Source organism: Engystomops pustulosus, chromosome 7, assembly GCF_040894005.1.
Source record: "Engystomops pustulosus chromosome 7, aEngPut4.maternal, whole genome shotgun sequence".
Taxonomy (NCBI): domain Eukaryota; kingdom Metazoa; phylum Chordata; class Amphibia; order Anura; family Leptodactylidae; genus Engystomops; species Engystomops pustulosus.
Genome location: NC_092417.1, coordinates 111,115,466 through 111,253,417, shown reverse-complemented (window position 1 = coordinate 111,253,417; position 137,952 = coordinate 111,115,466). Strand labels below are relative to the sequence as shown.

Sequence of the window (137,952 nt, the reverse complement as noted above, 5' to 3'; positions counted from 1 at the left end):
TCCAGAGGTTCCTGGGCTTCACTAACTACTACCGGCAGTTTATACCTCTCTCCCATCATGGCACTGACTAAGAAAAATGCTAATCCAAAGCTCTGGCCTCCGGCAGTTAAAGAAGCTTTCTCCAAGCTGGAATCTGCCTTTCCTCTGCTTCCATTTGCTCTTGGGTGGCTGGGCATCCTGGGGTGCAATGCTCTGTCGCCCTTATTTCCCGTTTCTACTGGTGGCCAAATCTGGTTAAGAATATATGGGATTTTGTGGGCTCCTGCACTTCCTGTGCCCAAAACAAGCCATCTCGCCTTAAACCAGCTGACCTTCTTCAGCCGTTACCACCACCCAGCTGCCTGTGGACTGACGTGGCAATGGACTTTATCACCGGTCTCCCATCTTCCTTGGGTAATACCGTCATCTGGGTGGTTACCAACCGCTTTTCCCCGAAAGTAAGACAGTATCATACATTCTTTTTACCCCCAAAAGTCCCACTATGTCTTACTTTCGGGGTATGTCTTATATTGGAAAAAAATGTTGATTTTTGTTTGAACCATAAAATTAACATTTATCAACCGCCTGAACAGTATGGTATTCACCACAAAACAGTTTTATAAAAGCAAGTGCCATGAATTATACAGTGTGGGGGGTGGTTATACAGTGTGAGTAGGGGCATTATACAGTGGGGGGGGCGGTTATACAGTGTGAGGAAGGGCATTATACAGTGTGGCTGGGTTATACAGAGTAGGGGCATGATACAGTGTGGGGGGTGGTTATACAGTGTGAGTAGGGGCATGATACAGTTCAGGGTGGGGGGGTGTTTTAACACAAACTATAGTACTGTGCAAGCAAACCCACTGACACACACTACATTCATATATTAAACATGTAAATAAACATGCACACAATGTTCACATATAGATCAGGCATCACACCTACATACACACTACACAAAAACACATACATATACATACATACTTTTCAGTGTCTCTGATGGGCACTGACTGTAGGGCTGAGTAGTAGCTGGTCCAGGCTGACATGTGCTCCCCTCCCCCTCCTGTTCGGACTGATGTAGCAGGGTTTAGCTGCTACACCGGCAGGGGAGGAGCTGCTCCAGTAACACAGACAGCAGCACAGAGCAGGAAGCTTCTCCCTCAGCTCCATGCTGCAGACTCCACAGTGTGCAGGCTGCCTCCCCCGTCTCCTCTGCTTTAGGTCATGTGACCGGAGCCCGCACGGAGTAGCTGAGCTCCGGTCACATAATCTTCTATCACATAGTCTTCTATCGGGCCAGGAGCTACAGCAGTGACATGAAGAGGCTGCAGCTCCCGGCTCCGTCCGCTCTATGTCTTACTTTCAGGGTATGTCTTACATTAGCCGACCCCCCTAAAAAACCCACTATGTCTTACTATCGGGGGTGTCTTACTATTGGGGAAACACGGTAAGAAGTCCCACTTTGTTCTTCTATCAGGTCTGCTGTCTGCTCCACGCCCTGCCAGATTGTTCTTCACCCACATCTCCCAGCTTCATAGTTTCCCCCTGCATAATGTATCAGACTGTGGGGTCCGGTTTGTTTCCCGGTTCTGGCGTTCTCTGTGCAGCCAACTTCAGACTTCAGACTTTTCTTCGGCGTATCACCCTCAGTCTAATGGACAAGTCAAATCCTGGGCTGCTATCACTGCCATTTTGTCTCTGCCGAACAGGATGAATGCTCTGCTCTGCTGCCATGGGCAGAGTTCTCCTACAACTCCCTGGACTCTGAGTCTGCCGGTGCTACTCCTTTCTTTGTTGTGTATGGAAGACATCCACGTTCACCCCTACCTCTCTCCATGTTTTCTGATGTCCCTGCCGTGGAAGAGTTGGTAGAAGACCTTAAATCCATCTGGATACAGACTCGTCAGTCTCTGCTTCTGGCATCCGCCCACACCAAAACTTAGGCTGATAACAAACGCAGGCCTCCTCCCATCTTCTCTCCAGGAGACAAAGTGTGGCTGTCCTGCAGCTATCTTCGGTTGAAGATCCCTAGTTACAAATAGGGTCTGCTTTTCCTGGGACCATTCGAGGTGTTACAACGCATTATCCCGTAGTGTATAAGCTCCGCCTATCTTCCACCATGCACGTCCCGAATTCTTTCCATGTCTCCTTGCTGAAACCTGTCATCCTGAATCGCTTCTCTCAGCAAGTACCTCCTCCTGTTCCTGAAGCTGATACTTCTGATGTCTTTGAGATGAAAGAGGTCCTTGATATGAATACGGTCAGAGGGAAGCGATTCTATCTTTTCGACTGGAAGGGGTTTGGCCTAGAGTAAAGGTCATGGGAGCCTGAGAACAACATCCTGGATCATGCTCCTGTACACAGGTTCCTCCAGTCCAAAAAGAGGGGGAGGCCTAAGGAGGGGCACTGTCTCCACTGCTCCTGCAACCCATATCCAAGGTCGCAGGAGCACCCGTGTGCCTTACTGGGCCCCCCGGAACCTGCCTGCCCGTTGACTCACCGGATTGCTCCCCGAGATCCGGTGCACAAGTTCCAAGGAAAATTCCTTCCCCTTCCTGTGTCCCCTGCCGGATCTTTGTGCCTTGTGCCTTAGAGAAAGCTTTGTTCCTAAGCCCTGCGCTGTTATTGTGAGTTCCTGTTGTGACCCCTGTTCCGTTATTGACTTCGATCCCGTGCTGCCTGTCCTGACCTCCTGCCTGCCCCCGAACACGAGTTTTCTTTACGATTCTGTACTTCACTGTACTTGGCTGCCACCACAGACAAAGTTGCGCCTTTGGAACGACCTGGTTGTACCACGGCGCAGAAAGTCCAACCCGCATTGCGGCAGGCTCTGGTGAAAACCGGGTACTCCTTAGACTTACGTCATCGCCCGAGGTGGTCCAGTGGGTCCGCTACCCCTGATGCCTGACAGTAATCGAGGTGAAAATTAGCTTGTCAAGAGGTTAAACACTTTTGTATTTTTTTACACAAAAGTGTTTAACATCACAGTAGAATTTTTATTTTGGCAAACACAATACTTCTACAATTTTTTAATCATACCTGGCCCCAGTGCATAACCTTAAATTTATCCACATTCAACTTCATTAGCAATCCCTACCTAATCCTCTTACTTCCACAAATTATACTATCCTCCTCTGTATTAATGAAATTTCTTAGTATAATCTGAAAATATCAAAATTCAACTATTTAAACCTTCTGTAAACTGATGTAATAGTACGTCCCACGTCAGGTGTGGGTGAATAGAGAGGGCTCATGGCTGGTAAGTCTTTGCTGCATATTGCAGCAAAGAGTTACCAGTAAGGCCCGTTCCACACTGACATGCTGAGTTCATTCCCGCGGTGCAGCGTTCGGGCCGTGCGTTCCCAGCAGCTTGCATTGCGAGTGTGATGCGAGTTCATCGCATCACACTCGCAAGTGTGGAACGGACCTAACACCCGCGATCAGTGCTAGCAAAGTTGTCGGCGCTTGGGCGTGACTTCATGGGGGGGCGGCGAACGGTTACTATGACAATGGTAGCATTGAAAACTAAATCAAAAGTCGCTAAAAATTATACCACCCAGAGCTCCGTACACCGAAGCATGAAAAAGTTATTAGCGCCAGAAGATGGCAAATTGAATTTTTTTTTGTGTACAGGAGGTTTTAATTCTTATAAATGTATGAAAAAGTTTTTAAAAACCTATACAAATTTGGTATCCCTGTGATCGTACCAACCCAAAGAATAAAGTAGACATGTCAATTGTGGCGCACAGTGAAATCTGTAAAATCTAACCCCACAAGAAAACGGTGCAAATGCGGTTTTTTACCAATTTCACTGCATTTGGAATTTTTTCCCTGCTTCCCAGTACATTGCATTTAATATTAAATACCGTCATTAGAAAGTGTAATTTGTTACGCAGAAAACAAGCCATCACACAGCTCTGTACATGGAAAAATAAAAAAGTTATAGATTTTTGAAAGTGGGGAGTGAAAAATGAAAACAAAAAAACAAAAAAGGGCCACAGTGGGAAGGGTTTAAAGAAAAGAAGTAATGGGCCCTCTGGCACCCTAATGGTAAGTTCAACCTAAAATTACCAAAGTATTTCAACATAAAACCTTTATTTTACACAAAAATCATAACTAGTGAACAGCAGTGACTGTTATATAAAGAAAGATTATAACAAAATGTTTTGATGGTTACATTAAGGAGTGTACAGGACTTTGTTTTAAATGACTTCAGTACATATGTGGTAATGGTGACGAGATTCCGCTGTTTTGCATGCAAGCAATGCAAAACACAGGTTGCTCGTTATCAATTGCATGCATTTCTGTTAAAACGCATGTGCGATTGGGCTGTGTCCCTGCCTATATTGACTGTATTGCATTTTTAAAAAAGCAATCCAGATGGAATGTGTGAACGCAGTCTCAAAGTGTTCTCTAATTTTGATCAGTGTTCTTTTACAATTATCTTATTTACATTTTTATTCTGTGCTTTAGAATATATACAATTTAAGAAATAAACTTAAAATACAGTTATTTTACTAATGTAAAATATATTCACACTGCACTGCACAAGTGCAGTTTGCCTCACTATTGCGCAGAGTGCACCCGATTCACTGTCTTAAAAAATCTGGCTCACCCTGCGGGCGCCCTGAACTTCTTCGCTGTGTGCACCAGTTTTTTTCTAACATAAATGTGTACATAGTACGTATACGCATCAGAACGCAAATTTATGTGCACAGTATTGTGTCACAATACCAGCGGAAACACTGCATAAATACATGTGCAAGCAGTTTACACATGTATTAAAGGGGTTGTCTGACAGCATTAAAAAATGTTTATATTTTAACCCAATAGGTTTTTTTTTATGCTGTCAGGCAACCCCTTAAATGTGCAGTCTACACCAGAATACTGGCACAGACTGCTTAGTAAATATGGACCAACAACCTTAAAATATAGGAAATTATGGGTTCTATAATTTTGATATTCAGTGTATATATTCATCTATTATATAAAGCTGAGTGTATGTGTTTGTGTGTGTACGTATGTATGTCCGCTAAAGGAATCTGTACCTTCACATTTACGATCACCAAATTTTGTACAGCCACTCTCTGCGACTCAGGGAACATCATAGACTCGGTTTTGAGCCGAAATTTTCACCCCACGCTTTCCAAATTCCACTTATTACCCACCATTGTCTGCTCCTGTGGCAGTTGGAAGCTGAGCCGTGATTGGTTGCTGTTCTGCCACAGGTCATTAATATGAGCTCTGAGCTTTGATTGGTAACTATAGGCAATGAGTAGAAGACTCTTATATGTGAGGTAAGATGGATAGGGATACAGAGATGGGGGGAGATTTATCAGAAATGTCTGAGGTAAAACTGTTCCAGTTGCCCATGGAAACCAATCAGAGAACAACTATAATTTTATAAACAGCTGTGCAAAAATGCAACTTGATCTCTGTTTGGTTGCCATGGGCAACTAGAGCACTTCTGCTCTCTGACAACTCTGATAAATCTCCCCATAAACAAAGTGACAGTCGGGGAGAGAGATAGTCACTGGAATGAGAGTGCCAGAGACAGACAGCCACTAGAATGAGAGTGTCAGAGACATCCAGTTACTGGAATGAGAGTGTCAGCGGCAGACAGTCACAGAAAGAGACTGCCAGCAACATACAGCTGCTGAAAGAGAATCCAAGCGACAGAGAGCCACTGAAAGAGACTGCCAGCGACAGTCACTGAAAGAGACTGCCAGCAACAGGCAGTCCTTGAAAGAGACTGCCAGCGACAGGCAGTCACCGAAAGAGACTGCCAGATAGTCACTGAAAGAGATTGCCAGCGACAGTCACCAAAAAAGACTGCCAGCGGCAGACAGTCACCCAAAGAGACGTCCTGCGACAAACGGTCACCAAAACAGACTGACGACAACAGAAACATCAAAAAAGTTTGTAAAAAAGGGACAGAGACGGTCAAAAATGTTTATAAAAAAGGTACAATGAATGACAGAGATGGTCAGAGATAGTCTGAAACAGTCTATAGATACATATAATTATTTTTTGTTAACCCATTCTATTTGGTTGTAGCTAAGAGCAGTTATTTACTATGCCGGGCAACGCCATGAGCTACAGATAGTGTATATATACAGATATACATGTGCAGCAGGTAAACAAAAATATAACAAAATAAACACCTGCCTGTATGGGTTCTAACTAGACATGGGTAGTTTATCTCACCTATCAATAATGATTATTGTATGAATCTGCCAGGGGCGTAACTAGGAGAAGCAGGGCTCCATACCAGGCTTGTAAATGGGCCCCCTCTTCCTACCTAAAAATATATATATTTGCATACTTACACATGTGAGTTACAGTCATATACATTCACACAGTCAAATACACATTTATGCACTTTATACATACACATACCGTTTTACACTCATACACACACATTTATACACTCTTACACACATTTATACATTCAAGCTCACACATATACTGTATATACACACACAGTGCCAAATACAGACATACAATATATCTACACATACAGTACATAAGCATCACATATATAAACACTCATATAGAGCATATACACATCACAGATACATACATATACAGCATATATACATCACATATATGTTATATACATATCATGGTATAAAATGTGACTGCATAAAATGTATGCAATCAGAGTGGGTCTGGCCTGCCGGGGAGCGAGTAATTCCCCGGTGGGCCCCTACAACTGACACTATGGCAGGGGCCTACGTTCGGATCCATCTGAGGCCTCTGCCAATGGCTGTAATAGTACTAGAAGCGGCTGGAATGGCCGCTCGAGTGCTATAAGTGCAGCCAAAGCTCCCAGTGCGATGTGGCCAGGTGCTTTCCGGCGCACGTCGCACTGTAAACGAGATGCGCGGGGCGCGTTAAAGTCATCGCGCAGCGGCATCATGACATGACGACGTGACGTCATCGTGCGGCCGCACATCTCTCACCATCCCACGGAGGCAGTGACAGGACTCGCTGAGATGAGACTTTTTTTTTCTATTGGGGGGTAGGTGGTGCTAATGTGTATGGGGGGCATGGGGGTACTAATGTGTATAGGGGGGGAGTTGTGGGTGCTAATGTGCATGGGGGGGTGGGAGGTGGGGGTGCCAATGTGTATGGAGGGTGGGGGTGCTAATGTGTATGGGGGTTGGGGTGCTAATGTGTATGGGGGGTTGGGGTGCTAATGTGTATGGGGATGCTAATGTGTATGGGGGGTGGGGGTGCTAATGTGTAAGGGGTGGTGCTAATGTGTATGGGGGGTGCTATTGTGTATAGGTAGTACTAATGTGTATGGGGGTGCTAATGTTTATGGGGGGTGGGCGTTCTAATGTGTATGGGGGGGTGCTAATGTGTATGGGGAGGGTGAGGGTGCTAATGTGTATGGTGGGTGCTAATATGTATGGGGGGTGCTAATGTGCATGGGGGGTGGGGTGCTAAAGTGTATGGGTGGTGCTAATGTGTATGGGGAGATCAGGGGTGCTAATGTGTATGGGGGGAGCTAATGTGTATGAGGGGGTGCTAATGTGTATGGGGGATGGGGTTGCTAATGTGTATGGGGGTGTGCTAATGTGTATGGGTGGTGGGGGTGCTAATGTGTATTGGGGGTGCTATTGTGTATGGGGGATGCTAATGTATGGGGGTAGGGGTGCTAATGTGTATGGGGGGGGGGTGCTATTGTGTATGGGGGGTGCTAATGTGCATGGGGGGGTAGGGGTACTAATGTGTATGGGGGTGGGGGTACTAATGTGTATGGGGGTGGGAGGTGGGTGTGATAATTTATATGGGGGGTGCTAATGTGTATGGAGGGGTGGGGGTGCTAATGTGTATGTGGGATGCTAATGTGTATGGGGGGTGGGAGGTGGGGGTGCTAATGTGTATGGGGGTGGGGGTGCTAATGTGTATGGGGTTGGGGGTGCTAATGTGTATGGATGGGTGCTAATGTGTATAGGGGGGTGCTAATGTGTATGGGGGGTGCTAATGTGTATGGGGTGGTGCTAATGTGTATGGGGGTGCCTAATTTGTATGGGGGGTGCTAATGTGTATAGGGGGTGGGGGTGCTAATGTGTTTGGGGGGTGCTAATGTGTATGGGGGGTGCTAATGTGTATAGGGGGGAGGTGGGGGTGCTAATGTTTATGGGGTGGTGCTAATGTGTATGGGGGGGTGGGAGGTGGGGGTGCTAATGTTTATGGGGTGGTGCTAATGTGTATGGGGGGTGCTAATGTGTATGGGGGTGCTAATGTGTATAGGGGGTGGGGGTGCTAATGTTTAAGGGGAAGTTCTAATGTGTATGGGGGGTGCTAATGTCTATGGGGAGGGCTAATGTGTATGGGGGTGATAATGTGTATGGGGGGTGCTAATGTGTATGGGGGGTGCTATTGTGTATAGGTAGTACTAATGTGTATGGGGGTGCTAATGTTTATGGGGGGTGGGGGTGTTAATGTGTATGGGGGTGCTAATGTGTATGGAGAGGTTGGGGGTGCTAATGTATATGGGGGGTGCTAATGTGTATAGGGGTGCCTAATTTGTATGGGGGGTGCTAATGTGTATAGGGGGTGGGGGTGCTAATGTGTAAGGGGAAGTGCTAATGTGTATGGGGGGGTGGGAGGTGGGGGTGCTAATGTTTATGGGGGGGTGCTAATGTTTATGGGGGGGTGCTAATGTGTAAGGGGAAGTGCTAATGTGTATGGGGGGGTGCTAATGTCTATGGGGAGGGATAATGTGTATGGGGGTGATAATGTGTATGGGGGGGTGCTAATGTGTATGGGGGGTGCTAATGTGTATGGGGGGTGCTAATGTGTATGGGGGGTGGGGGTGCTAATGTGTATGGGGGTGCTAATGTGTATGGGGAGGTTGGGGGTGCTAATGTATATGGGGGGTGCTAATGTGTATGGGGGTGCTAATGTGTATGGGGAGGGTGTTGGTGCTAATGTGTATGGGGAGGGTGGGGGTGCTAATGTGTATGGGAGTGCTAATGTGTATGGGGGGGTGGGAGGTGGGGGTCCTAAAGTAGGTGTGGGTGCTAATGTGTATGAGGGGTGTGGGTGCTATTGTGTATGGGGGGTGCTTATGTGTATGGAGGGGTGGAGGGTGGGGGTACTAATGTGTATGGGGGTGGGAGGTGGGGGTGCTAATATGTATGGGGGGTGGGGGTGCTAATGTTTTTGGGGGGTGCTAATGTGTATAGGGGGGTGGGAGGTGGGGGTGCTAATGTGTATGGGGGGAGCTTATGTGTTTGGGGGTGGGGGTGCTAATGTGTTTGGGGGGTGCTAATGTGTATGGGGGGGTTCTAATGTGTATGGGGGGTGCTAATGTGTATGGGGGGTGCTAATGTGTATGGGGGGTGCTAATGTGTATAGGGGTGGGGGTCTTAATGTGTATGGGGGGGTTCTAGTGTGTATGGGGGTGGGGGTGCTAATGTGTATGGGGGTAGGGGTGCTAATGTGTATGGGGGGTAGGGGTGGTTATGTGTATGGGGGGATGCTAATGTGTATTGAGGGTGGTAATGTGTATGGGGTGGTAATGTGTATGGGCGGTGGTAATGTGTATGGGGGGCTGTCAGGCTATTTACTACAGGGGGGCTGGCAGGCTATATACTACAGGGGGGCTGGCAGGCTATATACTACAGGGGGCTGGCAGGCTATACACTACAGGGGGCTGGCAGGCTATATACTACAGGGGGTCTAGCAGGCTATACACTGGGGAGGCTGTGACCAATGCATATCCCACCCTTGGCTTATACTCGAGTCAATAGGTTTTTCTATTTTTTTTTTGTGTTAAAATTAGGGGTCTTGGCTTATACTCGAGTATATACTAGAATTATATTATTAATAGAATTAAATAATGTGCAGATAGTATGTGTAAATGAATAAATAGGATTTGTGTAACTGTATAATTGAAGGGGTGTTATAAACTCATTAATATTCTGGAGGGGATAATAATAATTAGGACATGGTATAAAAACGTATTAGTACATTTTGTATAAAATAATTGATTATGCATCATTGTTATATCATCTTTTTGTAGGGGAAATGTAAAAAATAATTAGAAGGGATATTAAATACTTTAAATAGATAAATAATTCACAGAGGAACCATATATTATGTAAATATTGGGGGGGGGGCGGGGACCACACATACTTTTTAATGGTACAGTATTATCTATTCAAAGACAGTAGTATAGTAATATATTTTGGGGTAACAATGTAATTTTTGATATGCTGGGGGCACAGCGGGATTCTTTAGAAGTACAGTGTGGAACATTGTTTTATCGAGGTGACATTATACTGTAAGCAACTGTGATATTTTTTGGGCGCAGTGAGGGGCATCTGCTTCCCAGAGCTGAACACATCTGTCAGAAAATTCTGCAACCAGGAGAAGACAAGTCACCTATGTGACAAGTCACCAGTGTGTGACATTTTTGTTGTCAAATAAGAATTCCATATTCTAGAAAATGCATATAAACAGGAGGATAAGAGAGCACTGCACTGGGCTCAAGAGATCTGCTTAATTTTCTGGGACCGTGGAAGTATGATATATAAATTTGTAAATGCAATAGGCTATTGTGTATGTGGGCTGTTTCCTAGAAAATGTGATATACTCTTAATCTTGTTTTTTGACTTTCACGGCATTCAACAGCCTACAGAAACAGATGGGAGCCTTATTCTGCCACAAACTGGCATCATGCACTGAACTAATTGGAACCAGACTCTGCTTTATAACACTGGATACAATCACCCATTATGAGCTTACTTGTGAAATTTCCAGCAAATCACTTGACTCGGAAGGAAAGGGGCGAGTCATTCACTGTGACTAGTTTGTCAAGGGAACATCATACTCGTTTTTCTAGTGTGCAGAATATATCAGTATTAACCATGAAATGACTTATCTTATCACTCACATAAGGAGTTATATAAAACCAAGAATGATCTCTGTATCAAATGTGCAGAGCAATTTTAGGGCTTCTGAACACAACAAGGTTATATTGATGTGTGCAAAATGTATTTTTTACACAAGTTTTATATGGGCTGTTGCACAAGGACATGGATTCTACAGTCATGTGCATGAGTAGACTGCCTTAGCCACAAAAGGATCCTATTCCTGCCCAAATTGCAGCTTGTGCAGTCTTATTGTCTCGTAGAATGGCATAGTGTGTGTGCATGTTGCCTCACATGTTGTTTTAAAAATTATCAGAAGGTGTTGTTCTACAAATTAAACATTGCTAATTAGGGGTTCAATCCTGCAGTAAAAAACCAAAACATTGGGGTAGATTAATCAATCTATTTACAACTGAATTCTGTTTTACACCAAAATGTCTTGAAGCTACATGTAGATCTATTTTTTTCCAGGCAATTTCAACAATGATATAAACATACCTCTACAAATAAACCTTATTGTCTAATTAATAAGAATTTTGTATTGTTTATTTTCCACTGTAATAGTGACACTGTATTGAAAGGTAACACTATTACCCATAGAAACTAAGGGAAATCTACCATCAAAATCAAGCATGGATAAACCAGGGACACTTACTCATAGATCCAGGCACTGTTACTTATATTTGTTACCCATTCCCTCCTTCTTTCTTACATCAATGTTATCAAAATTTTGCTAATGAATATGTGGGATTTGGGGGTTGTTTCCATAGCCCCTCAGTGATGTCTTTCATTGGTTGTTATAGTGAGCAGAACATGTATGCCCTCCCCCTGCTCTCTCCCTCCGAACTCTACCTGTGTAATCTACCAGCACCAGGAAGTGCAGACCTGCTCTGCTCATTGTAGTAACCTGTGAAGCTACATCACGGAGGGAACTTCAGGCTCATTAGCATTATTAAATTTGATTTTAGAAGGAAGGAGGCAATTAGAGATGAGCGAACATACTCGTTCGAGCATTAGCGTACTCGAAACTGCTCGTTGCTCGGACGAATACTTCGCCCGCTCGAGAAAATGGCATCTCCCGCCATTTTGCTTTTTGGCGGCCAGAAACAGAGCCAATCACAAGCCAGGAGACTCTGCACTCCACCCAGCATGACGTGGTACCCTTACACGTCGATAGCAGTGGTTGGCTGGCCAGATCAGGTGACCCTGGAATAGACTAGCCCCTGCCTGCGCTGCTCGGATCATTCTGTGTCTGGATGCTGCTAGGGAGAGAGCTGCTGCTGGTCAGGGAAAGCGTTAGGGTGTTCTATTAGAATAGTGTAAGGCTATATTCACACTGCCGTTGCCCGCCCGTACCGTACCGTAGCGGGCAACGGCAGTGTACGGGGAGAGGAGGAGGAGGTGAGCGCAGCTCACCCCCGCCCCTCTCCATAGCAACCTATAGCGCACGGCCCCGTATTACGGGAAAAGATAGGACATGTCCTATCTTTTTCCCGGGTACGGAACGGTACGGTGCCGCACGTGTGCTGCACCGTACCGCTCCCGTAGGGTGCCGTGCGCTCATAGGAGTGTATGGGGGACGTATATCGGCCGTATATACGTCGGCCGTATATACGTCCCCCATACGTTCGTGTGAATGTAGCCTTAGGCAGGAGTGATTCTACAAGAACCCAACAGCCCTTCTTAGGGCTACAATAACGTTATACATTTTTTTTTTTTTATTTGCAGCTAGTACCATATTGTGAGGAATTTGCAGGGGGACTTGCTACCGTTGTGTTTAGCTCTTAGTGACACACATATCCACCTCAAACACCAAAGTGGGACAATTTATTAGGGGTTTGATTTCAATTAGGCACAGTCTGCCAGTTTCTTTTTATTTTACGTTTATTTTTTGATAACTCAGCGTCATCTCATCTAGCATAGCAGTGTGCTTTCATAGTTGGCTAGAAAATAGCCATAGGAGAATCCAAACGGCTTACTTAGGCCTACAATAGCGTTATATATTTTATTTCTGGTTGATCTGCTGGTGGCTGGCCTTGCTGTAGTGCATCTACTACCATATTGTGAGGAATTTGCAGGGAGACTTGCGACCGTTGTGTTTAGCGCTTAGTGACGCACATATCCATCGCAAAGACCGAAGTGGGACAATTTATTAGGGGTTGGATTTCAATTAGGCACAGTCTGCCATTTACTTTTTATTTTACGTTTATTTTTTCATAACTCAGCGTCATCTCATCTGGCATAGCAGTGTGCTTTCATAGTTGGCTAGAAAATAGCCATAGGAGAATCCAAACGGCTTACTTAGCCCTACAATAGCGTTATATATTTTATTTCTGGTTGATCTGCTGGTGGCTGGCCTTGCTGTAGTGCATCTACTACCATATTGTGAGGAATTTGCAGGGAGACTTGCGACCGTTGTGTTGAGCGCTTAGTGACGCACATATCCATCGCAAAGACCGAAGTGGGACAATTTATTAGGGGTTGGATTTAGATTAGGCACAGTCTGCCATTTACTTTTTATTTTACGTTTATTTTTTCATAACTCAGCGTCATCTCATCTGGCATAGCAGTGTGCTTTCATAGTTGGCTAGAAAATAGCCATAGCAATAGGATAGCATCGTTTGGTTTTAAAAACTAAAAAACACAAAAAAAAAAACACAAAAAAAAAGTTAAAAAAAAATTAAAGTTATAACTTTCATTTTCAAAATGTTTAACCCGAGGGCTAGGGGTAGAGGACGAGGGCGGGGACGTGGGCGTCCAACTACTGCAGGGGTCAGAGGCCGTGGTCCTGGGCGGGGTGAGACACCACCTGCTGATGAGGGAACAGGGGAACGCCGCAGAGCTACACTCCCTAGGTTCATGTCTGAAGTTACTGGGACTCGTGGTAGAGCACTGTTGAGGCCAGAACAGTGCGAACAGGTGATGTCGTGGATTGCCGACAATGCTTCGGGCAATTTGTCCACCAGTCAGTCTTCCACGCAGTCCACCCATGTCACCGAAATCGCCACTCCTCCAGCTCCTGCACCTCAGCCTCCTCCCCCCCAGTCTGCCCCCTCCCAGGAAAATTTGGCATTTGAACCGGCATACTCTGAGGAACTGTTTTCTGGACCCTTCCCACAGTCACAAACCACTTGTCCGGTTGCTGCTGAGCAATTTTCCGATGCCCAGGTTTTCCACCAGTCGCAGTCTGTGGGTGATGATGACCTTCTTCACGTAGAGGAAGAAGTGTGTAAAGAGGTGTCCGACGATGAGGAGACACGGTTGTCAGACAGTGGTGAAGTTGTTGTCAGGGCAGGAAGTCCGAGGGGGGAGCAGACTGAGGGATCGGAGGATGATGAGGTGACAGACCCAAGCTGGGTTGAGAGGCCGGGTGAACACAGTGCTTCTGAGACGGAGGAGAGTCCTCGACCAGAACAGGTTGGAAGAGGCAGTGGTGGGGCCAGACGGAGAGGCAGGGCCAGAGCTGGTGCATCAGCGCCAAATGTGTCACGTAGTGAAGCTCCCGCGGCGAGGGCTAGATTTTCAGTAGTCTGGAGGTTCTTTAAGGAAACACCGGATGACCGACGGACTGTGGTGTGCAACCTTTGCCAAACCAGGATCAGCAGGGGTTCCACCACTACTAGCTTAACTACCACCAGTATGCGCAGGCATATGAATGCTAAACACCCCACTCAGTGGCACCAAGCCCGTTCACCTCCGGCCGTGCACACCACTGCTCCTTCCCCTGTGTCAGCTGATAGTCAGCCCCCTGCCCAGGACCCTGGCCCAAAAACCCCATCGTCGCCTCCACGATCCTCCACAGCATCCACCAGCGTTCAGCTCTCCATACCCCAGACGCTGGAGCGGAAAAGGAAATATAGTGCAACCCACCCGCACGCCCAAGCCCTCAATGTCCACATCTCCAGATTGCTTAGCCTGGAGATGCTGCCCTTTAGGCTGGTAGAGACCGAGGCCTTTCGCAACCTCATGGCGGCGGCCGCCCCTCAGTATTCGCTCCCCAGCCGCCACTACTTTTCCCGATGTGCCGTCCCAGCCCTGCACCAGCACGTGTCAGACAACATCATCCGTGCCCTGACCAACGCCGTTTCTGACAAGGTCCACCTGACCACGGACACGTGGACGAGTGCTGCCGGGCAGGGTCACTATATATCGCTGACGGCACATTGGGTTAACTTGGTGGAGGCTGGGACCGAGTCTGACCCTGTGGCTGGTCATATACTGCCGACGCCGAGGATTGCGGGGGCCTACCTCGGTCCAGGTCTTTCAGGCCTACTATGCCTCCTCCTCCTCCCACCCCTTCTCCACCTCCTCCTCCGAACTACCATCCGTGGGCATGGCGCCATCAGTCGCTAGCTCTAGGCACAGCAGCAGTGCCGTCGCTAAGCGACAGCAGGCGGTGCTCAAACTGCTGAGCCTAGGCGATAAAAGGCACACCGCCCAAGAACTATTACAGGGCATCACGGCGCAGACTGATCTGTGGCTGGCACCGCTGAACCTGAAGCCAGGCATGGTTGTGTGTGACAACGGCCGTAACCTGGTGGCGGCTCTGCAACTCGACAGACTGACACATGTGCCATGCCTGGCCCATGTGTTAAATCTGATAGTTCAGCGTTTCCTCAAGACATACCCCAATCTGTCTGATTTGCTCACGAAGGTGCGCCGCATCTGTGCGCATTTCAGGAAGTCCAGCACAGATGCTGCCACTCTCAGGGCAGCGCAGCTCCGTCTCCAACTGCCCGCTCACCGACTGTTGTGCGACGTGCCCACGAGGTGGAATTCAACATTAACCATGTTATCCAGAGTTTACCAGCAGCGCAGAGCGATTGTAGACTGCCAGATGTCAACTTCCACCAGAACTGGTAGTCAGGTCAGTCAGCTTCCTCAAGTCTACAATGAGGAGTGGACGTGGATGTCTGATATCTGTCAGGTGCTGAGTAACTTCGAGGAGTCAACACAGATGGTCAGTGGCGATGACGCCATCATCAACCTCACCATCCCGCTGCTTGGCCTGTTGAAAAACTCTCTGATCAGCATGAAGTCGGAAGCTTTGCGCTCGCCACAAGAGACGGGGGAAGAAGATTCCCTTGTTGATAGCCAAAGCACCCTCAGGTCTGTTTCTCAGCGCATATCGGAGGAGGTGGAGGAGGAAGAGGAGGAGAATGTTGGCGAGACACAAGAGGGGACCATTGTTCAGTCCTTCACTGTTCAGCGTGTATGGGCAGAAGAAGAGGAGTTGGAGGAGGAGGAAATGGACAGTCAGGCCAGTGAGGGGAGTGAATTTTTGCGCGTTGGGACTCTGGCGCATATGGCAGATTTCATGCTAGGCTGCCTATCCTGTGACCCTCGCGTTCAAAGAATTTATTCCAGCACCGATTACTGGGTATTCACTCTCCTGGACCCACGGTACAAGCAAAATCTTTCCACTCTCATCCCTGGAGAGGAAAGGAGTGTGAGAATGCATGAATACCAGCAGGCCCTGGTGCACAAGCTGAAACAGTATTTCCCTTCTGACAGCGCTAGCGGCAGAGTGCGTAGTTCTGCGGGACAAGTAGCGAGGGAGAGTAGGCGAGCAGGCAGCTTGTCCAGCACTGGCAAGGGTACGCTTTACAAGGCTTTTGCCAGCTTTATGTCACCCCAGCAAGACACTGTCACCTGTCCCCAGTCTCGGCAGAGTAGGGCTGATCTTTACAGAAAGATGGTGAGGGAGTACGTAGCTGACCATACCATCGTCCTAAATGATCACACAGCTCCCTACAACTACTGGGTTTCAAAGCTGGACATGTGGCACGAACTGGCGCTGTACGCCTTGGAGGTTCTTGCCTGCCCTGCCGCTAGCGTCTTGTCCGAGCGGGTTTTCAGTGCAGCTGGTGGCATCATCACCGATAAGCGTACACGCCTGTCGACTGACAGCGCTGACAGGCTGACGCTTATTAAGATGAATAAAGCCTGGATTTCTCATAATTTCCTATCTCCACCAGGTGAAGGAAGCTCAACCTGAATAATTTATGCACTCCTCCTCCTCATTTTCCTCCTTCTCCTCCTCTTTGTACACTAAAGCAGAGGAAACTGGCTATTTTTTGACAGGGCCCACTGGCTCTAGCTATAGTACTCTATGCATTTAATTTTTCTGGAGGGCCACCTACCCGGTCCTCTGTTTTAAACAATTTTTGGGACTGCCACATACAGGCACTCAATCTATTCAATTTTTCTGGAGGGCCACCTACCTGCTCCTCTGGTTTGAAAACTTTTTTGGACTGCCACATACAGGCACTATCCAAATTAAATTGTCTCCATAGCAGCCTCCACACGTTGTCTCCATTGCTACCTCCAAAAGTCGTCCATATAGCTGCCTCCATACATCGTCCCCTTATCAAACGAGGTGTGTCAGGCAGAAATTTGGGTTGTTTTCATGGATTCCACATCAAAGTTGTTAACTTTGTCGCCACCCTGCTGTGTTATCCACAAAATATACTGGCAAACTTTTATGATTAACCGATATTATTTCAGCGCTTCTTGCGCATCTGTTTACATTCCCCTCACCCGCCATATCCCAAACTTATAAGAACGCTACTACACTTAACTTGGTGGAGGCTGGGACCAAGTCTGACCCTGGGGCTGGTCATATACTGCCGACGCCGAGGATTGCGGGGCCTACCTCGGTCCAGGTCTCAAAGGCCTACTATACCTCCTCCTCCTCCCACCCCTCCTCCTCTTCCGAATTACCATCCGTGGGCATGGCGCCATCAGTCGGTAGCTCTAGGCACAGCAGCAGTGCCGTCGCTAAGCGACAGCAGGCGGTGCTCAAACTGCTGAGCCTAGGCGATAAAAGGCACACCGCCCAAGAGCTATTACAGGGCATTCCACATCAAACTTGTTAACTTTGTCGCCACCCTGCTGTGTAATCCACAAAATATACTGCCAAACTTTTACCATTTACCGATATTATTTCAGCGCTTCTTGCGCATCTGTTTACATTCCCCTCACCCGCCATATCCCAAACTTATAAGAACGCTACTACACTTGATCTTATACAAAAGGTTCTTAGAAGTGCTGTTTGGGGAGTAGCCTAGAGACAGGGGCTTGGATTGGCGAAAGCTCGCCTGGCAGCGGAACGCCAGCTCCATCCCAAGATCCAACTAACATAGTTTTAACTACAGCACCTTTAATCTACTACTAGTTCACTGCCTCCATACATGGTCCCCTTATCAAACGAGCTGTGTCAGGCAGAATTTTCAGGTGTTTCACCACATACATAGTGGAACTCGGCGCGTCTGTCGCCGCCATGCTGGAGACCTGCAGTTGCAATCATAGAAGCGCAATATGGATGCCCCATACTGTCGCTCTTAATCATGGAAGTCCTCTCCATGGCTGCCTCCAAATGTCGTCCCCTTATCAAACGAGCTGTGTCAGGCTCATTTTTCGGGTGTTTCACCAGATACGTTATGGAACTTGGTCACTATGTCGCCACCATGCTGTGTTATCGACTAAATATACCGTCAACCTTTTGTTCACAGAGGAAATAATTTCAGCGCTTCTTGCTCACCTCCTTTGGTTCCTCTCTGCCACCCATTGGTTTGAAGCCTGAGTCCATTTAGGGTATGTCGCCATGCCACTCTCTAGCCTGCCGCTGCCTCTGCATGCCGTCCCCTATAGTGTCAGGGTCAATTATTGGATGTTTTAGATGCTATCTATCTTCATTCTGTCACTCTGTCATGGCCATGCTGTTGCCCATAATTTTGGCATAATGGTGCGTTTAAGCAGCCTCAGAGGCATCCATGCATGCTGCCCCTGCTGTTTCCTGTCCATTTCCGTGGTGTTTCCATCCTTTTCTGAGGTTTCCAGGTGTTTGGCCAAGCTTCCCTGTGCAGAGCCTTGGTCCCCTTGAAAAATGTTCGAGTCTCCCATTGACTTCAATGGGGCTCGTTATTCGAGACGAGCACTCGAGCATCGGGAAAAGTTCGTCTCGAATAACGAGTACCCGAGCATTTTAGTGCTCGCTCATCTCTAGAGGCAATGGATAACAAATTCAGGCAGTTCCCGGGTTACATACAAGATAGGTTCTCTACAGAGGTCGCATTAACGCCTCACCACGCGTCATAGACGCGTGATGAGGCGCCATTACCCCCCAAAATAATTGCCATGCGTAAAGTTACGCTTGCCAATTATTCCCTGTAGCGTGCAGGCTGAGCGGTTCAGCGCTGCAAAAGAGGGAACTGTCAGTAGCACAATCACAGCGCGCGCTGGACCGCTCAGCAGGACAAGTGACTAGGGGCGGGCCAGAGTGAGAGCACCCGCCCCAGGGGAGACATGTGGGCAGTGGCGTACCGTCCGCGGTCGCAGCGGTCACCATTGAGACCGGGCCCATCAGAAGGGGGGGCCGGGGTTGTCACTAATGCCGCTCTTTCCCCAGCTCTCCGCTCTCACCTGACCCCCTCCCCTCTCGTCCGCTGCTCGGCTCCTCCACTCCCCTCGACTCCTCTGCTCCTCCGCTCCCCTCGACTCCTCTGCTCCTCCGCTCCCCTCGACTCCTCTGCTTCCCGGCTCCTCCGCTCCTCGGCTCTCCGGTTCCTCTACTCCTCCGCCCGAATGCGTCAGACAGCCGACTGTAAGTCTCTCTATGTATGTGCTGTGTGTATGTGTTGTGCATGTGCTGTGTTGTGTATGTGCTGTGGTGTGTGTGTGTGCTGTGTTGTGTGTGTGCGCCCTGTGAGTGTATGTGCTGTGTGAGAGTATGGGCTGTTTGTGCATGGTATGTGCAGTTGCACTGTGAGTGTATGGTGTGTGCGGGTGTGTGTGCACTGTGAGTGTATGAATATGCTGTGTGAGTGCTGTTTGTGTATGGTGTGTGCGGTTGCGCTGTGAGTGTATGAATATGCTGTGTGGGTGTATGTGCTGTGTGTGTTTATGCTGTACGTATGCGTATTTGTTTTGTGTATGCAGCGTGTCTGTATATACTGTATGTGTGTACATGCTGTATGTATGAGGGGGTAAGTAGCGCTCACCCCCTCCTCCTGTCTCGTGCGCCGCCGTGCACACGTCGGCGCACATGTCGCCCTAAGGGGAAGGGGGGCCCCATGCAGAAGTTTGTCATGGGGCCCAGCATCTTCTAGTTACGCCACTGCATGTGGGCCACGAAGCTGCTGCTCCCCGTCCTGCTCCATCTCTACCTGCCCACAGCTGCCTGCGTGTGATCGACGGGGCCTAAGAGCAGTGCCGGGTGAGTGTAGTGTGTGCTGTGTTGTGAGTGTGTGCAGTGTGAGTATGTGTTATGTGCTGTGAGTGTGTGTTGTGTGCGGTGTTGTGTTGTGTGCAGTGTAGTGTGTGCAGTGCTGTGTGTGCAGTGCTGTGTGTGCAGTGCTGTGTGTGCTGTGAGTGCAGTGCTGTGTGTGCTGTGAGTGTGTGCTGTGAGTGTGTGCAGTGCTGTGTTGTGAGTGTAGTGTGTGCTGTGCTGTGAGTGTAGTGTGTGCTGTGCTGTGAGTGGGTGTTGTGTGCGGTGTTGTGTTGTGTGCTGTGTGTGTTGTGTGCTGTGAGTGTGTGTTGTGTGCTGTGAGTGTGTGTTGTGTGTTGTGAGTGTGTGTTGTGAGTGTGTGTTGTGTGCTGGGAGTGTGTGTTGTGTGCTGGGAGTGTGTGCTGTGACTGGGGAGTGTGTGCTGTGACTGGGGAGTGTGTGCTGTGACTGGGGACTGTGTGCTGTGTTGTGTTGTGTACTGTGACTGTGAGTTGTGTGCTGTGTTGTGTGTGCTCTGCTGTGAGTGGGGAGTGTGTGCGTTGTTGTGTTGTGTGCTGTGAGTGTGTGTGTTGTGTGCTGTGAGTGTGTGTTGTGAGTGTGTGTTGTGTGCTGGGAGTGTGTGCTGTGACTGGGGAGTGTGTGCTGTGGCTGGGGAGTGTGTGCTGTGACTGGGGAGTGTGTGCTGTGACTGGGGACTGTGTGCTGTGTTGTGTTGTGTGCTGTGACTGTGAGTTGTGTGCTGTGAGTGTGAGTTGTGTGCTGTGATGTGTGTGCTCTGCTGTGAGTGGGGAGTGTGTGCGTTGTTGTGTTGTGTGCTGTGAGTGTGTGTTGTGAGTGTGTGTTGTGTGCTGGGAGTGTGTGCTGTGACTGGGGAGTGTGTGCTGTGACTGGGGAGTGTGTGCTGTGTTGTGTTGTGTGCTGTGAGTTGTGTGCTGTGAGTGTGAGTTGTGTGCTGTGATGTGTGTGCTCTGCTGTGAGTGGAGAGTGTGTGCGTTGTTGTGTTGTGTGCTGTGAGTGTGTGTGTTGTGTGCTGTGAGTGTGTGTTGTGAGTGTGTGTTGTGTGCTGGGAGTGTGTGCTGTGACTGGGGAGAGTGTGCTGTGACTGGGGAGTGTGTGCTGTGACTGGGGAGTGTGTGCTGTGACTGGGGACTGTGTGCTGTGTTGTGTTGTGTGCTGTGACTGTGAGTTGTGTGCTGTGAGTGTGAGTTGTGTGCTGTGATGTGTGTGCTCTGCTGTGAGTGGGGAGTGTGTGCGTTGTTGTGTTGTGTGCTGTGAGTGTGTGTTGTGAGTGTGTGTTGTGTGCTGGGAGTGTGTGCTGTGACTGGGGAGTGTGTGCTGTGACTGGGGAGTGTGTGCTGTGTTGTGTTGTGTGCTGTGACTGTGAGTTGTGTGCTGTGAGTGTGAGTTGTGTGCTGTGATGTGTGTGCTCTGCTGTGAGTGGAGAGTGTGTGCGTTGTTGTGTTGTGTGCTGTGAGTGTGTGTGTTGTGTGCGGTGAGTGTGTGTGTTGTGTGCGGTGAGTGTGTGCTGTGTGACTGTGCTATGTGTATTACCGAAATTTTCATACTCCTCCTCGGGTAAAAATACTCCTCAAAAATGGTGAGAGGAGTATTTTTACCCTTCTGTAAAAATGTTAGTGCGACCTCTGGTTCTCTATGTAAGTCGGAAATGTATATTTTGCAATTGAAGCCCCAGACAAATTTTTTTTTTTGTTCTCTACGTCAATTGGATTTTAAAAAAGTTGGATTGTCATGAGAACCAGAATTAACAATAAAGCTTCTTTGCAGACACCTTCGATAACTGTTAAAGCTGTTTATTGTAGCCTAGGACTAAAGTACAGTAAATTACCAACATCCAGAGGTCCGTTTGTAACTAGGGATCGTATGTAAGTCGGGTCTTCTTAAGTAGGGGACCGCATGTATATGAAAATTACTACAGTCAAGTGCAGGGATCAATGAGTAAGTGTCCCTGGTTTATCCATGCTTGACTTTGCTTTTCTTTAACCCCTTATCGACTTGTGACTAATAAAACGTCACATGCCGGGGGTGCAGGTGCATGGAGAGGGCTCTTCCAAAGACAAAAAAGGCCTGTGTCGGGTAGGGGTTAAAGACACAGGATGCTACTTTTTGGTTCGCAGAAAAAAATAATTGTAGTTTTATTTGTCTAAATATCTGTCAAAAAAGAAAGAACAAAGCAAGTGTACTCACTTTTTACTGCGCATTAGGGATTCCCACACCCGTAGAAGCTAATGTTATATTATATTTAGTGCTATGATGTGGTCTCCTGGTTATTGCACCTTTCTTATCTAAGCACCTACAGATAAGTAATATAAATTAATGACATGCAATGATCAACTGCAACGGTGGCAGTCCATCCCTGCATGTATGTTACCTCTTCTTGCCTATTCGGCTCAACTATGGATATGATATAAGTATGCTACAAAAAATATTCCTTTCTCTAATGTCTTCAATTGCAAAAACTATACAAAAACTGATCCAACTGCACGGGTAAAAGTACATTTGGGCAGATAATATTCACAGTCTTTACTTTTTTATTGTGTCTATAGTTATATCATCATAATTATATAGCTGTAATGTTATATCAGCCAGTATAGAATCTCAGTTCTGCATCATCAAAAACAAAGCTCTCCTGCTTCTCTTAAACTCAACTATTCAGAAACTGACAAAAATTCAGCCCTCTTTTTTTTTTTTTTTAATCAGTGTGTGCACGGAGCCTAAACACTGAGCCTGAACAATGGGGACATTTAGCAGGCCTTGTCTGTCAGTTTTCTGGTTTACAAAACCTGAAATGATTGCAATTACTGGCAAATCGCCAATAGGCGTAGAGGTGACATAAAGTGGGGTGGGCCAGAATGGGACAGTAACGCTTTCTGCCTGCATGTTACCTTTCATGATTTCAATTTTGGAGACTGAGGAGCATTTGAACTCTGGTGCAGCCGCCTCGGCGGATACATCAGGAGGTGGGAGCCATGTTCCACAATGGGTCTTATATTAATAGTCTCCCTCACATCATATTCTTCCTGCTATCTCACATTAGGAGTCTTCAAAGTGTTTTCCTTAGTTACATGTTATGGCTAAATACTTCTAATTTGCATATAACAACAAATATTGAGTGGGAAGGGCCATATGACACACACAGGTCAGCAATTGGCTGCATTTTGGCACATTTGAGTTGTCATTTATTTCTGCCTAGGCACAATCCAAGGCTTGGGATTCTTCCAGAATTAATTTCAGGATTAAAATATATTTCACTTCCAGCTATTTCATGCATTGGAACATTTGTGAAATCTACTCCCCAATATGTATATCAACTTTATTCACTGGGACTGTGTGATACAGGTGTGCTGTGTGCCATTAAAAGGGCATCAATACTTGTCCACAACAAAAAGCCAAATGCAGAAACAGCAAGTGGAAAATCCACAAAATATAGGCAGTGGACTCACAAAGGGAAAATGATTCCCAAAGTATTGCTGCAACAAAAAGTGCCAGAAAAGACCTGCATTTTAAGTCTGCAAATCCTTCAATTCACCTAGATGAGCTGACCGCTGGTCATGTAGGCATGTGATAGGAATTGAGTGAGGCTTGAGCTTGCTGGCTTACTGGAACAGGAAAGCAGGCTAGAAAAGCTTTAAAGGAGTTGTCCGAGTTCTTGAAAAAACTAAAGGTGGCTGGGAGAGGGCTGCTTAAAAAAATAAAGTCCTTCCGGCTGGACCCGACAACCTTCCGGCCCCCATACACAATGCTGTGTATAAGAACGGATAGGCGTGCCCGGCCACGGCCGGCCGGAAACTGAGTCCTGGCTGCTCCGGTGGCCATGTTTGTTTACATGGCGCCCGGACCGGAGTGACAGCAGTGCTGGATACCGGAGGGCACCGGAAGGTAAGTAGGACTTTATTTTTTTAAGCAGCCCTCTTTTAGCACATTGTAATGAATGAGGAGGAAAATCCCCATATGTAGTATGGCAGTATATGATAGGATCGATCAGACAACCTAGGGTTAAAGTACCCTAGGGAGTCTGAAAAATAGTAAAAATAAAAATTAAAAAAAGTTAAAAAAAAAAAATTATAATAAAAAAAACTAAAATTTCAAATCACCCCCCTTTCCCCAGAACTGACATAAATATAAATAAACAGTAAAAATCATAAACACATCAGGTATCGACGCGTCCAAAAATGTCCGATCTATCAAAATATGATAACGGTTTTTCAATGCGTTTAACCCGGTAACGGAAAATAGCGCCCAAAGTCGAAAATGGCACTTTTTTGCCATTTTGAAAAATATAAAAAAATCTATAAAAAGTGATCAAAAGGTCATACAGTCTAAAAATGATATCATTGAAAATATTAGCAAATTTCGCAAAAAATGACACCACCCACAGCTCCGTACACCAAAGTATAAAAAAGTTATTAGCGCCAGAAGTTGGCAAAATCAAAAAAATAATTTTTGTACAGGAGGTTTTAATTTCTGTAAATGTATGAAAACATTATAAAACCTATACAAATTTGGTATCCCCTTAATCGCACCGACCCAAAGAATAAAGTAGACATGTCATTTGGGGCGCTCAGTGAAAGACGTAATATCCAAGCCCACAAGAAAATGGCACAAATGCGTTTTTTCACCATTTTCACTACAAATTTTTTTCCCGCTTCCAAGTACATGGCATGGAATATTTAATACCATCACTATGAAGTGCAATTTGTTATGCAGAAAACAAGCCATCACACAGCTCTTTACGTGTAAAAATAAAAAAAGTTATAGATTTTTGAAGGTGGGGAGTGAAAAATGGACATGAAAAAACAAGTGTGAAAAACGCAAGTGTGGAAGGGGTTACACTGAACAAACTCTGACTGAAAAATGATTGAACTCTGATGAAAAATGTCAGTTTTTCACTGAACAAATCCTGATCGCACCCTGATCAGACTCTGACATGATCTGCAACGCAAGTGTGGAAGGGGCCATAGACTTCTTTTGCCTTCCGTGATTCGCATTCATGAAAAAATGGGGCATTTTGATTATGTTTTCCATGAACAACGGATCAGTGAAAAAATACGCCGGTGTGAAAACACCCACTGACAACAATGGCTTTGTGAGGCATCCATGGAAATCAGATGATCGCTTGTTCAAGCCAACATGTCAGGAGAAAAACATTATTTAAACAGAATAAATCAAGTTTTTTCAAATTAAATTAAATATTAAAAGAAAGTGAAAGTCACCACAATTTGGTATTGCCACGTCCATAACAATCTGTACAATAAATCAGAATCATTATTGGACCCAATTGGTGAACAATGTGAAAAAAAACTTGCCATAATTTAAAATTTTGTAATCAAATGTTGCAAGCACCAAAATAATACCACTGAAAGGAACAACTTGTCATGCAACAAATAAGCCCACAACCAGCTCTGTCAACCAAAAAATACTAAAGTTATGCCTTTGAACATATGGTGATACTAAAACAATACTAAACAATTTATTTTTTCTTCAGTAAAATTGGACAAATATAGAAAAAAACTATATAAATGAGGTATGAAATGGTAGTGATCCATAGATTAAAGATAATATTATTTTTATGGAACAGTGAACTGCCCCCCCCAAAAATGCTGAACCCCTAATCCGAGTGGTTTTGCTCCCTGAACTGTCCAGACAGGACCAATCAACCTGAGCTGGATGACTTATACACACCAGCTTGGAGATGGTGCAGCGATTGATTACTTCTGCCTGTCAGAGACAAAACAGTGATTACATCATTCTCTGGAGCAGTGCATAATTAGGGTGAAAGGAGAAGTGAGCAGCCACAGGAGCTCATTATGATAATTTTATAATTGTTTTTTCAGCAAAACCACTCAGATTAGGGATTAAACAAGATATGTTTCTGCAGCAGTGTAGCTACAGCATTCTCAAGCTATGTTTGGTTTATAATGCATGATAACAAATGGTACATTTTCTTTAAGCGTTCCAAGTGACACCTCTCTTTTATTCTTTGTGTTAGTACAATCACTAAAATACAAAATCTTATTGCTTTCATTTGGCTTTAAAATGTTTTTTAAAAAAAATCTTTTATACAAAAAATTCTGCATTTCACCATATTCTGAAGCAAATCACTTTCTCAAATGTTGGCCTATGGAGCTTTGTAAGGTGTGATATTTTGCAGGACATAATGATGTATACATTAATATCATTTATGAAACTCTATGACTTTTTATTAGAATTTTTATAGGATTTTTGGGTGTTATTTTCCATTACGGGATTTAACTATGGAAATAACCGTTTTTATATATTGATATATCTGGACTTTTGGGATGCGGCAATACCTAACATGTTTATGATTTTTATTGTTTATTTTTTATATCAGCTATAGGGAGAGGGGTAATTTGACCTTTTAGGGTTTTTTTTTTTACTATTTTTTAGACTCCCCAGGGTACTTTAACCCTAGTGTTTTCTGATTCATCCTACAATATATTGCTATACTACTGTTTAGCAGTATATGGTGTTTTTGCACAAGAGCAAAGATGACAGTGCCCACGTCCAAGCGGGTGTTACATGCTAATGGCATGTAAAGCAGTAACACCCTTGTTTGTTGCCAGCACCGATTGCGGGTGTTGGCGTGGGTTTTGGTGCAATTTGCAGTGCGTGAGCCCTCTCCACACACCCCTTGTGGCACCATGTTGTTCCTGTATGTCAAAGGGTTAAAGGAGATTAAAAGAGTTTCTAATATTAGATGTTTATTGATATCTACCACAAGTAGCTAAACTCCTAAATCCATCCAATTTAAGAACACATTAGGCAAACAGCTGAATGTTCAGATATCCGGAAGTGCCACTTCAGGGCAGCATCCCAGTTTTTAGGTAAATTTGTATGAAGGCTTAACCCCTTAATGACCAGGCCCTTTTTAATTTTTACATTTTCATTTTTCAGTCTTGACTTTAAAAAACCGTAACTCTTTTATTTTTCCATGTAGAGAGCTGAGTGAGGGCTGGTTTTCTGTGTAACATATTGCACTTCATAGTGACGGTATTTAATATTCAATGCCATCTACTGGGAAATAAGAAAAAATTCCAAATGCAGTGAAATTGGGGAAAAAATTTATTTGTGCCGTTTTCTTGTGGGCTTTGATGTTACAGCTTTCACTGAGCGCCCCAATGACATGTTTACTTTATTGTTTGGGTTGGTACAGTCACAGGAATACCAAATTTGTATAGGTTTTATAATGTTTTCATACATTTACAAAAATGTAAATCTCCTGTACAAAAAAAAAATGTCATTTTGCCATTTTCTGGCGCTAATAACTTTTTTATACTTCAGTGTTCGGAGCTGTGTGTGGTGTCATTTTTTGCAACTTGCAACAATGTTGCCATATTTACCATTTTACAGCCTTTAGATAACTTTTTATTGAACTTTAATATTTTTCAAAATGGAAAAAAGTGTCATTTTCAACTTTGGACTTTATTTTCTGTTACAGGGTTAAACACCAGTTAAAATCGTTATTATATTTTGATAGATCGGACTTTTTTACTGTTTATTTATATTTATAGCAATTCTAGGGAAAGGGGGTAATTTACATTTTTAGGTTTTGTTTAACCCCTTCCCGCTGCAGCCCTTTTTCATTTTTGCATTTTCATTTTTCCCTCCCCAACTTCAAAAATCTATAACTTTTAAATTTTTCTATGTACAGAGCTTTTTGAGGGCTTGTTTTCTGCGTAACAAATTGTACTTCAAAATTATTTAATATTTAATATTCCATGCTGTGTACAGGGAAGCGGGAATTTTTATAGGTTTTATAATGTTTTCATACATTTACAAAAATTTAAATCTGTACATAAAAAACATTTTTTATTTTGCCATTTCTAACGCTAATAACTTGTTCATACTTTGGTGTAAGGAGCTGTGGGTTGTGTCATTTTTTGCGACTTTTGATGATGTTTTCAATGCTACATTTTTTAGGACTGTATGACCTTTTGATCACCTTTAAGTAAATTTTTTATATTTTTCAAAATGGCAAAGAGTGCCATTTTCGACTTTGGGCGCTATTTCCCGTTACAGGGAAAACCGTTATTATATTTTGATAGATCAGGCATTTTTGAACGCAGCGATACCTAATGTGTTTATGACTTTTACTGTTTATTTATATTTATATCAGTTCTAGGCTAATCGCACATTGTAATGAATGAGTTAAAACAGGACAGCCTCGAGTCTTCGGTAGACCTGAGGCTGTCATGGCGACCCATGCGCAGCCATATTTTCAAAGCGCTGGCAGCTTTGCCGGTGGCAGTGGACGGGTTGATGCCAGAGATCGGTGCTAACACCGATCGCAGATGTTGCCGGTAGGCCTTTGCTGCAATATGGAGCACGTGAGCCCTCTCCATGCACACGCACCCAACGTGTGACGTACTATTATGTAACATGTTGGAAAGGGCTTAATTTACTTTTTTTTAAACTATTTTTCATACGGATGACTTCACAGGGGTTGGCGATCAAATTCAATATGGTGGTGCCAACGAGCCGCCGAGAATTAAATACTTTCAGCAGCTTTGCCAGAGGCATTAACAGGGTTAACACCCATGATCGGTGCCAGCACCGACCACAAGTGTTGCCAGTGGGTTTTTGCTGCAATATGAACAGCTGCACACCTTCAAGCGCGGTTTTACACCTTTCTTTCAAAGAGTCTTATGTCAGCGCTGCCATCCTTCTGATATATCCAGCATGGAAAAGGATGGGGCTTTCATTACACAATTGCGCACAATGGGGCAGATTTACTTACCCGGTCCATTCGCGATCCAGCGGCGTGTTCTCTTTGGAGGATTCGGGTCTTCCGGCATTTCACTACGGTATTTCCCCCGATGTCCACTAAATGTCGCTGCTGCGCTGAATTCCGTCGGAGTTCACTGAAGTTCACCAAGCCAGGCCGGGTGCAAGTAAGCGCGTGTCAAGCAACACATTTTTTTTTTAAATGCGGTGGTTTCTCCGTATCCGACGGGTTTTCCGACAGCCACGCCCTCGATTTCCGTTGCATGCACCCCGGTGCCGATGCACCACAATCCAATCGCGTGCCCAAAATCACGGGACAATTCAGGGAAAATCTGCGCAAAACGGTAAAATTCGGGTAACCCGACGTAAAAACCTCGGCCCCTTAGTAAGTGACCTCCAATGCATCAGTGTGTAATTAAGTCCCCTAATAGTACAATACATAGAAAAGCTCATTGGTATAAGCCCTGTTTATGTTTATGGGAAAACTAATTAAAACATAAGTAAATTGTTTAAAGTTCACCTACTAAAACACAAAAATAACAGCCTCCTCCACAGCCCAACTCTACGGGTGGCCCAAGAGTTTCATAGCTTGCTCTGGGTGTGACCAAGGAGACTAATAGCTCACACTGCAGAGACTTGCCAATCGCATGGAGTAATATAGGAATCTTAGAGCTTGCTCTTGTAGGGTGACACAGTATCCGTACAGCCTGCTCCTGGGGTTCCCCAGGAGTCTGACAGTCCACTCTTAGGGTGGCCCAGAAAGCTAACAGCCCACTCAGGGTATTGCCCAAGAGTCTCATAGCCTGGTTTGGCAGAGGCTTAGGAGTCTGACAGCATGCTCAGGAGATGGCCCAGAGGTCTGAAAGAGCGCTAGCACCAATAGCGATAATCTTTTTATCTGACAAGTTTATATTTTTATGAGTGCATTGTATCTCCATGTATGTTAAAGTTTACCCTTAAAAAAGCCTCTACTTGTAAAGAATATAAGTATCCAAAGAGATTTACATCTCTAGGTTCCTTTACCATAGCATATTTAGTGATTACATATTTACTGTGAATTACCAGCGTGTGTTGTCTTTGTGGATGCAGCGTCTATGACCTTCTGAGTTTAAGTGAATCGTGGGTGGTGGCAGTGTTGTGCGGATGCAGAGAGCTCTGGGGAGTAGATTTAGTGTAAAGACCCCATCTTGTGTAATTGGGCAGGGTTTTACCTAGTTAGTTGGGAGGCTCCCTAGTGCAAGTGTACCCTGTGATTGAACAGTGTCGGTTCACCACAGAAAGCATTCAGACATTCATTATTGTTTATAATTAGGGATAAAATCTGAGATTTATTTCACTTTAAACTCTATTATTTGAATATTTGAAATTTGTCCATGTTTGCTTTTGGTGTAAAATGTAGTCTCTTATTTAACAGTTTTATATAATTTCATTCAATTCCTTAGAAATTAAATTGATTTCATTTTCAACTTAAACAAGAAACACATTTCTGAATAATACTTTTCTTATGTACAAATACATCAACATGAAACTAACATATGTTAGTGAGCATTGTCCATCAACATTCCATTTTTCCGGGAGTCCACCAAAGAACACTGCATGCAGGTGAGGATGGGCGAACTACCAGGGTTGCACCATTCATGAGAAGAGTTGAGCCTCTCACCTCAGGCAGCACCACCTGAGCAAAATGGGGGAAGCAGCACACGCACAGTCACCTGTTACAATCCAGGACCTGACCCTTAAAAATAATGTCTGATTACGTCTGAAGTCAGCATGGGCGTGAGACACCGCGTGGAGAATACTCAGGTCTCCATGTTCTTCCTCTACATCTGCCACCTGTAGAATGACTCTAGTGTCTGTCAGCGCCGGTATATATAGCCTGGTGGCTGGGCAGGACATCAGAATATTTCTCCTGATTGGTTTACTGATAGGTTTACTATTAACCCTTCAGGACCTGAGACAGGTCCTTAATGCAAAGCATGGTATGGTGGAGGAGACTGATCAGGGGAGTATCACCCTACTTCTACTCTCTCTATATAATATGGAGATATCAAAATACCTAAAATCTAATAGTATAATAAGTGACAGCCAGCCTGGGTTTACTAAGGATACAATTTGTGAGACTAACCTGATCTGCTTCTATGAAGAGGTGAGCAGATGCTTGGATGGAGGAGCTGCTGTAGATATTGTGTTCTTTGACTTTGCAAAGGCATTTGACACTGTCCCACATAGACGTCTGATGGGTAAAAATAGGTATTGTGGTTAGGCAGGAATCATTTGCAATTGGATTAAAAACAGGCTGAAAAATTGTATCCAGAGAGTTGTGGTCAATGATTCCTACTCAGAATGGTCTCCAGTTATGAGTTCTGTGCTTGGCCCACTATTATTGAATATTTTTATTAATGATATAGACATAGGAATTAATAGCACTGTGTCTATTTTTGCAGATAAGGGATGTTCATAAGCTGCAGGGTGACATGGACAAACTGAGTTTTTGATCGTCCATTTGGCAAAGGAGGTTTAATGTGGATAAATGTAAGGTTATACCTGGAGCCTAATAATCCACATGCAACATATGTCCTTGGGGGACTCCCTTGTTGAGAAGGACCTGGTTGTATTAGTAGATAATAAATGAAATAACAGCATGCAAAGTCAATCAGTTGCCTCTAAACATGACATCTTGTCACGTATGAAAAGTGGTATGGACTGGCCCCATTTTTGAAGCTCACTTAGCTAAATTACTACAGGGAACCTCTAGCTTTAAGAAGGGAATTGACCCTTTTCTGCACTATGTTAGGGGAAAAGAAAGCCTTCTCTAAACTTCCCCACATGATACGTTGGGACACAAAACATGAACGCAGTGTTCACTAAAAACCAATGGATGGATGGTGAACGCGCACATCAGATGTACATCCCACCTAGAAGCTATTACAAATCTCACCTATGCTGGTACTTTACACTCTACAGACTCAGCAAAATCTTTCCCTGTACATCCAATCTATGTTGGAGAGTGCAGCCAAATGGGACCCTATTACATGTTCTTTGGACATGCCCAGGCATCCACAATCTTTGGGATGCAACAAGTAGAATGCTCTGTAGCATCACTCAGGCAAACGTTCACCTACTTCCTGCCACGGCCCTGCTATTAATAGATGTCAATAAATTCCCAGCTACTACCGTAGTAGGAATGTAGCCACACACTTTTTAGTAGCTACTAAACTCATCATCACCAGACATTGGAAGGAGAAAAACTGCCCTAAGATAAGGTCAACACCAGTTGTAGGTATGAAAAAGCTATCTCTTACCAAAACCACACGCACCACATGTACTTAGGTCTGGAACGCCTGGATATCCAGCCCCTATTTTGCTGAATAATGATTGTGCAACTCAGGTCGTTGTTGATTTTTTTGTTTTTTATATCATTGATTTTTTTTAATGGTTATAAAATGTTTAAAATAACTCAACTAAAGACCTGGAACTTTCCAGGACAACCTTTGCTCATTTCACATTTTGTTTCATGTATATAGAAAGACTTTGTGTCACCTCTGCATCGACGGTCCCCGCCTATAGAGACTAGAACACCAAGATTATTGGGAAAAGTACGGCCTATCTTGTCTCTGCTTTCCACCTCCAGCATAGAATGGACTCATTACTAGGAAATTTATAGATGCTTAATTTAGCAACGATATATGTGTTCTGGGCAGCGGTCCAGATTAAATCAAAAGACAAAGTCTGGGGAACAAGGTTTAATCACCAGAGGCGACAGGGCTGTCAGGATTCAGGATCAGTGGATCCTCTAGACCACCACGGAAGGTGGTACTAGCCGACCCCTGGGACCGGAATCTAAGTGGCACCTGGTCTTCACCAAGGCCACTTCAAAGCAGGATAGTCGTTCTGCAGCGGGTTGTCAGCAGGTCGTTCTACAGGTGCAACTAGCCCACGGTGGCAGCCAAGGTCGAGGTACTTTAGAGGGAGACAGTCTCTTGGTAAGGTTCAGGCACGGGGTCACGGCAGGCAGCAGAGATGCAAGGTCAAGTCTAATCCGTGGGTCAGCAACGGGAGGTCTAGGCAGAAGGGAACGGGAACACAGGAACAGGCTGGAACACACAGGAGCACGGGAACCGGAACGCAGTAACATGGGAATACTGGAACAGGAACACAGAGCACAGGAGAAACTCTAGGAGACTTTCACAATGGCTAGGTAGCTCAAAGATCTGGCAGGGTGTGTAGGAAGAACCAGGCTTAAATAGTTTTCTGAAAATGGCCAGCGCCAATAAGCGGCTTGCTGGCCCTTTAAATTTACTGAAGCCTGCGTGCGCGCCCTAGGAGTCTGGAATGCACGCAGACGGCCGAGACAGGAGCCAGGACAGGCAAGAAGCATTGGCAACGCGCCAGCGGGGGGAGAGAGGCACGGGTGAGCCCGCGACCTATGATATGGGTAGCTGGAACACCCGTGACAAGGGCTTCTTCACTGTGAGAACGGTCAATCTGTGGAATAGCCGGCCTCAGGCGAGGGTCACATTAGGGGCAGCAGAGAGCTTCAAGAAGGATCTAGATGCCTTTTACACCTAAATAACATTGACGATTATGTTATATAGACTTGTTTCCCCTAAAATCCTTCCTCATCTAATCCCTTCCCTTCCTTTGTTGAACTTGATGGACATGTGTCTTTTTTTAACCGTATAAACTATGAAATTACACACCTTTCCCTAGAAATTATATAAATATACGGTAAAAATTCTAACCATAATACGTATCACTGCATCCAAAAATGGCCGATCTATCAATATATAATAGCAATTATTCTCGGCATTTAGCCCTCCACGTTTTTGTCATTTTACAAAATTTTATTTTATTTTAAAAGTGATCAAAAGACCGCACAGTCCTCAAAATGGTAGCATTGAAAATGTAATCTCATCTTGCAAAAAGTGAGACCACACACTGATATGTACAGTGAAGTATGAAAAAATTAATAGCGCCAGAATGCGTCACATTATGTCACATAAATGCAAGAACCACATGAGGGATGCTACATGCAGTTACTACATTAAGGAACCACATGAGGTCACATAAATGCAGTTACTACATGAGGTCATATACATGCAGTTACTACATGAGGGCATATACATGCAGTTACTACATGAGGGCATATACATGCAGTTACTACATGAAGGAACCACATGAGGTCACATAAATGCAGTTACTACATGAGGTCATATACATGCAGTTACTACATGAGGGCATATACATGAAGGAAACACATAAGGGCAGATAGATAGAGGCGCCACATGAGGGTACATAAATGCAGGCACTACATGAGAGCAGATACATAAAAGAACCACATGAAGGCACATAAATGCAGGCACCACAAAAGATCACATACATGCAGTTACTACATAAGGGCAGATACATGTAGGAGCTATATGAAGTCACATAAATACAGGCACCACATAAGGTCACATACATACAGACACCCAGGGGTGTACCTAGCCTGTCTGCTGCCTGAGGCGAGCCATTGAGAGACGCCCCTCCCCCCCGCACATATATGTAATATATCAGGGAGTGTCAGGACCAGATCCATCATATTGGTTTGGTGTAAAAATAAAGCAATGCAAAATGCATACAGCGTGCCGCATAGTATAAAATGCATACAGCGTACCGCCATGTAGTATAAAATGCATACAGCGTACCCCCATGTGTATAAAATGCATACAGCGTACCGCCATGTAGTATAAAATGGATACAGCGTACCACCATGTAGTATAAAATGCATACAGCATGCCACCATGTAGTACAAAATGCATACAGCGTGCCGCCATGTAGTGTAAAATGCATACAGCATGCCGCCATGTAATATAAAATGCATACAACATACCACCATGTAGTATAAAATGCATACAGCATGCCATCATGTAGTATAAAATGCATACAGCATATCGCCATGTAGTACAAAATGCATACAGCATACCGCCATGTAGTATAAAATGCATACAGCATACCCCCATTTAGTATAAAATGCATACAGCATACCACCATGTAGTATAAAATAGATACAGAGTACCACCAAGTAGTATAAAATGCATACAGAGTACCGCCACGTAGTACAAAATAGAAGCCCTGATAAATATCAAACAGTAGATACAGCATATACACACACACACATACACAGATACACACACACACATATAGATATATACACAGATATATACATATATACACACACATATAAATACAGATACACACACACACATATATACCGTATATACTCGAGTATAAGCCGACCCGAGTATAAGCCGAGGCCCCTAATTTTACCACAAAATACTGGGAAAACCTATTGACTCGAGTATAAGCCGAGGGTGGGAAATGCATTGGTCACAGCCTCCCCAGTATATAGCCAGCCAGGCTCTGCCCCAGTGTATATAGCCAGCCAGACCCTGCCCCAGTGTATATAGCCTGCCAGACCCTGCCCCAGTGTATATAGCCTGCCAGACCCTGCCCCAGTGTATATAGTCTGCCAGACCCTGCCCCAGTGTATATAGCCTGCCAGACCCTGCCCCAGTGTATATAGCCTGCCGCCGCTGACGGACAGATCGCACAGAAGATATACAGGGGTCACCGGAAAGGTGAGTTTAGATATATTTAGTTTTTTGACTCGAGTATAAGCCGAGTTTGGGTTTTTCAGCACATTTTTTGTGCTGAAAAACTAGGCTTATACTCGAGTATATAAGGTATATATATACACAGATACACACATATATATATATACAGATACACACATAAATACACAGATACACATATAAACACACATATACATGCATATACATACATATACACACATATATACATATATACACAGATACACATATATACACACATATACATGCATATACATACATATACACACATATATACATTTACACACATACACACATATATACATTTACACAGATACACACATACATACATATACACACATATACATATATACCAAGATACACATATATAAACAAATACACACATATATACATAGATACACATATATACATACAAATACACACAGATACACACATATATACACACATATACACATATATATACATATATACACAGCTACACACATATATACACATATATACATACATATACACACATATATACATAGATATACACACAGATACACACATATATACATGCAAAGATAAATTTACTTTACCTCTCTATTGTGTTCTTGTGTTCGGCGCCTAGTCCTGTAGCGGCGGTGTCGCGGTGGGGAAGCCGGGAGCGGGAAGATTCGATAGCCGGTCCGGTGAGGGGAGGGGGTGGTGCTAGGGAGCTCGGAGCTTGAGTGGGGGCCGTCGGAGCAGGGAGCCGAGAGCCTGCAGTGGTGGGGGGGAGATGGGAGCGGAGCGGGGCTGACACGGGAGCGGAGCGGGGTTGACACGGGAGCGGAGGTATGCGGGTAGTGGCAGGCGGGAGCACATTGTCGGCCGGGAGAACGGTGTCCCCGGCTGGAAAGTGGCGCTGGCCGGCAGGGGGGCGGACCATCAGTGCCGGCGGGGGGCGGGCGCAAGGTGCCAGCAGCATCAGGGAGAAAGGTGCCGGATGGAGGGCTGCAACGCGGTCCCGTCGGCGTGGGGAGCACAGTGCCGCCCCCTTGTTGACTAGGAGCCGCGCCGCCTGAGGCGAGATGCTCAACTCGCCTCATGGCAGGTGCGGCCCTGCAGACACCCCATGAGGGCAGATACAGACAGGCACCACATGAGGGCAGATACATACAGGCACCGCATAAGGTCACATAAATGCAGGCGCCACATGAGGGCAGATACATACAGGCACCACATGAGGGCAGATACATACAGGCACCACATGAGGGCAGATACATACAGGCACCACATAAGGACAGATACATACAGGCACCACATAAGGACAGATACATACAGGCACCACATGAGGGCAGATACATACAGGCACCACATAAGGACAGATACAGACAGGCAGCACATAAGGACAGATACAGACAGGCAGCACATAAGGGCAGATACAGACAGGCACCACATGAGGGCACATACCTACAGGCACCACATGAGGGCAGATACATACAGGCACTGCATAAGGTCACATAAATGCAGGCGCCACATGAAGGTAGGTACATACAGGCGCCACATGAAGGCAGATACATAGAGGCACCACATGAGGGCAGATACATACAGGCACCACATGAGGGCACATACCTACAGGCACTGCATAAGGTCAAATACACACAGGCACTCCATGAGGGCAGATACAGACAAGCACCACAGGAAGGCAGATACATACAGGCACCACATGAGGGCAGATACATACAGGCACTACATAAGGTCACATACATACAGGCACCCCATGAGGGCAGATACAGAGAAGTACCACATGAGGGCAGATACATACAGGCACCACATGAGGGCACATACCTACAGGCACTGCAAAAGGTCACATACATACAAGCACCCCATGAGGGCAGATACAGAGAAGCACCACATGAGGGCATATACATTCAGGGACCACATGAGGGCAGATATATACAGGCACCAGTATGCATCTGCCTTCATGTGGCGCCTGTATGTATCTGCCCTCATGTGGTGCCTGTATGTATGTGACCTTATGTGGTGCCTGTATGTATCTGTCCTCATGTGGTGCCTGTATGTATCTGCCCTCATGTGGTGCCTGTATGTACCTGCCTTCATGTGGCGCCTGTCTGTATCTGCCCTCATGTGGTGCCTGTATGTATCTGCCCTCATGTGGGGCCTGAATGTATCTGCCCTGATGTGGTGCATGTATGTATCTGCCCTCATGTGGTGCCTGAAGGTATATGCCCTCATGTGGTGCCTGCATAAGGTCACATACATACAGGCACCCCATGAGGGCAGATACAGAGAAGCACCACATGAGGGCAGATACATACAGGCACCACATGAGGGCAGATACATACAGGCACCACATGAGGGTAGATACAGACAGGCACAATATGAGGGCATATATATTCAGGCACCACTTGAGGCCAGATACATACAGGCACCACATGAGGGAAGATACATACAGGCACCACATGAGGGAAGATACATACAGGCACCACATGAGGGCAGATACATACAGGCACCACATGAGGACAGATACATACAGGCACCACATGAGGGCAGATACATACAGGCACTGCATAAGGTCACATACATACAGGCACCCCATGAGGGCAGATACAGAGAAGCACCACATGAGGGCAGATACATACAGGCACCACATAAGGGCACATACCTACAGGCATCGCATAAGGTCACATACATACAGGCACCCCATGAGGGCAGATACAGACAGGCAGACCTTAAGGGCAGATACATTCAGGCACCACATGAGGGCAGATACAGACAGGCACCACATGAGGGCAGATACATTCAGGCACCCCATGAGGGCAGATACATACAGGCACCCCATGAGGGCAGATACAGACAGGTACCACATGAGGGCAGATACATACAGGCACCACATGAAGGCAGATACATTCAGGCACCCCATGAGGGCAGATACATACAGGCACCCCATGAGGGCAGATACAGACAGGCACCCCATGAGGGCAGATACATACAGGCACCCCATGAGGGCAGATACAGACAGGCACCACATGAGGGCAGATACAGACAGGCAGCACATGAGGGCACATACAGACAGGCACCACGTGAAGGCACATACAGACAGGCACCACATGAGGGCACATACATACAGGCACATACATATAAGAAGAGGTGGAAACCCAGAATGTACACAATCTGGTTGTTAGTACATTCTTACTATACTCCCGCCCACAGGGAGGAGACGCCTGGGAAACAGGAGAGAGTCACACAGAGACTGTAGACCATCGGCGCTGAGAGAAGGAGAAATTGCAAAGTGCCAGCAACATGACCTGGTGCTATGGGATCTGCTAGGAGCCATTAGTGGAATGTCCCAGAGACTTGTAAGTTTGTCCGGCTCCTGAAGAGACTGCAGCACAGAGGAAGCAGAGCCGGGAAGTGACAGAGAAGCAGGACTAGGGCGCTGCACCCCCACACTGACCATCTGTGCCCCCTCTCCTCTCATGGAAGAAGTGCTGTGGGGGTCTCAAGTCTCCGGGTAGAGGAGCCTGAACTGTGAGTAAACTGAAGAGTCACTGCGGTGCCCCACTATGTGTCCATGTGCTGGCAGTACATTATTTGCTATAATACTCGAGTCTTACATAGCGGCAGTGCTGCGTGTAATGGCTTCAGGGCAGTGTACAGGCATGTTGTCTATACATCTACCTATCCGCTCTTATGTGTACTTATATCACCCATTATAAACCGAGGTGGGGGTCATTATACAACTCCGCTATATACCAGGTCCACTTGTACTTTATCAGTACCAACATTTGGTGCCTGTTGTATACAAGCTCCCTCTTTATACCACCTGTACTATAATAACACCAGCAATATACCACCTGTACTATAATAGAACCAGCAATATACTATCGTTAATATACCAGCACAAGGATTATACTACCTGTACTATACCAGAATCACCATTATACCACCTGTACTATACCAGCACCACCATTATGCCACCTGTACTATATCAGAACAACCATTATACCACTGGTACTATACGGGCACCACCTAAATATCACCCGCACTATACCAGAACCATCATTACAGCACATGTACTATACCAGAACCACAAATATATCAACTGAATTGTACCAGCAGCATCATACCACCTGTGCTATACCAGCACCAGCATTACACCACCTGTACTATTCCAGCACCAGCATTACACCACCTGTGCTATACCAGCACCAGCATTACACCACCTGTACTATACCAGCACCAGCATTATACCACCTGTACTATACCAGCACCAGCATTATACCACCTGTACTATACCAGCACCAGCATTATACCACCTGTACTATACCAGCACCAGCATTATACCACCTGTACTATACCAGAACAACCATTACACCACCTGCACTATACCAAAACCATCATTATTTCATCTGTAATATACCAGAACCACCGTTACAGCACATGTAATATACCAGAACCACCGTTATACCACCTGTACTATACCAGAACCACTGTTATAACACCTGTTATAAACCAGAACCACCAGTATGCAACCTGTACTATACTAACAATGTAAATATACCACCTGTAATATACCAGAATCACCATTTATAATGCATTGGAACCATTATTATACTGACTTTAATGTACCAAAGCCACCATTATGCCTCTAGAAAAATACCAAAACCACCATTCTACCGCTAGTAATATAGCAGCACCACCATTATACTTGAACTGTCACAATACCACCTGTAGAATACCATCATTACCATTATTCACTGTGTATTATATTAGCCCCACCATTATACCACCTTTTACATGCCAGCACCACCATTATATCTCACCTGTAGAATAGCAGCAGCACTATATTCTGTGTGCATCAGCTCCATACCACTATTACATCTACACTCTCATTTAAAGGAATATCATTCAAGTATGATATAGATAGATGTATGCAATTGTCTAACCACTCCCCTTGGTGTTGATACGTGTGTATGTAGAATACCCATACAAGTCGGGTTGAGGATCCTGTCCCATCTGCTGGTGCTGTGTACATAGCAGCCCCCGCTGTGAGATCCTTGTCACTCATGCAGCACCTGCAGTGAACCTTGTCTTCCACACGTGTTCTCTTAGCGGCTGCGTGATTTCCCTAACCGAGTGCAACTACAAAGAGTCACTTGTTTTATCTGCCGATATGTGGGATCTGCCTCTTATACATGTGCAGTGTACATTACATGGTACATCACTATCTTGTCATGGACCGGTTTCATATCATGGTTTCTCTATGGTTGTATTTAGGTTCTGGTTTTTAAGTTTGCAGTTATAAGTGCACTATTAAGTTCACTATCCCCTAGGGGATAGAAAAAAGGTACAATGCTAAATTGGTGCCTACAGGTTCCTTAGTGTTATATTTAAAATGTATAAAGACATAGACATACACCTTGAAGGTTACTGCTAACACAAAGTGAAAAGAGACTAATAGTATAGTCCACACTAGGGTTTTTTTCGGTAAACTTATGTATACTAGCTCAACACACTCACATACACATCCTAGGTAGACTTAGATATGTATATAGCAACCAGGTAGATTCTACACATGTAAACACATGTCTACACATGTTGGTTGACTTCTAGTTAGTCGTATGTAGACCGGGTTGATGGATTCACTTAAACTCGCGTATACCAGCTAAATGGGCTCACGGTTACCTGTGCTATTACGTACACTGGGTAGATGGACCCACGTATACAGAATACAAGCAGTCCACGGGTTATGTACAGGATAGGTGCTGTAGGTTTGTTCTTAAGTTGGATTTGTGTGTAAGTCGGTACTTGTATATTTTATTATTGTAACCTCAGTCAAATTTTTTTTGTCTCTGTGCAAATTGGATTTTAAAAATGTTATGTTGTCATAAGGATTACCCTTAAAGCTTCATTACAGACACCAGTGATAACTGTTATAGCTGTTTATTGTAGCCTAGGGCTAAAGTGCAGGAAATTACCAACATCAAGAGGTCCATTTGTAACTAGGGGTCGTCTGTTTGGTGTTCATAAATAGGGGACTGCCTGTAGTTGGACTCACATGTCCCGGCTGGATGAACTCGTGTATACTAGCAGGTGAACTTGTGTATTCTGGCAAGATGGATCAACAATTTCAGCGCATGAGTACCTCTCTGTAGTGTACTTGTGAAAGTTTTGGTTGCATAAATGATTTTGTGGTTAGCATATAATGTAACAGTGTAGTAGTTCTTTATGGATGTTGCTGTATATACTGCTCCTTGTTTGTGTGGTATTGGTAGAACCTCATCATAGCTAAATGTATTAGTTATTGTGTGAATGGTTATTGTTCCAGGGCAGTAGCTGTGGGTACACATGTGTTAGTAAGTCTGTACATCCGCTTTAGCTTGAACTTCACACCTACAGCACGAGCGTGAGAGCAGGAAATAATGTGTGTGAATGACAGTCCTGGAAGCCTCTGTATACAGAGCGCTGGTGACTGGCAGCCTATGACGCACGGTGTGGCTCTGAAGTAATGCCTGCGGCATTGTCATGGTTGTTGCCAGCTATGTGCTGCTCTACCCACAACTGATGTTGAGCAAAAGGGAAGAGATGTTACATAAATCATCAAGCAGAGGAGGAAATGAAGTCTAATGGATTGTGAACATTTACAGATGTAGCAGAGCTGAAATTGTCATTTAGAAAGATAAAATCCCTTCAGCTATGATTTCTCGACACACATGATCACCAGATCCACATAAGAGTTAGGCTACATTCAGTCGATGTATGCCTACGGCGGGCATACATCGGCGCTGTGGAGAGGAGCGGGGTTGAACGCCGCTCACCCCGCCCCTATCCATAGGCATTTACAGCGCACTGCGCCATACCACGTTGAAAGATAGGACATGTCCTATCTTTCTACAGGCTATGGAGCGGTATGGTGCCGCATGTGTGCCGCACCTTACCGCTTCTGTACAGGGTCGTGAGCCCATAGAAGTGTATGGGGACGCATATCGGCCATATATACGTCCCCCATGCGTGTGTCTGAATGCTGCCTAAGAGATCTGGTGTTTTGTTTCCACGACTACCATGTTTCCACGAAAATAAGACAGTGTCTTGTGACTTTATTTACATGTACAACAACCTATGGTACATGTAACTATCCCTGTCTTTTTTTTTAAAGACCATCATATCAACAACTTCTCTAACATCCTTATAACTCTCCAAACTCTAAATATTATGGCGCTCCATTTCTATTGGAATCATTGGCCCCAATCTCTCATGTTTAGCAATAGCACTCTTCTTAAATGAGCCTTTCTTGGCACCGCAAAAAGTCAGTGATTGTATCCCATGATATCCAGTGACTGCCGCTAGGTCTTATTTTCAATGGAGGCCTTATATTTCTGAGCTAGAAAAAAATTGCACTAGGTCTTATTTTCAGAGGGTGTCTTATTTTCAGGGAAATAGGGTATTAAGTGGGAAAAGTAGTGTATTGGACCATGATTTCTGATCTTTCTGGGATACGGTTCCATAACTATTGTTTAGTTACATGTATAAAGACGTAATGAGAAAGAAATGTAAAAATATAGAGCCATCTATATGGAACACTCCAAAATATGCCCATTGTCAGGAAGAAATAAGAACACACTGGAGCTAGAAGAAATTGGGCAGTTGTATATAGCAACCCAAGGTCTTAGTTTTTTTTTTCCTTTGGAGAATGAAAGCATTGATCTCATTGGTTAAACCTGGCTGCTGCTTCACTTTTATGTCCTTGATAAATCCCCAAAATTGTTTCTTATCCATAAAAACTTTCCTATGTTTGTTCTATGCTTTATACTTCATATAACGGTGTAAATAAGTGTGAACAGTGAGCTCATCTTGTGTTTTGTACACACAGGACTTGTTTGTATCATATCCTACCAGAACAGACCTGACTGTAAGTGCTATAAATTCCCCCATCTGACCACAAGATTAGCACTTACATCTTCCATTTCTTACTAATTTCAGGGTCAGACTGATAACACTTACCATCCCCTACAGCAGTGATGGCAAACCTTTGGCAGACATAGTGCCCAAGCTACAACCAAAACTCACTTATATGTTGCAAAGTGCCAACATAAGAATTTAGGCAGTAACTTATTGATCCCTGCTGTATCTCAGTTTTTAATCGTATTGACGTCCTGAGTTCACCAATACAATAGAAAGATGATGGAGAAATTTGGATTGTAGCTTCACTTTTGGTTCCCCGGAGGGGCAGGAGCTCCAATGCTAATCCATCTCTATCCACACCTTCTCGATCCTCCTGTAGTTCTGGCAGCCAAGGATGTCACATTAAAATAGTGCTCAGCATTGCACGTCCTGCGCTGTATTGGACCACAGGAGAAAGCCTTGAGTCTTATCTGGCAAACTTTGTGGCAGAGGGTCCACACGGTAGTGCCAGGGTCCGATATCCTGGCATCAGTAAGACAGGGTAATAGACAAGCATTTACACATTACCTATATTTTCTTAGAACTTCTTTTCTGTTCCCTGGGGGTGATAGAGAATTACTGACACAATAGTAACTTGCTGGGGGCTTCTTGGCAAGCATGTCTCAAATTTTTGGATTTCGCCCATTTCATGGAGACATTCAGTGCCAGAAATCTGTCCCTTTTTTAACGCAGATGTTTCAGTGGAAATGAGAAAGCAGCAGTAAAATTCCAAAGGAATTTCACATTTTTTCTATAGCTGAAGTAATGGAATATATTTAGTGCCCATGCTTAAAGGAAATCAACCAGTCTAAAGAAACCCCTATAAATACTCACTCCCGCTCCTCTTTATCTTGATCCCGACGCTGTCCATAGCTAGGGCCTCCCACTCATGAATAAGCTGGACAGCTGAATATGATAATGACTCATTGGACCTCTCTCAGTTATTTGCATACAGCTTTAGGGTGATGCCACACATGGGGGCAGATTTACTTACCCGGTCCATTCGCGATCCAGCGGCGCGTTCTCTGCAGTGAATTCGGGTCTGGTCGGGATTCATTAAGGAAGTTCCCCCCACGTTCACCAGGTGGCGCTGCTGCGCTGAAGTTCCCCGGAATGCACTCAAGTTCACCGGCCTATTCCTAGTGAAGGTAAGTGTAAGCTCCGCTACACTTTTTAAAAAAAAATGCGGCGGTTTTTCCGAATCCGTCGGGTTTTCGTTCGGCCATGCCCCCCGATTTCCGTCACGTGCATGCCAGCGCCGATGCGCCACAATCTGATCGCGTGCGCCAAAATCCCGGGGCAATACAGGGAGAATTGGCGCAAATCGGAAATATTCGGGTAACACTTCGGGAAACCGCGAATCGGGCCCTTAGTAAATGACCCCCATGGTGTTTAGAACCCGTTTTTGGTCTGTTTTTAAGCAGTCCATTAAAAAACGCATGCGTTTTTGATCAGTTTTAGTTAAGATAATTGGTAACACCTGTCAAAAACATATGCGTTTTCAAGAAACGCATGCGTTTTTTAACACATGCGTTTTTTAACGAGCTGCTTAAAAACTGACCAAAAACGGGTTCAAAACGCCATGTGTGGCATCACCTTTAGGACCTGATTGTTGAAGTTTACAGGCATGTAGAGGGACAATGTAGGGATAGAGTCAATACTTTCTAATGTCAGTTTATTAAAATATAAGTTTTGGGGGGTTAATTTGCCTGACAGGTTCTCTTTAACCCAAGGAAGTGGACACGATATATAGAATACATGTATAAAGGGAAGCTACTGGTATATAAGATTGGTAGAAGCCCCAGAAACAAAAGTGAAAGCAAGCTGGAGAAAGATCAGATAGAAAAAAGCTTTTTCAGAGACCCCTTCATAACCTATGGATATCAAAGGGATGGATATCCAGGTTATGACCCCACAATCTGTGCAAGTATTTTATGACTTTTATCTTTCAATTTATTAGGGGTTTTGAACCATAGTTCAAAATCCATAACTGTATCTATTTTAGGAGACCTGGATGACCCTCCAGTACTGTTCTTCCAAAGATTTTCACTGGACTTGGAGTGAACGACAAATTTGCTTAGTTATTCCATAGAGGAACATCAGACTCAGGACGCTAAGGGACAGCAGTGGATTGATGGTTATGGATGAGGTTGCAGCAATAACCAATTTGTGCTGTAGGTTTTAGTTAGATGTTGTGTATCTCATCCACAATGTTGCTATTATAGATTTCACCAGGCTAGGTGCATCAAAATCTACCATCAAAATCAGTTATGATAAACCAGGGACACTTACTAATAGATCCAGGCACCGTGACTGTTGTAATCTGTTTATATTTGGTATCCATGGCCTCCTTCCTCCTAAAATCAATTTTTACAATTATGCGCCACATTACCACAGTCACGGTACCTGGATCTATAAGTAAGTGCCCCTGGTTTATGATGCTTCATTTTGATGTTAGATTTCCTATAATGGTTTCCATGTGTAGATTATACTCTAATCTAACTTCCTATAAGCGGTCAGCTCCCCCCCTCTAATCCGTGTCTGGTCTTGGTTAAGACCAAAGTGTTATACATTTATGTTGGATTGTATTACAGTTAATACATTTTCACACCATATTCTACAGAAGGAGTGCCCAGTTTTCTTTTTAATTGTATATGGACTGGTTGTCCTATTTGAGCACCCTACATACTCCAAGTGGTGTGACGCGGTACTACTACTAGAATATATAAATGTACCTGACAACTCTGACGAGAAAATCAGAGAGGCCACATTTACACAACTGTATGGGGGACGTATGTACAGGGAAAAGAAAGGACACGGCCCGTACGCCGTACATTTCCATGGAGAGGGGAGGGGTCACCACTCCTCCTCTCCATCGTGCCGGACGTATGCCCACCAAGCTACAGCCGGCGGGCATACGTTTGTGTGAATCTAACCTAAAGCTGGAGCACCAGGAAGTGTAAAATGTAAAGTTTGCTATGGAAATGCCCCTATGTAGGCTAGGGTTGTGTAACTGGAAATATCACTGCCACCAGCATATCCCCACACAATGGTGTATAACCTCTTGTGGTTTGCTCAGTCCTGAACAGTCCTGGTTTTCAGTGCCATGTATCAGCCAGGCAAGTATTGTCACTATCAATATGTAAATATTGGAGTGATGTAAACAGAAGCAAGTTAGTGACTGGGGTCATAGTTTATTGTTACAGACTGCTGTGAATCCCAGGCAAATAAAGATAGCGGCACGGAGGGAGGTCTAGAAAGCTTTTGGCGGTTTGTTGAAAGTGACAATTATTAATATGGATTCTTGGGATTCTGTTAGGGAACCATGAAGAGACGCTCTGTTGTAAAATAACAGCACTAGACCCAGAAACTGGTTAGACTGGATTTCACACCCACTGTCGTAAATTCACTTCTTATATTCGGTGATTAATTTTGCATTAAACAACAAAAAAACACTCACTGTCCCTGTTATATCCAATGGGGGAAAATAGGATGTTTGTGGTCCTATAATTAACCCTTTAATAACATGTGGCTTTTGGTCTTCTCCTCAATGATCAGACATAATTTTAGTTGCCCTAACCTAAAGGAGTCGTCCACTTTCAGCAAGTAATTCATATTGTTTGAGTAATTAAAGAGGTAATTAAAGAGAACCTGTCACCCCCTCCCCCCTCCCCCCCACACACACACACAAACCACACTTTTAGATGTATTTGGACTCATGTGAGTCCAAACAGATACAAACAGATTTTCTAACATTGCACCCATTACAGCCTGTATCATTTCTAGATCTCTACTTTTTATCATTCTATAAGAAGCTTCTATGTTTACTTCCACTGGATAGAAATCTGTTCCTGGTCATGTGATGGACATGCAGGTGCACAATATATCACACGAGCACACAAACAACTCCTGCGTGTCCATCACAAGATAGATCATAGATTTCTATCAAGTGGAAATAAACATAGAAGCTTTCTATAGAATGACAGCAAGCAGAGGTCTAGAAAAACATGAGCAATTCATACAGAAAGTATGCTGGAAAAGTTTTCCTTATGCAAAACAAATCAATTACCTTATATACTCGAGTATAAGCCTAGTTTTTCAACACAAAATTTAAGCTCAAAAACCCTAACTCGGCTTATACTCGAGTCAACTACAAAAATAAAGTCAAAACTCACCTTTCTGACATCATCTGACATCATAGGTCCTCTTCTGTCTGAGACAGTCTGAGACAGAAGAGGATCTATGGGGGACGTCGGAAAGATGAGTACAGTGTTATTTTTTTTCCTACTACAGGGGCTGGGCAGGCTGTATGCCACAGGGGCAGGGCAGGCTGTATGCTACAGGGGCTGGGCAGGCTGTATGCTACAGGGGCTTTGTCAGGCTGTATGCTACAGGGGCTGGCAGACTATATACTGGGAGGCTGTAACCAATGCATTTCCCACCCTCGGCTTATACTCGAGTCAATAGTTTTTCCCAGTTTTTTGCGTTGAAATTAGGGGTTTCGGCTTATACTCGGGTCGGCTTATACTCGAGTATATACGGTATTTGCTGAAAGTGGACAACCCCTTTAATTTGCTACCAAAATAATGCACTTTTCTCTTATATTTTTATCGTTTTTGTGACACATGGGGCTTTTTAACATAACTTTAAACAATATTTTTCTATTTGGAGCCTTTCATTACTTAACCCCATCTGCAGGTTTATGGAGAGGGCTTACATCATAATTAAAAAGCAAAAAGAAACATTCTATTTTTGTGTTTCATGTAGGCTTTTTTTTTAATTAATATTTTTTTTTTATTTTTATTTAAATATTCAAATACGTTTTAATGGAATATTGTATGTAGATTTTTAAATAGGAAACTTAGAAAAGAAACATAGAAGGGAAGTAAATTAAGGGAAAAAAGATCCCCATGGGCCTCTGTCTTTTGTGAGTGAGGGGCATGATTGCCTACAATGACTTCATAATTGATGTGATGTCACCATCTCCAGAACTGGCAGCGGCATACACTACAGTTGCTTAGAAACCATGGCTCATATAGTATGGACATCCTGTTCTTATACATTTACACTGATGCGTGTGACTGCAGTGTGGATTCAGTCCCAGTGTCCAAATCTGCGTGAAGATTTTCATGCAAATGAATCTGTTCCAAACATATGCTTGTTATCTTGTAGTGGCAAATGACAAGCACACTCCTTGCCGGTAGACTTGTGTACCTTTTATAGAAAGACAATCTAAACATATGCTGTTACAAGCAGTACAGTGCTGGCGTGGTGTCATTACTTCATCTGTGTTATTCAGTAGGGGGATTTCAGATCAACTTTGTCATGAAATTTCTTGCTTTTCATGGGTCAAAAGGAAGAACACATTATTTTCACAACAAAGTACATGTAAATAACATTTGTTATACATTTTTTCTGTGATAAAAGGAATTTTTTTATTTTCACATGTGACTTTCACATCTACATTCAGGGGTTTCCATTATAACGAGAGAAGAAAAACGCATGATTTTTCCTGTTACATATACAGGCGGTCCCCTACTTAAGGACACCCGACTTACAGACAACCCATAGTTACAGACAGTCCCCTCTGCCCACTGTGACCTCTGGTGAAGCTCTCTGGATGCTTTAAAATAGTCCCAGACTGCAATAATCAGCTTAAAATTGTCTGCAATGAAGCTTTATTGATAATTCTTGGTCCTATTACAGCAAAAAAATTTGAAACTCCAATTGTCACTAGGGCAAAAAAAAAAAATTGTCGGGAACTACAATGATAAAATATACAGTTTCGACTTACATACAAATTCAACTTAAGAACAAACCTACAGTCCCTATCTTGTATGTAACCCGGGGACTGCCTGTAATGTAAGGTACCCTATAGGGAATGGAAGACCTTGTGTTTACCTTCAGTATTGAGCTTATGTTATACTCTTCTACAACGCGCAAGACGCATAACAGGAACCCCCCTGTATGCGACCTGGGTATTATTGAAATATCCAGTAAAGTTGTGGTTTTTATGCAGTTGTTTACTCATATTGTAACATTTTAGCCTATGCCTGATTGCTGGGTTCGATCAAGGGTTCCATCTCTTTAAATGTATACTGTATAGTGTTCACAAGAACAACATTTCTAGACATGTTGAAATAACACTGTTCTGTTGAAGAAATAACAGTTTTTTAGTGGACAAGTTCTTTCATTGGTTTGTCTCCAACATGGCTGAGCAGGCTGAGACCTCTTCATACAGGGCCAGTACAGGCAGTCCCCAACTTAAGGACACACAACTTACAGATAACGCCTAGTTACAGATGGACTTCTCTGCCCACTGTGACCTCTAATGAAGCTCTCTGGATTTACCTTAGTTCCAGGCTGCAATGATAAGCTGTAAGGTGTCTGTTTTATTGAGAATCCTTGTTCCCAAGATAGCTAAAAAGTTTGAAAATCCTATTGTCACAGGGACAAAAATTTTTTTTTTCTCTAATTACAATTATAAAATATACCAGTTACGACAAATTCAACTTAAGTACAAACCTAAAGAACCTATCTTGTATGTAACCCGGGGACTGCCTGTATCTGCTGTGTTATACAGAAGACACCCAACATTAGCACCAACGATCATTGTTGAGACCTATTGTAGGCTGTAGGCTTTTAATCGTTGTGACCCAAACGGATCGTGACACTTATGTGACAGCGGTGCAAATAAAAATAGATGAAAATAAAAAGCAAACATATCCAAATCACCCCTTTACCTAGAACACACATAACTACAAACAAATTCACAAACATGCTACAAATGTATAAAACTGACAAAGGGATGTGGCGTTCGAACCAAGAGTAAAAGCCATAAAATCAAAGCCTGTAAGAAAATGGCGCAACTGCACTTTTTCATCAATTTCATTGCATTTGGACCTTTTTCCTAGTACACTACATGGAATTTTTTGAAGGAATTTTGTTTTGGAGGTGGGATATTAAAAAAAAAGAAACTCAAAAATAGAAAAGGGCTTTATTCTTAAAAGGTAAAGGCATCTGGCACAAAATGTACTTGCACAGTGCTGTTTGTACGGTTACAATAGAGTAATTTCCCTAAGCTCCACATACAGTCATTTCCGCTTTTATTGTGGAAATGACTTCAAGAAGTGCTCAGATGATTTATTTTCTTAATGTGGTATTTCTTTGTAGTATTTGATATGATTGCATGTGTAGCCAGTGCAGAAGTTCCATTTTTATATTTCTTCTTGTAGAAGAATCAGAGAATTCCCTATTTTACTCTGACCAGCTGGAAGCTCCTTTACTGTACAACTTGTCTTATTTAATGTGGCTGCCTTCTTATCCTTTCTTGCTGCTCAAATGGTGCCCTGCATGCAAACACTGTTAATCTGCTTATTCTACTAATATCTCTACACTTCCGGTGATAAATTATCAATTATGGTACAGACACAAGGACCAATTTCTACTTACCCGATACATTCTTTGAAATAATTGGATTTGTGAAAAAAAGAAAACTACACAGGAAGAATATTGTCCTTTAGGCCTAGTTCTTACAATGGATTTTGTAAAGAAGTGTCATGGCTTACATTGCAGGTGGAATCAGACCGCATGTTACTTGAAACATGGGTAATTTTGGTCAAAATCCACAACAAAAATAATGACCATTTTGCCCTAGATTTCCCATCCAAAAAATTGTGTTAACATATCCAAAGCGGACAAAAAAACTATAAAATGATTTAACAGCAACACTAAATAAGGGTGTATTCACATGTCCATTCTGGGGGCTATGAACTGATCACATGATTTGCGATCAGATCTTGGCCCCATAGACCTCTAAGGCTCCTTGTCACGGCTCGGTGAGTACACCACTTGTTTGCCTATGGAGGGAGTCCAGCAAAAAGATGCATCTACAACCAGAAGTGGCACAAGATAGGTAAGTGATGATGAACTTGCCTTAATACAGAACATCTGTACAGACCATGGCCCATTCCCACACAAGAAGTTGACCCGCACCTACCTGTCAGATCAGCACTGCAGAGAAATGTGACAATTATTTATTCAATTTGGTCTATTCCATAGGTCAGTTTTGGGGTGGGAACAGTTTAAAAGAAAATGAGCTTTTTGGAATGACTCTGCCCCTTTGCTTGCGGCATCAGTGGACCCCATCGTATGTTAACCCATCCTCTGCTGCCCAATGACCTTAGACGTCACTTCTAGCGGGACTGGAGAGAAGTGGTTTATTACTGCTTCAATTTTCCGCACTACATAGCGCCAAAGTAGCTCCCTCTAGTGAATAGAGGAGACCAAGTGCCGATTCCGTTACAAACCCAGCAGTCACGTGCTCCCCTGCTGCACTATGAAAAAGATCACCATCGTCACCCAGTTTGCTTGAGACTATATATATATTGGCCCAGATTTATCAAAAGTCAGGCAAACTGCCCTAAGTACAATTTCCCTCCTGAAGTGTGCCAGATTATTAAAGACTGGCACACAGTTTTCAATTATCTGGCTCACCCTGCACTGCTCCGGAAGTGTGCACCATCTTTTTTTAGGTACACCTTTAACATAGAGCGTGTGACACAATTCTGTCGAGTTGCAGTAATATATGTGGAGCATGGTCCAACTCTGCAGTGTAGCGCCCCTTTAGGTGCACATTTTTTTCTGTGTTGCCGACCCATTGCAGCTGCAAAACAAAACTAGCATGTACACTTCTTAACCCCTTACAGACATGTGATGTAATAGTACGTAACACGTTGGCTCCCGCTATATGGAGAGGGGGCGGTTACCGATCGTGGATGTTAACCATGTAAAAGCTGCCGGAGGCATTTAAATCCTGGTGCGTGGCTGCCGCCATATTGTATTCGATCGCTGACCCTGTGAGGTCATTGGGGGGGCAGCGAAGAGTCACTATGACAGCCTTGGGTCATACAAAGACCAGAGGCTATCTAGTTTTAACCTATTTATTACAATTTGCACATTGTAATAGTTAATGGATGTCATTTACTTACTCGGTCCTGTCGCAATCCAGCGGCACTTTCTCCGACGAGGATTTGGGTCTTCCGGCGATGCACTAAGGTCGTGCTCCCAATGTCCACCAGGTGTCGCTGCTGCACTGAAGTCCGCAGAGGTCCGCTGGAGTTCACCAACCTATTCCCGGTGCTGTGAGTGATTGATTTTGTGACACAATTCGTTTTTTAAATTCCGCGGTTTTTCCGACGGCCACGGAAATCAAAAGTCATCAAAAGTTGCAAAACATGACACCACACACAGATCTATACCAAGTAGTATGAAAAAGCTATAACCGACAGAAGATTTTTTTGTATACAGGCGGTCCCCTACTTAAGAACACTCGACTTAGTCCTAGGCTACAATAAACATCTGTAACAGTTATCACAGGTGTCTGTAATGAAGCTTTAGTGTTAATCCTGGTTCTTATGACAACCCAACATTTTTAAAATCCAATTGTCACAGAGACCAAAAAAGTTCTGGCTGGTATTACAATGATAAAATATACAGTTCTGACTTACATACAAATTCAACTTAAGGACAAACCTTCAGACCCTATCTTGTATGTAACCCGGGGACTGCCTGTAGTAGGTTTTAATTTGTGTAAATGTATGAAAACATTATTAGACCTATATAAATTTGGTATCTCCCTGGTCGTACTGCACCCAATGAATAACACAGACATGTAATTTGGGGCTCTCAGTGAAAGCTGTAAAATCCAAGCCCACAAGAAAATGGCGCAAATGTGTTTTTACCACCAATTTCATTGCGTTTGGAATCATTTTCCTGCTTTCCAGTACATGACATGGGATATAAAATACTGTCACTATGAAGTGCAATTTGTTACGCAGAAAACAAGCCCTCATACAGCTCTTTACAGAAGGTGTTAAGGGGTTAAACATTTTTAGCCCTCTTCATTATGGGGTTTATGTATCTGTCACAGGTGTAAATGACCTGTGACAAATGTGTTGTGGTTTCCACTTTTAACCAAGACTGTCACACAGTTTGAGCATTTTGCAAATTAAACGCCAATAATTTCCAGTAAGGATGGTGATGTTTTCTTTTAGTTTCCATTGCTTTAAATGAGAAGAATCGGACAACATGCAGCACTATTTCTCTCAATTCAGTCAGGACCCACATCCTAAGCTAAACAAATCAGCTAGTATAATATACCAGCCTGGAGCTGCTATTCTGATCTTTATCTGTAGCTCACGGTTATCACTTAATCTCAGTTTCTGTAGGTTAAACAAGCACAATAGATTCTGCTGATTTTTATTGAATCTAAAATATGAGATTTTCATCTTTTATATGACACCAAAAGTATGCTTCTACTCACTGTAGAATTGAAGATGGGGGCATCTGAATTGAAGCTCCTCCAGCAGTCTTTAAACTTTACTCAAAGTATGAGGCTTTTCTGCTCACATGACTTTGGATGAGATTTTGTGCAGATAACATTTCATGCCCTACCTGATAGTAGCCTTATGTATACACACACACGTTTTTAGCTTCAGGGTATAAAGAAGTCTCCCATTGACAGAACCCAGAGGTTTTGCACAACATGTCAGACATGACATAAATCTGTGACCGGTTGAATGTGGATTTTAGAATTACAGTCCGACTTATCTCAAATTTGGACACAAATCCTTTCACTTATCTATACTTAGAGCATTTTACCCCCATATTTAAAATATGTGCTGTGTCTGGCCTTGTATTACCTCTTCTGAATGTATATTTCCCATGTTGGACACTGCAGCGTTTTCGTCATGCTTCGTAGATGAAGAAGCATTTCAGTTGTCTGTCCTTTAATTTAGTTGAAGCTCCAACCACTCCTGTCCTGTCACATGACAGCAAGAAACACATTCCAAAGTATTTATATCTTTCTCTAACAATATGTCTGTTTTTCCCTTTCCTTGTCATTCCACCTACCCAAATATATGCAATTGTAAGATACCCAGAAATAAACTCCTGGTCCATGTTAGAACTGGAGCTGACGCAGGATAATTCAGTATACATCACACTTCTCAGTCACATTGATGTAATAGGAAGGATTTGTTGTAGTTTTCATGAAGAGAGTTGTAGTATGGACCTCTGCAGTGAACCCTGAGCAGCTACACAGCTACATACAGAGCTAAAGAGAGGTCTAGAGATCCATCTATGAATTACAGATTACTTTGTGTTCCCTTTTTAATTGTTTGCATTGGCAATAAGTTCCAAGTTCTTTTTGTTTTTTCCTGGTGGGTTTCCAAGATGAGTTACAGCCCAAAATTCACCGACCACTTGTTCATTTTCAGTCTGAGTAGCAATTTTATTGCAAGCTATTCAATCTTCAGCATCAAAAAGAAACTTGCGCACAACCCTAATTATAATAAATAACAGTTCACCATCCCATCTACCACATTATCCCTTTCTTTACCTTTAACTTGCTACCTTTCGCCACTGGTATGTTGAGTCTTACCATAAACGGCACAGGTAAGAAGTAAAAGAAAATACAGTATTAAAATTCTATACTAAACCAGCTACCTCCTCGAACACCTCACATTGACATGTACTGTCTGTAGGATGCCGTAGGTTGTGCTCACTGTGCTAAACTTTGCTTTGCCTTCCCTATGTAAATCTTCCAAGTCAGTGAATCTTGAATTTCAGTGGAAGTAAAATACAAGTTTGGGGATAATGGAAAGAACGTCGCCCAATATTCTACTTTCTTCTTAAGCATGAATTTTCCTACAAGTCCAAATTCCCTAAATGAACATACCCTAAGGCAGTGATGGTGAACCTTTTATAGGCATAGTGCCCAGATTGCAACTCAAAACACACTTATTCATACACAGAATTTAACCTGAATACTGAGTACCTTTAAGTATTTGTGTCCCCCATAGTTTTTGTACGCTCTCAAGTTTGTGCCTCCTCCCTCCAGTAGTTTCAGTACTGCCTGTCAAGTTTTGTGCCTCCTACCTTAGCCTATGGTTTTTTTGCTCCTTCCTGCCTCATCAGAGCTTTAGTGCCTACCTTCTTTCAACTGTTTCTGTGCCCCCAACCCAAGAATGCCAATACTGTTGAAAGAAGAGTTTAAAATTTGAATTATCGTTGGAGCTTCAGTCCAGGAAGAATCAAGGGTTACAGATCATCTTCAATAATAATCAGCCGTCTCTTCGCACCTCTTTGTGTTGGCCTAGGCAGCCCAGGATGTATTGCTTTAAAATAGCACAAAGAATGGCATGTTTTGCCTTCCTGGGACTGCATGAGCAGGCCTTGAGACACTCAACCTTCCTTGCAAATTTAGTGCTGGCTGTGTCTGCCCACAGAGAGGGCTTGGAGTGCCATAGGTTCGCCACCACTGCTCCAAGGTTTCATACATTCCCAGTGAACTGTATGGTAGTGACTCCTTGAAGGGGTTTTCCAAAAGTAAAACATTGGTCCACATTTATCAAAACTACTGCAAACTGCCTGTGGAGTGTGCGCCAGATTCATCAAAACTAGTGGATGGTCTTCATGAAAGGGGTTGTCAAAATACTGCAGACAAGCTGAGGGTGGTATTTTTAAAAAACAAAGCTGTACCTCCTCCTCCGTCGCCGGTCTGTGCCCATATTTGTTTATGCGCCTCTGTGGAAGCCTATCCAAGCCCAGCGATAAAACTGAATCTCTAAATTACATTGTGGTCACAGAGACAGTCAGTCAGAGACACAAAGACAGTCACAGCGACAGACAGAGAGAGAGATAGATACACATAAAATATATTTTTTTAAGCATTTCTATTTAGTTATAGCTAAGAGCAGTTATTTACTATCCCCTGCAACACTGGTAGCTACAGCTAGTGTATTATATATAACTATAAAAATAAGTAATAAATATAACACAAGTGATAATAATGTATAAAAAACTAAGGAAAGATAAATAACATTTCAGTGTCGATAAGTAATAAAAATAGGTAACGTTTCCCTTATTAGGATAATTTAAAACTAGGACACGGCCTTCCTGTGACATTTTTAGCAGAATGTATTTATTTAGGCATTCTCTTCCTATATTCAGCACCGAGCTGCTATGGCAACCAGAATATGACCGGTCCACAAGCGTCTGCCATACTACAGCCTGTGCTTGTCCTGCAGAGAAGCCGTGCCGTGACAAGTCACATCTAAATATAAACTATTAGTATATGTGTATATGCCACATTTCTTATTTAGAAGATTTCTGTAATATGGACTGGAGACAATCTATTAATTCACATACACATATTCATATATATGCATATAGTTATTATTGATTATACGCCACCATTGTTTAACATTGTAAGGTAAAGATTACTTCTATAGATCTGTATATCTATATTCTTCGGTACTTATAAGCCGGGAGTAGTCAGTTCCAGAGGTTCTGTAGTGTGCGGCACTGTACGCAAAAACCATAGAGGTCCCCTGGAGCCCTTGTAGGCGGCCACTTAGAAAGGGGGGACATCATGACGCTCAGCAATCAGAATATGGTGTTTGTCAAAATAAGGACAAAAGCGATGCCCTTGTTTTGACCACAATTCATGGGAACTCCAGCACCCTCGCCCGTGTATGATGATATGGTACAAAAGCACAGGCCATGTACATTGTACAGATGATGCTGTACAACTCTTACGTTGTGCTGCTCCAATGTGCAGGTCCTGCCGTATCATTTCTCCATTTTCAAGAGGCTGATATTAGGAAACAAGAAGGAGGACAGGGCCCAGTACCTCTGGATTAGATGTCCCTTGTGCCAGGACAGCAGTTTACCAGTGATTCCGCTGCTTCCAAAGGAAGGATTCCGAAAAGAGTCTGTTCCCAAAGAGGAGTTAGGATGGACACTATATACTACTATGAGAATTGCGAGAACTCTAGAGTGACAAAATTTTAGTTGGTTCCTTGGTATATTCCACCTCCTTATACGCAATGCATTCACAATTCACGTCCAACCTTTGTTATGAATTAATTTCCGTAATAGGAATTATTGTAGCAACTAACAATAATCAAGGGGCATAGTGATCTAACTAAATTGACCAACTTTCCAAAAAGCTGAAAATTTAGAAAACATGTTTTTATAAAAACATTTCCCCAAATTTGCATTTATTTAATAAATAAGTACTAAACATGTTGCTTAAATTTCTCAACCAACATGTTAAAGAGATCTGAAGTTAAGACCACATAAAGTGACACATGTCAGATTTCAAAATAAGGGCCTTGTCAGGAAGGTGCAAAATGGCCAAGTCGTCAAGGGGTTAAATCCCCTCCCCGATTGAAGCTCATAAAATGGGCGGGAAGATGTAATTATAAGTTGTTATTTAGTTTAGTTCCAGACTATTATCATTGCCACTTTTCGAGCCCCCAGTCCTATCTAGGGAGAAGCTGCTTGAATGTGCTGCTTGTTGAACTCTCAAGCTGTTCATTTACTAGGCAGGGTGACCACCCATAAGTGTGCTGTAACGGCAGGCGTATTGGTGACCCAGCTTTCCAGAAATAGCTGGAACTAGGAAACAGCTGTGAAGGATATTTATACAACACATATAGTGGTGTTTGACCATTTCCATCAGCTCCATGTAGTAATTAAGGCAAAGACAACAAATTTCAGGTCTGATACAAGCAGCAATTATTCCCCAGCAAGATTCAGAAAATTACATATGACTGGAGCCTGTGTCATTTTTCCATTGCATCATTTTACTTAGAGTGTTAAAAGTCCTAATGTTTTCCGAGGGATAACAGTGCATCCTTTCATGCTGCGGTGCGACATGTGCTCCATGTTCACCGGCCAAAGGGCTCTAGAGAACTGACGTTACACGACTTACTAACCCTACAATACGTTTCTGGGAACAATAATTAAGCTTCTGAATGAGACCTTAAAGGGAAACAGGAAATCTTTATAAATATAAATTCTATTCAACAGCTTTTAATACAATTTGTTTCAGGGAAAGCTGGGCAGCAGCACATAACTTTTTCAAACTCCTAAGTAGTAAATCTGCCCATTTATGTAGTGAAGCATGCCATCTCTTTCATTACATACATAGTCAAAACTATGTGGAAGCTTTCCCGGAAAGCTGGGTCACAATTCCTGTTGAATCCGTTATGATAACCCCATTAGCTATCTTGGTTGCTTTCCTATCCCCTTTGGGCTGCATTCACATGACTGTTAGATGTTAATGGAGCATGGAGACCCTAAGGCTCATTTGCATAATTTTATGCCTTTTTTGTAAAAACAAGGACTTTAAAAGCTAAAAGAGCAGTAGATCCTGCCAGATAGGGCAAGCTCCAGCATGTAAGTGTGCTGTATTTAATATCCTTGATCTTAATGGTGGATTTCCTTTAAACCTGAAAACATTTCTGGTGACTACCGCTTGAAGCTCATCAAGAAAATGCCAAGAGTGTGTAAAGCAGTAATCAAAGCAAAAGGTGGCTACTTTGAAGAACCTAGAATATAAGACGTTTTTAGTTGTTTCACACTTTTTTCTTAAAGGGGTATTCCGGGAATATGAACGTCTGATACAAAAACCCATGATGCTATAAATAAATTAATGTAACAAAACTTAATGTCACTAGTCACAAAATGGAGCTTAAATAGTTTGATTTTATGATTCACAAAATGTTATGGCCTCTCTAAAGTAATCACCAAGATGGCTGCCACTGGAAACTACAAGTCCCAAGATCCTTTAGTTCTCAGTAACTCCTCCCTCTTATGCTCTGCTCCCAGTGATGATCTAACAGGTTTTCTTGCTCTGTTACCATAGTAATAATGTGTAACTGCCATCACCACAAGACTGGCCATACTGGATGCACTGCAACCAACCGACTACAGCCAAAGATAGTGGTGATCACATGACCTGCCCAGACAGGTGCCGGACATGTGATGTGGGCATGTGACCAGCGGCCATCTTCTCTCCTGTGTATGCTCTGTAACGGACCGCGCAGAGGAAATTAACAGACTGATTAAAGGGCCAGTAGCATCTTCATTACAGTCTATGTCAACAGCATTTTTCTTATAACGGGAGCAAAATTTTAAATAACAACTAATTACATATAAACTTATATTTTAAGGAACTTTTTGTATATGAATTATGCTGATTCCTGGAATACCCCTTTAAGTACCATATATACACAAGTAAAAGCCAACCCGAGTATAAGCCGAGACCTTAATTTTACCACCTAAAACTGGGAAAACCTATTGACTCGAGTATAAGCCAAGGGTGTAGTATACAGCTAGCCAGCCCTCATGTAGTATACAGCCAGCCAGCTCCCTGTAGTATACAGCCAGCTCCAAATAGTATACAGCTAGCCCCAAGTAGTATACACCCAGCCCCAAGTAGTATACAGCCAGCCCCATGTAGTATACAGCCAGCCCCTATGTAGTTTACAGCCAGCCCCCATAGCCCCCATACAGTATACAGCCAGCCAGCCCCATGTAGTATACAGCCAGCCCCAAGTAGTATACAGCCAGCCCCATGTAGTATACAGCCAGCCCCATGTATACAGCCAGCACCCTATGTAGTATACAGCCAGCACCCTATGTAGTATACAGCCAGCCCTCATACAGTATACAGCCAGTCTCCATGTAGTATACAGCCAGCCCCCTGTTAAGCGCATTAAAAATAAAAAACGTAATACTCACCCTGATCCTAGGGGTGGCTTGTGATCCCCCGCGGCGGCTCTCGGCGGCTTTTGTCTTCTTCTTTCTTCTCTACCCGGCAGAGTCGTGCCCATGCGACCTGCCGGCTGGTGCACACTAGGATGCGGCAGTGTCGCCGCTGATAACGTCATCAGCAGCGACACCGCCACATCATAGTGTGCGCCCGCCATCAGGTCGCAAGGACGCGACTCTGCCGGCTAGAGAAGAAAGAACAGAGAAAAGGAGCCGCCGGGAACCACGCCGAAGATCGGGAGCCGCGCCAAGGATCCGGACACCCGAGTTTTTTATTTTTTCATTTTTTGTGCTGAAAATCTCAGCTTATACACGAGTATATGCGGTATATAATTCCACATTTGTTAATTCATAGTTTTGATGCCTTCAGTGTGAATCTACAGTTTTTATAGTCATGAAAATACAGAAAACTCTTTGAAGGTGTGTCCAAAATGTTTTGGTCTGTACCGTACAAACACACACATGCCTATATAATTGGTGGTACTGGGGGGTGGTTGGGCACTTAACATCATGATTTTTGTAATGTCTAAGTGTGGGGGGCAGGATTTTAGGTAATTTATCAATATACATGTAATAAAGGTTTTCCACTGCTTTCTTAATATGTAAAGTGAAGCCTAGGGTCATGTGATCGTATCTACCTTATGATAGAAGATCCTGGCAGGGTGATTGACCATAGACTGATACGATCACATGACCCTCCATCTGTGGCCATGTTATGGACAGGAATGTCTGGCTGATGAGTTACTAGACAGGAGGCTTCACTTTACATATCATTAAAGTGGTGCAGTAGTGGTATATTGGTAAATTACCTATTGTGCCGCCTCCCACACTTACACATACATCACAAAAAACATGATGTAAAGTGGCCAACCCCTTTCTTATCTTTAATGCTATACCAGAACCACAGATATACCTTATATAGAACCCAATATATAGGTGTCAAAAATGATGCTTATACCCTTCCTGAGGGGACTAATAGTTTAATGGGGTAAAATCTGGTGACTTATTACATAGATCCTATCTAGGATGTTCTTATAATGCGCTGCTGTACTGTATCACTTGAGACACATGTAAGACTAGATCCTCACTTTATGATTAGCTACTCATGGATCAGTAATATGTTACCCTGAAACCTTTGAGGACCTTGTGCAGATGGAAAAGGCTGACCTCTGCTTATTGTAACATCTTGTTTTTCTATTATTCCCTTTCTCTACTGCTGAACGCCTCCATGTGGACATACACTTGAGGTTTTGTCTGGTCTAGAAAACACATTTTAAGTCCCCTATAAAGGAATTTTGAGTTCACAACACTTATCAATGGGTCAGAGCAGCTGCAAAGAATGTCTCCCCAGAAGGGACCAGGGTGATCTTAGAACATACTTTGTAATTATTCTATTTTCCCAGTGATGGCGCACAAGAAAATGTCAATTCTACCCCCCTCCCCCCCCCCCCCACACACACACACCGATGACTTGAACACTGTATATAATACCATGTTCCCAAGCTATGAAAAAGTTTATCTCGTTTGGGGCATGTGTCCATAGCCTACATGTATGGATGGCACAATATAACTTGTGGGTGCTATGCTTCCGAAAGCCTGAATTATGGTTATGGCAAGTTCAGCGCTGATCTTGGATTTTCACTCCTTTCTCTTCATCTCTTTGTCTCAGCACAGCACACCGGAAGACAAAGTATATGCCTCTAGATGCACTTTATATGCTTTTTACGTCACAGATTTTCTGAATAAATGTTTTATGTGTTATTAGTACTATTTGTATATTGTAGTGGTGCATCAAACTGCGACCAGTGAAGAGAACCCATAGGTCATCAGATGATCGTCTATGATATTGCGTTCTTATTTTAGCAAAAGCACAGCGGGAGGAAAACATATTCTTGAAGGAGTCTAAGCAAGGTCATAGCAGTTGTCGTCTCCAGAGGGACTAATGACCTGGTTAGAGATGGAGGTAGCGAAGAAGAGATTTTTCCTTCTGGCGGAGAATGTGTAAAGGGATTTTAATTTGTGAGCATATGTCCATTTTCACTGCAATCTAGCATTGCTGGACAGCTATTACATCAATAGAAGGTTTTAAAGGATACCTGTCAGCACTCCTGACACATCTATCTAGTAAATACAGGTCTGAAGCACTGCTTACCTCCTGACTTTGAATCCACATGTAACTGGACAACCTCCAGTCTTAAAGGGAATGTGTCATCGGGAAGATAATTTTTACATGATGACAGGTTACAATAAACTCTGACATGTTGATTTCAAAAATATGTTTTCCATAATTCCACTGCATATTAATAATTTCTTTTACATTACCTGACCTCCTGTCTGCAGTATGTGGTTAGTCTGGTGGGGGCTGAGGAGGTCAAGAGCACTAGTCATCTTTTGCTCAATGCCTTCTTGTTTTTATATGTTGCTTCTATGTTATGCATTCCAAACTCTTGAAATATTTAACCCCTTATCACCGGCAACAGTTTTCAGCTTAATGACCAGACTCGATTTTTCAAATCTGCCACGATCACGATAATTGGTTATAACTTCGGAACACTTTAACATATCTAGGTGATTTTGAGAATGTTTTTTCGTGACACATTGTACTTCATGTTAGTTCTAAAATTTAGGTGATAAGTTTTGCGTTTCGGTCTGAAAAAAAGGGAAAATTTGGCAAAAGTTTGTAAAAATTCTTCATTTTCCAAGTTTATAATGTTCTGCTTTCAAGACAGGAAGTAAAACTATCCAAAAAGCTTTATAATTAACATTAACGGAATGTCTACTTTATGTTGGGATGATATTTTATGCATCCTCTCATTTTTCTAGGATGTTATGAGGCGCAGAACTTTAGGTGCAATTTTTCTCATTTTCATGAAAATCCCCAAAACTCACATTTTGAGGGAAAACTCAGCTTCCAAGTGACTTTGTAAGGCCTAAATAATAGTAAACCCCCATAAATTACCCCACTATAGAAACTTCACCCCTCAACGTATGTAAAACAACTTCTATTAAGTCTATTAACCCTTTAAGTGTTTCACATGGGTTAAAACAATATGGACCTGCGATTTAGAAACTTTTGAAATGTTTTTGGGAAAATACATTCATCTAGGCCAAAACTGACTGTTTCATAATAAATGAAATGATGAAAAGCTCTGCAACATTTGATGCCCAATTCCTCCCGAGTGTACTGATACCCCATATATGGTGGTAAACTGCTGTATGGGCGCACGGCCAGGCATAGGATGGAAGCAGCGCCATTCACAGCAGATTTGTATTGTCACATTGTACAGGATATAAATTAATTTTTTTTTGGTAATGCGAACATATGAGGGCTTATTATTTGCGGTATGAGATACAATGTATAAATAATTAATTTTCGGGGTCTAAATTCATGAGATTTTATGAACTATTTCAAGGGGGACACAAACAAATTAATCAATTCTAATTTTGGATTTTTAGCTTTTTTTTTTCTACCCCGCTCACCGTAACGTAAAAATAATTTTTTATCTTTATTCTCTGGTTCACTACGATTGCGGTGATACCTCATTTATATAGGTTTTCTTATCTTTGCTCAATTTTACTGAGCAAAACCAATATTAGAGGAAATCACTTTTCAGAGCCATAACTTCAGTATTTTTCTATTGTCAGATCTTGTTGAGGGCTTACTTTTTGCGAAAAGAGTTGTTCTTTACAGTCGTATCATATTAGGCAACGTAACTTTTTTTGATCACTTTTTTGAAAATTTTATGTTACGGGAAGTTTTTCGTGTTTTTTCTTATGTCGTTCACCGAGCGGGTTCAATATTGATTTAGATTTATTGTACAGATTAATACGGACGTGTTGATACCAAATATGTACTTTTTTTGTGTTATATACTTTATTTGCATTTTATATGTAACTGGGGAGACTATGGGACTTTTATTTATTTAATCATATTATAAAATGACTTACCGGTAATCTTTTTTTTAATTTTTTTTACTTTTTTACATTTTCTACCTCTTGGCTTGAACAAGCGCTTATCTGATTGCTTGTTCAAGTCTTTACACTGCAATACCGCCACCAGCTAAACCCGATGTCCCAAAATCATCTTTCCTAATCCCGGGCCCTCATGAATACGCCAGTGTACAGCGCAGCAGTGTTTGTTAGCGTTACCAGAGGTTTAGTAAGCAGCTCCTAGTGCCGTTTTTGAGGGTGACAGGTCCTCTTTAACCCCTTCCCGACATTTGACGTACTATTACTGCATGGCGGGAGGTGCGTTCCCGCAATATGCAGTAATAGTACGTCAAACTTCTGGCCCCGGCTGAATGGAGCCGGGGCCAGAAGCTGCGGGTGTCGGCTATATATTATAGCCGACACCCTCCTCTAACACCCGCGATTGGAGATTTCTCCGATCGCGGGTGTTAACCCCTAACACGTCACGGTCACGCTGACCGCGGCGTGCTAGGGGCATTTAACTGGATTCGGACCCGGCTGTGACACACTGAGCATGCGCAGCATGCTCAGTGTGTCACATAATACAGTGTAATACATCTGTATTACACTGTATTAGGTGAAGAATAGCTTGAACAAGTGATCAGTGGATCACTTGTTCAAGCTAACCTGTAAAAGTAAAGAAAAAAAAGTTAAAAACACTGAATAAACACAATTTTTAATAAAAATAATTAATTAAATAGAGTTAAAGTCCCCTAAACACAAACATTCCCTATACACATCTAATAAAGTAAAAATACCTGAAAATCAACAAAACCCCCCACATATTTGGTATCGCCGCGTCCGTAATAATCTGTAAAATAAGTCAGAAACATTATTGGACCCGTACGGTGAACGCCGTAAAAACAAAACCCGAAAAACTCGCCAAAAATATTAATTTTCATAAAATCCCTTCACAAAAATGTTCTAAAAAGTGATCAAAAAAAGTTATGTGCCCCAAAATGGTACCAATAGAAAGAACAACTCAACACGTAGAAAATAAGCCCTAAACTAGCTCTGTCAACCAAAAAATATTAAGGTTAAGTTCCCGAAAAGATGGCGATGCAGAAACAAATGAGATTTCCTCTATATTAGTTTTTCTCCAGCAAAATTGTAAAAATAAATGAAAAACTATATAAATGAGGTATCACCGTAATCGTAGTGATCTATAGAATGAAAATATCATAGTATTTTTAGTGTATACAAAAAAAAGAAACCTTTATTGAATCTATAATAAAATCTTATAACAAGAGTTCGACATTGTATGAAAAGGTTTACAGGATTTTAAAGTGACAATGCAACAGAAAAGAGGCAGTCATACCCGGACACAGCACATAACCGATAGTTAGACCAAATTAATTAGGCTGATGTATACCAAAGAATTTTTATGAAGTAAGTGGATGAACAGGTACATATGCATAGGTAATAGCATATGTCTAGCTCAAACAGTGGAGCAAAGTAGTCAGGCCTTACCGTTTAAGTAGAAGGTTGTGCAAGAGTGTCCGGGGATGACTGCTGCCCCGACGCGCGTTTCGTCAGACGAAGGCTCAGTAAGAGCCGAAACGCGCGTCAGGGCAGCAGTCATCCCCGGACACTCTTGCACAACCTTCTACTTAAACGGTAAGGCCTGACTACTTTGCTCCACTGTTTGAGCTAGACATATGCTATTACCTATGCATATGTACCTGTTCATCCACTTACTTCATAAAAATTCTTTGGTATACATCAGCCTAATTAATTTGGTCTAACTATCGGTTATGTGCTGTGTCCGGGTATGACTGCCTCTTTTCTGTTGCATTGTCACTTTAAAATCCTGTAAACCTTTTCATACAATGTCGAACTCTTGTTATAAGATTTTATTATAGATTCAATAAAAATTTTGTCTTTTTAATGGTAGAAACTTCTGTTGCCTCATATTTTTCTTCCCCTCTTTTCGGTGGAGGGGGACTATAGGCTGTTGTAGATTTCCTCAATATATGGGGCACCTAACCACTGGTGCAACATATGTACAGTCTCTATAATTTAATATATAGATATCCCTGTACATTTTCTGTTTTCATCTTTCTATTTGAAAAAAAAGAAACCCCAAATTGACAATTTTCTTTTCACCCATACATTAAAGAGTTAATAAAATCTCATCGAAAAGCTACAGACCCACTTAAATGAAGTATTTGTAAAGTGCATCTCATGTCGCAAAAAATAAGCCCTTATATGTCCAAATTGCCAAAAAAATAAAGATTGTATAGCCAATAAAAAGTGACAATGCATAATCTGCTCTGAATGGCGCAGCTCCCCCCTCGATGCCCTAGCGTGTGCCCATACAGCAGGTTACCACCACATATGGGGTATAGTTATATGCAGGAGGGATTGGGTATCAAATTTTGTGGAGCGTTTTGGTATTTTATCCACTGAGAATTTGTACATTTTATAAAGAACACATTAATTTAGCCAAAGAAAATGTAATTTCGAAATTGCATCCGATTTTGTTTTAACCCCTGTAAACAAATTAAACGGTTAACAAACCTCATAAAAGTTGTTTTACGTACGTTGAGGGGTGTAGTTTCTATAATGGGGTAATTTATGGGGTTTTACTTTTATTTAGGCCTCTCAAAGTGACTTGAAACCTGAGCAGGTCCCTCAATAGCAGGATTTTGCTTTTTTTATGAAAATGTGAAAAATCGCACCTAACGTTCAAAGGCCAATAACATCCTACAAAAATAAGAGTATGCATAAAAAACCACGGAGGTATAAAGTAGACATTCGGTGAATGTTAGTTATTATGTTTTTTGGTGTTATGACTCATGTGTGGAAAAAGTAGAAAATTTTGAATTTCGAAAATTGCTAATTTTTCCAAATTTTCACCAAATATCTGATTTTCTCATAAATAAATGCAAAACATACCACCAAAATTTTTTAACTGACATGAAGTACAATGTGTCACGAGAAAACAATTTCAAAATCACTTGGATATGTTAAAGCGTTCCAAAGTTATAACCATTTATAGTGTCAGAGGGCAGATTTGAAAAAATGGGGCGTGTCAGGAAGGTGAAAAGTGGCTTCGGCGTTAAGGGGTTAAACGTATAAAAAGAATTAGAGCGCACCTGTAAAGTAACTAACAAAAATTAGTTTTAGCACAGCTGGAGAGAGACTTTGACAACAATTCCAACAATACCTGTATCATGCTTCTGGCTTCTTATATTCTGATACATTGCCTCGTATATTTATCATTCCTTCTTATAAATCAGATGCAGCTATTCAAGAAGTGGGTGGCTCTTCCTGGTTTTGACCTCAGCTAAGGACATTCATATGAATCAGGACAGCAGGTTTATTATTGGACGACCTCAAGCATTTGTGTGACATCACTCAAGGTCCTCTTTTCTTGCACTGCACTACTACCTCTCCATCCAGCAAGCCTCCTTTTGTCCAATACGGTTTCCCATGGTTTCCAGACAGCGTGGCAAATGGAGAGCAGCCAGGGGGCAAGATAAAGCCACTGCTAGCATTGAAACACTTGCTAATTAGAGTAAATTATAGAATTGCTTATTTTTGCTAAGTGCAGAGTTAGGGAAAAGATTTTTTTACTTTACAGTTGTTTTTTTTAAAAAGAAATGCTGCGCTTTCCCCCAAATGTGCAATCAAAAGCATTAGGCCTTCCAGCATGACACAAGCATGCGAGTGTTCAGGTGTAACTACTTTCCTCTCCGGCAAGACTACAATGGGGGAGATTTATCACGGCTTCTATTGCCAGCGCCAGTTTTTGGCCGCCAGTGCTAGAATTTGCGCTTAAAACTGCGGACACGCCATCTCAACCCCTTGTGGGCGTGGAGGGGGTGTGGCGGCCGGTTGGGGGGTTGGAATTTTTGTTCGTTAGTTGTTACGACCTGGCATAGTTTTGCTCGCCCCCTGCTCGCCCCCCACGATGTGGGGGAGTGTGGTCGCTATTATACACCGCTCCCCCCCAATAAGTTGCCATAGACATTAAAGGGAACCTGTCACCAGATTTTCACATATACAGCCTACTCCTCTCCACCCTCCATAGAGGCTGCTGTGATTTCATGTGATCACATACTTGGTGTACAGTTTGCTATTGTTAGAAGGCTAAAGGACGTGCAATGATGTCACTGTGGTCACATGACACGAATATAACACAAGGCACTGTGTAAAAACATTGCCACAATATTTCCTATAAGTAAATAGAGTTTTTTATGTCTGTAGTTGAATATTAGCTGACAGTCCCAAAGTACAATGAGGCAGGGCAGTGATTTGAAGAGACACGGAGCTGTCAGTCAGAATAATTGTGGTGTGGATCACTGCCAGCCTGAGAGAGAAGAGTCAGAGCCAGCAGACATTCGTCAGAAAAGCTAATTTGCATATCAGAAAAATGGCTGTAATTTAGGCACAGGGCCTCAATGGCAGCTAATTTTAGGTGATATGGGGTAGGACTTGTAACCCTTTATCCACAGGCATAGTCAGGGGGGTAAAATTCTCTATATTTCCCATTTGTATTTGAATGGTTATTATACATGTACAAGGACAGTGTGTACAGAAAAATACATGTAAAACTAAAAGTTTTTTTCCACAGTGCTACAGGGACTTCATACATCATATGTATATAAATGTACTTTAAGAATGTGCAAATACGTTGTAACAGATACAGCAGAAGATCTGCATATGACCCTCTTGCAGCAGAAATCCAAGGGTAAAAACAAGTGTTGATAAATAAAGTGTTGGTAAATAAAAACTATTCACTAAGCAGGATCTATGCTTCAAAACGAAAGTTATAACACAGATTTATAGTTATAAATGCTTTGTATACATATGCAAACAGATTAGATCCATGCCAAAGTATACCAAAAATAAAAACCATGAGACCAGGAGGGTGCACCCAAAGTAATACATACAGTATATGATGTAAATTAAGGGTTCAGTTTTGAAAAGTATTTCCCTTCCGAATATGGGCACTGTTCAGGTTACTCTCTATATCAGTGATGGCGAACCTTTTGGAGACAGAGTGCCCAAGTTACAACCAAAACCCACTTATATGTCGCGAAGTGCCAACATGACAATTTAAGCAGTAACTTATTGGAACCTGCTGTATTACAGGTTTTAATTGTATTGGCCTCCTGAATTCACCAATACAATAGAAAGATGATAGAGAAAATTGGATTGTAGCTTCCCGCCAGGGTCCCCTGAAGAGGAAGGATCAGGGGACCCAGAGCATGAGGTCCAGCGATAATCCATCTCTATCCACACCTTCCCGCTCCCCCTGTAGTCCTGGCAGCCAAGGATGTTGCTTTAAAATAGCGCTGAGCATGGCACATTCTGGTCTGTATTGGATCACAGGGGAAAGTCTTGAGTTCTATCTGGCAAACTCTAAATTGGGGTGAAGGCCTGGGTGCCCACAGAAAGAGCTCCGAGTGCCAACTCTGGCACCCGTGCCATAGGTTCGCCACCACTGCTCTATATCCTAAAATTGACTACACAAAGCAAATACACATAGAAGCTTGTTTGGTCATTTACTCTCTGAAGTGATTTACACTGGATATGTCTTATCAGGATGTATTATATGCAGAGCAGAGAGAGTGAAATTAATGTTAATAAAGTTTACATCCAAGAGTTTTGTAAGCTGATAGGAGGGTCACCTGGCAGATGCCATTAATACCGTAATACATAAATATTATGAAACCTAGCAACATAAAATAGTTAGAAATAAATAAAACGTCTACACACATCTTAGATATTTATGACATATCCTCAGGAGACAAACATCCTACTCCAGAAGAAGGGTCTCTAGTGAGGGGAGAGGGGGCCAAGCGTGTATACTTGTCTTGTTGTGTTTCATTCATAAACTCCATGGATCATCAACCTTATGCTAAAGAGGAGGTGGGGACATTACATACATGAATTGATTGTAGGACTAGTATATGACATTGTGGAAGTGAAGGACGTCTTGGTGAAGCTAAACCCAGCACATCCCTGGAGATTAAGGACAATAGGTGACCATACATTTATGTGTGTTACAGTCATCATGCAGCAGTTCTCTACACTAGAGGGACAGTAACAATAATAGACTTGAGGCAGAATACTATGTGATCCAGTTTTCTTCGGCATCTCAGAAACATTCTCATTCTAAAGGTTGTAAGACAGCAGAAATTCTAAGTGAACCTCTAGAAGAAAATCTGTGTCTAAGAAGACTATTTGATGATACAGACTAGGATGATAAATAGATAAACATCATGGCTGAAGCAATCTATGGGTCGTACGTGTAGTTACAGAATAGCTGCCATAGATTGCAGCTCACTAGCATATAACAATATTTACATGAATAGCTATGTAAATTAAAGGTGGAATGCCTACTTTTCACAGCAGGTCTTATTTTTTCTCTTTTTCAGATTGCCGATCTTTGTTGCAACCCATGGCGTACACCTACAGCTCCTCATCTGCCGCTCCGGTGGGTTCCCAGTACTGTGTGTGCAGAGTGGAGCTTTCAGTTTCCTGCCAGAACCTCCTTGATCGGGATGTAGCATCCAAATCTGACCCCTTTTGCGTCTTACTTATGGAAGTAAATGAGAAATGGACTGAGGTACAGTAATGAGTGTGTAATGTCTAACTGCATTATCCAGCATTGAGGAATTATTGATTATGGTTCATACAGCGGCTCCATTTCTCAGAAATGAGAGGTATTAAGTGGCAATGACCAGAGTTTTAATCCCTCGGAGAATCAGAAGGTGACCTTATAATTCACTTGCCCTTGTCTTGTTCAGAAAAAGATTTTCTATTTTTGCTGTTTGGTGTAGGAAACCTGTATAAGGCTGCATTCACACACATGTATGGGGGACGTATATATATGGCCGATATATGTCCCCCATACACTTCTGTGGCCCATATGTTCCTATGGAGAGGGCAGGGCTGAGCAGCGCTCAGCCTAGATTTTGACTGTAGTTGTAGCCAGGAAGGAATTCTTTCTGCCTTTACAACTGCTATAACAGTATTTTAGATCCCCATTTAGTCTAATTTTCTATGATACTTACCACAACGGTTACATTAAAGGGAACCTGTCACCAGGAGACCCATTTTTGGCACTCCCCCAGTCCCCACAGAGCATAGTACATACCAAAGTGTTTTTGTATTAAAAATTGGTTTTACAGAAAAAAAGATATGTTATATTGTACCTTTCATTAGCATCTGCTGTGTGACTAGGCAGTTGCCAAAAAGGAGGGACTGGAAAGGAGCAGTCCCCCCCACCCTTGGGAAACATGTGACCATTTCAAATATGTGAATAACTATCCACACTCGGGATTGGCTGTAGAGGAGCAGGGGGCGTCGCTAAGCAAAGTGATGGGTGTTTTCATATATTTGAAAAGGTCACATGGAGGAGCTGTTCCCCAAGGGTGGGGGGGAAACTGCTCCTTTCCAGCCCCTCCCATTTGGCAACTGCCTAGTCACACAGCACATGCTAATGAAAGGTACAATATAACATATCTTTTTTTTCTGTAAAACCTATTTTTAATACAAAAACACTTTGGCAGTGTATGTACTATGCTCTGTGAGGACTGGGGGAGTGCTAAAAATGGGTCTCCTGGTGACAGGCTCCCTTTAACAACGGTCCTAAGATATGTAGCCTGACCAGAGAGGTGCCGTATCATTCTCTCCCCACTAAGTGTTGCTCAGATATACAAAAAAATCTCTGTCCTCCGTCTCCTTGCACCTCCCCGACAACTTGGGGGAATAGTTGCAATTCCTGGCCTTGCATCAGGAGTTGTGAATGTTTCAAGGCTTGTATGCCAGTCTCCCCAGTTACATTTTATTCTGTATCTGTGTGAATTGAATTCTTGAAGAGCCATCTAGCTGTAGCTGCTGGCATGCAGCTTTTTGTCATTTAACTGTATGACCATAGATGTGATTTGGGGCTCTCCCCTTTTCAACTTAGTGGGGGCACCATAAGGAAGGTCATTTTGGTGTGCCATTTAAGGGTGCATAGACTACCTGCCAGGTTCCCTTCCATCACAGATTAACAAACCAATTTTTTGGATTTCAATTTGCCATAAAGCTATTTTGGGTCTGCAGCTATTTCATGCACAAGGGCAGTTCAACCCCTTCATGACCGAGAGTCATTGATGCCAACATGTCTAGGTCAATTTTTGCAGTTCAGTTCTGTTATGACGTTTTCTTTTTAACGACTTTACATACAAGAATATTTTATGACTTCAGACTCGCTTTTCTTGGGCTCTATAGTGCCGAGAAACATGCTGTAGATAGAATCTTCTCTTTTAAATTGATTATTATCATTCCTTTTTGACACATACCTTCTGACCCATTAGTCTAAAATGCATGCGCCAGAATGCCATGTGTGAGCGCACCGTCAGTGTACACAAGAAAATTGGTGATGTGATTGAAAAATGTATCACAAAACAAATTTATATTGTTCCAAAATGTTGTGCATTAGTGAATTATAGATCTGGAATCAGATTTTTAGTTGTAGTGTAGAGGAATGTGATGCTGTGCCAGGAGCCGACCTCTCTGGTTGTGTGATTATTATGATTAGTGTGAATGCTCTGATATCAGGTGACTACCAATCTGTACATGCATAATGCTTACATAATGGTTGTGAAATTACCACTGAGATAAATTCCACTGCAACTCTGCTTTGTTTGCAAATAGTCTAAGCCTGGAAAAGTATATGGAAGATTGTGGAAGTATTGTGTAATGATACAACTGCATGATCACAACTGCAGTGTTAAGAACTGAATTAAGTTTTCGTGTTGCCTTTGGGTGCGGCAGCTGGTATTACTTATGGATCTGGTAAGTCTTTCACACCTAAGTTAGGTTGGCCCTCCACCTTGTTCAAATCAAACAAAATTGGTGTCAAACGTTTGTGCTGGTGTGTGCAGCAGAAATTTTCGTTTGTGCCGCTATTGTTTTTAAGATATTAATAAAAGAGGTCATCAGAGGTCAACCAGACCCCCCACATTACCCAAATCAAACAAAACTGGTGCCAATCAATTGTGCTACGTTTGTTTGTGCTGCTTTTGCTTTGAAGATATTAACCAAATTGTAAAGTTCAAAATGTCAGCCAGCCCCCCCCCCCACATTTATTGAATCAAACAAAACTCGTGTCAAAGGGGGATATTTATCATACGCTGGCGTTCGTGCGCCAGCGTATGATCGCCCCGCCGCTGCAAATTCGCACCACGATACATCAAGAGGCTTTTGCCTCTTGATGTATCGGGCTGCCAGCAGCGTAGCGTTTAACCTGCCTGGCGTAGAAAGAAACGCAGCTGGTGACTTTGTTTGTTTGTGCTTCGTTATGCAGCCCTGTCGGCTTTCTATGGTGGTCATAAAAGGTACTTCTTCTGATCCAACGCTTTTCTACAGCGGCGAGCCAGAAGAAGATTGCAGGACATTGGGTCCTGCAAGTGCCGTTGTCAGGCTGTGACACCACAGCCCAAACCCGGCTCTTACACCCGGAATTGGAAAAACTCAGATCCCGGGTGTTTAACCCCTTACACGTCGCAGTCAAGCATGACCGCGGCGTGTAACTTTTTCCCCCGTGAATCAGAACCCCAACCCTCTCCCCGTGAGCTTACCGGGGGATCTGATACATCCGAGGTTCGGCGTGTGCCCCGAGGCTGCTGGATCCTCTTACCGCTGGGTTCTGTAAGTACCAAGACCTGGCTGTAAGTAACTGAGCATGTGGAGCATGACCAACTCTATTCACAAAAAATAAGCCCTCAACCAGATCTGTCAACAGAAAAATACAGACGTTATGGTCCTAAAAAGTTGTTGATTTTCTCAAATATTGGTTTTGCTCAGTAAAATTCAGTGAATATAAGACAAACTATATAAATGAGATATTACCGCAATTGTATTGAACCAGAGAATAAGGTAAAAAAAAAAAAATATATATATATTTATGTTTTGGTGAGCAGGGGGAAAAAGTGCTAAAAATCCAAAATAAAAATAGATGATTTTGTTTGTGTCCCCCTTGAAATAGTTAATAAAATCTCATGAATAAGCTATAGACCCCCAAAATTAATTATCTATACAAGTAAATCTCACCCGCAAAAAAATAAGTCCTCACATTACCAAAAAAATGACAATTTTATAGCCTGTACATTGTGACAATACAAATCTGCTGTGAATGGCACTGCTTTTATACTATGCCCAGCCATCTGTCCATACAGCAGGTTACCACCACATATGGGGTGTCACTACACTCGGGAGAAATACGGCATCAATCATTGCAGAGAATTTCATCATTTGAAACTGTCAGTTTTGGCCTAAATTAAAGTATTTTCCAAAAAAATTCCAAAGTTTCTAAATTGCAGGTTCCTATTGTTTTAACCCATGTGAAACACTTAAAGGGTTAATAGACTTAATCAAAGTTGTTTTACATAGGTTGAGCTTTGAAGTTTCTATAGTGGGGTCATCTATGGGGTATTACTATTATTTATTCCTTTCAAAGTCACTTGAAAGCTGGGTTGTCCCTCAAAATGTGAGTCTTTGCGATTTTCATGAAAATGAGAAAAATCGCACCTAAGGTTCTAAGCCTCAAAACATCCTAGAAAAATGAGAGGATGCATAAATTATCATCCCAACACAAAGCAGGTATTCCGTAAATGTTAATTATCAAGCATTTTGAGTAGCTTTGCTTCCTGTCTGGAAAGCAGAACATTTCAAACTTTAAAAATGAAGAATTTTGACAAACTTTTTTTTTTAAGAACGAAACACAAAACGTATCACTTAAATTTTACAACTAACGTGAATTACAATGTGTCACGAGAAAACAGTCTCAAAATCACCTGTATATGTTAAAGCCTTCCGAAGTTGTAACCAACTATTGTGACACATATCAGATTCTAAAAATCAAGTCTGGTCACTAAGGTAAAAACAAGCGCTGGCAATAAAGGGTTAAAAATTATAGCTGCATACACAAAGCACAAATGTTTGACACCAGTTTTGTTTGATTCGTTTAACGTGGGGGGGGGCTGACCTTTTTGCCCTTTACAATTTTGTTAATATTTTCAAAACATAAACAGCACAAACAAAAATTTAAACAGCACAAACCAGCACAAATGTAGCAGAATTGCTTGGCACCATTTTTGTTTGATTTGGGTAATGTGGGGGGGGGGGGCAGCTGGTTGACCCCTACTTACCTCTGGAAACTTTTATTAACATCTTAAAAACGATACCAGCACAAACAAAAATTTCTGCAGCACAAACATAGCACAAATGTTTGACACCAATTTTGTTTGATTTGAACAAGTGGGAGGCTAATTTCACTCAGGTGTCTTTCACCTGTTAAAAGAGGAAATGGCAGCAAAAACCACATCAAAACTGAATATAAATATTTACAATGCAGTTGTGATGCAGTTTTATCTGCACCATCTGAAGACATCCTCACATCAAAGTAATGCATCAGCAAAGTCTGATGTATCTAATCCAATCATGTATGATAATGAGTCCTTGTATCTAAGCTTAAGAAGTGTGATATCTCTGAACCATGGAAGTGAAAAACAACGCCAATGTAATAGAGCCCTTACACAGACCAAAGATTGGAAGTAAGCATTTACCAGAATGCTCTTTCACTTGATTATTATAAGGTAAAGCAGCAAAATGCACCTAAAGTTGCTAAACCGTTCACTGCAGTAAAATACAAAAAAGGTTACACAATATTTATACAATGTTTGCTAATAGAAAAGGTAGTGTACCTTTGGGTGCAGCCCCACATTCAGTTTTTCAGATGCAGTTTTTGATGCCCAAACCGGGAGTGGAGTGATAACAGAGGAAGAGCAGCACTTCTTAACTGGTTCACGACCGCCCGCCATGTATCACAGCGATCGCTGCCGGCAGCTTCAAAAAGGTGGCGGAGCATGAGTGCCGCCATCTTGCCTAGCATCGTCACTCCCCGTGATGTCATCGGGGAGTGGCGATCCATCGCCATGACAGCCTTGGGTCTTCCGAAAACCTAGGGTTACAGTACCTTATGGAGTCTGAAAAATAGTAAAAATAAAAAAAAGTTAAAGAAAAAAATTATAATAAAAAAACCTAAAAATTCAAATCACCCCCTTTCCCTAGAACTGATATAAATATAAATAAACAGTAAAAGTCATAAACACATTAGGTATCCGAAAATGCCCGATCTATCAAAATATACTAACGGTTTTTCACTGCGTTTTTCACTTTTTTTGCCATTTTGAAAAATATATTAAAAAATCTATAAAAAGTGATCAAAAGGTCGTACAGTCCTAAAAATGATATAATTGAAAATATTATTAAATGTCGCAAAAAATTACACCACCCACAGCTCCGTACACCAAATTATAAAAAGCTATTAGCGCCAAAAAATGGCAAAATCAAAAAAGAAATTTTTGTACAGGAGGTTTTCATTTTTGTAAATGTATGAAAACATTATAAATCCTATACAAATTTGGTATCCCTGTGATCATACCGAACCAAAGAATAAAGTAGACATGTCATTTGGGGCGCTCAGTGAAAGCCGTAATATCCAAGCCCACAAGAAAACGGCACAAATGCGGTTTTTCACCATTTTCACTGCATTTGGAATTTTTTTTCCGCTTCCCAGTACATGGCATGGAATATTCAATACCATCACTATGAATTGCAATTTGTTACGCAGAAAACAAGCCGTCACACAGCTATTTTCGTGTAAAAATAAAAAAGTTATAGATTTTTGAAGGTGGTGAGTGAAAAATGGAAATGAAAAAACAAGGAAAGGACCCGGTCCTTAACCGGTTTATGATAAGTCTTCACCCATTATCATCCACACCTGCTTTTGGCTTCAAAAACTGCATCTGAAAAGCTGAATGTGTGGCTGTACCCTTAAGCAGTATTTCAATCAATTAAGCTGTCAGTTGTCTGTCTTTGGAGGTTTCATGGAATAGTATTACTGAAAAAATGTGAAATATTAAAATTAAATACTTAAAGAGAACCCGTCATGCAAAATAACCCCCCTAAACTAAATATATTTTCATAAACTGCCATTAGAGAGCATTTCCTCTATCCCTTCATTGTCCCTCTACATGCCTGTAAACCTAAACAATGAGGTCCTAAAGCTGTATGCAAATGACCTGTGAAATGTCCAATGAAGCATTAGCATATTCAAGCTGTCCACTCTATTCATGAGTGGGAGGCACAGCCACACCCCCAGTGCATGACTGACAGCCTGTATAATGGTGTGAGGCTGTATAATGATGTGCTTCCTGGTGCTGGTGGCCACACCCCCAGTGCATGACTGACAGCCTGTATAATCATGTGAGGCTGTATAATGATGTGCTTCCTGGCGCCCCCTGCAGCCTGTGTGTGCATGTGTGTGTGTATAGGAGAGATACAGCAGCTACATGCAGCCATGTTACAGCAGAACATGTCAGATTCATGTGTAGCTGATGTCTGTGTCTCTCACCTGTATATTAGGAGGATGTAGCATGTCAGCAGATGCAGCACACACACTAGCCATGCTTTACTATACATTAGACACAGACATGAGCAGGGGGAGGAGAGGGGAGGAGTAACAGGGGTGACATCACTGCCTCTGACCCTGTGACCAGCCTCATTTATATGATAAAGAAAAGATGATTTTACAATGAATAATGTATGAAATAACTAGATAAAGGCTGGGATGGGATCCTTGTGAGCTGCTCCAACAGGAAGAGGTGACAGGACTAGTGGTAGAGACCTGATGACAGGTGTCCTTTAACATAGGATTAAATATTAAATTTGGAAATTTTCATGTTGTAAAATTGTTACTTGAATATCCTTATTTCTAACCTATTTACAAGCAAATTATTCTGAAATTCAGCCCCAGCATGCAGCGCACCCTGTGATAATGGATCATCTTCCTATTGTAAGACTAGTAACCCCTTATGACACCAGTTTCTCATGAATCTTGCTCTTAGGATCACAGTATGTCCTTGGTTGTTTTGGTGTAAAATAAAATAATAAAACAAGGAGAACAAGTTGTTCCGATTTTCTCATGTTGGCTAAATAAGGTTTGAAGTCAGGCTGATAATCTATTGCGTGGGCAGTTTTTTTTGTACAAAATAGTACAGTAAATGAAGCTTGCGGGACCATTTACCCTCACAGTGGGGCTAATTTCATGGTAATTTTTTTCTCAGAGATTTCTTTATGGCGAGAAGTGCTGGAAACAGTGACCTTTTAAATCTGTCTCTAATGGAAGCCACAGGAGCTTTTATGGGGCCTGTGAAAGTATTTTCACCATTCGACAAGAAAGCCGAGTGTTTGTAATATGCAGAACGAGTGCTACATAATAACAGTCTTTATGTCTATTTGTAGCACATTGTCTGTGGCGCTTGGATTGTACCGGTGAGCCTTTCCTCCCTTCACTCCCCAACCCCGTCCTCCTAATTGACACGTCTGTGACGTTAATTTATTCCATACAAAGCAAAAAGTCATTTTCTTTATTGCATTTTTATTATTTTATTTTTTTTTTTTACACTTACAACGCCAACATGTTCTTTTGGAAGGAGCTCAAAAACACCAGACAAAAAAAATGACATGTATGACTAAAAAAGTGTAATGATGTTTTCTATTCCTGGGGGTTGTCTCGTCACAGCCTTATAATTCCATATGACCTTTAAAGGGGTATTCCTACGAAGACAAGTTTCTTAAATGTACTCAGGATAACAAAATAACACAGTCTCTAATTCAATGTTATTAACAAAAATACAGCAATTCACAGATATAATTCCAACCTGTCTCTATGAGTCCTGATGTACACAATTTCAGTTGCCCCTAGACTTGGATTTCTGTGTGAGGCCTGCAGCTGAGTTTCTGTTTCTGTCTCTCTGCTCCCTGCGCTGTAGCCCCCGCCCCCCTGCTGTCCAGGACCACACACTCACTTCCTGACAGCAAACAACACATCATGAGGAGAGAGAAGCTGCAAGCTACAGGTAGATAAGTTATCCAGGGAAAAGGGGAGGCAACAATATGTAAAGGAAAAGATTGCCAGCTCACCTCCCCAATAGGCGTCGAGTCCGGCACGGGCCACCCTTCTGCCAGGGTACATCAATGGCGAAAGCAGGAAAAAGTACGGTCCAGCCAGGCTCCAGACACCAAGGAATTCTTTATTTAGTGCATATTTAAAAGTATAACACTCCACTCAGATAGACGCAAAGCCTACGCGTTTCGGACGGTCATCACGTCCTTAATCATGGCTGAGGGGAGGCAAGCACAGGAGATCTTATAGTGCGAGAGCACATATGTAGTAGAGCTGACAGTGTGTAATAGGCATCTCATGCATCTCATGTCTGATTTGTCTCATCTCTCTTTCTATTTGTCAGATACTAGTACACTGAAGCTAAATGAAAGTGTATATAAACCTGATAATCTAACCACATTGTCAGCTCACAGCACTAGAGGGATCATAATACGCCTGCTTAGTGAGTCCCCACCCACACTCTGGAATTTTGCACTGACCATCACTGAGTGATCGGAGCTAAAACAGCAATAAAACAGTAAAATTGTAAATAAGGGGTTAAAAATTATCTTTTGTGTAAACATCACTATGGGATTGAGAAATGAGAATTTTCTTTTGTGGGAAAACCCCTTTAAGGGTCCCCTTCACACAGGGCATAAATGCAGTGGATCTTCCCCACAAGATTAAAATAGATCACCTCAAACCTTCAGGTCGTGTACAAGCTTTTACTCAGGTTTTCAGTAATCATGAACGTCATATTCTTTACATTACTAGGTTTAGCATTAGTATACTGTAGTTCTGTTTTGATAAATTTTTTTGCATGTGATCAAGTTTTAATACATGGGTCCAAGGGTGTACCTAGAAAAGGCTTGGCCCCAAAAAAGGCTCTGACCCTAAAATTGTTAAAGGGAACCTGTCATCAGGGACTTCATTTTCACTAAAGACAGATTGCAGAAGCCCATCACACCTGCAGTGCAAAAATGCCTCTCTGCTTTTTATAAGCATTTGCATTACAATATAATTGTGTGTTATAACTTATTCTTGCACCTGGAGTAGTCACAGGGGTTGGGCTTTGATTTGGATGTGACTTGTCTATGTGACTTGTCTGTGCTGCAGACTACTTGGCTCTCAGCTCCCACCTTTATGCTCCTACCTCCTGCTCCTTCACAGAGGTCACACTGATGGTGAGCTGACATCAGTGGGGAGGAGCTGTACAGGAGCACAAAGGTGGGGACCAACGTCTAAGGAGTGAATAACACAGACAAGTCACATGTTTTTTGAGGGCTCGTGAGCCCTCTCCATGCCCCCGCACCCGGCATGTGACGTAGTATTACATCACATGTTGGTAAGGGGTTAATGTGGATTTATAGGGGATTATTCTTTTGCAACAAGAGAAGAGATGCACTTTTCTGGTACATAATTTTGGGGCATCTATAGCTAATTGATAAGATTTTATTAACTTTTGTTGGTGGAGAAAAATCATCAATTTTTAGGAAGATTTTTTGGGGTTTTTTTGTGGCCGTTTACCATACCATAAAAATAGTATATTAGTTTTATTCTATGGGTCGCCACAATTACAAAAATGCCTCATTTCTATAGATTGTTTTAAATTTTTTCCTCCAATTTTACTGAATAAAAAGTATTTTGGCGAAAATGTTGTACATTTTAGCATCACCGTCTGACAAATCTGGTTAAGGGCTTATTTTTTGCAAGAAGCGTTGTTCTTCTTAGTGGCCTTATTTTGGAGTGCGTAACATTTTTTAAATCACTTTTTAGAGTATTTTTTAAAGGGTTCTAATTAAAAATGATCTTTTTCGGAGCAGTTTTTGGGGTTTGTTTTTTACGGGGTTCACTGTGCGGGTCCAATAACAATTCTGTTTTATTTGGGGGGGGGTTGTATATTTTATTACATTTGACTGAATAAAAAGTAATTTGGGGAAAATGTTGTTAATTTTCGCCTCACCATCTTTTCATATGCATAACTTTTTTATTTTTCAGCTGACAAATCTCGTTAAGGGCTTATTTTTTGCAAGAAGAGTTCTTCTTAGTGGTCTTAGCCGGCTGTGATTGTGAGTGTTAGAGTGCGGTGTCAGCTGTTATATACAGCTGACAGCCGCTGCTTCTGGTGCCAGCTCCGTTCGTGAGCCAGTGCCAGAAGCGGGACGTTATAGAATGTCGGTGGATAGAAAATCTGTGGATGACAGGAAACTTAAAGCGATCCTGTCACCAGGAATGTAATTTTTACCCGGTGACAGGTTCCAATAGCCTATGCTATGTTGTTTTTAAAAATAGCAGTGTCAGTATTCTAAATCATTTCAGTACTTTATAAAACTTTATTTCAGATTACCTGGCACTCTGCTATTAGCGTGTGGTGAGTCTTGGGGTAGGGGCAGCAGTCTGTGTGTGCTTGTTTCTCCTCATTCATTCTTACTCTCCTTCTCACCATCCCCCTCTCTCCCCTGACTGCTCAATGCACATGACAGGAAGTGTGGAGGGGTGAGCTGTATGAGTGTGAAGGAGAGGAGACTGACACAGGCACACACAGGGTTCAGCTGCCCCCCCCCCCCCAGGAGTCACCACACGCTGGAATGATTTATGCTGACAATGACATTTTTTAAATCAGCATAGCATAGCCATAGGCTATTGGAACCTGTCACTTGCTAAAAATGAGATTCCTGGTGACAGATTTGCTTTACAGGGGTTTGCCACTAATAAAAAACTTTACCCGGGAAAGATCAAGACCCTAATAGGGTCTCCCATGTCATACTTATCCTGGTTAAGTTTGCTTGTAGTCCATGGCATGAGCAGGTCACATGACCCACCAGCAATAGGATTCGGGACTTCCTGTATAGAGGGGACTTTGCAGGGATTACTGCACAGCTGTCCTTGGGAACAACTCTCCAACCACTGATGCATGAGTAGTTGTCATGGTGAGGTGTGCATACATTAATAATTTTGAGGGACCTACTCAGCTTTCATGTTACTTTGAGCAGCCTATTTAAAAGTAAGATCCTATAAAGTACTACTCAGAAACTAAACCCTTCAACGTATGTAAAACAACTGTTATGACGTCTGTTAAACCTTTAAGTGTTTCACTGGGATTGAAGTGTGATTTAGAAACTGTTATTCTTTTGGAACGTTAATTTAGGCCATTCACAATAGATTAAATTATGAAATGCTCTGCAAAATTTGATAACCGATTTCTCCTGAGTGTGCTAATGCCCCACTTGTGGTAGTAAAATGCAGTATGGCCAGATGGCCGGACAATGAATGAAAACCTCTCCCATTAGCATATGATAGTATTAGTATAGTTATATCTACCTTAAATGTACATTCTCTAATTCCTAGACACAACCCAGTAACTTCTCTTTGGGTCAGGTGGCCATCTTGGATGAGATTGTGGAGCTGAGTTACTGTCTGTCTCTGCTGTGTGCCTGTAGCCCCGCCCCCTGCACTGAGCTCACAAACTCTTACTGATTCACAGCCAGTCAGCACACGGTGAGCAGAGAGAGAGGCTGCTAACTACAAGCTACCAGGAGATAAGTGATCCAGGGGCAGGGGAAAGCAGGCACATATTTGAGAGATGTAGCCCACAGTGTAAGAGTGTAATGGTCTGTCAGCCTCTGTGTAATCATCTCATGCATCTCTGAACTGTCTCATCTCTCCTTCTATGTGTCAGTACAAAGTCAGTAGCCAGATGAAAGTGCATAATCCAGATGAAAGTGCTGATAATGATACCACATTTCCACCCCACAAAACTAGATGGATAATACAGTAATGTGTCTGCTTAGAGAGGCCCCACCGACACCCTGGGATTTTGTACTGAGCAGCCGAGGGAGACATAGGAGCAATAAAGCAATAAAACTTAGTCAAATTGTAAAGTAAGGGGATAAAATTATCTTTATTGTGTTAACATCACTAAGGGATTGAAATGTGAGAATTTTTTTTTCGTGGGAAAACCCCTTTAATGGCACTCACATAGTATAATGCCCCTCTCCTGTGTCCAGCCTCCCAAAGGACCCCATATAAAATACCCTCTAATGCAGAGGGTATCATCCCACAGTTGCCCCATTTTCTGTTGCCCCCCACTTATCATACCCCTCACATATAACATCATTTAATACTCTGTGATGGTTTATTTTGTGGCCAAAATTAATATATTGTCTAAAAAATATTACAGCTTGTAAATTACACCTCCATTTTGTTTTAACCCCTGTGATGCATCTAAAGGGTTAACACACCTTAAAGTTGATTTTTCACACTTTGAGGGGTGTAGTTTCTAAAATGGCATAATTTATAGGGTTTTACTGCTAGTTAGGCCTCTGAAAGTCACCTAAAGCTGTGCAGGTGCCTCTAAATAAGGATTTTTGCTGATTTTGTTAAAAATGAGAAAAATTCCACCCACAATTCTGAACCGCCTAACAACCTAGAAAACAGAGAGGATGCATAAAACCCTATGCTGATATAAAGCAGACATTTGGAAAATGTTAGTTATAAAGTTACTTGGTGCTGTCACTATCTGCCTGAAAAGCAGAAACTTTTGAACTTTGAAAATGAATAATTTTTAGAAATATTTCCGTTTTTTCATAACTAAACAAAGATTCTCTATTACTTTGAAGTACAATGTGTGACGGGAAAAAAAATTAAAATCCCTTGGATATGTTAAAGCGATACAAAGGTATTACCTCCTATAATAACACAGAGTAAATTTTCAAAATCAGGCCTGGTCCTAAGGCCCTAAAATGGCTTAGACCGGAAGGGGGTAACTCAATAATGAATGTTGACCACAATAGATCTATTGGGTTTATGGAGGTGAATGGTTGACTGGAATTATTGTCTGCCACTAGAAATGAGCGGACTCGAACTTTTTGATATTCTTCGTTTCTCTTATTCTTATTGACTGATCTGCAATCTATCACAGAACATGCCCGGATTATGTCTGAGTTAGGCGGACTTAAACTTGGGTCCGCTTATCTCTATTTGCCACATTTGGAGTTGGGAAGGGAATTGATGTTATACCTATTCCGTAAGGTTTTGTAAAATTAGAGGGTAAACCTGACTTCAGTCACTAAGATCAGGTTGCATTACATCAATTAGCTGGGTGCTGGGTGTTGTATTTTCAGTTTCTGCAATGAAAATTATGTATTTTCTGAAACCATTTTCAACTGTTGCAGGAGGAAAAGGTGACTTTACCCATCTGACATCCCCTACCCCTCCAAAAGCTGACATGGGACTGGTTATTACAGAGGGGGCATGTATTCTGTAATGAATACAAAACCCTCTAAAATTGAGTGTCTCAGTTACTGTAACTCTCTACTAAGCAGTCTTCCTCATACTAAACTATATCCTCTATAATCTATTCTGAAGCCAGAATTGTCTTTCAGTCCAGTCTGTGCCAGTCACTTCTCTGTTCGCTCGCTCCCTCTGAATACAGTGTGCAACCCAATGATGCACCTCCCTACCTCTCCTCCACCTGCCAGTTCTCTTCGATCTGCTAGCAATCAAAGATGATCTCTTCTTTGATATGAACCTCCCATTCACGACTCCAGGACTTCTCTAGAACTGCACCAACTCTGTGGACTCTTAAACTAATACACAACCACCAGAACTTCAAACTTGTCCTAAAATTCCAAGTCTTTAGGCAGGCCTATCACATTCCCGAAGCTCATCTCATACTTATTCTCTTTGACCTCGCCCTTTTAGTTTTTTGGACTTACATTTTTTACACCCCATATTCTTTATCATTTGGGTGAGTAAGTTAATGGAGATACCAAATTACTAGGTTCACCACTGGGAATAATCGTTCTTGTAGTTTGATAGAGCGGGAATTTTTACCTAATTAGTTTATGAATGTGTTTAACAGTCTCAGATGGCGGCGCACATGCACCACCAACATATAAAGACCACTGCTGGGACGCCTTTCTTTCCCCCAGAATCATGATTATAGTTTGCCGTTGCTGTGGGATCCAAAACTCACTTTCTGTCATTTCAGTAGCTCCCGTGGGCGACATGTTATCCCCTTGTGGTTTCAGATTGGCTTCTGTGCAGAAGTATAAGTGGACCTGAAATAGGCTCCGCCTAACCCCGATATGTTGCTTGATGGACTGCAGAGCACCTAGTGAGGCAGCTTTATTCCCCTAGCACAGTGATGGCAAACCTTTTAGAGACCGAGTGCCCAAACTACAACAAAGACCCACTTATTTATCACAAAGTGCCAACACAGAAATTTAATTTGTGATTTATACTCCCTTCTCTGTCACAGCTTTCATTGATACCAGCACCTGAGGACACCAATAAAGCATAAAATAGTCCCAGGTAGCACTGTCACTTTAAAATAGCTCTGTGCACAGCAAGTCCTGGGCTGTCTGTGACTGCAGGAAGATACCTGGAGTCATCTCTGCTAATGGCCTGAGTGCCCACAGAAAGGGCTCCGAGTGCCACCTCTGGCACCAGTGCCATAGGTTAGCCATCACTGCCCTAGCATCTAGGTTTGGCTGTGTTTGGCCTGGTGGACACACATGGCCAATCACAGATATGCCTAGTTGCTAGGGGCGTAAAACTGACTGATCAAGCAACGTGTCCAGGTTAGGCGGAGCTGCCGAACAAAGGACACCAGGCCCCTAATCTGTAAAAGTGATAAGCCCATTTAAGCAGGTGCATTAAGGTGCGAACAACTAAGTTGGAAAAAGATTAGAAGACAACTAAAACTTGTGTACACTGAGGAAAATCCTGGAAATCCATATTACACACTGTATGCCTATAAAATGTGGTTCCAGCTAGCCTATAATTCTAGATATGATAGGGTTAATTGTCTCACAAGATAATTACTCGTATAATTTTGTCTGTTTTTACCCAAAACATTGAAGCCCTTTGTCACTACATCCTACACTTCCCTAACACAATCCATCCTAATTGTTACAGCTATCATTACGGCTCTCTAGTAATCCATAAGCAGAGCTATGAAATCTATGTGCATTGTTATTTCTGTCAATAGAAAGGGCAGACAGCGCACAGCTGCACAGATATTACTGGAGCGGGCGGTCAGGGCCCTGTGGCGGGGCTCATCTTTGGATCAAAATGTGATTACAAGAGCCTTGTACGAGGAGGCATTTCATTGCATCTTTTACTATTGATGCATTAGATTTGCGTGCAATTTAAAAAATCTGACCACAGATGCAAACCTTGCCCCTATACAGAACAGGATCACTTGTGTCTTAGTAGGGGAAAGCACTGTCTGTCTTCCCCTATAAGGGATTCATAGAGATTAGAGAAAATATCTGCATTTTTTCCTGACATCTGACTTTTGTCAATTACAGGCGGTCCCCTACTTAAGGACACCCGACTTACAGACGACCCATAGTTAAAGAGGGACCCCTCCTCCCCTGTAACCTCTGGTGAAGCTCTCTGAATACTTTACTTTAGTCCCAGACTCCAATGATCAGCTGTAAAGTGTCTGTAATTAAGTTTTATTGATAATCCCAATTGTCCCAATACAGTAAAAAATTTTGAAACTGCAATTATCACTGGGGCAAAAAAAAAATTGTCTAGAACTACAATTATAAAATATACAGTTTCGACTTACATACAAATTCAACTTAAGAACAAACAAACGGACCCTATCTTGTTCTTAACCCGGGGACTGCCTGTACTTACATGCTGGTGTGTGGCCCCTCTGACACGATCTGCTCTTCTTTAAGCTTCTTCTGCCCTTGTTTTTAAGTAAAAAAGCTTTAACAATTATGCAAATGAGGCTAAGGTGCTCCAGGCTCCATTAATGCTTATGGGGCCTGCAGCCCCGTAGGCTCATTTGCATAATTTTAAAAAGCCCTTTTTTTTCTTGTAAGAACCAGGGTATAAGAATCGAAAGGTAGGCCGCCGGTATGTCAGTGGGTTTGTGTTACAATCCTTCATCCTGGTGGTTAAAGGGAACCTGTCAATATGATTATGCTAACTTATCTGCAAGCAGTATATTGCATAGCAGAAGGAGCTGAGAATATATATATATATCTTTAACTCTTTCTATGTTGAGCTTATAGAGGCGATCTTCCCCAGCTTCATCCCCGTGAGGGGCCTAAGGAACCCCAGATGATTTTATGGTAAAATATAACAAAGAATAAGAATAAATTATGATGTCTTTGTTCTCTTCCAGATCGACAGAACGGAGACAAATGTCAACAATTTGAACCCCGTGTTTGCAAAAAAGTTTACTATCAACTACCACTTTGAGGAAGTGCAGAAGTTAAAGTTTGCCATTTTTGACCAAGACAAGTCGAGTACCCAGCTGTATGAGCATGACTTCTTGGGGGAGTATGTGTGTACTCTGGGATCGGTGAGTTCCATTCATTCCAGGCTGGTCTCATTGTAGTTGAGGTGTAGTTCCATTGTGCTGCCTGAAGGCAAATCTTAATGGGTAATTACATTAGCTGTATTGCATCCAGACCTGTCTTGTAGTGTTTTTACTTTCCTATGTATGACATATTTTAGGGCTAGCATTTCGTACAAAAGTCTTATTTACTTTACACACCTAAAGGAAGATTTAGCATGACAGAAAACATTTGCCGAATGGACTAATTCCTGTTGCTTTTGATAGGTCTAATAAAGTCACCTTCTTTAGATTGTGATACCTTTTAATGGCTAACTGAAATATAAGATGTTACAAGCAAATGATAACTAGCAAACAAGTCATGGTTCATCAGTTCTACATGATTGATCAGAGGGGATAATTTAGCTTAAAGAGAACTTTTTGGGGGACATTATTTGGCAATTAGACCCAGATTTCTGTGTACATCCTTAAAAGACTCCTAGGAGAGACCATAAGAGTCCTGGTTACCCTGTCCACAGACATCTATATAGATGTGAGCTGTCTGTGATAATTCTATTGCACCAAGAACGTTCCACACATTAAGGTTGGGAGTTGAGTTGCGACTACCTGAATGTCCTTGACATTACAGAATTTCATAGCTAGCAATTTTCTAATTTATTAGAATTTTCTTGAATTTGGCATTTGCATGTTTTAGTATTAACCCTGTTCGAGAAGCTGAATTTGCTGTGTTGGCAGACTGTAGTAATGAGCACCGCTATTCCCAGAATGTGGGCTGTTCTATAGTAATTACTGGCTTCAATCCTTAGTGTCACATGAACAGATTACTAAATAATACAAATACATTGTATCAGCCCCTCCAGAATCCTGTAGGAAAAATGCTCTTATGCTCCTGAAGATTGAAAGATACTTACTTCTAAATCTAGTGAATAATAATTACTGTGTAACTTTTTTTTTGTTTACTTTTTTTTACGCTTAATTTTCAGATTGTTTCCAGCAAGAAGGTGACACGACCCTTGGTTTTAGGAAATGGGAAGCCAGCAGGGAAGGGAGTCATAACGGTAAAGAGGTTTCTTTTTCTGTGCTGCCTGTGTCATTTTAAAAGCGGTTTGAACTTCATACTGAGATAATCGCTTGATTATTCCTCCGCCAGCAATCATTCTGTTTCTAGTAAAAGCTGAGGACGTGCATCATGGCAACAGTAACCTAGCAACAAGATAACAGCGTCAGGATAACAATATGCTGCATGAGACAGACTCAAGTGCACCAATTGTTTCATTATTCCAACAACTTTGTAAACAAAGTAAACATTCAGCGCCTTTTTATCTATTTCATGGAAAAACTGAGCAAAATGGACGTTCTTTTATGAGGTTCTGTAATACGAGGGTGGTTCAATAAGTACCCGTGTTTGACGACAGAGGGCGTTCCTGAGGGAAGTTGGTGTTATCATCATGTGCTGCCATCTATCAAACGAATGCAAAATAAATTGCAGACTGATTGATTGGTTAGTTTGGATTTGACAGCCATTTGAGTAAGACGTGTTTCGCTAAAATGGAAAAAGAGCAGTATCATTCGGTAATTCGCTTTTTGTTTTTGGATGGGAAAAAATGTGAGAAGATAAAAGCAAAGTTGGATGCCGTTTATGGGGACACTTCACCATCTATGACCACAGTTAGATATTGGTTCAACAAATTTAAACATGGGCAAACATCCGTTTTTGATGAGGAGCGACCAGGACACCCGGCAGACGTGGTTACCAAGGAAATCATTCAAAAAGTCCATGACATGAAATTCGCTGATTGACGAACGAAAGTGTGCGAAGTAACATAGCTTTCTGGGCTAGGGCATATAAGAAAGCCAGAATTTCTAGGCGGGTCATGTACTGTCCTAAAAATTTGGGATGCGCAGGTCTCCCCAATATAGCATGCTACCAAGAAGCCGCCCTTTTAGAACCTTTTAGGAAGTGGTGGTTGGGAGGCGAGATGCAAGATAGGTGGATGACTATCGAGCTAGAAAGGGCTAAGCTTCTGACACTCAAATCCTTGCTGGTAGGGGAATTCTTGGAGCTTAAAGGGAAAAAAAGACCAGGGATTATATGTACAGATACTTTGGAAACGACACGCTCTACAGTATACGCCTGGAGGAAATATTGTAAAGTAATGAGGAATAAGGTAAAATTCTCCCCCAAAACTATAGATTTAGAATCACTACAAACCCTCTCTGAAAATTTGGTTCTGACGGATTGGATCAGGGCCGGTATTTATAACTTGGAATACTTGAGGGAGGATGGTAGATACTTAACCTTTAAGGAACTGAGAGAGAAATATAATTTGAAGTCTTCAGAGTGGCTTACCTACCATAGGCTGAGCTCTATAATGCATTCCTTAAAGGATTTTCTAATTGAGCGGGTAGGCCTAGTTTTCTGACATTTCTAGACTCAGTCAGAGGTACGGGGGGGACCTCAGCAGCCTATAAGGACATTATACTCTGTTATGGAAGGGGTAAACAGTCCTATATGCTGAAATGGGAGAAAGAATTAAACCTGACCCTATCAGAAGAGCAATGGCTAAAGGCAATTTGGAACTCAAACAGAAATCTGCTCTGTACAAATCATATAACCAACCTGTTCAAATTGCGTACCAGATGGTACCTGACCCCCAAAAAATTAGCTAGAATAAACCCGGATTGTAATGATCTTTGCTGGAGGGGCTGTATGGCCACGGCGACAACTGTACATATGTGGTAGAAGTGTGTCCAGGCGGCCGCCATTTGGAACTATATTTTTGAGCTTATTTTGAAAATTTGCAATAGGTCCATCCCCCCATGTACGGTTCTCGCTCTTTTGGATATCTGTACCAGCACTTTTTCCGAAAAAGAAAAATGGCTAATTAGTAGGTTATGTCCGGTGGGGAGATCGGTAATTGCCAAACAGTGGAAATCACTAAATTGTACTAACCTAGATATAATAAGGGAAAATATGAACGAGTGTTACCACTACGAGAGCTCTATGTGGTAGTATGGTTTAATACATAAATAAAAATGTAAACAAAATTGGGATGGTTGGCTGAAGCTGATATCTGAATGACGGTGAAGGATGTGTAAGAGTAATATACCGGCAGTAATCAACTACTCTAATACTAGCTCAATATCTATCTATGTGGAGCAGAAGTAACAGGTTATGTAGCTTCAATCGATCAAGCCAACAAGATTAATAGCTGAAGCCGTATTAAGGCGTCTTCAGCTAGAGGCATACATATTCCGCTGGGACGTTTGGGAGAATAAGACGTGCCCCATGTCCTTCTCCCTCCCCTTTCCTGACCTTCTGGTCTTTGCATCTCCACCGAAAATTCTCCTTTACCCAAGCTAGTTCTAACTCCCCCCCCCCCCCCTCCTATTCCCCTCCTCTTCCTCTTTTTCCCCTTCTTCCCCCTCCCCTCTTCTGATAAAGTGCCACTTAGATACTCCGATAGTTGGAGAAGTACATGTTTGAAAGATTTTTATTTCTTATTTAACTATGTGTATTTGATATGAGCAATAATAAAGACATTTTGACAACCACAAAGGCCATAGGTGTGTCGACCGGAACAGCAATTAATATTTTACATGATAAGTTGGCGATGAAAAAATTGTCGGCCCTATGGGTGCCACGATTGCTCACGGTGGACAACAAGCGGATGCGGCTGTTATCTTCGAAGCAGTGTTTGGAGCAATTTAAGCGAGATCCAAAGGAGTTTTTGAGTCGAGTTGTCACCGTTGATGAAACCTGGATTCATCATTACACACCAGAAACTACGCAACAATCAAAACAATGGATTTCTCCCTCTGAATCTTCTCCAAAGAAGGCGAAGACGGTCCAAACGGCCGGTAAGATCATGGCAATGATTTTTTGGGATACGAACGACGTCATCCTCATGGATTTTTTAGAAAGAGGAAGAACGATCACTGGATAATACTACAGTGAGTTATTGAACCGATTCGACAAAGAATTGAAGGAGACACGGACGCATTTGACGAAAATCTGGCTGTCTCAACACTATAGCGCACCAACACATTCATCCGGAGTTGTGGCCGCCAAACTGCATGAATTGCGTTATGAATTGCTGCCGCACTCCCTGTATTCACTCGATCTGGCTCCCTGCAACTTTTTCTTGTTCCCTAACATGAAGAAATGGCTCGCAGGAAAAAAATGTTGCTCAAACGAGGAAGTCATCACCAAGACAAAGGCATATTTTGGAGAGTTTGACAAATCCTATTTTTGGAAGGGTTAACGTTGGGAGAAGTAAATCTTTTTTAAAAAAATGGTGTCTTCATTTCTAACACGGGTACTTATTGAACTGCCATATTGGTCCAGCCCTCTAAAACCATTCCGATGTCTCATGTGGCCCCATGGGAACATTAAATTCTCGCTTGTAGATGTCTGAATAGATAGATAAAAATCAAGGCAGAACTGTGTTGAGAAATCCAATATGAGTGCAATTGCCACAGGTCATGGGTGAAGAGCTTTCTTTAGCTAAATGAAGAAAATCGGCCAGCACACCAATATACAATCCATAGTGAAATCTTTATTTGAAGTGCAACATTTTGGTGATGATACACCTTTCTCAAGTAAGATACAAGTAAACTGCTCCACATATTTATACACATGAATCGCAGCAGATGGGCATTCCGGCGGACAACGCACCTCGGGGATTGCGCAGGGACCAGGTAAGTGAATGCGCCCCAATGCATTCCGAGTAATTCACAGCTCAAACGTAGTGATAAATTCCAAATGTATATATACAATGTCATAATGTGCATGATAAATTTTTACGAACATCCAAATCCAATGATAACCATTCTGCAAAGTTAGTATTATAAATACATATTATTATATAAAATTATAAAATACAAAGATAGCTCTGCCATAAATGAGCCACCATTTGTGAAAAAAGTGATTAAAAACCCCCCACAGCTGAAAAACACCTCCCCTGGGATGCACTAGGGAATTCTCCATGAACTTCCTAGCATCTCACAATCCATACTCCGCATGCACGATGTGCTTATGCTGTGAAGGATTGAGAAAAGCGGTCAGACAACTATCAAAGCATAGTCAGAGTAGCTATGCAAACAAAGTAAACATCGGCAGAAGCCATGTATATACCGTAATTAACCAGTCACGGTAAGAAAGCACACTGCGCATATATATGACAGACCGTCGGTGTAATCGTACATTGGCCGAAACTTGAAATAAAGATTTTATATTGGTGTGCTGGCCAATTTTCTACAATTAGATACATAGATCGATAGATAGATAGATCAGCAACGTTTCAGTGTACAACACCTTTGCCAAGCTTTTCTTCATATACCTACAAGAAGCCTTGCCAGAAACTGTGGCACTGCAACCATCTTTGTAAGAGCTCGGACACAGCGCTGCCTTGGGTTTTTTTTTTTCTTAGGCTGCATTCACACGAACGAAAAAAATAGAGCCACATGGTTGTTCTTACCGCCAAAGATAGAGAATGCTCTATCTTTTTTGTGGCCGTGGCTTGGAACGGTGAGCACTCGTTGTGCTCACCGTACAGATCCTGGGGTCCATAGACCATTTGTGGCCGAATATACCCCCCGCCCCAATGCGTTTGTGTGAATGCAGCCTTAGATGGATGAATAGACAGATACAGATAGATAATAACACAATGTCAGTACTTGCCATAAACTGAGATTAATATTCCCATGTTCCCACCCCTCAACCACTCTCCCACAATCTCCTATACACTTCCCCTATGTTTTGGCAATGTTTATTTGGTACTGCCAATAAAGCTTTGTTGAATTTGATAGATAGATAATGTAGACCCTACCTAGCTACTATGGTATTTATATTGATCTCTTTAAATATGTATGAGTGATACATTGTGTGACGTTACACTATACAACAGAAAACATTGCCCTTTATATATTTCAAGGACAAAACTGTCATAAGCAGTATGATCATTGGCGTGTATACTTACTTAACCCGTAACTTCAGAAGCCTGAGATCACAAGTGCAAGCTTGACATCAAAATCAATATTGTACAGTGTATGACCCCAAAAGGATAAAAACATAAGGTCTTCCTGCAAATAAAAACCCCTTAGATGATACCATTTACAGAAAAAAAAATTTTTTTACATGTTTTGGAAATGAGCTTTACACAAAAATCTATATAGAAAAGAAAAAAGTGTTTTCAAAAACTAGATATGAATTTGGTATTGCTGTAATTATATTGGCCCAATGAATTTATCATGGCTTTAAGGCCACCAGGGGAACAGAAGAAAATGTAGGTTATTGGTGAAATTACAGTTACTTTTCCTATTACTTCCCACAAATAGTTGATTAAAGTTGATCAATGATTTATAAAGCCTAAAACTTTCACTCTTTGTTTCCTTGCAGCCAATTGGTAAGATCTTTTTTTGTTGCTCAATAATGTACACTTTGCACCCCCAAAATATCACATGGTCATAAGTATTAAGACCCTTTGTTATGACTGTCATATTTAACTCAATTCCAATCCTTCATTGGAGTCCAGCTGTGTTTAGTCAAACTGATTGGAAATCTGTTTATATAAGACCTCACAGCTCATAGTGCATGTCAGAGCACATGAGAATCATGAGGGCTGAGGAAATGCCCAAGGAACTCAGAGACAGAATTATGGCAAGGCACAGACCTGGGCAAGGTTACAAAAGAATTTCTGCAGCACTCAAGGTTCCTAAGAGCACAGTGGCCCCCATAATCCTTAAATAGAAGAAGTTTGGGATGACCAAAACTCTTCCTCGTTCTTGGCCGTCCAAATCAATCATGGGAGAAGAGCCTTGGTGAGAAAGGAAAAGAAGAACCCCAAGATCACTGTGGCTAAACATCAGAGATGCAATAGGGAGATGGGAGAAAGTTCCACAAAGTCAACTATCACTGTAGGCCAGTCGGGGCTTTATGGCAGAGTGCGCTGTCGGAAGCCTCTCCTCAGTGCAAGACATATGAAAGCCTGCATACAGTTTGTAATAAAACACAGGAACTACTCCCAGACTGTGATAAATAAGATTCTCTGGTCTGACGAGATGAAGATAGATCTTTTTGGTGTTAATTCTAAGTGGTATATGTGGAGGAAGGCAGGCACTGCTCATCACTGCCAAATACAATCTCAACATTGAAACATGCTATGGTGGTGCTTTTCAGCTGCAGGGGCAGGATGACATGACTGGTTGAAATTGAAGGAAAGATTAATGCTGTCAGGTAAAGAGATATCCTGAGTGCTCTGGACCTCAGACTGGGTGGAAGGTTCACCTTCCAAGCAAGGCAATGACCCTAAGCACACAGCTAAAATAACAAAGCAGTGTTTTCAGAACAATTCTGTGACCATTCTTGACTGGCCAAACAGAGCCCTGACCTAAACCCAATTTAGCATCTGTGGAGAGACTTGAAAATGGCTTCTACCAACATTCACCATCCAACCTGAAGGAACTGGCGAGGCTCTGCAAGGAAGAGGCAGAGAATCCCCAAATCCAGGTGTGAAAAGCTTTTTGCATCATTCCCCAGAAGACTTGTGTCTGTACTAGCTCAAAAGCTGCATCTACTTAATACTAAGCAAAGGGTCTGAATACTTATGACCATGTGATATTTCAGTTTGTTTTAATACATTTGCAAACAAATCTACATTTCTGCTTTTTTTCTGTCAAGATGGGGAGCAGCAAAAGTTTTTTGATCTTACCAATAGGCTACAATGAAACGAAGAGTGAAAAGTTTAAAGGGGTCTGAACACTTTCTGTACCCAGTGTATGTTGAAAACGCTATTCTAAATAAATAATGCGTTTTTGCATTGTCATCTTTCATTGCCAAAGTCATAACTTTTTTATTTTTCCACTAAATGAGCAAGGGCTTTTTTTACGTGATGAGATAAGAAACAGTATTTTTTGATAATTTATTGTGGATTTTCTTTAAGAAGGATAGATTATAGATGGATTATTTTTATAGAGTGGGACATAATAAATACAGCAATACCAAATATGCAGGAATTTTTTTATTTTTTCTCACGAGGGGACTAGAAGGTGTGATGCCCTGATACCACCTTCTATACACTGCAATACAATAGTATTATATATTACAGTGTGGGCTGGCTGTCAGCATAATACTGATGACCAGTATATTCGGCCCTGCCTCGGGTAGGACCTAATATAGGGTTAACTATGGCAAACATGGGGGTCTTCACTAGTTCCCGAGCTGCTATGGCAAGATCCTGGGCTCCTGTTCTGATCTTATTGCTCTGGTTCCGAGCGATCACCATGACAGTATAATAAGATGTAGGGATATAAAGCACGACTCGCCATAACTTAGTATACTGTCCTTCCTTTTGTCCATCCAGGAAAGAAAAACAAGCCCTCACACCATCACATTGATTGAAACATTAAGGGCTTTTAGTTTGCAAAAAGAAAAATGTTAAAAATGGCTCAGTCACGGAGCTAAAACTATAGTATTTTGTGTAAAATAACAGCATCTTTCAGAAAGCAGCAATCATACATCTCCATAGAACTGGTAGCTAAAGGTTAAAAGTAAAAGAAATGACTAGTAACCAGTTTTATAAGGGCTCTTTTCTCTGCCAATAGGAGGGTTCAAATCCTTTTCTTTTATATTTTATATTTTATCTAAATGTTCTTAAATCTTAGAATGTGTGCTTACATGTCTTTTATGTTCACAATTTGAGGTCATTGCTGAGGAACTGTCCGATAACAGAGTGATAACACTCTCCATGGCTGGGAGGAAGCTAGATAAAAAGGTGAGATATCACATTGTTTTCATGTCACAGTTATTATTACACTGGTGGCTGACCGGATACCCGCTATTTTTTGGTAGTGGGCAGACATCATCCTGGCATTCACATGTTCTTGTCATTTTTTTCTTAACCTTTTTTTTTGTTGTTTCTCATTTTTCTATGTTTTTGTTTTAACAGGATTTGTTTGGGAAGTCAGATCCATTTTTAGAATTCTACAAACAAGGAGATGATGGGAAGTGGATGCTGGTTCATAGGACAGAGGTGAATGAATATTGTAATGTTTTGATTTGGGTTTGGATCATTTTAAATCACTTTGGTTGCTTTTCTACTGCAGAATATGTTGAAAAGTACCTACTTCAGACTAGCTACTAAGCGATTCAAAGTAGTTCTATAGTATCACATGTCCCAACAGCTCGGTTATGATTGGTAAGCACTAGCTAGGTCATCAAAGTGAAAAGCAAGTACTTTCTGCCATGGAAATACAACCATGTGGGAACTGAAAATGGCAAAGATTTCATGCTATGGAAAAGGGGCTAAGAACTGAGCTGCACTTCTGGCTCCCTTCTGGACAACCAATATCCAGGTTATTTGAGTGTCAGGTCCCCACCCATTTGATATTGAATATTACTTATTCTTTGAAAAGTCCAGTTGATTACTGGTCTTTTACATTCATTTTCATTCAGCAGTTTAATATGGGGAAAGTGATCATTTGTTGCCTCTCTTTTTATACACAAAGAGGGGGTGGCTGTATACTAATGGGGACTGGCTGTATACTAATGGGGGCTGGCTGTATACTAATGGGGGCTGGCTGTATACTACTGTGGGCAGGCTGTATAGTACTGGGGCTGGCTAGCTGTATAGTACTGGGGGCTGGCTGGCCGCATACGACAGGGGGCAGGCTGGCCGTATACTACTGGGGGCAGGCTGGCCGTATACTACTGGGGGCTGGTTGGCTTTATACTACATGGGGCTGGCTGTATACTACTGGGGGCTGGCTGTATACTACTGGGGGCTGGCTGTATGCTACTGGGGGCTGGCTGGCTGTATACTACTGGGGGCTGACTGGCTGTATACTACTGGGGGCTGGCTGGCTGTATACTACATGGGGCTGGCTGTATACTACTGAGGGCTGTCTGTATACTACTGGGGGCTGGCTGTATGCTACTGGGGGCTGGCTGTATACTACTGGGGGCTGACTGGTTGTATACTACAGGGGGCTGGCTGGCTGTATACTACTGGGGGCTGACTGGTTGTATACTACAGGGGGCTGGCTGTATACAACAGGGGCTGGCTGGCTGTATACAACAGGGGATGGCTGGCTGTATACTACATGGGGGCTGGCTGGCTGTATGCCACTGGGGGCTGACTGGCTGTATGCCACTGGGGGCTGGCTGGCTGTACACTACTGGGGGCTGGCTGGCTGTATACTACAGGGGGCTGGCTGTATACTACAGGGGGCTGGCTGTATACAACAGGGGATGGCTGGCTGTATACTACATGGGGCTGGCTGGCTGTATACTACTTGGGGCTGGCTGTATACTACTGGGGTGTGGCTGGCAATATACTACTGCGAGACTGTGACCAATGCATTTCCCACCCTCGGCTTATACTCAAGTCAATAGGTTTTCCCAGTTTTGGGTGGTAAAATTAGGGGTCTCGGCTTATACTTGGGTCGGCTTACACTCGAGTATATACGGTAGTTGTTTTTTCGACTTTTAAATAATACAAGTGAATTTAGTTATTGTGTTTTTCTTGTTATCAGGTCATAAAATATACACTGGACCCTGTGTGGAAGCCGTTTACTGTGCCCTTACAATCCTTGTGTAATGGAGACATAGAGAAGCCAATAAAGGTTAATGCAGCAACTTGTTTTTGTTTGCATTTTTGTGTTTTTTATTTTATTAATTCATCCAATAATATTGTGGAATGTATCGTTACAGATTGTGTGCTTTGATTATGACAATGATGGAGGACATGATTTTATTGGAGAGTTTCAGACAACAGCAATCAAAATGTGTGAGGCTCATGATGGATTGTCTGTGAGTATCCCTTAATTCATTGTGTGACCATGATGCTCAATTTTCAATATGCTGTCTAACATGTTAGGACCTATGGAGACCAAAAAAAGCCTATAGAGGTTTTTCCTTGCAAAACCCAATTGATCTGTAGAGTGGTGGAGGGGGGTGAGAGCACATGCTGGTACAGAAGGAAACAGAAAAGAATGGGGAACTGGGGGGAGGAATGCAGTACCGTAGGAATACTGAGCTGACAGACAAGCAGGTGCATCTAAAAAACCTGGCAATAAGTAGGATGTAGGGAAAAGTACTTTTCTTTATTGACTGAATTATACTGCAAGAGCAGAGGGCGGGAAATGAGCTCACCACTTTCTGTGCAATGCTTCATGGGAATTGTAGTCTCAGTATGTAAACGTTGAGTATCTTATATACTCGTGTATAAGCCGAGTTTTTCAGCACAAAAAATGTGCTGAAAAACCTGACCTCTGCTTATACACGAGTCAATAAAAAAATGTAATACTCACCCACCGGTGCCCGGTTCCCCGGCAGCGGCTCCCGATTCCCGGCGACGGCTCCTGATCTTGAACCCGATGTTAAGCACATTAAAAAAATAAACTTAATACTCACCTTCTGGCGATACTCACCCCGATCCTCGGTGCCGGCTCCCGATCCTCGGCGGTGGCTCTCGATCCCCGGCAGCGGCTTCTGTCTTCTCTTGCTGGCGACTCCCCCTGCAAGAGAGGAAAGAAGACAGAAGCCATCGGGAGCCGCTGCCGGGGATCGGAAGCCACCGCCGAGAATCAGGGGTGAGTATCGCTGGAAGATGAGTATTAAGTTTATTTTTTTCTGTGCTTAACATACAGGGGGCAGGCTGGCTGTATACATAAGGGGGCTGGCTGGCTTTATACTATATGGGGCTGGCTGTATACTATATGGGGCTGGCTGGCTATATTCTATATGGGGCTGTCTGTATACCACTTGGGGCTGGCTGTTTACCACTTGGAGCTGGCTGTTTACCACTTGGAGCTGGCTGTATACTACTTGGGGCTGGCTGGCTGTATTCTATATAGGATTGGCTGTATACTACATGGGGCTGGCTGTATACTACTTGGCTGTAAACTACACCCTCGGCTTATACTCGAGTCAATTGGTTTTCCCAGTTTTGGTGGTAAAATTAGGGGTCTCGGCTTATACTTGGGTCGGCTTATACTCGAGTATATGTGGTAATTATTTAGTTGGTGGAGCATTAGAGAAACACTTACTGTCAGGTTTTACCACAGACTAATGCTCATTGGTTGAGTTCGTACGAGGGGCTACTGGATAAACAGTTTTTTTCCCGAGGGGCTCTTACAACAAATAAGAGTTATTTAAAACTGGAGCCCCATTTGAACTAAACCTATTGTTTTAGAAAATTTTTCATGTTGGAAAGTCAACAGGAAGTGGGACTGCACTAAAGAAAGTAGGGTTTATTACCAAAACTGCTTTTTAATCTAATAAGCTGTACAATGTGTTGTGCGGTTACACTGATGTTGCCCTGTGCAGTGTACATATCTGAGCATTAACCCCTTCCCATGGCCCTTTTCATTTTTGCGTTTCTATTTATTTCTACCCACCTTCAAAAATCTATAATTTTTTATTTTCCATGTAAAGAGCTCTGTGAGGGCTTGTTTTCTGTGTAACAAATTGCACTTCATAGTGATGGTATTTAGTATTCCATGCCGTGTACTGGGAAAAAATCAAATGCAGTGAAAATGGTGAAAAAAACACATTTGCGCCATTTTCTTGTGGGCATGGATTTTACGGCTTTCACTATGCACTCCAAATGACATGTCTCCTTTATTCTTTGGGTCGGTGCGATCATCGGTGCGATTTATATAGGTTTTATAATGTTTTCATAAATTTCCAAAAATTAAAGCCTCCTGTACAAAAACAATTCTCCATTTTGCCATTTTCTACCACTAATAACTTTGTAATACTTCGGTGTACGGAGATGTGTGTGCTGTCATATTTTGAGAGTTTTGATGACGTTTCAATGCTACCATTCTAAGGACTTTATGATCACTTTTGATCACTTTTTATGGAATGTTTTATAATTGTCAAAATGGCAAAAAGTGGCATTTTTGACTTTGCCGCAATTTTCCGTTACAAGGTCAAACGCAGCGAATGACCCTTATTATATTTTGATAGATCGGACATTTTGGGACACGGCTATACATGTTTATGATTTTTACTGTTTGCAATTTTTAGTTTTTTTAATTAAATTTTTTTTTTTTTTTACTTTTTATTATTTTACTATTTTTCAGACCCATAGGGTACTTTAACCCTAGGTAGTCTGATTGATCCTACCATATACTGCTATACTATATACTATACTATCTATAGTATGGCATATTCTAATGAATCAGTTAAAGTAAGACCGCCTCGGGTCCTCATGTGACTCGAGACTGTCATAGTAACCGATTGCCGTCCTCCGATTACCTCACGGGGTGACAATCAAATCCAATATGGCGCCGCCCACGCACCGTTGGAATGGAAATTTCACCAGAAGCTTTGCCGGAGGCATTTACATGGGTAGTACCCGCGATCGGTGCCAGCTCCGACCGCGGGTGTTATCGGTGGTTGTTTGCTGCAATACACCCACTGCCGACATGTGACGTACTATTATGTCACACGTTGGTTAGGGGTTAAAAGGTTTTTTCCAGGAATAAACCACTCCTTTACATCCTGCCTATAGTTCAGATGATGCCCTGTATTCTCTCATAAAGTAACCAGTGAATCCACTGAGATTCCAACAAGTAAATACACATACAGGGTGAGGGTAAAACTGTCCTAGTTGCACATGGAAACCAATCGGAGCTCAGCTTTCATTTTATAAGCTGTGTGAAAATGAAAGCTGAGCTCTGATTGGGCAACTGGAACAGTTCTGCTCTCAGACGCTTCAGATAAAACGCCCACATAGGCCCTTTATAGTGACCTAGGCAGGATGCTGGATTTCTAGATTGTCTTGATAAACAAACTTAATTACTTCAATTTGTCAAAAGTCATCAATAGCAAAACTGTCCATAGAACATCTTTAGTTGGCCAAATGTACTGGCCCGACTGGCAGCATGAAAAGGTTACAGGACCTTAAAGTGATCGGTCACATGCATTTGAAATCACTTTGGTCCTTTATTCCATTATGCTTCCGGTGATGGTCAGGACTGGCAGGGTGAGGGAGAGAGAGTGGTGCAGGGTACTTCGCTCTGAGTGAAAGCAAATCTCTAAGACAGCGGTTAGGAGGGTCTGGAAGTGCTGGATCTTCCTAATTGCGAACTATAAAATTCCAACATTTTTTAGAAAAACTTTTTCTTTTTTAGGTGGAATTTGACTGCATTAACCCAAAGAAACAAAAGAAGAAAAGAAGCTACAAAAACTCTGGAGTTATCATAATAAAATCATGTAAGGTAAGAATATCTCTGATACTGGTTTCCTAATTATCTTATCTTAAAGGGAACTTGTCACCAGCCTTCACCCCATAAAGACTTTTGTTATTGAAGGTCATGGGCACCTTAATGTCCAGGTCAATTTGTGCAGTTCTTTTCTGCTCTTCTTTGTTTTATTATATATTAACAAATTTTTATTGAAAGTTATATAGAAAGTTTTATACAAACACACTGACAAGTTTTATACAAACACACTGACAAAGGAAGATAACACAATATAAAATGTCACATCACTTCCATGCAATTAGTAGGGCAGCAGAAACAGTAAAGACTTCCTGATCTTTAGGGCATCCAGAAGAAATTGTAGATCCATAAGAGGTAGATGCAGCTACCAGGAAAACACACATCACATAAGTGGTAGGATAGATGTAGGTCCACATTTATTTAAGTGTCTGCGCCAGACTGAAAAGAATGTGCAAACTGCTTGCACATGTATTTATCAAGTGTCTGCGCCAGTTTTGTGTTGCAGCTGCACTATGTCCACTGGGCCACAAAATTCTGCTCCTAAAGGAGTGCACAGTCGGACCTTGCACCACATTTAATACTGCGACTCAACAGAATTGTGTCGTACACTCTGGGGCAGATTTATCAAGCAGTCTGAAAGTCTGAATATTTCCAGTTTCCCATGGCAACCAATCACAGCTCAGCTTTCATTTCACCAGTGCTCATGAATATTTTAAAGGGGAGCTGTGATTGGTTGCCATGGGCAATTGGAAATATTCTGACTTTCAGACACTTGATAAATCTGCCCCTCTATGTTAAAGGTGCACACTTACAGAGCAGTGCAGGGGGCGCCAGATTAATGAAGTCCATGCGCCACTTTTGATTAATCTGGTGCGTTCTGCACACTCCACTGGCCAACTGCACAAAGTACAGACTGCACTAGTTTTGGCCAATTGTGTACTAGTTGTAAGAACAGTGAAGGACATATCCTAAATGAAAAACATCTATCACTTGAAGGACCCCACTACCTCCAGGAGACAAGCAAATACAACCCTGATAAGTGTATTAGAAGCCATATAAAATGTTTGATAAGGCCCACGCTGTAGCAAGTCAGTCCAGGGGAACCAGAGTTTATAAAATTTTGGCGGGACACCATGATTGTGGAAAATTCCCTACTTCTATCAGGAAACCCGACTAATGGCTGATCCAGAATCCTGTTATTAATAATCTTATTATGGATGATTACATCATCTTCATCCTCATTGTAGTCAGCCCTAAAGGTATGTCTGATCTGAAGAAACCTAAAATATATCCTCTGTTGGTTTTTCAAACCAGACTGTAATTCTTGAAAGGCTTTAATTTTGGCACTAGAAAATAGATCTGATCAGGGCTGATTCCTACTTAAAATGTCAAAAATAGTGTACAAGACAATGAAAAAACTGGAATGTAGGTAAATGACAAAAAGGGGGACTTTACACCAGACGAGGGAAGAACACTGATCATGGGTATGTGCAATATATTTCCTTCACTTTCTATGTATTAAGACATGTAATAATGTTATTGGGTATGTGCAATATGCTCTCTTGCACCATTATGCAATAGGACATGGTTCAAGTATGTGTCCTTGTTTACAGTTAATATAGTTAGGAGTGCACTTTTGGAGGACGGTATCTGGGAGTTATATATTTTGCGCACTTTAAAGCACTTGACACTTTTTGAGTAAACTGCAATAGCAATAACCCGGATACCTGCCCCCGTACGCACTATGCACTTTTAAACATCTCACTACTGCCTCCCATTTAGAGCCTTTTTGTCATTTACCTACATTCCAGTTTTTTCATTGTCTTGAACACTATTTTTGACATTTTAAGTAGGAATCAGCCCCATGTATCACCCTGTACCATCTGGTTGTATTTTTGTAGTGTCCTTGTTTCTCTTAATCAGATCAACCTGTCATTAGTTTTTAAATGTTTGTTTATTATTTACCATTTCAATAAAGATGCATTTCTTCATATATTTCGGGCAAATTGGCTTTTGTGTTCTTTAGAACACCTAAAGAGATGGGTTTTATAGGGAACCTGTCACCACAGGGCTCTTTATCAATGGGGACAGCTTAAAATAGACAGTAAATATGGAAACAGTAATATACTTTAAAAAATATGTTTTTATATATTCTGTATTTACATTGGTTACAGAAATATTGTGTGGTAAAGTTTACCTGGCTCCCTGCCAGGTCAACGACTGAAGGCCTTGGGGTTGTGCTTTCCAAAAGGATAACGTTCGGCTTCTAGCTTGAATCCAGATCTGGCCCGTCCCCTCGCTCATTATTATCCACCACCATCTATTACAGCTTCCACTCATGACGTAGGATTGATTCAGACATGCACAGTGAGCAGAAGCAGAGAGACGCCTCACTGATCACTACGCATGCGTCTCTTCGCTACGCTGTCTTACTAAACAGTGCAGAGGAACGCAAACTGCATAGTAAGACAGCCAGCGGTCTAGACAAAGCGTCAGATGTTCAGTCTTGTCCCATGAAAAGATAGAATGAAATATTTATACCTATCAAAAATAAATGAAAACTCAATTATATTCACCTTCATCGTGTGTTGCATCCATATTACCAAACTTCACTTGTTCCTATGTATCTTTTTTCAGATAACAAGAGATTATTCCTTCCTGGATTACATACTAGGAGGATGCCAGTTAATGTTTACAGTAAGTGCTCATTGGGAGGAACAAACAGTGCTTTGCTTATTTCTGCAGGAAAACTACTGGATGTGACAAAAACTATTACATAGGATATGAGTCACCTTGTTCTGACCCTGGAGTGATAGCGATTCTGACACTCATGTGGTGATAAAAACATTGTACATTTCTACATTCTTGTGCTCAAGGATGTAGAAACTTTTGTTGAAACAAATAAGACTTAGCTAAAATATTCTCTGGTTCTGTTTATACAAGACCCATTACACCACAATTGTGGCACTCTCTTTTTGTAAAACTACCCGATTATGCACAGAGGAGCATTCCTCTCTCTGCTTATGTGTAATAAATCCTTATCTGTTACACATGATAAATATAATATATAATATAATAAATGATATCAACTCTGTCACTATCACTAGCCTTAGCAGAGTATTCCAGACTTGAGACCCTAGCACATAGCTGTATACATTTTCGTTTCTACTAGTATTATTGATCCCTACATGTATAATGGTGCACACAAATCTGCCCTGTGACACAGAGATATTATCTGTTTTTCCCCAGGCCATTTGCAGTGCCCCTCCCTGCAAGTGATATGGGATCTTCACAAGAGTCACTTTATAACCACTAATGCAATTTACCTATGAATAGCACAAAATTTTCTTTCAATAGTAAATGTGTATTAGGAATTCATGTTCAAGGACTATGTCATAAGAAAATTACACATTGTTTCATTTAAGTTACATTTTTTGGATACACTAACTATATTGAATTTAAAACAAAAATAAAAGTACTGTACTTTGTGGTTCAGGCAGGATCAAAATAGAATAGAATCAAATATTTACAATATGAAAAAGATTAGAGATAAACATGTGCATGAAGTACCACATCCCTCCTACAGAGACACTGTAGACATATGGCACCTCTTTATTAGGTTATTTGTAGGAAATAGTGTCAGTGTTTTATCTAAAATTGGTGCAGCTGGAAGAGAATGTTCTAAGTATAATAAACACATAATGATGTGTAAATTAAAGATTATTTGCTGGATATGACATATTGTACTATTCGATTTTTCAGTCTGGCCCCCACTATTACCAAGAAATCAGTGCAGTACAGTACTACTACAGTACTATATTAACACATAGGGCTAACCATCCCTTCAATTTAATATTTTTCATCTCTTATCTCTAATGTAGTGTACAAGTATTGAAGACACTCAATTGTACCATATTACGGTGAATATAGGAACAATGTATTCCTCTTATAGCTTTTACTTCGAGAAACCTATAGTGGGACATAGATTATCACCCTCCAAAACCCTATAAAGTTGCTTGTTAATAGCACTGTACTACACTGTTAATAGCACTGTATGATACAAATTTACATTATATTAGGTAGTGTCTACCAGGGTCTTGTTTATTTATAAGGAGGATTTGCTTTATCTTCAGGTTGGAATTGACTTCACGGCATCAAATGGAAATCCAAGAGATGCCTCCTCTCTGCATTATATCAACCCGATGGGCACAAATGAATATCTTTCTGCTTTATGGTCTGTAGGACAAATTATTCAAGATTACGATTCGTAAGTAACAACTTTTACAGGAAGAACTGATACTACACTTCTTCTCCAAAAACAGCTACATATTTACAGTATAACTAAACTTTTAATAAAATAGCATAAATCAATATTGCAGTAGAAAATAGTAAACTTTGTGATATACTTTATTAAAGAAAATGTTCTTGCTCCCTTTTCCTTTTGTCCTCTCTTCCCACTTTTAGCAGTGTGTATAGATACACTTTTGCTCTCCAGAAAGGCATCCAGGCCTCTCTTGAACATGTACATAGAGTCCGCCATAACAACCTCCTGCGGCAGAGAGTTCCATAGTCTCACTGCTCTTACAGTAAAGAACCTTTGTCTATGTTGATGGTAAAATCGCCTCTCCTCTAGGCGTACAGGATGCCCCCTTGTCCTGGTCACAGGCCTAGGTATAAAAAGATCTTTGGATTGAACCTTGTACTGTCCGGTCACATATTTGTACATTGTCTATCCTAAGCCTTCTTTTAACTAAACAAAATAATCCCAAATTTTGTAATCTGTCATTGTATTCTAGTCCCCCCCATTCCCTTAATAATCCTGATTGCTCTCCTCTGCACCCGTTCCAGTTCTACTATATCCTTTTTATACCCTGGTGCCCAAAACTGCACATAATATTCCATGTGTGGTCTGAGCAGGGATTTGTATTAGGACAACTATATGTAAAGTGAACCCTTCTGTCTTTTACCTAATCAGCCAGACATTCCTGACCATAGATGGAGGCTCATGTGATGCTTGCTAATAAAGTAAAAAGACATTTCTGTACCATGGGCTTTATATATATATATATATAAAAAAGCTGTAAGCCCTTACACTTACGCACACATTACAAAAAACATGAAGTAAGGTGGCCAACCCCTTTAATTCCTTATGAACTGTCAGTGCAGTCTTATCTCCTGCAGAGCTGATAAACAAGTGAGATAAGTTTGAGTTGTGGAGAATGACCTCCCATCTTCACTAAGATAGATGCAGGAGCAAAGAAAATTGCAACAAAGCTTTTCTTTCTTTATAAAGTATATTACAAATGTTATCATCATTACCTGTCCTATTCACTTCAGAGGTAAAATAAAATAGCTTCAAAGGTTTAGTTACTATTTAAAACTGACCTTCTTTATTGGAAACGGGTAGAAAAGGATATTAATGTTCAGCAAACCTTCACATTTATTATTTACATGGAATGTTGTCATTTTGCTTGTCACCAAGTGTTCAAGAATAGAGCACTGCATGTGGAAGGTTCTGTTCACACTGATGCCAAGGATGCTGTTACTGATAGAGCTATAAAAGATCACTTTTTCATATCTTAAAACAAAATCCATTCCCATCTGGGTTTCCATTTCTTGTCAGACAGGAAATTATTTGGTGTAAATTCAGGGAAAATCCCTTTGTAACACAACCAATGCTATATGTTAACCTGTTATCATTAATTAAATTTATATGAATTATCCAGTCAATATACATATACAAACAGTGAACCTGACCTTGATAATATACATTAACTAGGATATAAACATATACACTAGATAGATAAAATAAGATATATACAATAATATGGAAGGCTGACTTGCTTCTCATCATCCAATCCTGAGCTGAGGGCTATGTCGTCATTGAAATGTAATCCTGAAAAATCATCTTTATCCCAATACATTAACCCTGATAAACACAATTTACCATTACAATATGTTATATAAAGTTACAGGTAAACAGTCATGTAACATCTCCATAAGGACATAGGTTAATGCTTCCCTCTATGCTGATCGATCGTTGTTACTTGATAAAGATTAGCTATCCATCATAGATTGTCTTACACTGTGAATGAAGGGTCAGTTTACCACTTATAGTAATATTTGCTGACTGGCATTATATGAGCTTAAAGGGAACCTGCCACCAAGAATGTAATTTTTATCTGGTGACAGGTTTCAAAAGCCTATCAGAATTCTGAAACATTTCAGTAATTTATATAAGTTCAATTCACATTAACTAACTCCATCCCAACAGCATATGGTGAGTCCCCGGGGACAGAGCAGCTGCAGCCTGCATGTGCCTGTGTCAGTCTCATCTCCTCCATATTCATGAAGCTCCGTTCCCCTACCCTTCATGTCATGTTCATTGAGCAGGCAGAGAAGGGAAGGGGAAGGTTAGGAGGAGAGGGAAAATGCATAAGGAGATACAGGCAAACAAAGGCTCTACGCACATCTGCTGACATGCTGTCCTCCCGTACACGTGTGAGAGACACAGACATCAGCTAAACATGTAGCTGACATGTTCTTCTATAACATGGTTTCCTGGAGCTGTTGTATCTTTCACATACAAACAGGCTGTAGGGGGCGCCAGCACCAGGAAGCACATGGAGGAGCCGTTACACCATTATACCTCACATCATTATACAGGATATCATTCATGTGCATAGGAGTATCTCATACACACACAGGCTGCAGGGGGCACCGGCACCAGGAAACACATAGAGGAGCCAGCACCAGGAGTGCCACATCATTATACAGGCTGTCAGTCATGTGTATAGGGGTATCTCATACACACACAGGCTGCAGAGGGCACCAGCACCATGAAACACATAGAGGAGCCAGCACCAGGAGTGTCGCATCATTATACAGGCTGTCAGTCATGCGTATAGGAGTATATCATACACACACAAGTTGCAGGGGGCACCAGCACCAGGAGTGTCACACCATTATACAGGCTGTCAGTAATGTGTATAGGAGTATCTCATAAACACACAGGCTGCAAGGGGTGCCAGCACCAGGAAGCACATGGAGGAGCCATTACACCATTATACCTCACATCATTATACAGGCTGTCAGTCAAGATCTGGGTGGGTGTGGCTGTGCCTCCCACTCATGAATAAGCTGGACAGCTGAATAAGATAATGATTCTTTGGACATCTCACAGGTCATTGCTTAAGTTTACAGGCATGTAGAGGGACAATGTAGGGATAGGGACAATGCTTTCTAACGGCAGTTTATAAAAATATATTTAGTTTTGGAGGTTAATTTGCCTGACAGGTTCTCTTTAACAAATGCTAAAATAAACCATTTTTATATATCCGTTGGTATATGGTGGGTATAGGTGTATCCTACATGGAGTATACTGCAGTTGAGAGTGTCAACCACCAACTGGCAGAAAATAATTTTTTATTTACCAGCCAAAATAGCTTTGTACTTGCAAAACAAATATTTTGGCAATATAAAGTACTGGAACAAAAACCTACACAGTTGAGGTAGCATTTTATGGGCCACCAGTTATCAATACTGCAGTAAAGGAATCACATGGAAGAAGATATGTGTAATGCAGTAAATAATAGTGTAAGGGCCAAAACCGCATCAGAAGATGAGTTTGTGTTTGGCTGTGTTAATGAAGATAAAACTACACGTAAAGAAACAGTCTAATGTTGTGGGAAAGAATAAAAAATCCTGGAATCAATCAGCCCATAGGAGTATCTGCTCAGATGATGACCCTTCTGACTGTGAGATGCAGGAACCTTTCAGCAAGAAGAATGACAGGTTTGCAAGTGATTTGGAAGAGGTAGAAATGAATTGTATTGGGCCCAATGATATTTTAGGTAGCCTGAAAGCATTCATAAAAGAGTGTGCTACTGCTATAACAGGCAGTGACCTGATGTGATGATGTGGGCAGGGCAGCGTCTGACAAGGACAATGTCAGGATGACAAGGATGAAGAAGCCATATATTGTTGGATGGAGCATATATATATATATATATATATATATATATATATATATATATATATATATATATATACATAAGCATTGATGCATATGAGACAGACCCACATATGATAAAACATTTCTCCTACTAGTGGAAAGTATCCCTTGATAATTGGATTGTCACTAATTGTCAGTTGTAGCAATTCACATCCAACTACAAGAAAGCCCTCACATAAAGCCCCTGTGCACCGGGAATGTTAAGTGCTTATTCTGATATCTGCACAACAGTTACCACGGAAACACACTCATTTGTCTTCTGTTGCTTGCTGGGATAGAAAAATGGATTCCTGTCAAGTGACAAAAAGCTTTTATTATTGTATGTGGTTCAGGAATCATTGTATTGTCAAGAAAAAATCTGATTAGGATGACATAAGAAATTTTATATATATATATATATATAGATATAAAATTCATTGGTTCATTGGTTTTATGGAGTCTATGGTCTGTCAGGCCTGTTTTAACCAAACAAGAGGGATTTTCTCACTATTAAGCAGTGGATTTTACTGTTATGTTTGATAGGTGCTGTATGTATGTGTAATAATATATGATTTTTTTTTTTACTTTCAGTGACAAACTATTTCCTGCCCTGGGATTTGGTGCCCAGTTGCCTCCAGACTGGAAGGTATTGTAAATGTTTGCAATGGCTTTATTCTTATAGGTTTATGGATGCATCGAGATATGCAACATGGATCTATTGCATTGTGACCTTTGAACTGATTCTGTTCATCCTTTTACATTGGAATATAGTATCTTATGGAATGAAAGAAACCTAAGCCTTTTTTTTGCTCTAAGATTGTTTTCTCCTCATTTCTTGTGCTCAAACATAGTCACAGGTAAAGCATTCTTAGCAATAAATAAAAGAGATCCCTGATCATTTTAGCGGAATCTTAATATGACAGTTAGTACCCAGACTTTTTGGAAATGTTAAATAAAAATGGATAGTTTGTATTCATACATGATATGCTTCAGTAGGAAAAATTGTTACATAAGTCATATAGTAATTCAGTGAAATCTACAATAGCTTCCAAGATGGCCTAAATTTAAAGTATTACTGTGCTTTGAGTTAATTTTTAATATGGTAGGGGGGTAGAGAATGTTTTTCTAAAGAAATTCTGCTTAGTTTGTAGAGAAATAGGCTGCAAAATCCCGTTAGTAATGGCTTTAATTCTATTTTTTCAAGGCTGATCTGTCTTCTACTTCTTCTTTCAAATCTTTTTTATTGAGTCGATCACATGAAATTTTAACAGACTCTTTTTTACAAATATTCAGCTTGTTATATCAGCAGTTACAGTAAATAATACTTGATGGAACTTCTAGACCAGGGAATGTTACAAGATTAGAGGAAAGGAAGAAGGAAAAGGGAGTTGTATTCTCAGGGAGAATTAATCTGAAGAGTTTGTCTTCAGTCATCAGGAGTTATGGGGTGAGCGGGGTCTCTGTTGGTAATTTTTATCCATGGATCCCACATGTTGTAGAAGCCATTCAGGGTACCTTGTCTCAGGGCATTTGATAATAATAAAATAATAATAATTCTTTATTTATATAGCGCACACAGATTAAGCAGCACTGCACAAAGCATGTCAAATTGGTCCCTGTCCCCAATGGGGCTCGCAATCTAAACAACCTAACAGTATGTTTTGGAGTGTGGGAAAAAAACTGGAGTACCCGGAAGAAACCCATGCAAACACGGAGAGAACATACAAACTCTTTGCAGATGTTGACCTGGGTGGAATTCGAACCCAGGACTCCAGTGCTGCAAGGCAGAAGTGCTACTCACTCTGCTACCGTGCCGCCCCATTTGATACTTTTTAAAGGAAATCTACCATCAAAATCAATGATAAACCAGGGACGCTAACTCATAGATCCAGGCACTGTGACTATGGTAATCCTCTTATATTTGTTATTCATGGCCTCTTTCCTTACAAAATCCACTTTTAAGCTAATGAGCCTGAAATGCTGCTGGGGCGGTTGCCAGAGCCCCTCCATGCTGTAGTTACACAGGATGTTACAGTGTGCATAAGTACTTCCCCCTTTCAATCTTTACATCCTCTTCTGCAGTGAGATTACATCAGGCAGAGGCAGGGGGAAGTGCTGAGGGAGAAGGTGGAGGGTGAGACAGTCTAACAAGCCTGTAAATCTGCAGCACGAAAGGGCTCTGCGAATCGCCCCAGTCAGTAGTACTGAGCGCTTGACAATGAAAAGGAAAAATTCTGAAGTTATTGGTCACTATGCACAACTGCTTCTTGAAAATTATTCCCTAATACAAACTAGCAGTTCATCCTGTGCTCTACTGTAGTACTTTTTATGAAGTAGAATTCCAGTAACAGAAATAATTAAATACTTAATATTTGAAAGGATTACATGCAAATATTGACTGATGTTCTAAAAATGATTTGAAGTATTTCTAATTTTTTTCTTTTAAAGGTGTCTCATGAATTTGCCATCAATTTCAATCCTACCAGCCCTTTCTGCTCAGGTTAGACCATCCTTTGTCATAAGTATAGCAATGAAAGTACAAGGTCTGACAGGTTCCCAAAAGTCTTAATAGATCTTTTATAAATGTCAGGATGTCATGCATTAAAATGGAAAATGGGATGTATAAGCCTCAGGGCACCCTTTTATTTCAAAAATGCAACAAAAAAATTAAACCTGACTATCTTATCAAGTAATGGATGAGAGGGTATATCTTTTAGGCCAGTTGTGGCAAACCTATGGCACGGGTGCCAGAGGTGGCACTCAGAGCCCTTTCTGTGGGCACTCAGGCCATCGTCGAAGGAGAGAGTTCACCAAACACTGGATCTTCCTACAGTCCCAAGCAACTTAAGAGATGCTGCTCTCAGCAGTATTTTAAAGCAACACTTTATTGGGTGTTTGGAACTGCAGGGAAAGTAAGAAGGTGTTGACAGAACTGCATTATCTTTGGAGGTCCTCCTGCTGGACCCACCGTTCTTCCTGTATAGAGAGACCCTTGAGAGAAGCTACAACTCCTTCTGAAGCTGAACTCCTTCTGTAAACTGTACTGTTGGCCTTAGGGGGCCGATACAATTGAAAGATGTGGAAGAACAGGGAGCAATAAGTTACTGTTTAAAATTCCATGTTGGCACTTCACGGTAAATAAGTGGATTTTGGTTGAAGTTTGGGCACTCGGCCTCTAAAAGGTTCGCCATCACTGTTTTAGGCTATGCCCTTAAAGGGTTATTCCCACGAAGATAAGTTTCTTATATGTACTCAGGAAAACAAACTAACACATTCTTTAATTCTCTGTTATTAACAAAAATACAGCATTTCACAGATATAAGTCCAACCTGTCTTTATCAATCCTGGTGTACACAATTTCATTTGCCCCTAGGCCACCATCTTGTATTCCTGTGTGACAGCCTGGAGCTGAGATTTCTGTCTCTTTTTGAAGTCACACCCCCTGCAGTCTAGCCCCAAGCTCACACTGACACTCACTTCCTGCCAGCACATTGTGAGGAGAGAGAAGCTTCAAACTACAAGGAGATAAGTGATCTGGGGGAAGGGGGAGGCAGGCACATATCTGTGAGAACAGTAAGGCAGTGTAAAAGTATGTCAGCCTCTGTCTGTTTTGCCTCTGTGTAATAGGCATCTCATGCATCTCTGATCTGTCTCATCTCTCTCCTTCTATGTGTCAGTGTGTTAGTAAATGTGAGTAGCCAGATGAAAATGTATATAAACCTTGTATCCTGATGATCTAACCACATTGTCACCCCACAGATCTAAATGGATCATAATGGGGGTCATTTACTAAGGGCCCGATTCGCGTTTTCCCGACGTGTTACCCGAATATTTCCGCCGATTGTACCTGAATTGCCCCGGGATTTTGGCGCATCGGCGCTGGCATGCACGCGACGGAAATCGGGGGGCGTGGCCGAACGAAAACCCGACGGATTCGGAAAAAACGCCGCATTTAAGAAAAAAAATGTGTTGCGAAAATTACACTTACCTTCACCAGGTATAGGCCGGTGAATTTCAGGGCATTCCAGCGCGCCTCCGGGGAACTTCAGCGCAGCACCGCCACCTGGTGGACGGCGGAGGAACTACCTTAGTGAATCCCGGCCGGACCCGAATCCACCGCAGAGAACGCGACGCTGGATCGCAAACGGACTGGGTAAGTAAATCTGCCCCAATGTGTCTGCTTAGAGAATCCCCACCCTTACCCTGGGATTTTGCACTGAGCAGCACTGATTGATAGGAGCTAAAACAGCAATAAAACTGAGCACATTTTTAAAGTGAGGGATTAAAATGATCTTTATTGTGTAAACATCACTAGAAGTTTGAGATTTGAGAATTTTATTTCGTGGGAAAACCCCTTTAACTTGGCTGCCCAGTGCTTGAACGCCACCATATTTCCCATGGGAATGTGATTTTAAGATGGCGGTAATGTTTTGGCCATCTCACCCATTACTTTCTGGGGTATTCAGTTTTGTTTCTTAAATAAAATGATGTCCTGTGACTGTATCCTGTATGTCATCTGACCTAGGAATAGAATAATAAGGGGACATTTATCATAGGTCAAATAGTGGCAAAAAAATTATTTGGGGATTTTCACTGCTAAAAAAAATTGCACTGGCCTTTTCCCATCACTAAGAAATAGTGGCTTAAAGAAACAACTGCTTAGTGCAGTACTGTGTAAAGCCAGATTAACGACCTGCTATTTACTAGAGAATCGAATAGTCACTCCACTTCCCTCCTGGCATATTTGTTGCAATTTTTTTAACCCCTTAACGACATGTGATGTCGTTAACGAGCCCTCTTAACGAGCCCTCTCCATAGCCGGTAAGTCTTTGCTGCATATTGCTACGTTGTACATTGTTTCCTAGCTTATGGGTATGTTCCAATAATTTAATAATGCTACAACTGGGGGAGGGCTAGGGAGCTGCTTACTTTCGTATGAGCAGCTAAAGTGTTTTAATGACCTGACAGGTCCTCTTTAAACAATCAAATACCATGATCTATTAGACCTAGCGCTTCAGAGATCACTTTCAATAAAAACTAAAGTAACAAAGGAAAATTGGAGGCGCCCTTAATCTTCTGTTTTAATTCAAGCAGACCATAACAGCTTTTTATGTTTTTCTGTAGGAGTGGAAGGCATTATAGAAGCCTATTCTGCTTGTCTCCCTCATATACGGTTCTATGGACCCACCAATTTTTCTCCTATTATTAATCATGTTGCACGATTTGCAGCTCAAGCAACCCAACAGCAGTCAGCAGGGGTAAGTAGCTGCTTGAAAGCAATCCCGATCCTGCACAAGTCATAACGCAATATCATATTTTATGCCACTGTACTGTCTATGCCTGTGTCTAGCTGCACATCCTGCCCCACAGCTATGTCTACCATCAAAATCAAGCACAATAAACCTGGAATACACTGAGCAGGAATTGCTCACTACACACATCGCAAAGAAGAAGGGAAAAGTAAAGCCAGATCAAATAGAGGGGCTAGGGTAGCCCCTGATGCTCATTAGCATAATTGTAAAAGTTGATTTTAGAAGGAAGGAGGCCATAGATGACAAATATAAGTAGATTACCACAGTCACAGTGCCTGAATATGAGTAAGTGCCTCTGGTTCATCCATGCTTGATTTTGATGGTAGATTCACTTTAAAATAAAGAGAAATCTCATGTTTAATGGTATGTGTGCTGGTATTTACAGCATAGCTTATTGGCACATAAACATTGCATAATCATGCATTATATCATAAAAGTAGTTGTACAGGATTAATTATTTCTTCATGTCCCAGGGGTTATGAAAATAACATACAGTGTATACTCACGGGGCATCGCCCGTCACTGCCAGACATTTTGTATACAGATTTGAATATAAAAGAATGAACCATGAAGTAGTACTAGTGGACTGGACGGTGCCAAGAACTGAGCACAACCCAGAGACACCACCACAGGTTCACTGTTTTCTCATCCTATCTGCCTGCATTGATATATATTGCTTCAGAGAGAATAGGACACGGGGCCATTCCAAGCTTCAAATTTTATAATTTTTTGTATACAGAGGCTCAGCAGTGATGTGGTGTAGACTGTGCGTGTGTCCATTACAGGCCTGTCAACCTGACATCCCTGCTACGCCTTTGTATATAAACAGCCGGCCGTGACCGCACCGGAGCATTGGATTGAGGTGGGAATACACTGTTTGTTACTCTCATATCCCCTGAGGCCAGTAAAAAAAGAACATTAAGACAACCACTTTAATGTACCGTAACTTTAATACCTTTATAAAGTATTCAGTCGGCAGTTTATACTTGTATACTAAAGCAGCTGGTTGCTATTCTTGCACCTTGTGGGGATGCATACAGGAACGGGATACTTGTGTGAATGGGGCTTTCTAGGAATCCTGGAGAACCCAATGGGTGCCAGGGCAGGATTAAGCAAATAAAGAAAAAAGTGTACTCACCCATCTCCATCTCTTAGAATCAGCATCTAGTTCTCTGATCTGTGTTTGGGCTCACAGGACCACTAATAGCCAATTAGAGGCCGAAGATAAACAAAAGGGAGTCCAATGATCGCCGTGGCTCTGGACGTAAAAAGCCAGAGCAGGGAAAATACATTTTTTGTTGTTGCCTGTTTTCTGGATTACTATTGTTCTAATCCTGGTAAATGTTAATTTGTAAGTAGACAGTCTACTTGTAAAGTCTGTGTGAAAGAATCTTGCTGACTGTTTATATAGGTATTTTGAGCTTAGAAGCCGCTAGGAATATTCTCTTATTCTCTCTGCTATAAAATAAAAGAACTAAGCAAACACCCTACTTATTACTCTCCTTTCTCTTATTTTCTGTAACAGCAATATTTTATCCTCCTTATTATTACGGATGGTGTCATTAGCGACATGGATGAAACAAGACACGCTATTGTACAGGCATCCAAGCTGCCCATGTCCATCATTATCATTGGAGTAGGAAATGCAGACTTTTCTGCCATGGAATTCCTGGATGGAGATAACAGAATGCTCAGATCTCATACAGGAGAGGAGGCATCAAGGGACATAGTGCAGTTTGTACCCTTCAGGGAGTTTCGTAATGTAAGTCAACGGAAATGTCCAAACTATGTTCATTTATAGCACTGGTATAAGTTCACAGACAAGATAAGAAGACTGCTGCTGAAGAGGCTGATCATAAGAATAAATTGCTTATCGCTTTTCACACAGAAGAGTATATACACCTGCAACCAGTATATAGTTGCAGGTGTATATTTATAAACTCTATATTTATAAGGACACTGTATATATTGTACCCTAATGATGACTAATTAGTTCTCCCAAAATCCTACATCTTAATGGTCTATGTAGAATGGAGAAAGACCATGAATATGCTCTGGGTGCCATACTATCTTCTGAAAGGCGACCTGCACTAGTCTGCACTTTCCACGGAATTTACACTGCAAGCAGAGAAGAGTGTGGGGAAGTGAGTAGGGCTGGATTTCTGTATACTCTTGAGGAAACAATTTGTTTGGAGGGGTGGAATTGTTTTGGCCATATAATGCTTATCAGGAGGCAAACGAGTACCATATATACTCATATATACCATATATATAACCCGACAAGAATATAAGCCGAGGTACATTTTTACCACAAATAAACTGGGAAAACCTATTTACTTGAGTATAAGCCTAGGGTTGGAAATGAATTGGTTACAGCTTCCACCCAGTATATAGCTATTCAGCCCCCATTATATAGCTATTCAGCCCCCTGTCCGTAGTATATAGCAAGCAAGCCCCCTGCCACCAGTATATAGCCAGCTCCTGCTCCAGTATATTGCTAGCCCCCTGGCCCCAGTAGACAGCCAGCCCTTCACCAGCATATAGCCAGTCATCCTGCCCCCAGTATATAGCCAGCACCCCACCTTCTTCCCCGATGCTACAAGTAGGTTTGTGGAACTAGTAACTGTGAAGTTAGATATTGACCAACTAGTATTGTCCCGTACAAAGCTCTGACCTCTGTCCTTTAAGATAAACTTAAAGATAAACTTGAATGGAAATAGGGAGGCAGGCCCTCTCGTCCAACATTGGTGCCTGACCTTGGAAATGATCTTCCGGATAAATTTGCAACTGTTCTCACACAATGTAGATTGCCTCCTCAGAAAAGTGGAAGCTGCTATAGTTGAAAATGGAAGACATCACAATTTTAACTCATGGATTTAGAATGGGATGTCATAAAATCTCCTATATGTGTTATTGTGCCGATGCATTTGTGCTTTTAAAATATCATCAATATATACTTTTAAAGAATATTTACATTATGTTTCATGTTCTCCCCACAGGCGCCTAAAGAAACTCTGGCCAAAGCCGTTCTTGCTGAACTTCCACAGCAAGTGGTGGATTACTTTAAGAGCCACAATCTACCACCCATCAAGTCTGAGGGTGTATAACTTTCCTGTCATCCCCCACTTGTGATGAAACCTGTGGGTCTCCCTTGAATGAAACCAGCAATCCCTAGGTGTATGACAATTTTAGTGGCGACACGGACATTGTAAATTAATCAAAGGTCAACGACTGCACTAAGCCCTGGTTCTGGTGGACTCCAGTTAGACAAGACTTACCAGCGTGCACTTGTTTGGAGATGGAGACTGAAAAAAGGGAGGACGACATGATACTGATTTGTGGCGGGTCAAACATAACAGCACATTATTCTTATTAAAATCAGTATTCTGTGACTCATAAATCCCTTCATGGCCCAAAACCTGCAGGTGGATAGCCATAGGTTACAAGACCGCAACTACAAAAGCTATCTCAGAACATAGACCTTGACAGCCTGCAAACAAACAACATAAATCAGAGAAGGACCTACAGGGAATAGACCTAGAGAAATAAAATGTCCTTTTTGCTACCAACTTTAGTCCCACAATCTTAAAATAAAAACTCAAGGTACCCAGTACCTCTTAGGTAAATTCACAGACTGGACTAAGGATGCACAGTCTTTACTTCAGTGTTGGAACATCAGACTGTCAGCATCACTTCTTTAAGCGTAATAGATGTGCCACATGAACTTGCTATCTCCAAGAAACTTAGATCCAAAATAAAGGGGCCACTGATCCGATGGTCTGTTTTGTGAAGGAGCAAAATTACAATAGCAGAAAACCAACACTTTGAGAGCTTTAAAATAATGGTTATACTCATAGACGTGCGATTAAAAAAGACAAGTAAAATTTCAGTAGTCAATGTACAGAGCCACGTACAAAACGCTCTTGGGCACGAAGTGGAGCCGACAGTCTGTTGTTCCATCGCTGAGGTAAAGACTGTGCTCCAGTTTCTGACTATACCCAAGAGGTACTTTTGCTGTTTGAGTTTTCATTCTAAAATTGTGGGACTAACGTTGGTAGCAGAAAGCTATACAGGCGTTCTTCAACGTTCCCTATAGTGAAGAACTCCACAGATCTGAAGTCCATGTTTTAAATGAAATTTTCCTCCAAAAACAGCGCCACATCTGACCATGGTTTCTACCACTATTGCAACCCACCTGCATAGAGATGAATGGAGTTGCAGCACAGTACAAACCATGGTCATGCGTGATTTGTTTTTGGAAGAAAGCAACCATCTTTCACAACCTCAGGACAACTGCTTTAGGGGTACAAAGTAAAATGATAAATTACTTGATTTCTTGTTTAGACCTATATTTTGTCTGATGGTTTTTGTGTAGGAATGAATGCAGCCATATTTATATTACTAAAGAAAGCAAATCTGAGTGAATATGGACTATAATTGGTGATATACATACAACCATCAGGTGTTGCCAGATCACATTACATCATTCCTCAGGACTGCTATGTTACATTTAGATAATATCCCATTTATAACCTCCAAGTAATTGATCTTTCTACCTTTTAGTCAGCACTTCTGTTACATTACTAGGGTTTTCAGTGCACTTTGCCCTTATGACAACAGAGGGCCTTGTCCCCTCTCTTCAACACCTCATAAAGTCTTGTAGTCAGTAAATGGAACCTGTCAGGGCAATTTGGGACCCTAAACCACCCACAGGTCCTTATGGAAAGGTGATTTAGTGTCCATAATTGCCCTTTAGAATGCCCGCAGGTGCCCGCTAATATACCCCGGGTGCCCCTGCGCATGTGCGTGGTTACGGCACTTACACCATTAACCCGCTTCATTTAGATACTGTAAAGAAGTATAGAGCACAAGAGAAGGGTCCTATGCGCCTCATCGGACCCATCTCTAGGTAAGTATGCTTTTTTTTTTTCAATAGCACCACAAGGGACTAGCTAAAGGGCGATTTGGGACACTAAACCACCAAGGACCTGTGGGTGTTTAAGTGCCCTCTTTAAGGTCCTTTTTAAGCATACTTGTTTACAGCCAAAGGGAGAGAGTTATAGATGGCAGTAATCTCCAGAATGAAAGTTCGAGGAGGTGGACCAACATTTTGCCAAATATGTAGCCAAATTTCCCTACTAATGGGAAATGATCTGGCAAATACACAATATTTCTGGCAGCGTCTATGGTCGGATTAACAAAACCAACTCATCATGGCTTGACTTTGATGGTAGATTTCTGTATACCTAAGCATGCATTCCATGTTTCAGTAAAGTCAAGAGGTTTTGAATCCATCACGACAGATGCCACAAACCTACAAAAAGAGCCGCTGCCTTCTGTAGTAGTGTCTGTTGTTTTGATGGGAAAAATACTGCTACATGATTTACTATCTTTCCATACAAGAGAATCTGCTACTGAGGTTCTAAATGAAGTTTTTAATTTTACACTTAAAATATCATCTCCATATCATAGTTACATATTAGACTGTAGTACAAGTAAACACATAGAAAAGGTAGCTGTAGAGATGGATGCATTAGTGTGAATGAATCTATTAGTAGGAGATATTGTGAAGCATGTGAGGGTAGTAATGTCTAAAGAATATATTACTATTTTATATATATTACTACTTTATTATTGTCCATTTATTATTAATGTGCGTCTTGCATAGTAGAAAACCCATAAGAGCTACAGAGAAAATTAAAGGACACAAAACTCCGTAGTGTAAAAGGCAGTGTGTAGTGGGCACAGATCTGTAGCAGCTCATACAGAACGGAGTGACAGGATGATGGTCAGTATTGTGCTTATAAAGATTTATCCTGTCACTCCTTCAGCAACGCCAATGTTTTTCTACCTACAAGTACCTGGTCTGGTAAAAGGTTTAGGCTGTGCTCACAATTTCTAGCAAGCTTCAGATTTTGACTATTCTGTTTTTAACTCATGAGTTATATCAGTGACGGCTAAACTTTTAGAGCCTGAGTGCCCAAACTTCAACCAAAAGCCACTTATTTATTGCAAAGTGCCAGCACAGCAACTTAAGCAGTAATGTATTTCTCCTTGTTCTTTGACAACTTTCAATCGTTCAGCCTGATAACTGCACCAACGCAGTTGAAAGGAGGAGGAGGGCAAATTCATCTATCATTGTAGGAAGATTCTGCAGGATAATTCTTTGAGTCCTGTCTGGTGAACTTCATTCTGGGGTGATGGCCTGGGTGCCCACCGAAAGGGCTCAGAGTGCCGCCTCTGACACCAGTGCCATAGGTTTGCCAACACTGAGTTATATTGTAGAAGTGTCTGTTGTTTTGGTGGGAAAAATACTGCTACATGCTATATACTATCTTTCCATATGAGAGAATCTGCTCCTGAGGTTCTAAATGAAGTTCCTTCTTGACTGATGCAAATGGAAGCAAAATAAAGCCTTCCTGTAGCCTCCCTTATATCACCCACATCCCCCATCTACACTGATCTTATTCAGCCCTATGGAGGTGAACGGTGTGTCGGGATCATTCTCAGGTGCAGGCAGGCTTGTTTTACAGGCAAATTTAAGGGACTTTTGGCCCTTGAGTGTTCTTTGCACTTTTCTTTTTGGCAAAAACTGATATAATGCAAATGGAAGGCATCAAAAACAGATTCAACAAAAAACTGATCACTCAACGCCAGAAGTGAAAACCTGAAGATTGCTAGAAATGGTGAAATTACTATTTTAATTGAAATGACATGCGTCAGACCACATTTTCCCTTCAATGGCCGTTAGATGAGCCAGGACTTTGAGACAACACTATAAATACAATAAGCACGGCCATCTAAAGACCTGCGCATGTGGGACTACACTGTGATGAACGGATATGTTCTTCCTGTACCATTTACTCAGTACTTGGCACCAAAAAAATTAGCAACAGCAGATATTGACAATTAATGTAGGTTGTGTAAAAATGAGAGATACCAATAGTACAAGTAAGGCTTCATGCACATGGCTGCATAACAGATCTATAGAGAAACTGTACATTTACATTTAGGATTTGCTAAAAAGGGTTTGCTTACTCCACAAGTTGGGATGACATTCACTTTTTGGGGGTTATTTATCATTAGACAGTCTGTTTTTGAAGCTCTGCTGACTGAGGCTTTAATTCCCAGTGCATACACCAGCAGGGGACTGATATGACTTTGCGACTTTCTATATGACCTTTGGAAAAAGGCGCAAAGTCATGAATCTGGCTTTGGATGGCATTGCACTAGCGGTAGATCTGTGTTTACACCAGATCAGTGAAGTGGCAGAAATAGTCCTGTGCGACTTTTTACGCCAAAAAAGCCAGGCAAATCCAATGATAAATAGCCCCCTTTGACTCTAAATTTCCAGCTTCTGAATGGAGTCATGATATCACTGTGAGCATGGAGCCTAAAAATGTGCAGCCTGCAGTTTCCTACTACCCCACCCTTGCACAAGAGGAGCCCAGGGTTAGTTAGCATTTCTCTGTGTATAATTGGGGTAGCCCCAGGGACATGCTGAGAACTGTACTGGTATTAAGGAGCACTCCTATCTACAGGCTGTATGCCAGGTGCCACATGAACACATGGCATTCCATATGTATTATAAGTAATAGAAGTTTTTGTACATATTTGTCCTTGTAAAATAGATTTTTTTGGCTCTTTGAAGTTTAACAATCAGCATTGAAACCTTTATGGATGCCAAAGGAGGAGAAGCTCAGCTGCATATTTCTGGATTCACACATCCACAGCTTATCTGTATAAATCTCAGAAGAGCGCTGGGAACTTACTATCTCAAAAAAGCACAAGGGTCACGCTTTGCCTGTGTTGAGGACTAGACGTAGAGATGGATATTTGTTGTTATATATATACATTTGTACATTTTTGTATATAAACCTGTGGCAGAAACTACAAACATTCCCAATATAGACAAATGAGAGTTGTGCATACAAGTGATGGAACAAGAGCTCCTCCTATTGGAGGAACTTGTAAGAAATAATGGCTGTTCCTATTGTACCTGCCATCTCAGTTTTTGGATTATATGTAAAAGCTTATATATTAATGTATTGTTTACTGTCATTCTTCTATGTTCCTGTGACTTTTTGTATTAAAATGCACTGCAGATCTAATGCTTTAGAAGAATAAATGCATCAAATACTCCATTATAATAAATGGCTCTTTGTTACATGTATGATGTGGTGGTAATAGGCGGGTATATGGGGTCAAATATTCTGCTGTCCCTTTGCACATTCTACACAAATGGTCCTAATGTCTTACAGAATCTTTTTATGCCTCCTCTCTCTTTTGTAGGTTGTTAGAAGGTTCAGAATTTGTTTAAATTTTCTCAAATTTTTATGAAAATCGACAAAATTCTTATTTAGAGGCACCTGCTCAGTTTTAAGCGATTTCAAGAGTAATAACAGTAAAACCCTGTAAATTATGCCATTTTAGAAATTACACCCCTCAATGTATAAAAAAAATCAACTTTAAGAAGTGTGTTAACCCTTTAGATGTTTCCCAGGAGTTAAAACAAAATGGAGGTGTATTTTACAAACTATAATTTTTTTTTAGACAATACATTAATATGGGCCAAAAAGTAAACTTTCACAAAGTATTAAATGAGAAAAAGCTCCACAAAGTTTGATACCCAATTTCTTCAGAGTGTGAGAATGCCCCATATGTGGTAGTAACCTGCTGTATGGGTACACGGCCGGCATAGAACGGAAGGAGCGCCATTCAGAACAGATCTGCAATGTCACATTTTGGACTTTGGACATATGGGGGATTTTTTTTTTTGTGGATGAGATCCACTTTTCAGGTTCATAATTTTTTTTTGGGGGGGGGTTCAATAGCTTTTTTGGGGGGGGGGTTCAGATTGTATTAACTCTTTCTTGGTGGTGGTTAAAAAAATCATTAACTCTTGTTAAGTTTTGTTTGTGTTTTTTTTTACGTCGTTCATCGTAAGGTTTCAGAGACAATTTTATTTTATTGTATTTGTTGTTACGGGCATGGGGGTACCCAATATGTTGTCATTTTCACTTTTTTATGATTTTTATATGCGATTGGAATTGAGATTTTTTATTCTTTTTCAATAATTATTTTAGTTTACTGTTTTATTTTGTCCCAGAGAGGGACACGAATAAGTGATCATTTGATCACTTGTTCATTGTAATATACTGCAATACCAATGTATTACATAGTCAGCCTATGCATTCTGACATTAGCAGTGCAGAAAGCACAATCAGGCAGGCTTCTACTGAAGGCAGCTCTGGGGTCCACCATCGGACCTCAGAGCTGCCATGGTCACTATGATCGCGGCGTCTATACGGTTGACAGGCTGTTACTACGGGATCCCCGTTACCCGGGATGATAGCAAAGGCTCAGCTTCTGAGCCAGGGCAATCACCATGACGTAACTCTACATCAAGGAACTACCCGCATCCTATGACCCAGGGTTACATCAAGGTGTGAGAAGGGGTTAAACAAGTTAGTTTAAAAAATATTGGTATCATTTATCAAACTCTTTTGTGTTTTCCCTCTTTTTTTACAACTTTTTAGCATAATTGCTTTTTGCGTAATTGACTTTTACACCTGTTTTGCAAAGTTAGCCGCCAGAGTTTTACACTACTGCGCCTGATTTATCTTAAAAATGTAAGATGTGAACTTCTAGAAAAGTCGCAAATGTTTTCACAATCAAGTGAAAAGTTGAAATTATTTTGCACAAATAACCACCAGTCTAGAGCTATGTAGGCAAGGGGTTGTTTAAGGGTTTTACATTGTGTTTTGTTAACATTTGGGTTAAATCTCTTCTCAGCTGTTATATGTAAACACCACGTGTGACCAAAACGCATATGTGAACATTGGTGGAAACCATTTTCAAGTCTCTCCAGAGATGTTTAATTGGGTTTAGGTCAGGGCTCTGGCTGTACAGTCAATAATGGTCACATAATGTTTTGAAGACACTGCTTTGTTATTTTAGCTTTGTGCTCTGGTCATTGTCTTGTTGTCTTTGTCCCCGGTCTGAGGTCCAGAGCACTCTGGAAGAGGTTTTCTCTGGATATCTCTGTACTTTGCCGCATTCATCTTTTCTTCAATTACAATTATTCATCCTCTCTCTGCCCCCATAGCATTATGCTGCACCAACATGTTTCACTGTTGGGATCTTATTTGGCAGGTGATGAGCAGTGCCTGGTTTTCTCCAAACATACCGCTTAGAATTAAACATTTGTGTTCCTGTGCAGCTCCTCCCTCTCCCACTGATGTCAGCTCACCATGCTGTGAGCTCCTTGAAGGAGCAGGAGGGAGGATCTGTACAAAGATGGGGACCAAGAGACAGTCTGCTACATAGACTAGTCACATGTTTTTTGAAATGCATCCAAATCAAAGCCCAACCCCTGGGACTACACAGAGGATTCTGGCAGGGTGCAAGGTAAGTTATAATACACAATTATATTGTAATGCAAATGCTTAGAGAAAGCAGAAAGGCATATTTTCAATGCAGCTGTAATGGGATTCTGTAAACTATCTTTAGTGAAAATGAGGTCCATGGTGAGAGGTTCCCTTTAACACCGAAAATTTCAATCTTTGTCTCATCAGACTAGAGAATTTTATTTATCAAAGTCTTGTAGTCCTTCATGTGTATTTTTGCAAACTGTATGCAGGCTTCCATTGACACAATCTGCCATAAAGCCCAGACTAGTGGAGGGCTGCAGTTGACTTTGTGAAACTTTCTCCCATCTCCCTTCTGCATCTGTGGAGCTCAGCCACTGTGCTCTTAGGAACCTGTAGTACTGCAGAAATACTTTTGTAACCTTTGCCAGATCTGTGCCTTGACACAATTCTGTCTATGAGCTCCTTGGGCAGTTCCTTAGACTTCATGATTCTCATGTGCTCTGACATGCACTGTTACCTGTGAGGTCTTTGTAAAGAATAGTGTGTGCCTTTCCTTATCAAGTCCAAACAGTTTAATTAAATACAGCTGGAGACCAATGAAGGAGTAGACCCTTCAACATTTTTTTTTTTGTCTGTCAAGATGGGGTGCGGAGTATACACTAATGAGCAAAAAAAAAACATTTTGATCTTACCAATCGCAGTTTGCAATGAAACAAAGTAAAAGTGTATAAACCTGAAACCACAAGTATAAATATATACCTTCTATGAATGTAACATACACATAAATTATGCTGCACATCTAAATATTTACCAGCAATTAATAAACTGCACTCATTTTTTTTCTTTTATTTAGAATAATTCACAAACCATACGCATAAAAAAACATAAATCATAAAGGTCCAACAAATAATACATTCAAATGCAAAAGACAAAAAAAATCCTATCAATTTTTTTATTACACAGTCCTTCAAACAGACTTGCCACTTGAGCCCAAAAATCAGTAATGAGTGGGCATTTCCACCATAAGTGTAAAAGGTTAGCCTGTTCGCCACACCCTCTCCAGCAGACATTAGATAAATTATTGTATATGTTTGCTAGTCTAGTTGGGGATAAATGCCATCTTAAGATAATTTTTAGAAGGCATTCGCTATGGTTTAAACACATTAAACCGTTTTGTCCACTATTTATAGAAGAGCGCCAAACTTTTAACGAAAAAGTCTTCCCCAAATCCAATTCCCATTTTAGCATGTATGTTAGTTTGTTATTTGAAAGACTGGGAATAATCATATCTCTATATGCAATTGAATTACCGCCATTAAACTTACTATTTGCTTCTAAAAATTTTATAAAAATACCTTTTCGGATTTTAAGAAATTCTCTATTTTCTTATAATTGAGAAATTCACTGCTAGGGATATTAAATGCAATGTAGATTCTCTCAAAAGACATTAATGCCTCCTCTCTATAGATATCACTCACAGAAAGGATATATTCCTGTTTCCATTTAACCAGAGACAGATCTGCAATGCACAGGCTTAATACCTCCAACGCAACCTCTTTCCGCCCCAGGTACCACCCTACTCTAGCGGAGTGATAAAGATGCCAAGCTGTTAGCATGGCCTTGGTGGTGTCAAGCACCTAGCCAATCTCCAACCATTAAATTTTTCAGGGATAATTTCCTTGCTAACCCTTCTTCTAAGGTGATCCTCTTTTTGCGCTCTAATTTTTGCGAAAACCTTTTTTAGTGGTTCTAAAAGAATAACTTCATGATGTTTTAGAATATTCGGGTGACCTACAAGACATTTTGGGGCCTGTAAGGTTTCCTTAGGTAGATGAGGGGGTTACCCTTTTGGATCCTTTGAATGTCTTCCTTTGGAAACCATAAGGGAATGCATCTTGTATGGTAGAATATTATTGGTAGAATATTTCTCTTAACTGCTGCAATTCTGTTTATCCAAGTTAAGCGGGAGCTTGTCATATATTTTATTAAATTAGTTATTTTACCATTCAGTTCCGTTATATTATGGCCCATGGTTGCTTCCAGGGTGCCAGCCACTAGTATACCCAGGTAGCGAAATCCTTCTGGGGACCATGAATATGTAAATTTCTCCCTGATATCCTGTTCTACGGCCGGTGTCCCATTTATTAATAAAAATTTACTCTTACTTGCATTAATTTTATAGTATGAGACAAGGGAGTACATATCTACAACCTTTTTAAAAGTTACCAATGAACCAACGGGATCTTCACACAAAATGAAAACATATAATCCGATTATATATTCAGAACCTCTGATATTTATCCCCTTTATATCTTTGTTTACTCTAATGGCTTGGGCAAGGGGTTCTATAAAGATGTTAGATAAAAGAAGGGAAAGTGGGCACCTCTGGCGGACGCAATTGGGGATCATAAATTTCTCAGAGCAAAACCCCAGGCCACTTATGGAGGCCGACGGTCGGGAATGCATGCACATAATCATTCTAATGAACCCGGGAGGAAACACAAATTTCTCCATTGCCCCTTGTAGGAAGTCCCAGTGCACCCTGTCAAAGTCCTTCTCGGCATCAATCAACCGGAGTCCACACGAGACACCCCCCCCCCCCCCCACTTGGCAACTTGGATCAAATCAACCACTCTGCGGGTGCCATCTCTAGTTTGGCTCTTCGGCATGAAGCCCTCTTGATCCTTTGAGATTATAGTGGAAATAACTTTGGCTAGTCTTGCAGCAGATAGAATTGCAGAATATAATATCACTATTGATATTGATCTATGGTTTTGGACCCTTGTAACATCTTTCCCTACTTTTGGAATAGTTATGATCTTTGCTATTAAAATATCTTCTGGAATGTAATTTTTATGCTTAATTTCATTGAACATATCAACTAAATATTGCACCAATAAATTGCCAAATAGAATGTAATATTCATTTATTAACCCATCCGGGCCAGGTGCCTTCCTTTTCTTTAAATTATTAATTATAGTCGTAACCTTATTTATAGTAAAATCTGCTTCCAATGCTTTAACTTGTTCTGACCCTTATCTTGGTAGGGCAAGAGAGTCTAAAAAATTATTTATCAGATGGCAGTCAGGTTTAACTACCTCTCCCTGTTCTTCCAGATTATATAATCTAGAATAGAAAGTATGGAATATGGCTATGATTTTTTGTGGGTCATAAGTGGTAATTCCTGTTGAATCAGTAATCTTTTCTATTTTACTAGTTATTGTTCCTTTTTTAAGCTTGTTCGTAATTTAGCTCTGTTACAATTGAGTTCAAATTTAAAAAATTGGGGGTCATTTACTAACGGCCCGATTCGCGTTTTCCCGACGTGTTACCCGAATATTTCCGATTTGCGCCGCTTGTACATGAATTGCCCCGGGTTTTTGGCGCACGCGATCGGATTGTGGCGCATCGGGGCCGGCATGCGCGCGACAGAAATCGGGGGGGCGTGGCCGAACGAAAACCCGACGTATTCGGAAAAACCGCCGCATTTAAAAACCGAAATGTGTCGCTTGGGAAGCGCTCACCTTCACCTGCTATGGGATGGTGCATTCCGGGGCGTTAAGATTATTTTCGGCGCAGCAGCGCCACCTGGTGGACGGCGGAGGAACTACCTTCTTAAATCCCAGCCGGACCCGAATCCTGTGCAGAGAAGGCGCCGCTGGATCGCGAATGGGCCGGGTAAGTAAATCTGCCCCATTGTCTCCGTAATGACTCCCTATACTCTCTCAGGGACAAAAACCTGTATTTTTTCCGCAAATTTATAATTATTTCATAGATTTTTCTAGCCGGTTTTGCTTTATGACATTTTTCTAATAAATCAATGCGTTTTATTAAATCGTCACGTGTTTCGTTTTCTATCTATCATATAAGTGTTTAACATTTTAAGGTGACCCCTAAAAACCGCCTTATGAGTGCACCATAATTGGGTTGGGTAGCTACAATCCACTGAGTTCCTTTGAAAAAAAATCTTTTAGGTCCTCTACTAGCCCTTTTTTTAAATTTTTGAGAACCAAAAAATTTACCCTCCATGTCATACCCAGGACTGAGGTTCCCTCTATTGAAATTTTAACTTTAACAGGTGAATGTTCTGAAAATGTCAACGGAAGGATATTCACCTTATCTACCAAAGTTCTGCTAACTTAAAAAAATCTATCCTAGAGTAACTAGAATGCGGTATAGAAAAAAAGGCATAATCTCTCTTCTCACCATGTTCATAGCAGAGGTGGTATCTAAACGTAAATTAATAATGGCATTAAAGTCTCCACCAACTATAATATTGCCCTTGTACTGGCTGGTGATTTTACTAAGAATATTCTTAATGATCATTATTTGGCCTTGGTTTGGGGGCGTATATTTTTAAGATAGTGTATTGTAAATAGTACAGTGTAGCAACACATACCTCCCATCAGGGTCCTGGTTTCACCTGTGTAATTGGGAGCGTTTTTATTAATTGCGATCAAGACTCCTGCTTTAAAATATATATGTGTATAGAGTTTATCACAGAATCTATGGTGAGCCTTCTCTAAGAGGTGTATTTCTTGCAGTAATATTATATCAGGAGCTATTTGCTTAATGTTTTCCATACCAAAAATCTCTTAGAAGGTGAATTTAACCCCGTACATTTACAATCTCTACAGTATGTCTAAAAATACCTTTTTATTGCATAACACCTACTACCATCAACTTATACCACATCAAAATCTCACAAGATATATTATAAGGGTAAATCCATGTAAGCAGATTGAGAAAATGGGGGACAAAAAAGGGAAAACTATTTAGGGAAACACTAAATCCATGTTCTTCAAAAGATACTAGTTGCACAATAAATGTAAGATTCAACTTGTAACATTTCGATCAATTATTATCTAGACCAGTGGTTCTCAACCTTTGTAATGCTGTGACCCGCAATACAGTTACACATGTTCCGGTGACCCCAAACCATGCGATTTGCAGTAAAAACACAATAAAATCGCGGCTCCAAAGGCTTTAGGCGACCCCTGTGATTTGGTCGTTCGACCCCTGCCGGGGTCACGACCCACAGGTTGAGAACCACTGATCTAGACTGACAGGAGGATGACCACTTTCGGAGAAGAAAATCCAAAGAAGAACTATTCGGATTGGCATTGAGTACTAATGATACTCACCAGGCGGTCTAGATTGGGTGCACATCTAAATAATTATAGATATGATCATAAACATGATAGGTAAATATACATTCACACTGTTAATTTTGTAACCGTACTCCAGTCATTTTTTATCGCTTGGGGGATACATAAATCCTTTTTGGGTGTACGTTGGATCTCTTGCATCCATCCCCATTTTATCATTAAATCTTCTCCCTTTATTACTGTGGGGCAGTTGTACTTCTAATCCTCTTTAATAAACATAAGATGTAGAGGAAAATCCCATGAATAGTGAATGTTCTTTTCTTGCAGAATTGTGGTTACCGTCCGGAATTCTCTCCTTTTGTTCAGGGTCAGTGGAGAAATATCATTGAAAACTTAGATCCTTGAACCTTTACACACATTTTAATTTCTGACAACACATCTTGACAAATTTCTCCTTAATATGAAAATAATGGATCTTCACAATTATGTCTCGAGGGGCAGAATGTGGTGCTGCAGCTGATTTTCTGAATCGATAACCTCCGGGAGCATGGAGGACATGAAGTCCCATATGAAATTCAATAAGTCAGCTTCTAAAACTGCTTCTGGAATGTCACGTATTCTTATATTATTTCTTCGGGAGCGGTCTTCTAGCTCCATAACTTATTTTTGCTGTTGTTGTATAGTATCTCTACAGGCTGAAACAGCTCCAATTAATGCACTACAGGTATCCGTTATTATTATTACTGACTCTTTCAGATGAGCTGTCCGGTCACCTAGTTGAGAGATGTCCTTTTTTATCTCTTGAGGAAGGGACTTGAATTTGGCTTGGATTTTTAAATGATGTCTGTTTAAAATTCTTTCTATAGCCTCTTCCATCATCCATTTGGATTGCAATGCTGGAGACAGTGCCGCAATTGAGTTATTAAGTGCTATGCTCTCATCGCTAATAAAGTCTTTGCTCTTAGATTTGTTGGAGTACCCTGTTGCTGAGAGTTTCTCCCTTTTTTTTCTTATCCTCCATTTCTGAATTCTGTGCATTATTTCTTGGCGAAAAAAAGGAAGCAACAGGTTTTGATTTCTCTAACTTGCGTCTAGGACCCTTAGGCTAAATGTACACTCTGGTTTTCCCACTTCCTTCCTTGTAAAGAATGGAAGAAAAGAAAAAAAAATGCAGGAAAACGCAGACAACACTCCCTTTAGATCGCAAACGCGTTCCCTTTAAAGCACTTTTTTATCTTTAGAAATGACTTATATAATAGTCACAAGGCATTCACTCATTCACCTCGCACAGGTGTGAATGAGGCAATGGCAGGCCACATCAATTAGTTAAACAGCAATGCATTTGACACAGTTGCCAGTCCGCTACCATAGATGAACAGCACAAATAGATCCAGGCCAGGTGAGAGTGAAATAATGGTAGGCCACATCAATTAGTTTAACAGCAATACATGTAACACCTTTGCCAGTCTGCTACCATTGATATAAAGCCATTTAAATCCAATCCAGGGTTAGTCAGTTAGTAGGATGTTGGTTACCTGCCCTTACAGTTCAATAACAGTGGGTTATATTGTTAGTTTAGAAGGGCAAAAAAAAAGATGTTTGCCTAACCCCTTAGTGCTCCGCGCCGTAGCTCTACGGCGCTGGGTCCTGCGATTAGCTGAGCCGGCATCGGGGGTCGCGGGATGTCAGTGGTAATCTACCGGTGACATCCCCGGTTAACACCCGCGGTCGGAGTGGGCAAAAAAACAAGCCATCAACCAACTCCATAGCCAAAAAAGTAAAAATGTTATGAAACTTTAAAGACAGCAATGCAAAAATGATAGATTTTTCTATCTATAGTCTGGTATCCCTGTAATCGTATCGACCCATAGAATAAAGATAACATGATTATTAGGCTATATGGTGAACCTTACAAAAAAAAAAAAAGTAAAAAATCCAGTACAGAATTGATGCTTTTCTACTCCTGACCTCAAAAAAAGTTTCTAAATTTTCAACAATAGGGGATACCAACTCCAAAATGGTAACACTGGAAAGAGCATCTCATCCTGCAAAAAAAAATGCCGTGACATGGCCCCAATAACGCAAAAGCTAAAATTTTATAGCCTACATAAGGAGCCAATGATGAAACTAAAATCCTGGCAGCTGCAGGTCCCTCCTTCCCTTCTGCTCCTCGCTGTGCGTCCATAAAACAAGTAACGGCCACATGTGGGGGGTTTTCTATTTTTATCTTTTGGAAATGTGTAAATTTTAGGGATAAATGAACGTATAACTGGCACAATTTGAGCTTTCTAAATTTCACCTCCATGTTGATTCAATTACCATGAAAATCTCAAGGGGTTAACAATCTTCCTAAAAGCTGTTTCTGATAGTTTGAGTGCAGATTTGAAAATGGGTTGGTTATATAGGGGGTTTTGATGCTCAATATGTAAAATTTAATTCAAAATAGAATTTATCCCCAAAATGGTAAATTCTGAAAATATCAATAATCTATTTGTAAGCTGCGTAACATATTAATATATTATTCAGACATTTCAAAAATGATGAAAATGTAAAGTAGACATATGGGAACTGTTATTCAGCCATATATTTAGGTGGTAAATCTTTTGTAGAATAACACATATAAGATGTGTGTTTTATTGAGCGTTAAGTATGGCGCTGGACGACTTAATATGGAATCCGATTTTATTTAGTGCGGATAAAAACACTTAAAATCGTTAAAACAAAAAAACAAAGAACAGGGGGTATAAAATTATATATAGAACAACGCGTTTCGCGCTCGGACAGAGCGCTTCATCTGATTCATAAATCAAAATGGTGTGCATGGTATCATTTATATTGACAGACAGTACCAGGAACGTGTGACCGTTTCCGGTTTGCGATGGGAACAAATTCACAATAGCTAAATGATATACAAGAATAACAGATACACAAGAAAGGCAAAGTTCATATATATGAATTCTCTCTCTGGGCTACATATAAATGAAATATAATTAAAACACTAGTGTATAAGCAACAGATGACATCCGGTTACCGGGTAGGTGGAAGAAATTGGAGTCTCTGGTGAGAGTGGACGAGTGGTGCCGGGAACTACTCAAATGGCAGGGACTACAAGTACGGAGAGACCCTTGGGTCAAGACTACGTGGTAAACTGCCACTACGGAAGCCGATGTGGGTAAAAATATCAGCGAGGGCATATGTCAGCAGAAAAATTAAACTGATTAATAGAAAATAACGTAAGTATATTTCTTTTGTGTACGTGTGTTATAAGATGGTTTCATTTATCTCATTGAGCCCGTTTTGGGAGAGCGTGTCTAATTTAAAGTGTTTCGAAACGCCTTGTAGGAGAAATTTGTTTTTTACATTCTCCCAGTGCTTGTTAAGGCGACTGCGTAAGGGTTGAACCGTTCGGCCAACATATTGAAGATTGCATATTTTGCATTCTATTAAATATATATTTACTTTGGCGAGACATTTCAGATTTTACAAAAAATTTTTCTTTAGTGTTAGTACAAATAAAAGCAGAGCCCGTTTTTATAGATGTGCAGCATAAACATCTGGATTTACCACATTTTTTCACATTCCCTTGATCTTTTCCAGTAACTGTTTCTCTTTGTTGTCTCACAATGCTATTCCTAATCGTAGCTGATTTCCTATATATTATCTTTGGATATTCCGAAAGGTGTTCTTTAAGATAGGAATCATTTTTTAAAATGTGCCAATGTCTTTGCATAATGCCTTTTATTTCCCTGAATTTATCATTGTATCTTGTGATGAAATTTGTTGCATGAAGGGGAATTTTAGTCTTGGCTGTGACCTCGTTTTTAGATATACAATCAATTTATTGCAGGGGTTTGGCTTTAAGGTATGCATTTTTTAACAGGTTTTGCAGATAACCTTTCTCTCTGAAGCGTTTCTGGAAGATCTTAGCTTGTTCTTCAAAAGAATTTGCATTTGTACAATTTTTCCTGATTCTCTTGTATTGTGAGAATGGTACGTTCTTAATCCATTTTTTATGGTGTGAACTCGAGTATTCAAGGTAGTTGTTTGAGTCTACTTTCTTAAAGTGTGTTTTGGTTTTGAAAGTTTGTTCTTCGTGGTATACCTCGAGATCCAAAAAGATAATGCTCTATTCATTAAATTCCAGGGTAAAATACTATCTTTTCTATTGACCCGGTCTAAAGGAGAAACAGGTCATCTATGTATCTCTTGTATTTGATGATATGAGAAAAAATGGGATTATTGGTGTTCAGAATGAATGTTTCCTCAAAAGCTCCCATGAAGAGATTGGCGTATGTGGGTGCTACTCGGGTACCCATCGTCGTTCCCAATTCTTGGTGTTAAGGTCTTTCCCATATGTGAAACAATTGTTCTCTAAGACGAACCTGAGGCAGTCGAGTAAAAAAGTTTTTTTGTCATCAGATTGATGATTGTCTCTGTCTAAAAAGAATTTTACACATTATACCTTTACGGTGATCAATATTAGAATATAAAGCATTGACATCTAAAGTTATAAAGGTGATATTTTCATTCCAGCTCACCTCATATAGTTCCCCGATCAGCTGATTGGAGTCCTTGAGGTAGCTGGGGAGATTAGTAACAGATTTTTGAAGGTGCAAGTCCAAGTATTGTGAGATGTTACTCGTGAGGGATCCGATCCAGGAGATGATCGGCCTCCCTGGAGGGTTCTTCTCATTTTTGTGGACTTTAGGTAAGAAATAAAAATATGCTGTCGATGGAAAGGGGATGTGTAGAAAGGATTTTTCATCTTTAGTAATTAGACCCCTTTTTTGTGATGTATCCAGAAAGCATTTTATTTTCTTTTGTATATCTCGAGTGGGGTCTTTAGTTATCTTTCTGTAGTATTTTGTGTCACTTAGGATGCGGTAAGGGTAAGAATAACAATACTCCCTCCCTTATCTGCTCCGCGTATGACCAGGTTATTGTTCTTTTGTAGTTGTTTTAATGCTATAATTTCTTTTTTTGTGAGGTTTTTCCTCATTTTGTTCCTGTTGGTATGGTGTCTTGTTTTGTCGTGAGGACTTGTAAGACTGTTGAAGTCCTTGAGGACTAATTGGTGGAAGGTTTTTATGTTGTGGCTCTGGTCTTTAACCGGGTAAAATTTTGATTTATTCTTTATGATACTTGTGTTTTGGGTATCAGTTTTTTGTGAGTTCTTGGATGTATTCTCTTTCTCTTTTTTTTAAAAAGAATCTCTTTAATGTTAATTTTCTAACATATTGATTCAGGTCCAAAAATAGTTCAAAATCATTAGGTTTTGAATTCGGACAGAACGATAGACCCTTTTCTAGGAGGGACTTTTCTGCGGGTTTTAATATATAATCTGTTAGGTTGAAAATTTTTACTGTAGATTTATTGTCAGTACTAGTATTCTTTAGGTTGTTTTTTCTTTTTTTGCCTCCCCGTTTGCCTCGCTTGAATTTTTACTTTTTCGAGATTTTGACGGTTGGAAAAAAGAGTGTATCGGTTTTGATGGTATGGTGCTCTCTCCTAAAAAATGACGGTCGGTATCACTTTCTTGGTTTGCATGAGTATCAAAGATTTGTATGGTTTGATTGGGTGTTGATGTATCATGCGTGTTCTCTTTATATATACTGGGAAGGTCTAGCAGCTTTTTCTGGGTTGATGTGCAAGGTGTGAGTTCCTCATGTGTGGTGATGAAAGACCAATTTGTATTTTCTGTCGGTGGTGTGGAAGAGCAGGATTTTTTTGGACTATTACTATGGCCCGATAGTATATTGAGGTGAGCCATAGTTTCTTTAATCTTTTGGGGAGTTTGGGGGGTTCCTGTGTTAGAAATGTATTTTCGGAACTCCGTTCTCAAAGTGTATATAGTAGTTGAGAACTCGTTGAGTTCTGTCAGCACAACTCCGTCAGGTTAGTAGTTCCACTACTACTTTCATACCGCAACAATTAACGAAGGATACTGCACTATAGGAGTGCCCCCCCCCCCTTCTCTCCATTTTCTTCTAGGTGGTAAATCTATCTGCCTGAAAACACAATGATTTCAAAAAATGGCAAATTTTTCAAAAAATTCATCATTTTTCTTTTTTTTTTTTGTAAATAAACGCAAAACTTTTCAGCCAACATTTACCACTAAACTTTACCACTCCCATAGTAAGCAGCTCCTAGTGCCCAATTTATGGGTGACAGGCAGGGGCGCACCTGCCATGAGGCGAGTTGAGCATCTCGCCTCAGGCGGCGCGCCTCCTGCTCGACGAGGGGGCGGCACCGTGCTCCCACTCCTCACCGGCAGGCACCAAGTTGCCCGCCGCCGGCACTGTGCGCCTGACCCCAGCTGCCACATTGCAGCCCACCGTCTGGTACCATGTTCCCCGCTGCCACCATGCGCCCGCTCCCTGCTGGCGCTGACACCGTGCTTCTGGCACTCCAGTGCTCTGTCCAGCTCCGTGCTTCCGGCCGCTAGCAGACACTCCCGCCCCCGCATAATTAAGCATACCTTTTCTCCTGCTCCCCACACTCCACCGCTCCCCCTGTTGCACTCCCCGCTGGTCTCGACGCCGATCGACACCAGCGCCCCCCCCCCCCCCCCCCCCCGGTCCGCTCTCAGCTCCGACCCCGTAGCCGGCTGCACTCCCCCCAAGCTCCCAGTTCCGACCACGCTCCTGCGGTCCCGGCTCTCAAACCTGAACCCCCCCCCCCAAACCCTCGCATCTGGTTCCGACCCCGCTCACGGTCCCGACTCTCCCCCCCTCCAACCCTCACCCCCAGACCCCAAAACCGTAAAAGAAAGGTAAAGGTATTTATCTTTGCATATATAAATACATATGTATATATATATATATATATATATGTGTGTGTGTATATATGTATATGCGTGTGTATGTGTGTGTGTATATATGTATATGCGTGTGTATGTGTGTGTGTATATATGTATATGTGTATGTGTATATATGTATATGCGTGTGTATGTGTGTGTGTGTATATATGTATATGCGTATGTGTGTGTGTATATATGTATATGCGTGTGTATGTGTGTGTGTATATATATGTATATGTGTATGTGTGTGTGTATATATGTATATGTGTGTGCATATATGTATATGCGTATGTGTGTGTATATATGTATATGCGTATGTGTGTGTGTATATATGTATATGCGTGTGTATGTGTGTGTGTATATATGTATATGCGTGTGTATGTGTGTGTGTATATATGTATATGCGTGTGTATGTGTGTATATATGTGCAGTGTGTGTATATGCTGTATCTACTATTTGTATATGTATATATATATATGCTATATGTATATGGAGTATTTGTGATATTTATCAGGACTTCTATTTTGTACTTCATGGTGGCACGCTGTATGCATTTTATACTACATGGGGGGAAACTATGCATTTTATACTACATGGCTGTACGCTGTATGCATTTTGTACTAGATGGTGGCACGCTGTATGCATTTTATACTACATGGCGATATTCCATATGCATTTTATACTACATGGTGGTACGCTGTATGCATTTTATATTACATGGCGATATTCTGTATGCATTTTATACTACAGGCGATATTCCATATGCATTTTATACTACAGGCGATATGCTGTATGCATTTTATACTACAGGCGATTTGCTGTATGTATTTTATACTACAG

The 137,952-nt window shown here is 41.6% G+C and overlaps 1 protein-coding gene across 1 annotated transcript; it reads left to right on the top strand.

Annotated features, from left to right (window-relative positions):
• Nucleotides 1–38,678: 38,678 nt before the first annotated feature.
• Nucleotides 38,679–122,974, top strand: CPNE2 (copine 2). The gene is made up of 16 exons (XM_072117551.1): nt 38,679–39,011; nt 70,409–70,599; nt 87,122–87,301; nt 88,279–88,353; nt 95,998–96,069; nt 96,244–96,327; nt 97,829–97,918; nt 98,007–98,105; nt 101,438–101,524; nt 104,165–104,224; nt 105,661–105,794; nt 110,112–110,166; nt 111,969–112,020; nt 114,645–114,778; nt 116,358–116,594; nt 117,832–122,974. Exons 2-16 carry the CDS (start codon nt 70,432–70,434, stop codon nt 117,937–117,939), a joined length of 1,635 nt encoding a protein of 544 aa, XP_071973652.1. The 5' UTR covers nt 38,679–39,011; nt 70,409–70,431; the 3' UTR covers nt 117,940–122,974.
• The last annotated feature ends 14,978 nt before the right edge of the window (nt 122,975–137,952 follow it).

Coding starts and splice junctions, on each gene's coding strand:
- CPNE2 (XM_072117551.1), top strand. CDS start 70,432: ATGGCGTACACCTACAGCTCCTCATCTGCCGCTCCGGTGGGTTCCCAG. Junction 87,302..88,278: donor ATGTGTGTACTCTGGGATCG/GTGAGTTCCATT, acceptor CTTAATTTTCAG/ATTGTTTCCAGCAAGAAGGT. Junction 96,070..96,243: donor GGAGGAAGCTAGATAAAAAG/GTGAGATATCAC, acceptor TTGTTTTAACAG/GATTTGTTTGGGAAGTCAGA.